Below are 122,683 nucleotides of genomic sequence, written 5' to 3' on the forward strand. Positions count from 1 at the left end.
GTAGGAAGGGGAGCTCGGCGAGAAGAGGTTTAGGAGATATCGCAAGGAATAGTCGTGGCTTTAAAGCCATTGCACCACAGGCCCGATACGGTTTGGGGTTCCACTGACATGCGCCAAAGAAGAAGACAAGGGAAAAAGATCGAAAGAAGGATTGCAAAAACTTTGGGCCGAGAACCGAATGGGAACCAATAGAGTACCCTCCTTTGTCAAAAACATTTACATCTCGGAATGATGTACCCTGGACAAGATGGTCCACGAAACACGCTATGGTTAATTGAAAAGAGTCTTCAAAATGTCAGTATAAATGTTATTGACAAAGGGGCGATCATGCGAGTAAAGATGTCTCAAGGATACGCCTTGTCCCCCGGTTTCATGTTGAACAATTGACCGCCGAGAGCTTCTTGTAGTTTATAAGTCTTCAGAGTAATACTAAACATTAACCTTCTATTGTATCCTTAGATATAATAGAATTCTTTTGTAAGAGCATGCATTCGCTCTTTATCATTCAAATGAATATCAATGAAGATGCATTTTGTCACGTTTTTTCACATTATCGCTAATTTCATAATCATTTTCTCATTTCATAGCCTATATTCACATTTGCCTCATTGCCATGACATGATATTCCTTTTGTTGGTTCCAATACTTGGATGCCCCTCTATAGTTTCCTTTTCCATTCAACTTTCAGGTGCTCAAATATTGACGACATGAATAAACCCGTTATGAATCTTGAAATTGATTTTGAGAAGGCTGTTTGCTTAGGAGAATTTAAAGCCGAAGAAAATGCTGAAGATTACGTCTCGTCTCCTGAATTGTTAAGAATGGTGGAACAAGAGGATAAATATATTTTCCCTCATGAAGAATCTGTGGAAACAATAAACTTGGGCACTGAAGAAAGGAAACAAGAAGTGAAGATTGAGACTTCTATTTTAGAGAGCACTAGGCATAATTTGATCGCTTTGCTCCGCGAGTACAAAGATGTTTTCGCATGGTCATACCAGGATATGCCAAGGCTAGATGAAGATTTAGTGGTCCACAAGCTCCCATTAAAGCCAGAATGCAAGCCTATCCAGCAAAAATTAAGACGGATGAGACCCGAAATGCTGTTGAAAATAAAAGAGGAAGTCAAGAAGCAATTTGAGGCTGGCTTCCTACAAGCCTCCAAATATCCAGAATGGGTGGCTAATATAGTCTCGGTACCAAAGAAAGATGGCAAAGTACGAATGTGCGTGGATTACCGTGACCTGAATCGAGCAAGCCCAAAAGATAATTTTCCCTTGCCACATATTGATACGTTGGTGGACAACACAGCAAAACATTCATTATTTTCTTTCATGGATGGATTCTCGGGGTATAATCAGATCAAGATGGCCCCTGTGGATATGGAGAAAACTACTTTCATAACAATGTGGGGAACGTTCTGCTACAAGGTGATGCCATCGGGTTAAAGAATGCTGGGGCAACATATCAGAGGGCTATGGTGACGTTATTCTATGACATGATGCATAAAGAAATAAAGGTCTACGTCGACGATATGATTGCTAAATCCCGAGGGGAAGAAGAGCATGTAGTGAATCTCAAGAAGTTGTTCGACAGGCTGAGAAAGTTCCAGTTAAAGCTCAATCCAGCCAAATGTACGTTTGGGGCTACCTCGGGGAAGTTGCTAGGCTTCATTGTCAGTGAAAGAGGTATCGAGGTTGATCCAGATAAAATAAAAGCCATTCAAGAGTTACCATCTCCACGCACGCAAAAGGAAGTTAGAGGATTTTAGGAGATTAAATTACATCGCCTGATTTATCGCTTCGACTTACCAACCAATGCGACCCAATCTTTCGACTTCTTCGAAAACATAACCCTGGAGAATGGAATGAGGAATGCCAGGTGGCCTTTGATAAAATAAAGCAATATTTGTCTAGTCCTCTAGTGCTAGTACCACCGACTCCGGGAAGACCATTGATATTGTATTTAACTGTGTTTGAAAATTCAATGGGTTGCGTACTGGGGCAACACGACGAGTCGAAAGAAAGAAAAGGCGATCTACGACCTCGGTAAAAGTTCATCAATATGAGGCAAAGTATTCGTCCATTAAAAAATACTGTTGCGCTCTAGTTTGGGTAGCTCGGAGACTCAGACAATATATGTTGTATCATACGACATGGCTAATTTCAAAGCTAGACCCAATAAAATACATGATGGAATCACCGGCACTCTCAGGAAGAATGGCACAATGGCAGATCCTCCTATCAGAATATGACATTGCCTATGTAAGTCGAAGTCGATAAAAGGGAGCGCAATAGTGATTTCTTAGCGATCGGAACGACGGAGAATATGAGCCCTTGAAATTTGATTTCCCAGACGAAGACTTAATGTGCATCACGAAATGGAATCCGAGTCATCAAAAGAGAAGTCATGGAAGATGTGCTTTGATGGTGCGTCAAATGCTTTAGGGTATGGAATTAGAGCAATCTCGGTATCACCAGACGGAATCATTATCCGTTCATCGCAAGACTGAATTTCTTCCGTACCAATAACATAGCGAATATGAGCTCAGATCATGGGACTTCGTGCGACTATTGAACGAAACATCGAAATCTTAGAGGTGTACGGGACTCAAATTTCTAGTGGTTTACCAAATCCGTGGAGAGTGAGAAGTGAGGACCCAAAATTGATTAAGTACAAGAATTTAGTAGTGAATTGATCAAAGAATTCAAAGAAATAACTTTTCATTACTTCTGCGAGAAGAAAACCAATTGGTCGATGCCACGCCACCTTGGCTTCAATGTTCAAAGCAAGTAAAGAAGCAGAAATAATGCCCCTCAAAATGAGCATATACGAGGTCCCTGCACACTGTTGTAGCATTGAGAAAGAGGTAGACGGACGACCATGGTTCCATGATATCTTAGAATATATCAAGAATCAAAGCTATCCCGAACAAGCGAATGACAACGACAAAAGAACAATCAGAAGAATGGCAGCGGGATTTGTTCTTGATGGGGATATCCTGTATAAAAGAGGAAAAGATCAAGTACTTTTGAGATGCGTGGATGATGTTGAAGTCGAAAGATACTTGAAGATGTCCATGAGGAATCAGGGACACATGCCAATGGTTTCAGTATGGCGAGAAAGACTATGAGACTTGGTTACTACTGGTTGACGATGGAAAGCGACTGCATTAGTTTTGCCAGAAAATGCTACAAATGTCAAATCTACGGCGATAAAATTCATGTAGCCCATTCGCCCCTTCACGTCATGACTTCTCTGTGGCATTTTTCTATGTGGGGCATGGATGTCATAGGGCCTATTTTCCCGAAAGCTTCTAATGGACATCGATTCATTTTTGTGGTCATTGATTACTTCACAAAATGGATAGAAGCCGCTTCGTTTGCCAATGTGACCAAGATCGCAGCTTGCGTGTTTTTGAAGAAGGAAATCATTTGTCGATATGGTTTGCCTGAAAGAATCATTTCAGATAACGCCATGAATCTGAATAACAAGATGATGAAGGAAGTATGCGAGCAATTCCAAATAAAGCATCATAACTCCTCGCCCTATTGTCCAAGGATGAACGGGGCTGTTGAAGCAGCCAATAAAAATATTAAGAGGATCATTGGGAAAATGACTGAGACGTTTAAAGATTGGCACGAGAAGCTTCCATTTGCTTTGTTTGCATATCGCACATTTGTACGAACATCTACGGGAGCAACTCCTTTCTCTCTGGTTTATGGAATGGAAGCTGTGCTACCTATCGAGGTTGAGATCCCTTCTCTACGAGTCTTAATAGAATTGAAGTTAGAAGAAGCAGAATGGGTACAAGCTCAATATGATCAGCTGAACCTCATTGAAGAAAAACGTCTCAGGGCAATTTGTCACGGGTAGATGTACCAAAAAAGAATGATCGCAGCCCATGACAAGAAGGTACGACCAAGAAAATTCCATGAAGGAGAACTCGTGCTGAGAAAAATTCTCCCAATATAAAAAGATCTGCAAGGGAAATGGGCACCAAACTGGGAGGGACCGTACATCGTAAAGAAGGCATTCTCAGGAGGAGCTTTGATCCTTACCAAGATGGATGGGAAAGAGTTGTCGAATCCAGTGAACTCAGATGCTGTGAAGAAATATTATGCTTAAGATGAAAACCCGAAAAGGGCATCTTAAAAAAAAAAAAAGGGATCAAGGTGAAAACCCGAAAAGGGCGTCTTGATTAGTACAAAAAGATTAGGATGAAAACCCAAAAGGGCGTCCTAATGAAACAAACTTGGCTGTCGAACGATAGGTCAAGCAGTGAGGCTACAGTATTTGAAGCATTTCTGAAAGCTCGAAATCTTCTACGCAAGAAGCCGCGCTCGAAAAGATTTTTGATTGAGGAACGAGGAAGAGTTCGTGTGTTGAATATCTAGAGCATTTGTATCCATTGAATACGATCCTTTCTTTCTTTTTGACATTTTTTACTCTCATTGTTTAACTTGTTTTGTTTGCCACATTTGAAATAGATGAATATGAAATATCATTTTTGTCCCTATCTGACCTTTTTCATGCATCTCATTATGTGTTTATTTACATGATAAATGGTGAAATGACATACTCTAAACAAAAGAAATGTTAAGCATTACGGATGAAAATTTGATAAGCACAAGAGTCTCAAAGTAAGAACAAAGTTCAATCGAAGCGGAAGAGTGATATCTTGAGAAACGTCGATTACTCGTGAAGCTTGAAGACAGGTATAAGGCTTGAAGAGAAAGTCGAGAATCAAAGCAATGAACACAGATCCTCAACAATCGTGGCTAAATGGACATCGACAAACATGCTTAAGAACCTTTGCATAATCATGTAGGCATAAAAACATTTAAGACAAACATGTGCATATCATGATAACATCATACATGGCATATATAGGTACTCCAACAGAGCAAGAAATCTTGAATGAGAGTCACACTGAATCAAAGGAAAAGACACCGAATTCTACCAAAGGACAGGTTTTGGTATTTTGATGTTTTTAATTCATTCTTTTCAAGGAAAATCAACTCATATTGCGAGAGATGAGTTGAGCCTCAAGACATGTTGAGGTATTTTTAATTGTTGTTTTCAAAATCAACTCATATTGCGAGAAGTGAGTTGAGCCTCGGGCACGCCGAGGTATTTTAGTTTTAAATTGACTCATATTGCGAGAGGTGAGTTAAGCCTTTTAATTTTTGTTTTTCAAAATCAACTCATATTGCTAGAGGTGAGTTGAGCCTCGAGCACGCCGAGGTATTTTCAATTTTGTGTTTTAATTTCAACTTATATTGAGAAGTGAGTTGAGCCTCGTGTCACGTGAGGTATTTTCAATTTCATTTTCAATTTACGTTGTTCAAGAATCAACTCATATTGCGAGAGGTGGGTTGAACCTTTTAATTTCTACTTTTTCAAAATCAGCTCATATTATGAGAGGTGAGTTGAGCCTCGAGTCACGCCGAGGTATTTTTAATTTCTTTTTCAATTTACGTTGTTCAAGAATCAACTCATATTACGAGAGGTGGGTTGAACCTTTTAATTTCTACTTTTTCAAAATCAGCTCATATTAAGAGAGGTGAGTTGAGCCTCGAGTCACGCTAAGGTATTTTCAATTTCTTTTCAATTTACGTTGTTCAAGAATCAACTCATATTATGAGAAGTGGGTTAAACCTTTAATTTCTACTTTTTCAAAATCACTCATATTGCGAGAGGTGAGTTGAGCCTCGTGTCACGTTGAGGTATTTTCAATTTCTTTTCAATTTATGTTGTTCAAGAATCAACTCATATTGCGAGAGGTGGGTTGAACCTTTTAATTTCTACTTTTTCAAAATCTGCTCATATTGCGAGAGGTGAGTTGAGCCTCGGTTCACATGCCGAGGTATTTTCAATTTCATCTTTCAAAAAAAATTCAACTCATATTGCGAGAAATGAGTTGAGCCTCAAGACACGCTTGAGGTAATTTCAATTTCTTTTCAAAATTCAACTCATATTGCGAGAAATGAGTTGAGCCTCAAGACACGTTGAGGTAATTTCAATTTCTGCTCAAAATGAGTTGAGCCTCAAGACATGCCGAGGTATTTTCAATTTTGTTTTTCAAAAAAAATCAACTCATATTGTGAGAAATGAGTTGAGCCTCAAGACATCTTGAGGTATTTTCAATTTCTTTTTCAAAAAATCAACTCATATTGCGAGAGGTGAGTTGAGCCACAGACACGTTGAGGTAATTTCAATTTCATTGTCAAAAAATCAACTCAGATTGTGAGAGGCGAGTTGAGCCTCAGTCACACGCCGAGGTATTTTCAATTTCCGTTTTCAATTTACGCCTTTCAAAAAAAAAATCAACTCATATTAGCGAGAGATGAGTTGAGCCTTGGCTCACGCTACTTGAGCTATTTTCAATTTCGTCTTTCAAAAAATCAACTCATATTAAGAGAGGTGAGTTGAGCTTGATCACACACCGAGGTATTTTTTCAATTTATATTTTTCAAAAAATCAACCACATTGTGAGATGTGAGTTGAGCCTCGGGTCACATGTCGAGGTATTTTCAAAATGCTTTTCAGATTCTGCTTTCAAAAATCAACTCATATTGCGAGAAGTGAGTTGAGCCTTGGCTCACGTCTTGAGCTATTTTCAATTCTTTTTTTTCAAAAAATTCAACTCATATTGCGAGAGGTGAGTTGAGTTTTTAATTTCGCGATAGTTAAGTTGAGTCTTTTAATTTCGCTTTTCAAAAATCAACTCATATTGCGAGAGGTGAGTTGAACCTTCACCACATATCGAGGTATTTTCAAAATCGCTTTTCAAGTTAAGTTTCAAAAATCAACTCATATTGCGAGAGGTGAGTTGAGCCTTGGCTCACGTCTTTGAGCTATTTTCAATTTCGCTTTTTAATGTCTGCTTTTAGAGAGTCAATTCATATTGCGAAAAATGAGTTGAGCTCGGGATCACATGCCGAGTAGAGAATAAAGATTGAAGCTGATTGAAGACGCCGATTCGTCTCCTTAAAGTTGCAAAGTGGAGTTGATCGAGGTATCGATCTTGCCTTTCCGAGTCGCAGAAGAAAAGACCACAAACCTTATCTCACTAAAGCGATAGAAGAGTAGATTGAAGTTGTAGATCTCACCTTTCGAAGTTACAGTAAGTAGATCGAAGCCATACATTTTATATCCTTGAAGTTACATCGAATAAATTGAAGCTACAAGGCGATATCACAAGATGCGATGGAGTGAACCAAAGCTACAAGATGCGGTGGATGAAAAGGACTAACTAAACAAGAAGAGTTCTAAAGCAAGTCAAGACCTAGCAAGACCGGGCAAATTTGGTCTTCCTTGAAAATCTTTGCTCTATTATCGTTGCACGACAATGAGCAAAGAGGGGCAGCTGTAGAAGCCCAAATTGCCCGGGCCCGATTATATCAAAACCCAACCAAACCTCTAAACCCGCTAAAACCCTTAACCCATGACCCATTTACATCTACCCAAACCCATTACAAAACCCAAATATTAAATCCAATTCAAAAGCCCATTAAGCCCCCCCAAAAAAAAACCTAACCCAAAAAAAAAAAAGAAAAACCTAACCCCCCCCAAAAAAAACCAAGAAACCCTAGCCACCTAGCCACTTTCCCACTTGCCCCATTTTTCCTCCCATTTTTGATATCCATTGTCTACCACCACCACCTACAAAATAGAAAAAGAAATAATAGAAAATCATGCAAAAGATGACTATAAAAAGCCATTCAAAATCATGTAAAGGGGGATTTTACAAAGATTGAAAAAGGAGACAAACACAAAAATCCCTTCAAATTTTGAACACAAAAGAAACATCAATAAAAATGTTGCATTTTTTCTTTTTTTCCTCTTCTTTCGAATCTTTTTTTTTCTTTTTTTTTGTGTTGTTTTTTTTTTCTTTCTTTATATATACATATATTGTTAAGAAATTTTTTTTTACCTTTTCTGGCCACATGTGGGTGGTGGCTTAAAATGGCGGCGATGACGATCGGCCGTGGCCATGGACCCCCTTGGCCGGATTTCCTTTCCCCTCTCTCTTCTCTCTTCTTTCTCCTTTTTTTCTCTCTCTTCAAAATGATTTTTTTGTCAAAAATTGGCCTTAAAGTATGTAGCGCTTTGCGATTTAGTCCCTCTTGCTATGTTATGTTTTGAGGGGAGGATTAATTGTGTTTTTGGTCCCCACGCTTTTATGCTGCTTCTAATAGGTCCTTTCGCCTTTATATTTTTAAAAAATTAGCCCCAAAGTTTTGATTTTAATCCAATTTTGGTCCTTTTTCATTTATTTTCAGATTCACCTTGGATTTCATATTATTTTGCTATTTAATTCAAATTTTAAATATTAATCATGTTATATATGTAATATTGTTATCACTATTATTTTTATATATTGTTATTATTATATTATATTTAGCTATATATATATTCTTTATGTACGCTTCCTAATATTTTCTTTTATTGTAGATATTATTATTATTATTACATACTTTTATTATATGCCTATATATATATATATGTATATTTTTGTACATATTATTATTTTATATTATTATTACCAAATATATCATTTTTCCTATTTTATTATTAGTACATGATTTGTTTTATTTTGTAAATATCATTATTATTGTTATTCTAATATTCTAGTATTCCATGTTAATATTTTTCATTAATGATATCATTTTTTAAGGCCCTTTATCTATTTTTAATTTCTCACTTTAGGAATATTTTTCTCATGTTTTAATTAATTTCAAAAATAAGGTAATGTACCGATTTAATATTAAGCCATCGATTTTATCGCTATGTTGGGTGAAATTAAATCATTGTGTTAAAAAACGGACACCCTTTCTAAAAAAAATCGAAAACTGAAAATTCTCATTTTCAATCGGATCACTATTAAATATTATATTGAACTCGTATTTTGAAAATCAAGTCAACACATGTTTATGAGATACCAATTTTGGGCGTCGCGAGGTGCTAATACCTTCCTCACGCCAGAATCGACTCCGAACCCCAATTTTTCTCTCGACTTTCATGTAGACCTAAATTTGGCCTTCTTTTTGTTTTAAAATAATTTTATTAGGTGTCCGATCACACCTATAAAAAGGATCGATGGCGACTCCCTTTGTTAATAAAATCGAAAGTTGGTTTTCAAATGTTTAATAAATTGCCACAATTAGCGACCAAGTGAAACTAAATTTTTTTTTACGTTGCTACATATATCATTTGCATACATTATATAATTTGCATACCTTTTTGAATTTGGCTTTTTTTGACACTATAAGTGATGGTCAAATTTCAATTTTGACCCATATACTAAGCTAAAACTTGGATTGAATCCATATACTTTAATTTTTGCCATAATTTGTTTCATTTATTTTTTATAATGTCATTAGTTAGTCTAAATAGTTAATATTTTTAACTATTTTAATTATGTAACACTATATACTCGGACCAATCACCTGACTCGAGCTATAAGGTATTACGGTTGTTAAACGTTACTATAATACAATTATTCAGCATAAATAATCACAATTATATTAAACAACATTAACACAAGTATGATGTGATTTACAATTAAAATTCGGCGTTAATTAAGAATACAAGACCTTTAAACCAACTCAGAATCAATTCAGGACTAAACTGAAACTTTTACGAAAATTCAGGTAAAAAGTGCAAATAGGGGTCACACGGCCATGTGATAAGGTTGAGATTGTGTGGTCCTAAAACATGGTCGTGTCGCATAACCGTGTGACAAACTGATGCCATGTAATCCTGGGTCACACAACCATGTCGCTAGGCTGTGTAACAGACTAATGCCGTCTGAATGAACATGCACAAAAGTCAAACAGACCACATGGTTGTGCCATGCAATCGTATATGTGCCATGGCCGTGTGGCATACTATGTCACAGGCTGTGTGCACCTAAACATGCCTTCAAAACCAAGTCATTTCACCTATAATTACTTAGATCACAAGCCATGCAATTACCATCCATTATACCTACCTAAAATGCATCAAAACATACCCAAATATACCAAACAACATCCAACCTAAGTGCCCAACCAATATGCCCTCATTGACACCACAATTCAAAAATTAAAACATAAACCATTCAAGCATAAATAGTTTAGCATTTCATATCCAATCCAAACCACAACTATACTTTATTTTCACAAAACTTAAACAATATCAAATAAGGCACTCCAAATATCCTAAACCATATATGCCCATTCAACCATTCAAAAATGTATTTAGGTACCAAAACTTACCTATGCCATCACACACCACAACCAACTAGCATAACCATTAAAGATTTACATAAAATACATATTTTATATCTCAAATAGCACTAAAAATGACCAAAGTGTTTATTAACATACATAGTCAAGACCCTATCTACGTGCCACGCATAACTGTGTCAAAATAAACAAATAGCTACCGAAAGAGTTAATGGATAGTGCGATCTCTAAAAATGATCCAATCGACAACTCGAATTGGACAATCTACAAGGAAAAAAACAAACAAACAAGATAAGCTTAAAAAACAAACAAACAAGATAAGCTTACTTACAGCTTAGTAAGTTAGTAAAATTCAAACATCACATACCTGTCAATTAAAGCATACAATTTAATTTAACATATAGCAACAATCCTTGTCGTATTTCATATTACCTACCATGCCAAATGATTAGTATTATACACATAACATTGGCAAGATCACAAGATATATGTTTCATATACCATTTCACAACAAATATTTAGCCATTCATGCCATGAATTTCATTTCTCAACAATACATTAATTGTTTTTCTCAAAGAACTATAGTAAATTAACTTTGGATATAAGGGAAAATATATGCTCACATAAGCTGATCATCGGTTACTATACGCCACATTCCAATTCGCTGAAAGACTATTACGTGGCGGATTACACTACGCCAAACAGATAACTTCACAACTCTATGCCTTAAATTCGGATTCGCCAAACACAGAGTGTGACAATTGTTGGGACCTTTGGTACGCCCCGTGGTGCAACAAAAAAATTATTCCAGCGATCCGCAGCTCAGGATCCATGTATGAGGAACGAATAAGGTTGAAAATATACATTCTTTACTGAAAACGTTGAAAGGATGCTACTGATTCGATGTTGATTCCAAGCCATAACGAAAATGTCTCGGCCTCTATGTAGTCCACCCCTTAAAAAACGAACAACCACTTTCTCTTGAACTTTTCAAAGAGAATTAAAAACAGTTGCCAAACCTTTTAAATTATTAAGTTGGTAATCTCAACACACTAAGGGATTATCTTCATTTTATCCTCTTTGATATCACATATTAAAAAGGAAAATCAAGATTATTCCCTTATTAATAGAGAAGACAAATTGAAAGTTAGAAAAAAGGAATTATATTCTCTTCAAAAGAATATATCGTTATTCCCTATTAATAGAGAAGACAAATGGAAAGTTAGAAAAATGAATTATATTCTTTCCAAAAGAATATTAATTTCCATATCTTTTAGATTTTGACCAAATTAATTAATACAACTGCTTATATTAATAAATTTGGTAAAATATATACAATTAATATTTTGTATGAATCAAATTCATATATTAATTATATTCCTTCCAAAAGAATATTAATTTCCATGTCTTTTATATTTTGATCGAAATTAATTAATATAACTGTTTATATTAATAAATTCGGTAAAATATATACAATTAATATCTTGTATGAATCAAATTAATATATTAATTTTATCTATGTTCTCTATTTGTGTACAACAATTTTGTACATATAATGTGTTCAAGATTTAACTATCAAATTAAATTAATTCAACAATTAATTTAATTCATGTGACAACTCAATACAATACAAAATGTATTTAAATTATGTTCATTTCAACTATAGGGTGTGACCCTATAGGCTCTTGTAACGTTGGTAGTAATAGTGGAGTATTTCTAACATTATAAACAATGAGTGAAATCTAGCAATGCATTATTGCCACCCAAGTTAGAAGAATTCATTATTCGACATAACTTTTCTATGATAATCTTTTCATGTATTATATCCTTTTATCTTTGAGATCTAGATTAGGCACAAGTCATGGAATAGTCACACTTGTATAGTCCAATATCATATTTTTTTTATTTTCTGAGCAGACTATAATAAACAAATAAGTGTGATATCTCATATTAACTTATTCGAGCAGGATCTAGTTTCACTCCATCAAGAGGCCTAAGATATTGCTCCCATTATATAGGAGGGATAAATCCTATCTTGATCAACCATATCCCATTACATGGATTATGGTATATCAAACATCAGTCTTTATAGTAGAATCTATTACGGTAGACGTTTTAACTATATCAAAATATATGACCCGCGATGTTGGGACAATAATGATCTCAAGTCTGAGGATCATATACATAGTCATCACTATGAGTAATATTGTGACTGTTACATAATAATCTAAGAAACATACTCATAGTGGGTTAGTTCAATATGTTGTTTCTCTAACACATACTTATATATTAATTTTGACATCCCTATGTCAATGACAATTCTTTGTCATCAATCACCTACACATTAGTCTCAATGCATTATTGTTGTCCAAGCCCACAATAATACTTGACTAATGACCTTTTTAAGAATAATCATATTTTCTTAGGACTTTATTAAAATTTAGTTTATTTATATACATAGAAAAAGAAACTGAAATAATAATGACAATTGTCTTATAGTAATAAACAAGGTAAAATGAGTATGTAATTATAATCATCTCATGATTGATATGTGGGCATACTCTAACAACAATATGTGTGAGAAGGGGTATTTCTACAAAGGAATTCTTCTAAATTTTGTTTATAATCACCTTCTCATTTCCATAGTCTTCCTCAAGTGCTTCGAATAAGAGAAAGTTATGGAAAACTCTGCATGCGGCGATGAATGTGAGACTCGAGTCTAAAAAGTAAAGAATTTAGTAAGTTGGTAAGCTTCCAAGTCTCTCTATACTTGTGAATTAGAGGAAAATAGAAGTAAGAATTCCTAAAAGGTTTTTATATAATAATAGATTCGAGGTTTTAAGGTTTGAATACCTTTGGTTTAACTGATATATATGGTATTCATGCTTAGTTTTCAGGATGAATGATGCTCTAGAGTTTGGACAAGTTAAGTTGGCGAGGACGAAGGATTTAAGGTGAGTAACTATACTCTACCTTTGGGTGATTGATGGATGTTGTGCTGCTTGTGTGTATTACGTCTATGCCTACTCTGAGATCTGTTTGATTCCTATGGTTGTACATAATTACAGTGAACGAGTATGTCATGCGTACTTATGGTCGTGTGAATTCATGGAGCTCTACAAGTGTGTTCTATGTGATATAACTGTGTATTGATGTATTGAAGTGTGGTGTACTCTTTGTTATAATAGTATTTGGAATGTTATGCGTGAAATGTTTGTTTATAAAATGCGAAGTACGGAGGGAGTTACTTTGGCGGGTTAGTTGAAGATAAGAAAAATGGGCAAAATAGAGGAATGATTGGACTGATAAGTGACATAAAAGGGTTTGGTAGCATTGTGGAACATATATCTACTGGCCTTTCAGGGCAACACCGTGTAACTGATATATAGGTCCTTCAGGGTGACACCATATAAATGGTATACAAGTTCTACGGGGCGACACCTTGAAAGGGATTAACTAATTCTCTGAAATCAAAAGTCCATGGTTAGCCATGACATGATCTAGTGGCAAAAAGGTACACCTCATTGTAGAAATGGAGTCCTCCAAGATGGAAAACATAAAGCTTGCCAAGGCATAAAAGGGAGGTTACTGTATGACTCATGTAGCGAGTAGTTTGGCAAGATGATCATGGTGCATTTGAGGACGAAGGTAAGCGTGATGAATAGATGAATCTGCCAAAATACGAAGGTAACTAGTAGAAGCTTCTTAAATGCGACATATGTTGAAGGAAGAGGCATTTCCTTTGAGGTATTTGTAAATAAGTATTTACCATTAAAAGTTTCTCAGAGTTGATGTAGAGCCATCATTGGCTAAGTGTTTATGGAATGGTTCATCAGATTTGGAATTATAAATGGTAATTGATAAAGAGGTCGCCAAAAAGTGGAAAGTCCGTCGATGACCACTTGAAGGAAATGCCCGCCCGAAATTAACTGATAGGTAAAGTTCGCCAGAGAATTTCAAAGGAAGTGGATGTCTGTCAAGAATTTCTAGCGCTAGGAAGTCCACTTAAAACTATCAAAAGTGGAAGTTCGCCAAAGACAATCTAAGAAGGAGATAGTTCGTTAGGAACTATCTACTATTGGGGGTATCCTGGTAAAATGGTTTAAAGTGGAAAAGTTCTATGAGACTATCTTGCAAATATAAGTTCAAAAAGAAAGAAAGGGTGTTTATCAATAAACTAAACCTCATATTCAAGACCGCAAATAAGGATGTTAGAATAGGTCTTCTTAAAGGAATGGTCCATGCAGGGGCTAAGTCAAAAAAAGATAATCATTGGAGTAGTATGGTAAATATGTAACACCTCTAACCCGTATTTGTCGCCAGAATAGGGTTACGGAGTATTACTAGGGTTTACAGAATAATTTCACGTAATTCATGTCAATTTCTATTCATATCTAAAACTAATCATATTGTCCCTTGAATGGACCTTCGAGGCCCAATATAACATTGGAATCAAGTCAGGATTAAATCGGGAACTCAAATAATTTTTCACAAAATTTCTAAATTTTTTTAGATGCAGGGCATACAGCCCGTGTGGTCAAGGGACACGCCTGTGCTATAGACCGTGTTCGACCCTGTGTAACACTCTGACTTGTGCCATACAGCCAACCACACACCCATGTGCTAAGCCGTGTGGTTAATTTAATTTTCCAAAATTAAGTACAGGTTTCACACGGCCAAGACATACGCCCGTGTTCTGGGCCATGTAGTACACACGGCTGAGACACACGCCCGTGTCTCTGCCCGTGTGCTCAATTCTGAGCATTCTGTTTCTCAAATTTAAGATGTAGGGGACACACGACCAAACCACATGCCCATGTGTCAGGCCGTGTGTCACACACGGTTAAAACACACGCCTGTGTGTCTACCCATGTGGACAAAATAAAGCCATTTCCTAGCTTTATTTCTCACCCAAATTTACCAATAACCTACACCAAAACTTACAAGTATATACCAGTCAATTCAAGCATTAAATCCAAGCCAATTCTAACATCTAATATGATATTTTATCATATGCATTCATGTTTATATTCTTACTCTTGTTTAAACATTAAATCCAAGCCAATTCTAACATCTAATATGATATTTTATCATATGTATTCATGTTTATATTCTTATCATATGCATTCATGTTTATGTTCTTACTCATGTTTAACTTATATGTTAAGCATAACTTGATCAACTATACTTAATATACCTAACACATCGGTATTTGTCATAATATAACCTTATAAATATACCAAAACAAATCATTACTAGCCATTCCAATTGCTAGTTTACAAACAACATTTATAAGTCAACAATGGCCAAATTACCTATACATGCCATTATACCAAAATAAGTTTACTATTTATACCAAAACAAGCTAGCGGATAGTGTGATGATGCTCCAACCGATCTCCAACCTTCGCAAGCTTCCAAGCACTATAAAATAGAGAAAAATAAAATCTAGTAAGCATTTGATGCTTAGTAAGTTCGTATAACAGGAATTAAAACTTTCCAATCACATTTATTAATGTTAAGTATACAATTAACATGCTTTTCATCAATTTGACAAGTTTACCTAAACACATATACTCAATCAAGCAAGTTAGTCATATAATACATTTGTACATCAAATAAGCATAGATGAGCTCTTCATATAACCCTTCATCAAATAATTCAAAAGTATTCAAGGCATATTTCTATTTATCTCACCATTTTTCTCATGTCAAGAGTTTTATTCATTGAATTATTGAAATATCAATGGATACTCAAATAGTACACTCAAGGTGTACAAATTTGTAATTTGTCAATTCATAATCAGGGGTACCCAATAGGGCACTTAATTAGGAAACACACTCTCAAGCTACATATCAGGATGCTCAGATGAGCCATGTAATTATGTAACATGACACTTATCTGGGCTAATCAGTAAACTCATAAAAGTTTTATTCAGGGAGCTTATAAAGCTTATCATATATCTCCGAAGAGGTAATATCAGGGAGCACCCAATAAGGTAACAGGGAGTTCAAGCGAGCCATGTCAAGAAACTCTTAAGAGTTCATATCAGGATGCTTACGTAGAGTTGCGTTTGTGTCTGAACTATATGCTAGATCACAACCTATCGAAACATGTAACATGACACTCACAAAGAGTTACGGTAGTACGCAACACATGCTAAATCACTATCGATCAGGATGCTCGTAGGAACTATACATCGGGATGCTTGAGAGGGCTATAGCAGGATTACTCATCCGAGCTAAATCCTGTCTGTAACATATGCAGAATCACATTCGCATACGAAAAATTTCATGTATCCATCGATTTTTATTATTCCAACGGAACTTAACATTTTAAAAACATTTCCAATCATGTGATCATTTCATGTATTTATAACATTCATATAAATCACATAAACATATATCATATCCAAATCAAATACAACATTCAATTGAAACACATTAATTAAGTTACATGAACTTACCTCAATTATAGTTTGTATAAGAGAATCTACTAATCTGAAACTTTCTCTTTTCCTCAATTTAGCTTCGAATTTGAGTTAGCTGGATGTATATAAATGAATTTAATCATCAATTTAATACAATTCATATTCAATTGAATTCATTTTACACTCTAGGCAAGATTACCATTTTGCTCCTAAACTTTTCATAAATTCCAATTTCGTCTCTAGGCTCAAAAAATGAAATTCATGCAATTTAATCCTTAAGCCTAACCGAAATTTTAGTATAACTTTTATAGCACATGTATTTCACAAAATTCAGAAATTTTCTTCAATTTTTACAATTTTACAATTTAGTCCCCAAATCACAAGTTCATCAAAATTCATTTTATAAAAGTTGTTTATCTATCAACAACCGTTCATTTTCTACCAAAAATTTCAAATTTTTAGCATATTCATCCATGGAAAAATTTCTATACTTGGATAACTTTTCAAATTGATTCCCAATCTAGATAGATTAGGTTATCCCAATTTCAAAAATATAAAAATTACCAAAAAACAGAATACGAATACTTACGCAATTAAGCTTAATTAGTTTTCTTTCTCTCTCCTAGGGTTTCCATGCAAATTTTGGGGAAGATGATGAAAATAAGATGATATTTTCTATTATCATCTTTTTAATTAATTTAATTTCCAATTTAGTCCTTACCCTTTTTCTAAATTTCCATGGTTGAATCATCCAAAAATATCTACTAACTTTTTATTAATGGTCTAATTACCATATAAGGGCCTCAAGTTTTGAATTCCATAGCTATTCGATCCTTCTAGCTACTAGAATTCAACTTTTTCTTTTTATGCAATTTAGTCCTTGCCTTAATTAAGCACATAATCGGTAAAATTTTCTTATCAGAATTTTCATATGACATTCCTATTATAATGCAGACCATATAAATCTATTAAAATAAAATTTCTTTCTAACTTGGATTTGTAGTCTCAAAACTACTGTTCCGACTTCACTGAAAATGGGTTGTTACAAAATATATGTTAAGTTCAGTGTGGAATGAATGGATCAGAGAATGATCCGTCATTTTCGTGAAGACAATTGCAAGTCCACCAGTAGTAGCAGTCGATAATCCGCATATTCGCATGTATGGTTATCTTTGATAAGCTGAGCCAGAAAGGTAAAATGGAAGCCTGAAATGGAGCAAGACAAGGTTAAGTCCCAGAAAAGTGTTGCTTGAAAGAGTACACCTACGATTAAGTCAACTGATATGTTCACCAATGATCAGATAGCCATGCTAGTCAAACTGCGATATCTTCTAAGTCAACCAGGAAGTTTTAATTCTTACTCTTATCCTTATTTATCCGGAAATTTAAAATCTTTTATTACTAACGCTATACAAAATCTCACTAAGTTCATCTAAACTTATGATTGTCCTACTTTGTATGCCAGGTCAAGGAATGACTCAAGGGTCGTATGGAGGGACCAAGCCAGACTCCGCTAGGCTCGTGCAAATGACGCCATAGTTGTATCATGTATATATAAGGGACCTTTAGAGGCTACGCCTCTGGAGATTGGTCAAGTGTATTGTTTGAGTTAAGTTTAAAGTTGTTTTAGGTGTAAAAATACGGGCCTAGCGTGGCTAATGATTGTAAAACTTTAGTACTTGTTTGTTAGAGATTTTATTTGAAGTTAATATTTGAAACATGTTGTTAATCGAAGTCTCGGAATGAATTTATGTGGTAAAAATGAGTTTATAATTTGACTTTGTCTAAGTTTATTAATAGAACAAGTTCGAAAGGCAGATTATGTGACTCGGGTTATTTGTGACACTTGGTAGCAGGACATGGCAATCGGATCGGGTATAGGGTTTTACAATGAGAAAGGATCCTTCTCCCTTTTAACAACCCCTGAGCATTTACTCCTTACAACCAAGCTTCCTTAACCCTCACAACATTCTCCCTATCTTCTTGTCTTTCTCCAACTCTCCGCCCATTAAGGTGAACCGGCCTCATTTGGACCACCATAGTCTCCTCCCTCTCTTTCTCTTTGTTATACTTTGTATCAACAACTATAAAATAATTTTTTTTTGTCCTCCTCAATTTTTTATATTATATTATTTTATAAAAGTTACAATTTTAAAACCATCATAAATAATTATTTCTTTTCTCCTCCACTGTTTAAGGAAACAAAATTAAGAAAACTAATTTACTTTATATTCCATTTTTAGTTTTAATAATCCAAATAAGATAATATCTTACCATTTTCTTTCCCTAACTCTCCATTATTTTCTTTTCTTTTATTAACATTTAATCCAAATATAGTGTAAAATTAAATATACAACAATTTAACTGATAGCTTTTATAAAAAATATATATATTCATGAACTTAGAGAAGACCATAAAAATTTAAAATTCATTTTATTCTATACTTACAATTCTTTATTAAATTAATATCACAAGTTAATTAATCATCAATTCAATTAAAAATGATTAAAAATCATTCTTTTTACAAAATTAAGTGTATTATTATGAAGTTGTTTTTCTTTCTTTATTTTATATATAAAATCCATAAAATTCATATATGTTAAATTTTAAATTTAAGATATTATGATTTTCTAGTACTCTCTATATTCACTTTGTAATACATATTCGAAATTCGAAATTATTGTTTGTAAGAGTGTTATCTCTAAATTTCAAATTTAACAAGATGCTTATCACTACTCCCTCGTTGGCTAGAAGTAAATTATTATCATATTAAAATTCTAATTTACAACAATTGAGTACAAGAAAAGGAAAGAACAAAAAGGTAAATTATGCATCACATTAGGGACCTCTTTTGCCTAAGTAAGACAAGTCTGCAAAAATCAAAGCTACTCTTTAATTTATACATTTGTCGGTTGCTAAAATCAAAGACCAAACCAAATCGACTCATACGTTTTCTAACATCAATTTCCTTTAAAATATCAATGCTCTTTTTCATGTTTTCACGAATATTTCTTTACAAATTATATCATCTTCTAAATTTCTTCCACTTGGTTTGCTGTTGAGGACAGCTATAAGCAGCTGAACGGCAGGCCCCTGGCTGACCAATGCAACGCGTTTAATCATTAATTTCGGATCTAATTATTGTATGAATAATGAGGTGTTAATAGAAAGAAATAACTTTCTGAAATTTTGATCCTTGTGTTTTAACATATTAGACGGTAAAGGTAGTATAAATGTGATTATATTAAGAGTTGGATTGTATTTTATCTTATGAGTAAAATAGTCCTTATACATTAGATTAAAGTGTAAATTGATTTTTGTCTTCAAAAAATTCATCTTTTTATACTGTTAAAAATTAGCGTGACTAATAGAATAATAGGACACTGACACGTGACTTGCCATATGTACCTCATGTTGATGTACATGGACCAGTTTTTAATATTAAAAATGAATGAAAATTTTAACAGAATGATTGATTTGCTTTTTTATCTAATATACATAGACTAATTTTTGGACCAACATATAAATTGACTCCTAATACAATGACCACTACATAACATTTACTAGTAAGATATTAAAATATTTTAAAATGTAAATGAAAAATTCAATATCCCTAGTTACTCAACCAGCTCATGACGACCGGTGGCCGCGGCAGTGGTTCACTGGACATCATGGCCGGCCTCAGGGCCATCTTCAGAGAAAAAAGAGAGAAAAAAAACTTAAAAAAAAAAAAACCACAAGGGGAGAAATCATTTTTTTTAAATGAACTTAAATAGGGTATTGGTACGACGTCGTTTTGGCCTGGCTTTAGAAGCTCCAAAACGACGTCGTTTTTAGCACGACTCGAATATCTAACCCGACCCCTCTTAAGATCTGCGTGCTTTTGAAGGGAGGGGCTATTTGTTGTTTTGGCCCTTCCGCTTTTTTGTTTCTTTTCATTTTCGTCTTGTATCTTTTTTATTTTATTTTTATCCCTTTTATTTTATTCTTGTTCAATTTAGTCCATACCCATTGAGGGAATGACACGTGTAAAAACGGTTGGGATAATTTCCCTCTGAGCCCCTGTACTTTTCTATCCCATTTTAATTTAATCCATTATGTTTTGTTTTCTTATAATTTAGGCTTTAAATTCGGTTATATTTTCAATTTAGTCATTTATTTCCCTTTCTTTATTTTTTTTGCAATTCATGCTTTGGATTTTTTAGATCTCAATTTAGTCCCTCATTATTTAATTTAGCCCTTTCTTCTTCTTTTTTTTTTTAAATTTTTAACATTTCTAATTTATCTTATTTATATTTTTGCCTTTAATTGCAATTTTTTTTTATCATTTTTATACTGTCATTTTATTTTTCTTTTATTCTCATTAATTAAGGTATTAATCATATTATAATTATTTTTATTTTTATTACCATCATATATTAATATTATTATTTATTAACATGATTACTATTATTTTATTCTCATTATTATTTTGCTATATTATAGTTCCGTTTTCACCCATGTAGTTATTTTGTTTTATTTTTGCCATTACCACAGTACGTAACATGCTTAAATATTTGTTCATCTTCATATTATGTTGGAATGAATTAATCACGTATTGTGTTAAATGTTGCATTCGTTTTTTATATGACGCATAAGAAAATAATTAGAACCGAGGTGATATTCTTTATTTAGGGGATTTGAGAAATTGTGCCCCTAATTTACAGAGTATGACTTTCTCCTCGAACCGAAATAATCAAACATCCTTCTAAAATTTAAAACACGTAGGATTTAGGTAATAATTAAACAGTGAGTATCTTTATGCACAGAGATTTGAGATATCATGCCCTAACTTACGGGACACGACCTTTTCTTCTCGATTGACCCGAAGTAAGAGAGTCTTCTCCATAAAATTTAATTAGTGATATTTTAATCGAATAATATCATGCAAAAGGGGGATTACATTTTAAATTCTCAAATTTCGACGTTAAGACATCAAATAATCAACTAGGTACCAATTTTAGGCGTTATGAGGGTGTTAATCCTTCCTCATACTTAACCGACTCATGAACTCATTTCGTGAATTTTATAGACCGAAAATCATCATTTTAGTAACTCTAACCTTCTTTTAAAATGATCAAATTTCGAGGTGATCCAATCACACTTAATAAAAAGAATTGGTGGCGACTCCGTCTTTATTTTTAAAATAAAAAGTTGATTTACAAAAAAAAGTTTCGACAAGTACTTTTCAATAACATTGCTTTTGCATAATGAAATATAGTATTTGTTACGTAATAATGTTAATTTATTTCTTAAAATCAGGGAAAAAAAAGTATAGGCTGATACAATAAACTATTCATATTGATAAAATATACATATTATATGATTAATTAGGGACAATTTAAGGAATTGTTTTAAAAGAGATTATAAATAAATCATAAATCATTAGGGAGTTGTTTTATAAAAATTTAAAAGATTAAATGAAAATTTATCATTTTTAAAGTTAAAGTCTTTGTCCTCTGTGAAACTGTGATCGCGTCTGTTCTCTAATATTTGATGTTAAACTATTATGACATTATGACATTAACAAGAAATAGATACTCTAATTATTTTAACAATACTGAAGCAATATATATATATATATATATATATATAAGTTGTCTTTTCTTTTTCCCGAAACTAAAAACAGCATTTACCTTTTAAATATATATATTATTTTGAAATAAATTCAAATTTTGATTTTAGCATAAAAAATACATGTATCTTTCAAATGTTTAATTAATTTGTTTTAATTTTTCCTTGTAGTAGCGGAGAAAGAGAATGGTATTTTTAAATTCTTAAGGACAAGAACTTTCCGAATAATTCAATTCCAAGAAAAACGAGAAATATATTTGACACAATGGGAAATAAAATAGTATTTAAGTTTTATTTTGTGTATTATTCAAAACACAGCCCAACACGTACATTGAAAATGAATGAAATTCGATTACCTCTTGAATTTTATAAATATTTTTAAATCAAGGTAGATTTGAAAATAATATTAAATAATGAGTACATTTGGTAGCAAATATTTAATGCTTTTATTTTTAGATATTTTTTACTGCATGAATTTAATGTTTTTACTATAATATTTTGAATAACATAACTATTTGTTAAAAATATTATTTGCATTTTGCAGGATGAATGGGCTATGGGAAGACCTATAAGAGGAACAGAATATTTTTAGTTTATAAAATTCCACTTTTATTTCAGTTTCATGGATCAAGTACGTTCTTATTGTATTACTTTTTTCCCATCAATCAATATATAAGATTTCATCGATTCGTTATTTGTAAAAAAAAAAGTATATTTTTCGGATGCCTTATTATTAATATTTTAATAATAGTTATATTTTATAATTTATAAATATTCAAGAACAAATATAAAATAATTACTATAATATTGTAAGAGTTTTATATTATTTCTTTCACTGAAAATAGCCTATTAAGTAACACCTAAAAAACCCTAATTTTTTTCCTCCAAATTGTTTGTTTCTTTTTATTTTTGCCTGGCAGCAATTTGCAATAATAAGCACAGGGGCAGTTGTAAAGAAAAAATGAGAATTTTACTATACACAACAAATCATAAAGTAACCAAAAACTAGAAGCTAGCATAGCCTGCCATGCCTCCAAAATTCTAGCTATCAACCTAATTATCTTCCATGTACTCTGTATTTTCTATCAAAATAACGCATCCCTCTAGGATGGGCAAGAGGGGGACATACCTGTACAAAATGGAATAGCATTACAGAAATCTTAAACCCATGCAACATCCCGCGAGTCACTCAGAAGCTAACTTACTTTTCAGTAGCTAGCTCTGCTCTTTCACCAGCAGCCAGAAGGACAGGGGTTGAATGTGTCTACAAACCAGTGATAGTTTTGGGTCGGCCAGCCTCGCCTACAACATCAAAAGCCTCCCCCACCCGAATAGAAACTGAAGTAGGTTCTAGGTTTTTGTCCAAAGTCATTAACATCCTTGGCTGTACAAGAAAACAACATTATGTGAGACCAAGAAAACCTGCTGCATTTGCAAACACATACCAACACTGAAAAGCAAGTAGCATACTGGTATACTAAAACAAACCTTCATTGCCAAAACAAGGTAGTAAAGAAAAAATGGTATTTCCCCAGAATAATAGATTTCATATCAAGACATGCGTGTAGCATTGTAACCAAACCAGCTAGTGCAGTCCTGGTGATAACAAAAGACAACAAACTTTTTACAAGGTCCAACTAAAATGAAGCACGCAGTAGCATTTTACAGAAAGAAAGCCTCTCCCCCAAGTCAACAGAATATATAATTTTGTGAATGTTTATTTATATGGAAGAACTACTTACAGTGAACACAAAAGGTGATCAGAATGATAGAGATTAAGTGTCAACAGACCCTTCCCCATATGTACTAAACCTTGAGCAATTCGTACCTACAAAAGCAATTCAGACTTAGTTTCTATAGCAAATACATATGTATCATGTAAGAAACTACAAAGATAAATACAAAAAAAGACATACACAGAATAAAAGGCCAGGAACTTTGTAATAAAAACTTGAAAGATTGCGTAGCATGCCAGCTGTGCGAGCATTATTAGTTCCAGCACCTATCAAACCTAAGGAGATAACAGCAGCCTGTAGCACCAATATAAACACTTAAGTGGAAGCTGATCGAAAACAACAAAAAATATAGAGTTCACCTATATTATCATTGCAACATCTAAATCTGTATCATGACTGAGCCTGTTTAAAGTGTCCATTACATTGACTTGTAGAATACATGTGCAACAGATAAAATGGTGAGAAAGAGGCGTATCATAACAACAACAACAACAACAACAACAACAACAGCAACAATAACAACAACAACAACAACAACAAAATATCAATAATCTATCTGCAACTTTCCCAACATTTTGAACTTAAATATAGGATTTTAGAGTAAGATACAACAACTAGTGAAATAAGTAGTTCAGCAAGAAGTAATCAAATTACTTTTGGGTTTGATATACATAAAAGACTAAGAGCCAAAGGAACTGCTCGCTGAATTTTTTGCTCACCATTCTGCAAAAAATGCTTTAGCAAACGAATTGACATATCAAAAAATGCTTCAGTAAACGAATTGACATCTCAAGACCTACCTCTTCAGCCATTGCTACCATGGCAATTCCAAGCATAGCAGAACCCTAGGAGGTTTCAGCGTTTTCGAGATGTGAACAAAGACCAAGAAGCTTCTGAACCTGCATATAATATAGTTTTGTCAAAATTATACTCTAATTTTAGTATTGAACAACATTTTAATGGATTTCAGAGAATACCATAGAGCATTCCTAGTTCCAACATGGGCACTAGAAAGTAGTGTGATATCAATATAATTTCTCATCTTTTTCGAAAAAAATTTTGAGACATCCGAAGTGGCCTCCACACCTTCCTTTTAAGTAAGCATTTCTAAACAGTTAGGATATATTGTTCCAAATTAGCATATCACAATAATCATTTAAGAGAAACAAATATATATCAAGAAGCCTCGAATAAGTTAATCACCTGCTTCTCAAGGTATATGAGACCAAGAGCAAGGACTAGAAGCCGACTTAGGGGCTGCCCTAATTCTAACACACTTCTGTCCGTTAAAGCATCTGTAATTGCCTGCGCAACCTTCCCATTTCTGGAACCCACATAAACCAAACACAATGAAATTGCAGTAAATACAATCACATTAAGGGAGACATTTTCATGTTTAAGTATGGCAGTCAGGTTGTTAAGTATTGATAAACCGTAATTTATACATATTTCTATCCCATGCTTAGCACATTTTATGGATGATTTTTCCTTAAAATTGGTGAATTTGATGCTCCTAATGCCTTAATTTCATGTTTTATACTTAGGTGGGCATAGGAGAGTAAAAGGAACAAGAAACGGGTCAAAAACGGAGAAAATAGGCCAACGTACGAAATCAACACGACCTGGACCTCCTCACACGGGCAGACCACACGGCCGTGTCAATTTGGCAGAATCGAAACACTACTCACACGAGTGGACCACATGCCCGTGCCTATTTAACAGGCTTGACTACGGCCTGAAGTAATCGCACACGGACGTGTTACACGGGCGTGTCCCTGCCGAGCCCAAGTTTAGTCCAATTCGAAAAAGGCCAATTTTGAGGGTTCTTAAGCATTCCAAAGCCTATAAATACACCCTAGAGGAGGAGAAAAAGGGGATACACAGAGAGAGAAGCAGGGAACTACTCAAGGAAAGCTGATTGATCCATCTCAGAAGCCGGATTCATTATCAAGACTGAAGATCTCCCCTCAATTTCCCTTCAGGAGTTTTGGGTTTTTCTTTATGTTTTGTATTCATTATTTTTCTGAAATGTTTACCTTTTTAGTTATGAACTAAAACCCCTAAATACCTAAGGGGAATGAAACCTAAGACAGATCTTGTTATTATTATCTGAATTGTATGATAAATATTTGACTTGTTCTTAATTATGTGTTTTTAATTCTTGTTTTGATATTTCAGGATATTGATTCAAGTTAAGCTCTTATTCAGAGGAGGAATAGACCCTGTCTAAGAGTACATTTTTCATAACTAAGCAGAGTTGGTTGCGTGCCTAGAGATAGAGTGACAAGATTTTGCCGGATTAGGGTGAAACCTTATAAGGGGATCCATAGATCAAGTTAATGCAACCCTAGGGAGTTAATTAGAAAGAGATTTCAATTATTCAACCTAGGGTTAAACGTTGTTAGTCTCGAGAGAGATAATAATATAACTTAGGGATTTCTACGGATCAAGTCAAATGAATAAATCGTCCGATTCAGAGTCAAATAACAAGTGAAGTCTAGGTGGATATTTCTTTAGGTATTGTCTCAATCAATCGAGTTTTCCACAAGTAATTCCCCAATTCTATTTTCTATGAATTCTTAGTTTAGTTAATTAGCTAGTTAAAACAAACCCCATTATTCTTAAGCTAGATAATAAAAAGCCAGTCATTACTAGTACTTTTAGTTCCTTTCAGTTCGACAATCCGGTCTTGCTAAAGCTATACTACTGTATGATAGGTACACTTGCCTTCATTGTGATAATAGTTAGTTTCAAGAACGATTCATTATAAAAATTTAAAACCTGTTACGAATATCACGTATCAAGTATTTATTAATAACATTGGTAAGCTTTCTTTAGAATTATTTATGTACAATCCACAATCTCATCCAAAAAACAAAAGATGGATAGAATTGTTAAATGGTGTGTATCCAATAAAAAATAGCAGAAAAGAGAGAGAAACTTGCTTATCTTGAGCACCTGCATATGCAATCCCCAAACCCATAATTGCACCAATTTAGATTGAAGAATCTTCTTTATTTATATATTCACTCAGAAAGTACCAAAGCCTGAAAATAGCAGACATTATACCTTCTGCATAAACCAAGAGATAAAGAGTAGAAAAAAACTCACAGGATCATAATCATTAGTAACACTACAGTTGACGAGCCCAACTCCTAATAATACTCCAGCAATCACATAGTTATCATCACTATGTAAATACTTGTCAATCTGAGCAAGCCCAGAGTCGACATCCCACAATAGAATCATGCCCTGTTATTTGGAAATCTTAATATTTTAATTGAATTCCTAACAGGAAACTGAGTAACAATTTATGCATGCCCATATGGATGCAAATTTTGTATTTTAATAAACATACCAAACTTGCTACAACACTGATCTTCACATGTTCTTTGTTTTTGAAAAGCCAATTTCTAGATGAACCATCACTTGAAGAGTCAGCTGGGTCTGTCATTAACCTATTATGCAGGGGAAACGTATTAACTAAAAGAAAACAACTAAGCTCCTATGCTTTCATACTTTTAAGTTCTGCAAACCATACCTTGCCAAAACCTGCATTAAGAAAAGCATTGACAAATGTAGGAGCCAAATTTTGTCTAACTGAATCAACATTTGCACCAGCAATAGCGCGACCATCAAGCAAGTGAGCCTAACAAAACCACATATGCCAGTCATCAATTTGATGATGCCAAAAAATAGCTAACACAGACAAAGTTGATGTAAATAAATTTTAACCGGAAGTCCAGACCTTATAGACGTCTTCTGGACATTTAGGCTCCATAACCTCAATATTACGAGCAAGGGTGAGATAACTTTCACTTAATTTAATGTTGTTGATGATAACATGTGACAGTTCTCTGTCTTCATCATCCTTAACCATATCATCATCAAGTTCAAAATTAATCCCCTACAAAAAGTAAATAAATTAATACCCCTATTCTTCAACATGACTAACAATTCTAAACAAATTTGAATTAAAAAAACCAAAATTTAAACATAAGAAAATAATCTTCCACAATTAGAAGAAACTATGAACCACCTCACATACTCAGCAAAAAACAATTCAAATCTATTGAGCACAAAGAATCGAGGCAAATCAAACGTAGAACTTACTTGTCGAGCAAGAATGTAGCAAAATTGCTTTTTCATCAGTAGATCATCACAAGAAGTGAACACATCACAAACATGCTGTAAGAGCACATTCTAAATTGCTAGTGAGAATTAATAACTGACATTATGAGAAAGGAGTTTCTCAAGAATGCTACATCGCATGAATTAGAGGAACATAACAGAAACAAACCTCCAGATTGTTAAGGAAAGTGCAATCTGAAGTGCACTTGCAAATTCGTAAAATACAAGATATATTGAGTATGCAATATTCATAAATAAAATGTCATCTGGATCCGGAAGATATATGCAATGTATTGTCAATATGAAATGTCAACAGATGAGAGAAAGAGGAACTGTAGCATTTATGCATAACGCTAAATTAGATTTCTAGTTAAAAACTTTTAGTTCAGTACTTAAAACATAATAAATTTTGAATATGATTGATCGAGAATACTCGATTAAAATTCAACAAAGAAGCATACAGCAGGAGAACAATAAATAACGCTTCCTATAAATTGTCTAATAAACAAGTTGTTCACAAGCTTTAATTTCCAGTTACCTTGCAGCACTGGTGAGGTATAGACAAGTTTTCCTAAAATTTGTAATATCAACATGCTCAGTTAAAGGGTCAAGATCGTCAACTTGCAATTGGATGTAAATCATATGTTTCAAGTTCTATAAAAGCAGGAGGGTCCTAAAATAAATAACTGAAGAAAAAAAAAGTTGATGGATACCTCCATCAAGAGATCAATAGCTTTAAATTCATCATTGTACTGTACAGAACGTGCAAATATGTTGGAAACTGGAAAGCATGGCAAACACTGGAAAAACAAATTTCTTCTGCAATACATAAATTTCTTGTTGATATAATAAGATAACTAAACCTCCATGTGAAAAGCAACAATTTGTTCTACAAGCTCCATTAGATCATCAACTGAGGCATCTTCACTCTGTATTAACGGAAAAGGCAAGTAAATACAATATCTCACCATTAAAGAGAAACCTATAATGACAATTATTTTGAAGTGCATCACTCATAAGACTACTAGATGTCTATAGATCATTAGAGTTCTAACCTGTCGCATCGGATACTCTTGCAAAATTTCTCTTGCCAAGATCCTGACAACAAATAAATTAATAAGGCCAAAAAGGTTTCTGCTAGGTTTTCCAACAACATGAGAAGGAAAATATTCACATAGGTCATTCTTTGGATATGGATTCTAAGAAATGAAAGTTGGATTAGGAAGACAAATAATAGTAAACTATTATCATGATCTAAACAAGGTCGGCCAACAATAGCGAATGAAACACTTGTTATACAAATTTTCTAGTAGCAAAGGAGTAAATATAATAACTTATCAAACCAAATAAATGCTCACCTAACATATTCATGGCCTCATGAACAAATGTCGCCTTCTGAACCCAATAATTTGTATTTCAAACTTTCCTATTTGATTTTTAAATAAAAGAAATAAATAATAATAATAGATAATTTGGAGCAAAAGCAAGAGGGGATTGAGAAGATAAAACAAAACTTATGTAAGTATGATAAAAAACTGAGGGTTACCCGCTTGACCTCTGCAGACACGGTCAATGCCAACACAGATAATATATAAGCTAGGTATTTCCGCAAACAAAAAAAAGTAATTTAATAATGTAGTACCTATGAAGAAAAAAATATAACTAGAGAAGAAAATTCTTAAAATAGAAGAAAGTTCTTGATTTGTAGAATATAGTTAGTTGTAAGATGAATTTATTAACCTAATTAACAAACAAAAAAAGCTACTGAAACCAATAATTAAATCACTTAAATTGCATATATAAAGGAATAATTTCATGTATATTACCAACAAAGTCCTAATATTAAATAATGACTCCATCATAATCATCCTTCCTTGCATTGCTTAGCCAAATTACATTTACAAAAGGTATAATGAAATATCATTAAAGCAAAACAAATAATACCTTCAAATTTGAATCAAGCATAGTCTCATAAAATGCCTTTAGGGTTCCGTAATGGGGTCGGAGAAACTTCAACAACTTTGGAACATAAGTCATGGAGCTGATTGAGGTGCGGACTTCTTGCCTAAAAAGGATATAAAACCCAAATATAAAAATGATGTTGTATTTTGGCATTGGAATTACTCCCACAAACAGTAAAACGCATCAGCCTGATCAAATGTTAATAAAGCATACAAGCATTGAATGAAACAGTGAACAATAAAATAAACTCTTATTTCCTCTACATTTTTTAACTTCAAATTAGCAAATAATAGATTACCTCATGCTCTCAAGAGCTACTTTCTGGACTTCAGGATCAACATCATAAATTCTCTCTACGTATAACTCCAAATGTTGCGAAAGAGCCAAGTCTTCTTCCGATTGTGCATGCTAAGAAAACAAAAATCACCTAATATAAGATAAAATAAAAACAAATGGATAAAGATAACTAAAGCATAAGCTCGAAACAGGGACTCACAAGATCCTCCTTGTTAATATCTTTCTTCTTGGTATCCTTGGGCAGAGGCTTGGTTTGGGTAGTTCCGGTGCCATTTTCCAGATAAGCCATGAAAACTAGGGCTCACGGTTTCTAACTTTTCGGTTGAGAATGAGAATGAGAATGAGAATTTGAATGAGAATGAGTTTTTTTTTTTTCAATTCATCTAGGATGACCCAAGACTCTTTATATAGGATGAGTTTCAACTATGATTAAACTTAATTATTTTAATATTAAATTTAAAATATTTATCTTTATATAGGGAGTGTAATGTTAAAAGATGTCAACGTCTGAGGCTGCCTTCTCACAAAGTATGGCCATGCTAGAAGTGACTAAAGAAAAGATTTTGTAAAATAACCAAATTAAAATTAATGAAATAAAACTAACATCACAATGTTTAATTGATATTTTAAAAATTAATAAATAAATACGACTAAGTGAGATGTGTTTAAATGAATTACTCTATATTTATTAAATTAAGTTTCAATTTTGCCAACAATGCTAAAAGTTGTAATGTTTGTTTAATTGGGGTTTAATCTATACTATTTATAAATTCTAATATGAATTACAGTATGATTAATTACTATATTAATTAAGTTTCATAGAATTTGTTCCACGAAAACACAAATACAATACAAATTACACTGAGATTTTGATGCATGTAAAACACAAATACCAATATATACATCATCGAGAGTAACTATAAAAAGGCTAGCAAACCAAAGTTCTAATAGGATTCTATTTTATCACATCTTTTCTTCATCTATAAAACCACTTGAATCCCCCGAAGCCATTTAAGATCTACAATGGCAATGGTGGAAGTTGGAAAAAGCTATGAATATGTACATCAAAATTGGGGTCATCGAATTCCAATTGTGAAAAAAAAATGGGTCAAACTTCGGTTGAAGAAAATTATTATTACGATTGGGATAATCAGCTTTTGGTGGGGTTTCAATTTTTGCCGACGACTGAAGAATTGGTGAAGCAATATTTGATGAAAGTGTTGGGTAATCGGTTGCCTGTTTCGGATTTTCTAGTAGTTGAAGAAGCTGAAGTTTACAGCACGCCTCCAATGAGTTCTGGTACAGTGGTGGCCCAAATTCGTCCTGCCCAGACCCAAATAAAACAAAAACAAATATATTAAAGACTCCATTTACAAATTAAAAACCTTAAAAGCCCAACAACCCAAAGCTCAATAGCCCAAAACCTAAAAACTAAATAGGAAACCCTAGCTCCCCCTAAGGCATCAGCGTAAAACGGAGAAACAAAAGACGTAGGATAGAAACAGAGCAGAAGCAGAGAAAGAAAAAAAAAAGAAAAACAAATATATTTGTAATATTCGGCTATAAAGCCCGAATCCTTTGTAACTTTCGACGGAGAATGAAATAAAATACAAACAAAAAATTCAAAAAAAACTAAGTTCATTTGCTATTTATTTGTTTTCTTTTCTAAAAAAATTATAACAAAAACAGAAAGCTTAATTTTTTTACCTGATTCGCTGCATCGCCGCCGTGGGTGGGTAAGGCCACCGTCCCCGAGGAAGGACGGCCCCTTTTCGAAGCGAGAGGCCCTTGGGTTCGTTTGGACCCGCCTGGGATATGTCGGAAAAGAGGGCTTGAGGGATGTATGTTCTAAAAAATGAGGAATTGATGGGTCTTTTTATTTAGTGTAGAAGGCATCGCCTTCAAATCTGGGCTAAAGGGGGCAAAACGGTCAAAAGGAGGCATTTCATGAACTACGATGACGACCGGTGGCCGCAGCGGCGGTTCACTAGACCTCATGGCCGGCCTAAGGGCCATCTTCAGAGAAAAAAGAGAGAAAATAGGAATGATTTTTTTAAAAAAAGTTAAAATTAAAATAGGAAACAAAAATTAAGAAAACTAATTTACTTTATATTCCATTTTTAGGGTACGTTTGTTTCCCAGGAAAACTTTATAATCCAAATAAGATAATATCTTATCATTTTCTTTCCTTAACTCTCCTCTATTTTATTTTCTTTTATTTAACATTAATCCAAATGTGGTGTAAAATTAAATACACAACAATTTAATTAATAACTTCTATAATAATAAAAAGTATTCATGAACCAATAGAAATCCATAAAAATTTAAAATTCATTTTATCCTCTTTATTGAATTGATATTGTAAGTTAATTAATCATTAATTTAATTAGAAAATGATTAAAAATCATTCCTTTTACAAAATTAAGTGTATTATTATAAATTTGTTGTATTTTCTTTCTTTATTTTATATATAAAATCAATAAAATTTCATATACGTTAAATTTTGAATTTAAGGTATTATGATTTTTTAAAAATATCAATTCTATCATTTTAATCGAGGCTTGATTTTATTATTATATAAATGTATCACAATTTAATAAATATAAGTTTGATTTGGACGGTAAATTATTCTAATAACCTATAATAACACGTTTTAATCTAATAATATTTGTTTGCTCCTCCCCAATGAAAAATCAAATATATATAGCTGGTAATTTCACATTTTTAAATGTTTCTTTTTTCAATTTGAAGTATTAGGTCGGATTTAGAGTCCCTTTAAATGAGCAGTGCATTTATTTACGGTTAGTGTAAAAATAACAGTGCTGATGAGATTAGATACTTTAACAATATAGTAATGTGAGACAAATAAAAGCTAAACGCATCTGCATTGAAGTAAATGTCCATCCAAAAGGGAGTTTGGATTTCGTAATTAATGTATTTATTTAATTTTTTATATTTTATCATATTCTACATGTATTTAAAGTATTTTATATTTACATAATTTTGAATATGTTTATTATTTTATAATTTATGTAAGGATTGCTTTTACTTGGTTGATGTGGTGTTTTAAGATTATTCAATATTATCATATGAAAATTTTAAATATATATATGTTTGTGTGTTAAATTTTAAGTGATGGCATAATATAATTTCAAGATGTCCTTTCATCAAATTTTGATGTTTGTCAAGTTTAATAATTAAAATGGATCTATTTGTCAAATTTAAGTACAATAGACAAAAAAAAATGCATCAATTCATACCAAATTATTAAGTTGAAGGCTAAAAGTTAAATTAACCTATTAGAATATATTTAAATCAATTTATATATAACTTCTTTTTCAATACAAAAGATGTGATTGTTTAGACTTTAGACTAAAATAGTCCACATCGTATCAATGTGAGTATCGTTTTTGTTTTAGTATTATTATGTACTGGAATAAGTATGTTTTAATATATTGTCTCGGGTTTATTAATGTTTTTAAATATTTTTCACACATGTATTTAAAGCAAACAATTTAATTTAACATATAGCAACAATCTTTGCCGTATTTCACATTACCTACCATGCCAAATGATTAGAATTATACACATAACATTGGCAAGATCACAAGATATATGTTTCATATACCATTTCGCAACTAATAAATATTTTGCCATTCATGCAATGAATTTCATTTCTCAACAATTCATTGACTGTTTTACCCAAAGAACTATAGTAAATTAACTTTGGATACACGAGAAAATTTATGCTCACACAAGCTGATCATTGGGACATTAACCAATACACGATGCTGCTTACACAAACTGAAGAGAATCTGGAACAAATGCTAGATTACACTACGGCGGTTATTATACCCCACATTCCAATTCACCAGAAGACTATCACGTGGCGGATTACACTATGCCAAACAGATAACTTCACAACTCTATGCCTTAAATCCGAATTCGCCAGACTCGGGGTGTGACAATTGTTGGGACTTCCAGTACGCCCCGTGGCGTAACAAAAAAATTATTCCGACTATCCACAACGAAGGATCCATGTACGAGGAATGAATAAGGTTGAAATAAGGTTGAAAATATACCTTTTTACTGAAACGTTGAAAAGATGCTGCTGATTCGGTGTCGGTTCCAAGCCACAACAAAAATGTCCCGGCCACTACGTAGTCCACCCCTTAAAAAACGAACAACCACTTTCTCTTGAACTTTTCAAAGAGAATTAAAAATGGCTGCCAGACCTTTTAAATTATTAAGTTGATAACCTCAACACACTAAGGGATTATCTTACTTTTATCCTCTTTGATATCACATATTAAAAAGGAAAACCAAGATTATTCCATTATTAATAGAGAAGACAAATTGAAAGTTAGAAAAGGAATTATATTATTTCCAAAAGAATATATCATTATTCCTATTAATAGAGAAGACAAATGAAAAGTTAGAAAAAATGAATTATATCCTTTCCAAAATAATATTAATTTCCATATCTTTTATATTTTGACCAATTAATTCATACAACTGTTTATATTAATAAATTTGGTAAATATATACAATTAACATTTTGTATGAATCAAATTCATATATTAATTATATTCTTTCCAAAATAATATTAATTTCCATGTCTTTTATATTTTGACCGAAATTAATTAATATAACTGTTTGTATTAATAAATTCGGTAAAATATATACAATTAATATCTTGTATGAATCAAATTAATATATTAATTTTATCTATGTTCTCTATTTGTGTACAACAATTTTGTACATATAATGTGTTCAATATTTAACTATTAAATTAAATTAATTCAACAATTAATTTAATTCATGTGACAATCCAATACAATACGAAATGTATTTAAATTCTGTTCGTTTCAACTATAGGGTGTGACCCTGTAGGCTCTTTTAATGTTGGTAGTAATAGTAGAACGTTTCTAACATTACAAGCAATGAGTGAAATCTAGCAATGCATTATTGCCACCCAAGTTAGAAGAAGTCGTTATTCGACATAACTTTTCTATGATAATCTTTTCATGTATTATATCTTTTTATCCTTAATAACTAGGTTGGACACAAGTCATGGAAAAGTCACACTTTTATAGTCCAATCTCATATTTTTTTATTTTCTAAGTAGACTATAATAAACAAATAAGTGTGATATCTCATATCAACTTATTCGAGCATGACTTTGCATTTCTAGTCTCACTCCATCAAGAGGCCTAAGATATTACTCCCATTATGTAGGAGGGATAAATCTTATCTTGATCAACCATATCCCATTACATGGATTATGGTATATCCAACATCAATCTTTTTAGTACAAACTATTACGGTAGACATTTTAACTATATCAAAATATATGACCTACGATGTTGGGACAATGATGATATCGAGTCTGAGGACCATATACATAGTTATCACTATGAGTAATATTGTGACTATTACATAATAATCCAAGAAACATACTCATAACGGGTCAGTTCAATATGTTGTTCTCTAACACATACTCATGTATTAATTTTGACATCCCTATGTCAATGACAATTCTTTGTCATCAATCAACTACACATTAGTCTCAATGCATTATTATTGTTCAAGCCCACAATAATACTTGACTAATGACTTTTTTAAGAATAATCATATTTTCTTAAGACTTTATTACAATTTAGTTTATTTATATACATAGAAAAAAAACTGAAATAATAATGACAATTGTCTTATATTAATAAACAGGGTAAAACAAGTATGTGATTACAATCATCTCATGATTGATCTTTGGGCATACTCTAACAACAATATGTGTAAGAAGGGGTATTTCTACAAAGGAATTCTTCTAAATTTTGTTTATAATTTCCTTCTCATCTGCATTATCTTACTCGATTGCTTCAAATAAGAGAAAGTTAAGGAAAACTCTGCATGCGGCGGTGAATGTGAGACTCGAGTTTGAAAAGTAAAGAATATAGTAAGTTGGTAAGCTTCTAAGTCTCTCTATACTTGTGAATTAGAGAAAAAGAGAAATAAGTATCCTTAAAAAACTTTTTTATAATAATGGATTCGAGGTTTTAAGGTTTGAATACCTTTGGTTTAACTGATATATATGGTATTCATGCTTAGTTTTTAGGATGAATGATGCTCTAGAGTTTAGACAAGTTAAGTTGATGAAGACGAATGATTTAAGGTGAGTAACTGTACTCTACTTTTGGGTGATTGATGGATGTTGTGCTACTTGTGTATACTACGTCTATACCTACTTTGAGATCTATTTGATTCCTATTGCTGTATATAATTACAGTAAACGAGTATGTCATGCGTACTTATGGTTGTGTGAATTCATAGATGTTTACAAGTATGCTATGTGTGATAGAATTGTGTATTGATGTATTAAAGTGTGGCGTACTCCTTGTTATAATAGTATTTGAAATGGCATGCGTAAAATTTTTGTTTATAAAATGCGAAGTACGGAGGGAGTTACTTTGACAAGTTAGTTTAAGATAAGAAAATTGGGCAAAATGGAGGAATGATTGGATTGATAGGTGACATAGCATAATGAGTAGTAGGAGAGAGCCAGGGAAGAAGTGTTTCAAGTTTTTGGGAACAATAAACCCGATTATGATGACTTGAATGGCTCGAAGATAGTAAGTTTGATTAATATATATTATTTGAACATGTATAGTATTTCTTGCTTAATTTTGATGATTTGATATTGATATTTGTTTAAATGTTACTAGGTAAACATGATATTGCTAGAAGTGATGACACTATATCCCTCAACGTCCCTAATTCGATACATAAAAAAAGAGACGAAGATGTGATATATGAGTCTTTCAACAGGGTGCAACTGTTCATGCCATTGCATTTTCTACATAGAGCTAAAGAACAATAGGGAGAAGACGTGATGGAGTTCAAGCCAGAGAGATTTTCAAAAGGGATGTTTAAGGGAACGAAGGATAAAAATCCTACTTCCTTTCGAATAGGGCCCTAAAATATACGTTGGAAAAAATTTGCGATGCTTGAATCCAAATTGGCCATTGCCAAAATCTTGCAGAACTTCTCATTTCAACTATCTCCAACTTATACTCACACCCCACATGTTGCTGTCACACTTCAACCTCATTATGGTGCTTGAGTCATATTACATAAACTAGGAGAATGTAAGTGAAGAATGCTTGCTTTTCTATTCTCTCTATCTAAAACTACAGCTGCATGTAACAATATCATGTGAAAAAGCTTAAGATTTTATGATTTTATATATATATATATATATAATTTTTAGTTTTTCTCTAGCTACTTGTAAAACATTAAAAGAAAAAAATTAATAATCAATGTTTGCCTTAATTCGATTAAAACTTAAAACTAATTATCTATCCAATTCTGTACTCTTTGATTGCTTGGATTTACAAAAAAAACTCGTTTCTGATACTTAAACATAGAATGTTTTTCATTGTCTTGAATGGAATTAGAAGAACTAATGTTACAGGTCTTTTTTTTTTACTTGTATCATTCTGAAAATAATAACCAAATTAGTATCCTCATTAACTGAAGCCAACTATATACAAATAGTATGGGGAATGAAGGAATGAGTGATACATTTATTGGTTACCATTCCATTTCAATCAAAATTAGGTTGTTTTAAGAAGTTTAATAATTCTCGTCCACCCCTATTCAACAATTCTACTACAGGGTATAGAAACAAGCTGTTCACTAGAAAGAAATTAAGAAAGCTATAGCAATTTGCAATTATAAGCACCAGGGGCAGTTGTAAAGAAAAAAAGGGAATTTTACGATACAAAAAAAATCATAAAGTAAACAAAAACTAGAAGCTAATGTAGCCTACCATGCCTCCACAATTCTAACTATTAACCTAATTATCTTCCATTTACTCAGTATTTTCTATCAAAATAACGTATCCCTCTACGGTGGGCAAGAAAGGGACATACATGTACAAAATGAAATAGTGTTAGAAAAATCTTAAACCTATGCAACATCCTGCGAGTCAGTCAAAAGCTAACTTACTTCTCAGTAGCCAGCTCTGCTCTCTCAACAGTAGCCAGAAGGACAAAGCTTGAATGGGTCTGAAAACCAGTGATAGTTTTGGGTTAGCCAGCCTGGCTTACAACATTAACAACCTCCCCCACCCTAACAAGGATTGAAATAGGTTCTAGATTTTTGTCTAAAGTCATTAACATCCTTGGTTGTACAAGAAAACAACATTATATGAGACCAAGAAAACCTGATGCATTAACAAACACATACCAACACTGGAAAGCAAGTAGCGTACTGGTATACTGAAACAAAATGGTAGTAAAGAACAAAATGGTATTTCCCCAGAATAATATATTTCATATCAAGACATGCGTGCAGTATTGTAACCAAACCAGCAACTGCAATCTTGGTGATAACAAAAGACAACAAACTTTTCACAAGGTCCAACTAAAATGAAGCACACAGTAGCATTTTACGGAAAAAAAAGCCCCTCCCCAAAGTCAACAGTGTATACAATTTTGTGAATATTTGTTTATGTGGAAGAACTACTTACGATGAACACAAAAGGCGATCAGAATGATAGGGATTAAGTGTCAATAGACCCTTTCCTATATGTACTAAACCTTGAGTAATTCGCACCTACAAAAGCAATTCAAACTTAGTTTCTATAGCAAATGCACATAGATCGTGCAAAAAACTACAAAGATAAATACAAAAAAAATACACAAAATAAAAGGCTAGGAACTTTGTAGTAAAAACTTAAAAGATTGCGAAGCATGTCAACTATGCGAGCATTATTAGTTCCAGCACCTATCAAACCCAATGAGATAACAACAGCCTGGAGCACCAATATAAACATTTAAGTGGAAGCTGATCAAAAACAAAAAAAAAATATAAAGTTCAACCATATTACTATTGCAACTTTTAAATCTGTATTATGACTAAGCTTGCTTAAAGTGTATATCACATTGACCTGTAGAATACTTGTGTAATAGATAAAATGGTGAGAAAGAGGCGTATCATAACAACAGCAAAAATAAAAGATCAATAATTTCTCTGCAGCTTTCCCAACATTTTGAACTTAAATCTAGGATTTTAGAGTAAGGTACAACAAATAGTGAAATAAGTAGTTCAACAAGAAGTAACCAAATTACCTTTGGGTTTGATATACATAGAAGATCAAGAGCCAAAGGAACTACCCGCCGGATTTTCTACTCACCATACTGCAAAAAATGCTTCAGTGAACGAATTGACATCTCAAGACCTACCTCTTCAACCATTGCTACTATGGCAATTCCAAGCACAGCAGAACCCTGAGAGGTTTCAGTGTTTTCGAGATGTGAACAATGACCAAGAAGCTTCTGGACCTGTATATAATATAGTTTTGCCAAAATTATCACTATAGCAAAACAGGTTTTTCGCGGTGTTTTTAGCGGCGTTTGAATGAAAAACGCCGCTAAAGAACAAGCATTAGCGGCGCTTTTTAAAAAACGCCGCTAATGCTCGATCTTTAGCGGATTTTTTTTAAGAAACGCTGTTATAGGTACACCTTTAGCGGCGCTTTTTAAAAAACGCCGCTAATGCTCGATTTTAGCGGCGTTTTTTGAAAAACGCCACAAAAGAATTTTGCAAAAGGCCATTGTTTTGTATTGAGCTTTTAGTGGCTTTAGCGACGCTTTTTAAAAAATGCCACAAAAATGAAAAAAATTAAAATACTATTATTTAAAATAATCTTAAAAATTTTTGGTATATGACTACTTGTTTTTTTAATTTATATGTTAAATATTTTCTTATATAATTCTAAAAGAGATAGTATTAATTTTAAAATATTGAATTAATTGTCATTATAGTTTAGGGTTTACGATATATGGTTAAAGGTTTAATGTTTATGAGTTACTATTTTAGGGTTTATGGATTATGGGTTTAGGGATTATAGTTTAATGGTGGTTTAAGGGTTGGGGTTTAAGGTTTAAGTGTTAGGGGTTAGGGGTTAAGGGTTAGGGGTTCAGGGTTTAGGGTTTAGGGTTCATGTTTTAGGATTTATGGTTTAGGATTTAAGGATTAAGAGTTTAGGGTTTAGATTAATTAGTGTTTTTTAATTTATATGATAAATATTTTCTTATATAATTATAAAAGAGATAGTATTAATTTTAAAATATTGAATTAATTATCATTATAGTTTAGAGTTTATGGTTTAGGGTATATGGTTTAGGGTTTAAAGTGTATGTGTTACTATTTTAAGGTTTATAGATTATGAGTTTAGGGATTATGATTTAAGGGTTGGGGTTTAAGGCTTAGGGGTTATGGGTTAAGTTTTAGGTTTTTAGGGTTTATAGATTATGTTTATGATTTAGGGATTATGGTTTAGGGGTTAGGGGTTTAAGGCTTAGATTAATTAATGTTTTGTAATTTATATATTAAATAATTTATTATATAATTGTAAAAGAGATAATATTAATTTTAATATATTAAAATTATGATTATAATTTAAATTATGTAAGAGATAATTTCTCCCTTTTCCCTAATCCGAATCCTTAAAATAATCACCCCTTTTTCCCTAATTCGAAATCCAAAATCCCCGATAAATGTTTCTTTTTCTAACAATGGTTTAGTGTGCAATTGTATACATGAACTTTAATTTGATCCACTTCTTGTAAATTATTAGCACAATTATTGATATAACATCATTTTATATTTATATATTGCATACATAAATATTTATATTTATCCAATATAAAAATATATTGATGTATTTATTTTTAAAATGTGTATGATTAAATCAAAACTAAAGTTTCAACTATACATTTAAACCACAATTAGAATTTCATGTCTACAATTACACATTAAACGAAATTCATATATAATTACGAGATGTATCTCTATCAAAATTTAGGTATACATATAATTAAATGTCATTTATATAAAAATCTAAATAACTAATGCGGACTATACTAATTAAAAGAATAATGCTTGTATTGCTTGTGCATTTTGTATTTTTTAATTCATCGATTTCATTTTATTTCATTAAAATTATAAAATTATAATTTAAAATTATAAAATCTTCAAAAAATTTAAAATTTAAAATTAAAAATAAAAATAAAAAACTTAAAACTTAAAATTTAATATTTAATATTTTTGTCCATATTTTAGTTAAAAATTCAATATTCAAAATAAAAAATCCTAAAAATGATAACCTCAAGACAAAAATTTTGAAAGAAAAATAGAAAAAAATATGTTAAAAATATTTTTTTAAATTAAACAATAGTGGCATTTTGTGGCAAAACACCACAAAAAATTGAGCTATAATGGTGGTTTTAGTAGAAACGCCGCAAACAGAAGAAATCAAAATCCCCAATTTTTTGTTACCCACTCGTTACTCCCTATTTTTCTCATCTTCGTCGCACGCCCTAAATCCAAATAAGGCAGTTATGTCTCTGTGTTTTCGCTTATTATTTAAGAGGACTCTTATTCTCTCCTCAACCTTTTATCAAAGGACAGTAATCTAAACGAAAATTGAAGCCGAAAGCTCGTTGAAATCCCTTACCAACTACTAAGGTTATTTTCTTCCTTTTTGCTATCTTCGATTCGTTGAATAATAGCTTTTTAATGAACCAAATTCCATTGAAAACTGTCAATCTCGAGTTTGATTGTCAAAGTCAGGTTCCTTTATGGACGCACCTGTTACTTATATTATGGAATCAAAGATTGGGTTGCTAGATTTTGATCCGAATTCGATATAGGTTTGGAAAGATTAAGCAATTTGCTAGATTTTTCTTTCTTTTTTGTCTCTGGGATTTGAGAGTTGTAAAGGTTAAGAAGGTCTTGAGTGATGGCATTACAAGAGAAGTTAGGTAGATTTAAACAGCAGTAGGAGAAGTGTCAGTCGATGCTCTCCAACATTGCAGTAAAATCAGCATCTTCTAGGTCCACTCCAAAACACCTTTTGCACTGCGACCGCCTCCCCTTTTCCCTGTTATGCCTTGCACGGTTCTCTTGTTGCATTTTCATGAAGTAGGCTTTATTGAAGATACATTGCCCATGCCTTATTGTGTATAAGCTATTTTTCATCAAGTGGAAAGTTCTTAATGACCATTGTATTATCTTTTCAGCAGGAAAAACAAAAAGCGAGAGTAAGAGAAAAAATTGACAAATGTGTTAAAGAAAAATTGGTTGATTTATGTGATTTGTTGAATATTCCATTTATGAGGACCAGTGTAAGAAAGGTACGTAAGAAATGTATAAAATGTACCATTTTTATGCAATAATATTTCTTGCTTCTTTGGGTATAAGTCATTTCTATTTTGAAGGAGGAAGTCACTGCCAAATTATTGGAATTTTTGGAATCCCCTCATGCTACTACAGACGTTCTTCTTGCTGACAAGGAATAGATGCAAATGTTATTTGTATTGTTAATATAGATATTACCTCATTGTTATTTTTTGGTCCAGTCATGTGAAATTTTTTTAATGTTATTTGTTATTTGGTGTGGTTTTTCTCCCTGTATTGGTCCTTCTATAGTCCTTTTTAGTTGGTTTAGAAATATATTTGGTTTGATTACAGATTTAAGTGATATTACCAATGAATATTTCTGGATTCAGAATAAATTATGTTTCACTTGCCTAGTAATGAATTACCAATGAATATTCGTGGTAGACATTGAGTATGCAATTAGTTATATTATTACTTTAATGCAGGCTACAGAACAGGATTATGAGAAGGAAAAACTTCACGAAAGGATCGCCTGCGTAGTTTGACTTTGCTACTTGTTTTTAGCTTTGCTGTAATTTATCATCTTTTTTTTTAAATTCTTGTATTTGCTCTAGTTTTGCTGCGTGATTGTTTGTCTATTTTGTGTTTTTTTGTTGTTAGTTTTGTGTTATGATTTGTTCATCAGACCCTGTTATTGGATTTATAATTAGCGCTTATTGGATTTACTGGTATTTTTAGTCAAATCTATAGTTATCTTTAGGGTCTCTCTTCTAGATTTAAACCCTTCTGCCTTGTTCATTTAAAACCAGTCCTTTGTTGGGCAGTTTTTTGCCGTCAAATGAGGGATTCTTTACTCAATTTACCAACATTTTCACATGTATATGCCTGCGTGAATCCGAATTAAACTTTGACTGTACTTAAGAAACCATCAATAAGTGAAATCCCAATGGATTGATTCCGTGCTTGATTACCACTGTCAATGTTTTTAGGATAGTTTAGTTTTGATATATATGAAACAGAAAATGACAAAATAAAATAACAAATAATTCTCATTTTGAAAAAGAAATATTTAAATATATAATCATTTCTGCTTGTTAGTATTTATTTTTGATCAAATTTACTATCTATTGTGTTATAAAACTCATGTAAGTATGACTGCCTGATCAGTATCCCTATTTAATGTTAGTTAGAAATACCAAGGTATGCGAATTTTAAATTCATCTTTTTAACTTGAAAATTAACTAATTCAGTAATTTGCATGCGTGTTCATTTGTTATGATTAGTTGTAGAACAATGGTTTTGCTCTATTGTATTGAGATTAAACAGTTTGTGTAATATATGAGTTGAAGAATAATGGTTTTGCTCAGTTGTACTTCTATTAGTTCATGATCTCATATTAATATGTTTTTGTTATTTTTGTTTTCTTTCTCCGAAGGTCAAAGCTATTGCTAAAATTTGGATCTTTGAGAATCCGGATTCACATCGCTGCTTGGTATTTAACATTTACTATTTTGCATTACCATATTGTGCACTTCTATTCATATCTTTTGGTTTTGGTGTCTTGATCATCAATGAGGATGGGTTAATCTTTTTTTTTGGTACAAAGGAGGTCGCATCTAAGGGAAGGGGTTGCAAATATTAATATTCAAACCCCAAAAGGCACATTTTATTTAATTTTGTTTTAGCAGGTTATTGAGTTTCCCCATCAAGGATAGTGAATATTGTGGATTTTATCAATTTATAAACTGGATTAATTAATGATGGAGCATGAAAATACATGACTTCAAACATGAATCAGAGCTTCAGATCAAATCTCTTAGAAATTTCGCCTAATTAACTTTAGAATTAAATAAATTAATGTAGTTAAACTTGCTATTTCCTGAAGCAGTAACACATTGAATGACTGGAATTTCTTATTTTATTGTCATCTTTGAATATTGTTCACTTTTTCTTCTCTTATTACTGTTACTTGTTCATTTTGAAATAAATTTTGCACATAAAATTCACTATCAGAAAAATGTTCTGGGTAGTGTTTTTTTTTTTTGTTAGGGTTGGGAACTTGGGGTGTTCTTTTAATTGTGTCTGAGCATCTAAAATAGCATGATTAATCTATTTTGTCTTCCTATCTTTGTCTCCTAAAAGTAAGCCTACAACTATATCATAATATATTGTAATCCTGTTAAAGCAATTTTCTATGTCTAACCTACTTTAATAATATTGGTAACAACATGATAATATAATGTCTAGATTTGGTTAATATTTTAATACTTCTTTCTTAGTTGATATTATTGTATAGGGGTTTGCAGAAAGTCGAAGTTTTGGATGTTCAGGTCAAGTAGAAGGTATTGTTGCTCTCACAGCTCATCGAACTGGGCTGCATCCTGGTACTCGATATTTGGCTAGGGGCATTAATTCCTGTTTTAGCACAGGTAAGATGAAGTTACTATTTTTATCCCACGACTATGTAGACATGGTTACTAATACCTTCTCCTATCAAAGCTACTATTTTCTTTTCTTTATTCTTTTTTTTAAAAAAAATAACTTTTTTGTTTTTCTATTTAACGCTTTATGTTGAATTGACTTATATTTCTGCTGGGAGGTGATTGACAATAGTTTAAAGTGCGTGGTTATACTGTTTTTTTGAGGTACAATGATGCGTTGCACTAAAGTAACATGCTTATTTTAATTGTGTTTGGGGTACATGAGAGAACTTTAAAGTTAAACATTTCCATTCTATTTCTTAACTATTTCTTATGTTTGGAGTACATGAGAGAATTTTAAAGTTAGACATTTCCATGCTATTTGTGTTTAATTGCTAAGAGCTGTTGTAATTTAGGTGGTGGCAGCCGATGCAAATCTTGTCTTAACCACTAGGGGCATTGAGAAGACTACAAGGGCTTTAGTATCTGAGCTTAAGGCTATTTCAAAAGAGGTAATCTTAATGCTCACTTGCTTTCATGTTTTCTTTATTTTACTATTTGAAGGAATATAATTAGTGTCTTTGTGGGGTTTAGGTTGAAGACAGTGAACTTGTTGATGTTCTTCTTTGTTAGTCCCGGGAACAACAATGAAATAGGAAATATGATAGTGAGTCCATGAGTAAAGTTGGTCGAAAGGGTGTAATTACCTTTAAGGCGGAAACCGAAATAAGGTATCAAATCTCCATCGTAGCAACGATGAACACATTTAGAGTAGAATGCTTATTTTCATTGTTGATTAATTATTGAAAAATCCTTAAGATCCCGGTGATATATAAGATTTGCATTTTGCGATTCGGTGTAACAAAATTTGAACATCATTTTTCAGTGAAACAAAAAAAGTTGTATTTACTATTTGCTATTTTTTACTGGTAGAAAATTTATTAACTGAATTTTATTTAAACTGTTGTAATAAATTGAATTTAAACACATTATTTATAAGAAACTAATTTCATACGAAGCGCTATAGTTGATATTACTATAGGAACAAAAAAGTAAACGATGAAGAAAAATCACCAGAACTACAAATTATAAGGAACATCAAATATGAAACATGTAAGAACGATAAATGCAAAGAAGTGGGATAGTGGTGACTTTTAGTGGCGTTTTTAGGAAAGCGTCGCTAAAAACATGACCTTTAGCGGCGTTTGTGGGGAAAGCGCCACTAAAGTCATGACCTTTAGCGGCTTTTTTGGGGAAGCATCGCTAAAAGTCAAGACCTTTAGCGGCATTTTTGGGGCCTTTAGCGGCGTTTTTTAGGAAAGCGTCGCTAAAGGTCATGACCTTTAGCCGCCACAAAATGTTTGCGGCGTTGTCTTTAGCGGCGTTTTTTGTGGCGCTTGTAAAAGCGCCGCAAATAGTTTTAGTGGCGTTTATAAGCACCACTATAGGCCTAAAAAACGCCGCAAAAACATGTTTTGTTGTAGTGTATGCACCAATTTTAGTATTGAACAACATTTTAATGGATTTCAGAGAATACCATCAGAACATTCCTAGATCCGGCATGGGCACAAGGAAGCAGTATGATATCAACGTAATCTCTCATCTTTTGATTTTGAGACCTCCAAAGTGGCCTCCACACCTTCCTGTTAAGTAAGCATTTCTGAACAGCTAGGGTATATCATTCCAAATTAGCATATCACAGTAATCATTTAAGAGAAACAAATATATATCAAGAAGCCCCGAACAAGTTAATCATCTACTTCCCAAGGTATATGAGACCAAGAAAAAGGACTAGAAACCGAATTAGGGGCTGCCCTAGTTCTGATACACTTCTGCCCGTTAAAGCATCTGCAATTTCCTGTGCAACCTCCCCATTGCTAGAACCCACATAAACCAAACCCAATGAAATTACAGTAAAGACAATCAGATCGTGGAAAACATTTTCATGTTTAAGTATGGCAGTCAGGCTGTTAAGTATCTATCAATAACATTGGTAAGCTTTCTTTAGAATTACTTATATACATTCCACAATCTCATTTAGAAAACAAAAGATGGATAGAATTGCTAAATGATGTACATCCAATAAAAAATAGTAGGAGAGAGAGAGAAACCTGCTCATCTTGAGCACTTGCGTATACAATCCCTTAACCTATATCTGTACTAATTCGGATTGAAGAATCTTCTTAATTTATATATTCATTTAGAAGTGCCAAAGCTTGAAAACAAAATAGGACACATATAGCAGAAATTATACTTTCTGCACAAACCAAGAGATGAAGATTTGAAAGAAACTCACAAGATCATAATCATTAGTAACACTATAGTTGACGAGCCCAGCTCCTAATAATGCTCCATCAATCACGTAGTTATCATCGCTATGTAAATACTTGTCAATTTGAGCAAACCTAAAGTCGACATTCCATAATAGAATCATGCCCTGCTATTTGGAAATCTTAATATTTTAACTGAATTCCTAACATGAAACTAAGTAACAGTTTATACATGCCTATATGGATGCAAATTTTGTATTTCAATAAACATACCAAACTTGCTACAACATTCATCTTCATGTGTTCTTTGTTTTTGAAAAGCTAATTTCTAGATGAACCTTACTTGAAAAGTCAGCCAGGTCTGTCATTAATCTATCCTGCAGGGGAAACATATTAACTGATAGAAAACAACTAAGCTCCTATGCGTTCATACTTTTAAGTTTTGCAAACCATACTTTGCTAAAACCTGCATTAACAAAAGTATTGACAAATGTAGCAGCCAAATTTTGTCTAATTGAATCAACATTTGCACCAGCAATAGTGCGACCATCAAGCAAGTGAGTCTAACAAAACCGCATATGCCAGTCATCAATTTGATGAAGCCAAAAAAATGGCCAACATGGACAAATTCAATGTAAATAAATCTTAACCGAGTGTTGAAATTTAGACCTTATAGACGTCTTCTGGACATTTAGGCTCCATAACCTCAATATCACGAGCAAGGGTGAGATAACCTTCACTCAATTTAACATTGTTAATAATAACCTGTGACAGTTCTCTGCCTTCATCATCCTCAACCATATTATCATGAAGTTCAAAATTAATCCCCTGCAAAAAGTAAATAAACTAATACCCCTATTCTCCTACATGACTAACAATTCTAAAGAAATTTGAATTATAAAAAAAAAAACCCAAATTTAAACATGAGAAAATAATCATCCATAATTAAAAGAAACTATGAACCACCTCACATACTCGGCAAAAAATAATTCAAATCTAGTAAGCACAAAGAATCGAGGCAAATCAAACATAGAATTTACTTGTCGAGCAAGAATGTAGCAAAATTGCTTCTTCATCAGTAGATCATCACAAGAAGTGAACACCTCACAGACATACAGTAAGAGCACATTCTAAATTGTTAGGGAGAATTAATAAATTCACAAATGAAACTCATATTGACATCCTGAGAGGAACATAATAGAAACAAACCTCCAGGTTGTCAAGGAAAAGCACAATCTGAAGTGCACTTGAAAATTCATAAAACACAAAATATATTGAGTATGCTATATTCATAAATAAAATGTCAAGATCATCAACATGCAATTGGATGTAAATCATATGTTTCAAGCTCTATAAAAGCAGGAAGGTCCTCAAATAAAAAACTAAAGGGAAAAAAAAGTTGATGGATACCTCCATCAATAGATCAACAGCTTTAAATTCAGCATTGTGTTGTACAGAACATACAAATATGTTAGAAACTAGAAAGCATGGCAAGTACCGGAAAAGAACTTTCTTCTGTGATACATCAATTTCTTGTTGATATGATCAGATAGCTAATCCTTCATATGAATTGTAACGTCCCCCCCTACCCGAGACCGTTGCCGGAGTCAAGCAGGAGACATTACAAAACTTATCTTAGCACTTAAACAGTTTTCGTAGTAAACTATCCATCTGCGTCACAGTCGCTAAAAAAATCATATCTCGAGTTACGAAACTCGAAATACAATTCCGTAAATTTTCCCTGAAACTAGACTCATATATCTACTTACTAATTTTTTTCTAGAATTTTTGGTCAGGCCAATTAGTACAGTTTATTATAAGAAGTCTCCCCTGTTTTAGGGTTCAGCTACTCTGACCCTTGTGCACTTCGAATCAAATTTCTTCCTGTACAGAAATCCAATGACTATTCCATTTGTTTCAATTAAAAATAGACTCAATAATGAATCCATACATATAAAGTTTGAGTCCTAATTCTTAATACACAATTTATGGTGAATTTCTAAAGTCAGAACAGGGAATCCAGAAATTGTTCTAACCCTGTTTCACCAAAACGTAAATATCTCATAAAATACAACTCTTTTACCAATTTTGTTTCTTCCATATAAAAATAGATTCATTAAGCTTCAATTACATATTTTATTCATCATCTAATTAACTTTATACTATTTTTGGTATATTTTCAAAGTTGGACTACTGTTACTGTCCAAATCTGTTTTAGTATAAAATGTTGATAACTAAGTTTATAACATCTTCATTTCTTCTTTCTACAACATTTACCAACAATTCCTCTTATTACTCTTCACTAACATATCAAAACATACCATTCTTAAGGTTTTGGTAACATTTACAAAACATACCAAAATATCATTTAACAACTTAGATACTTTCAATATAACCAAAAGACATCCTAGGTACAATGCCATTTTCCAAAAGATAGAAACTTCACCAATTTCAGTTTGGGGATCGGCATTGTATCTTGAGTCCTTATACTTTCGTACCTAGCTCATGCACGAAACAAACCGTCGCTGAGAATACTCTCATGGTATTTCCATAAACAATAGCTTAATCAACTTTAAAACATGGTAATTCAAACACATTATTGCTATTATTCAATATCAATCAAGACTTTAATAACCTTTACTTTATTTACCCTTATTAACATAACTCGGACACTAACGGATACACGGATCCAACCCACACTCGGGATAAGCACATAGTGCTTCATCGAACAAATCCGAACTTTAACATTATAGTACACAAAGTACTTCATCGAACAAATCCGAACTTTAACGATGAGTCGACACATAGTGTCTCATCGACTCAATGTCGAATATCCCAATACTTCCAATTCCTATGACATGTCAACTATATCCGACTAGCCCGACATCATTAATAGGGTATTCAAAATCACATTCATTTCAATATGGTAAAAATACTTACCTCATTCACATTTTCATACAATATAAATATCAAATATAGCAATAACGATTAAGCTCGGTTTATAGAAATACAAACCACTATTTATCGAATTTAATCGATATCTTCGTTCACTTTCTCTTTTCCTTCTTTGATGACGTATCCGTGCTACGTTTGCTATTAACAATCATACAATTAAAATTCATCAATATACTAATTCATAAAACACATTTTCACTTTCTATCAAACTTTTACAAAATTCCAATTTCGTCCTTTTTCCATTACTAATCTTTTTCTTTAACTTAAGCTTCATATTCTCTTTAATCAACTCATTAACAATTTCTAACTCATAAAATTCATTATAAAACATAAATTTTGAGCTCTATTCAACTTAATCCCTATTTAAACCTAACTTAGAATTCTTTTAATAAATCACTCAATTTTCACTTCTAACTTCAATTCCTATCAATTTAACCCATAAAACCTCAATTTATTCAACTAAATCAATATCTAAAAATTTTCTATTTTTCTTCATTTTAACCTCATACATGTAGAACTTTGAATTAGGCATCCATAAACATAAAAATCATAAGAAAATGAGCTAAAACAACTTACCAATTAAACTTTAGGGCCTTAATCCTCAAATTTCCTTTTCTTTTCTTTCTTTCTTTCCTTCTTTCTTTCTCACGTTTGCTCTCTGTAACTCTTTCTATGTTTCTTTACTCATTATTATTTATTCATTATACTATATTATATTATTATTAACCTATAAAAATATAAATTAACATGTGTAATAGCTATAACATAAAATATCTTATAGCTATTACACATATATACCAACTATTACACATGTTATATCATACATTCACACACATGGCACTTAGGGTCTAATTGTTAGATTAGTCCCTTTTACTTCTTTAATCTATAATTAAACTTTTATTCCTTATGCAATTTAATCCTTTAAACTAAATTCAAGCTACTTCACTTAATTAAACACTAAATAACCATTCAACTATAATTCATAAATATTTCTAATAAATATTCATGAATAAATTTCACGGAAACAGTACTCAAGACTCAATTTCTGATACCGTAACTTTCGGTTCATTACATGAAAAGCAACAATTTGTTCCACAAGCTCCATTAGATCGTCAGCTGAGGCATCTTCACTCTGTATTGGCGAAAAAGCAAGTAAATACAATGTCTCACCATTTAGGAGAAACCTATAGAGATAATTATTTTGAAGTACATCACTCATAAGACTACTAGATGTCTATAGATCGTTAGAGTTCTAACCTATTGCATCAGATACTCTTACGAAATTTCTCTTGCCAAGATCTTGACAACAAATTAATTAACAAGTAAGGCCAAAAAGGTCTCTGCTAGGTTTTCCATCAACATGAGAAGGAAAATATTCACATAGGTTATCCTTTGGATATGGATTCTAATAAATGAAAGTTGGATTAGCAAGAAAGATAAACATAATCTATTATCATGATCTAAACAAGTTCGGCCAGCAATAGCGAACAAAGCACTTGTTATACAAATTTTCCAGTAGCAAAGGAGTAAAATATAATATCTTATCAAACCAAATAAATGCTCATCTCACATATTTATGGCCCCATGAACAAACATTGCCTTCTGAACCCAACAATCTGTACTTTAAACTCTCCTGTTTGGTTTTCAAATAAAAGAAATGATAGATAATTTGGAGCAAAAGCGAAAGGGGATTGAGAAGATAAAGCAAAACTTATGTAAGTATGATAAAAAACTGAGGGCTACCCGCTTGACCTCTGCAGACATGGTCAATGCCAACATAGACAATATATTAGCTAGGTATTTCTGAAAATAAATGAAAGTAATTTAATAATGTAGGACGTATGAAGAAAAAAGATATAACTAGAGAAGAAAAATTTTAAAATATAAGGAAGTTCTTGATTTGTAGAATATAGTTAGTTGTAAGATAAATTTATTAACCTAATTAACAAACAAACAAAACTACTAAAACCAATAATTCAATGCCCTAAATTTCATATATAAAGCAATAATTTCATATATATGACCAACAAAGTCCCAATATTAAATAATGACTCCATCATAATCATCCTTCCCTGTATTGCTTAGCCAAATTACATTTACAAAAGATATGATGAAAGATCATTACAGCAAAACAAGTAATACCTTCAAATCTAAATCAAGCATAGTCTCATAAAATGCCGTTAAGGTTCCTTAATGGGGTCGGAGAAACTTCAATAGCTTTGGAACATAAGTTATGGAGCTGATTGAGGTGCGAACTTCTTGCCTAAAAAGGATATAAAACCAAACTGTAAAAATGATGTTGTATTTCAGCATTGGAATTACTCACACAAACAGTAAAACGCATCAGCCTAATCAAATGTTAATAAAGCATACAAGCATTCAATGAAAACTGTGAACAGTAAAATAAACTCTTATTTCCTCTACATTTTTTAACTTCAAATTCGCATATAACGGATTACCTCATACTTTCAAGAGCTATTTTCTGGACTTCAAGATCAACATTATAAATTCTCTCTACATATAACTTCAATTGTTGCTTCAGAGCCAAGTCTTCTTCCGATTGTAAGAAAACCAAAACCACCTAAGTTATAAAACAAAATAAAAACAAATGGATAAAGATAACTAAAACATAAACTTGAAACGGGGACTCACAAGATCCTCCTCCTTGTTAACATCTTTCTTCTTGGTATCCTTGCGTAGAGGCTTGGTTTGGATAGTTTCGGTGCCATTTTCCAAATAAGCCATGACAACTAGGGCACAGGGTTTCTATCTTTCCAGTTGGGAGTGAGAATGGGAATGAGAGTGGGAGTGTTGTGACTTCCTCCACCTCCAAACACTTAATTAAAATAGTTTTTTTTTGTGATTCGTCTAGAATAAATGCTTCAACCAAGTAGTTTTCTCTACTATCCTTAAGCTCACGTCTGCCGAGTATGGGCTCGCTTCGATTAGTTTTTCAAAAAAATTACCAGTGGGATAATTTCACAATTTCTCTTTAGATTTTTTCTGAAATAATTTGTTTAAAGAATTTTATCTCTAGAACTTTCTCTTGAATTTAATTATTTATAAATAATGACCCAAGACTCTTTATATAGGGTGAGTTTAGAAAGTTCAACTATAATTAAACTTAATTACTTTAATATTAAATTTAATCTAATATTTATATTTATATAGGGGGAGTTTAGAGAGCTCAACTGTGATTAAACTTAATTATTTTAATATTAAATTTAATCTAATATTTATCTTTATATAGGGAGAGTTTACAGAGGTCAACGACTCAAAATGCTTTTGAAAAGCTATGGTTGGGAAAAGTAATATAATAATAATTCCTATTAGTTTGATAATACCATCAAATCTATGCATCTATGCATTTTTAATATTACAAAAATAATACAACATATTGTATCCAAGTTAAAGTGAACTCATTAAGTTGCAACCAATGACATCCCTTGTAGCTTTCATTTCAAAACCATATGAATTGTCAAATTCACTTTCATAGTCACTTTTTCCATCATGCATATCTTCTAGCTAAATAATGTTTTCATTTATTCTATCATTAGTTTCAACTTCCATAACTCCACATCATCTAGACCTTTATGTTTTCAAATAAAATTGTGTATTGCCATTGTAACAACAACAATCAACTTTTGTTTTTCAAAACTATAACTTGGCATATCCCTAAAAATGGTCTGTTTTTTTAAGTACACTAAAGGTTCTTCAATCAGTAATGGTGAATGGGCATGATTGAATACTTCTTCTTTACCATATGTAACTCTACGAAAATCAAGTAAATGATATTGCTCTCCTTTAGATGGTCTAAGGAACCCTTGGGGATATCCAAAATCAACAATATAATATTTTCTTCCATGTCATAAGATGATAATCATTCAATTAAAGAACTTATAATTTTTTTATATATATAAATAAATTGATGAAATAATTACTATCCAGTGGGTGTGGAAATTTGAGTCTTTGATCTCGAATTGCTTCAAGGAGTCATAAATAAGAACAAAAAAATAAATTGAAATTGCATGCATGTATTCTAGAAATTGGATATTGGATATTTTAGTATGAACTTAAAAATTTTAGTGTAAGCTTGGAGGTTGGATATTTTGATATGAGCTTGGAGCTCACCCTAGAATTTTCCCATGTAAGATATTCTAAATGGCTTCTCAATTTCTAACAAAAAAAAAAAAAAAAAAACTTATCCCTCACACCAAAAAATTTAAGATTTACCAAAATTTCTACACTCATATCAAAATATTTCACTTTTAGAAATTTTGGTATGCTAATGGAGCTCATCGTGGTCTTTTCTATTCAACTAACATTCCACAATTTATCAGTCTTAAACAAAAGAAAGCAAGCATACATTTCTTTAGAAACAAAACACACTAAAATCTGCAACAATACCACAAGAATAACAAATGTATAATTAAAAAATAGATGATAGATTATATCTTACTTTAATATTATTAAAAACCAAAAAAGAAACCAGAAATAATTCATTAAGAAACTGGGCATACTTTCAACAACTTGCTCTACAATTTTTTATTAAAACAGAGGTCTGAAAAATGAATTAACAACAATTGATATTTTACAAATACACCCCAAAACTATTATTGAATAAAGGCTTACATTACTTCACTTTGTACTTGAGTCGATAAGAGTAAATTAATAAGGGTAAAATTGTATTTTTGTCATACTTAAACAGCCAAAGCCAACAACCACTCCACTTGATATTAGCTTATCCATTTGGGTCAATAGGCACTTCTTAACAGTAGGAGGGTGTAAACTCAATTCGATTCGAAAAATAAAAAAACAGTTCGAATTTCGAGTTATTCAAATTATTCGAGTCAACTCGAATAAGTAATTCGAGTTTTGAGTTCTATTCAAGTTAGATTTTACAATTCAAATAATTTGAATAATTCGTATAACATGCTAGCCCTTTTGGTCACTGTCAAGTTTAAAAATGAACAAATTAGTCTCTCTCAACAAAAATTTAAAAAAAATCAAAATAACTTTCAAAATAATTTTCAAAATTCAAAATACTTTTTAAATTTTAAAATATTTATAAAAATTCTAAAAATTCTAAAAATATATAAAGAAAGTTAAAAAATTAAAAATTATAGAACAATAATTTTGGGATATAAATAAGTTAATTAATAATTTAAGTTTATCATACTAAAGTATTTTTTATTATTTTGCTTTGAAAAAGTTTTCAAATATATATGATTTCAAATTTATGTGCTCTAACATGAAATTAGTTATCTTGTAACAAGATTTAAATTTGACATGTTTAATTTTTTAATTTAACTCGAATAATTTCACTCAATTCGACTCGACTTGAATTTCATTTTACTTGACTCGATTCAAAAAAATTCAAATTGAATTAGAATAATAAAATAGAACTCGTCAACTTAATTAACTCGAAATTTTTAATAATTTCTAAATTATAATAACTTTGAATAAAAATATTAAAATTGCATAATTGATTTTTATATTTGCTTTATATTTTCTAAATAAAAATAAGTATTGGATCATTTAGTTTAATCATTTTTCCACCAAAAAATACTATTAATATAGTAGAATAAAATCTGATTCACTTATTTAAAAATTAGCTTTAATATTATTTTGCTTTTTAAAAAATGATGTTAAACTGCCGTTTGATACGTTAACCCTTTTAAGTGATGTAATTTACTTAAAATGTAAGTTATAATAATAAGGACAATTAAATTTAATTATAGTATATACACTTCAATCACATTAGTAGATTTGTTCATGAGTTGGGCTACACGAAAAATGGGTTTGGGGAAAAATAAGACCCTCTAAAATACTGGACGGGCCTCAGGTAATACATTTTTTGCCAAGGCTCGGCTCGACTCGAATTGACAAAAGGACAAAAAAATTTACAATTTTTTTTTAATGTTATTTTTTTATTGTTTTCTCTATTTTGCTACAATTTCATTGTTATGTTACTATTATTTTGTTATTATTGTTTGAATATTGTATAACACTTGTTTTATTGTTAATTTTTTGTTATGTTAGAGGCATTTGCTTGTTAAATTGCATCTATCTTAATATTATTTAAGTGGAGATATTTTTAAAATTTATTTTCAATTTGTTGGGAAATACTTATTTTAATATTTTTATTATTTTTTATGTATCATATATATTTAAAATTATATAAAAATAATTAATATAGGCGGGCCTGGCCGAGCCCAAGTTTTAGTATTTTATTCGAGCCGAAATTGGGTAAAATTTTACGCTCCTTTTTTGGGCAGAGCCTAGGCCTAGCAAAAGAGCCTAAATTTTTTGTTGTGTCCGACCCGACCCATGAGTACCTCTATACATTATTTGCTAGCTTTATTTCAATAAACAAAATAATTAAAATTAAGTAAAAAAATCATTAATACATTGAAATTTCAAAAGATTTTTATAAAATTATATTGTGGATTTGAAAAAAAATTCTTATTTGTTTGTTTTTTTTTAATTTACCTTAATTATTGGTTCTAGTTTTATGAGTATTAAAAAGAAAAAGTGATTGTGTTAATTATTATTTGTTATACAAATTAATGACATTTCTAGAGTTTAAATTAAAAGGAAAAATAAACTTGAATTAAATCATGAAATTGTGTAATAATTAAGTTTTAAGTGATATATAAAAGATAATTTCTCAACAATTTCACTATAACAGTTTTTATATTTAAATAACATTAAAATATGTGCAATTTAATAAGTAAATGCTTCTAAAATAGTTACAATAAATTAAGAGTTATACAATATTCAAATAATAACAACAAAATAATAGCAATATAACAGTGAAATGATAGCAAAACAACAACGATTTTTTTTTTACAAATTCGGGTCAGACCAGGCCTATAAACGGGCTTTATTTTTTTGCTCAAATCTTCTTACTTTTCGAATAGACCTTTGGGCCAGATGACCCGACCCATGATCAAGTTTAATAACAAATAGATATACATTAGGTAAATGTAATTAGTATTCTCTATTATAAAGATTAAAAATAATGGAGAAATATTTAAAAAAATTAAATCGCAATCAAAGTAATTAAATAAATAAATATGTTATCTCCATAAAAATCAACAACCAAATATAATTAAAAAAAAAGTATATGGTCGTATTGTATAATTAAAAGGTGAGAAGAAATAAAAGTGCATAAATGTTTGTACTTCATTAATGGAATTGCAAGCGCAAAAGTCATCAATTTATCATCTAATTTTCCCACCTTGCAATAATAGACTTCTTTTAAGTATATGTGCATGGTCCTATAATTCACTCTTAAAATCCACTCATTATATATTGTGAATGGTAATTAAAAACAACCCAATCTTGATGTAGCAGTAGATAGAGGGGAATGATGGGGGTTGGGTTGAGGTGGTTGGACATGTGAGAGCCACCCTGGAGCGGCAGTGGTCAGCCAAATCTCTATTTGTAACCAAAAAATGGGGCACCACATCATGTCATTTTGTGCCGTCAATCATGGTTTTAACCTCCTCCGCCCATTTAAAAATTTCCACCCTCGCTACAAAAAAAAAAAAAAAAAAAAGGGACATACTGCGTGCAAGAATGGCCGTTAAAGTCAGCAATAACACCTACAGTGTTTTTGTTGCTAAACAAATATTTATTCATTTACAAACCAAACAAACCCTCCACATTATAAACACTTCCTTTGGCCGCTTTCAATCTTCCCAAAATTATTAAATTACATTTAAATATAGATGGAATTTAGTCTCCTTACAAACAAAAGTAAAATTAAATTAAATTATTTAAATAACTATCATATTGTTAACACTTTTTAAAAAAAATTACAAAGTAGTCGATTGAGTTTTAATTCAATTGACATGGGTATTGTTGTAAGTACAGGAGGACGTGAGTTCAAGTGCGCTAAAGTGCATTATCCTCCTATTTAAATGTTGGAGAAGGGCTATGAATAGTTCTAAACTTTGTATAAAAAAAAACATATATGATCAGAATTTATAATGAAATAGTTCAAAAAAATCAAGGTATTCGTGTTGAGAATGGAAGATCCATCATTTGTTTAGGGAATCATATTTGCAGTAGAACAAGTTTACAAGTTTATATAAATTTTTGGGGACAAATATCAAAATTATACATGAATTTTGATTTAATTTATAATTTGATATAGAAGCTTTGATTTAGTGCATTAATACACATGAAACTTTGATTATGATTCATATATATACATGAATCTTTAATTTTGATTCAATTGTGCACATTTAAATAAATAAATATATCAAATTATTTTTATATTAGATAAATATAATTATTTGTGTATTCAATATATAAACATAAAATTATGATATATCAATAATTGTGTTAATAATTTGTGAGAATTGTATCAAATCAAAATTTTTATTTAAAATTATATAAAATCAAACTCATGTATAAAATTATATATTAAATTAAAGTTTATAAGTACTTTTGAGATTTATCCCATTTTATTTTGTATGAAAATTCATAGATCCTTTGGGGTTGAGCAACATCCTTCTTGGTGATAGAATGAGAGTTACGTATGCTAGGAACTGTGCTACTTAATTTCATTTTGTAATAATTATGGTTTAACCTCTCTTCTTTTAAAAAAAATTATAAAGTTTAAAATTTCTAAATAATAAAAATAAAAATTATTAAAATCTATATCTAATAAATTCATATTTATTTACTTTTATGTCTATCAACGAACTTTAATTTACACAATAATGACTAAATTTTTAAATATTAAATTGAAATAGTCTCTTTATTTGTTATGTATTTCAGTTATTAATTATTATTTTAATTATTGATTTATATTGCATAAAAATCTATTATATATGTTGATATACAGTACCAACAGAGGTGGAGAAAAAAAAAGGAGGGTGATATCGAAGAAGGTCAGTTTACTCATTCTAGGGCTAAAAGTCGAACAAGTAGATGGACTCGGGATGAATGCTTAGCATATTAGGGTTTTGTCTGGAGAAAAGTCCATCAACTATGTGATTTCCTGTGATATTTATAGAAGGGATGAGGGCCCAATTAGATCCAAATTAGGGTAAGGATACAACATTAGTCTAGACAGATAGAGGAACTCGTGATGAATGCTTAGCATATTAGGCTTTTGTGTGGAGAGGAGTCCTTCTACTGAGTAATATCTTAGGGTATTTATAGGAGGGGTGATGGCCTAATGGAGGGTCCAACCGGGTCCTAATTGCGATAGGGATATAACAATATATATAAAAAAAGGATTTATCAATTTTTAAAAAAAAAATGAATCCATGCATGGTAAAAAAATATTAATTATTAATTTGATGAATTTATTGTAAAATTAACATTTTATATTATAATGTTTTCATTTTTTAATTATATTATTTTAATTAATACATACTATCGGTTAAATGTATTACACGGTAAAAATTAATAATTATCTATAGCAATATTTTTTTCTTATATATTATAATAAATAATAGGCATAATAACTTTTGGCTCTCCAACTTATAAAAAGAACTTACAAAAATGTTATTTTAGCCTTTCATTTAATTTTTGTCTCTTTTAGCCCTTAAACTTGTATTTTTGTCAAATCATAAATAAATAAGAAAGTTAATATTTGTTAACTTTGTTGAGCGACATACACATAAATAATTTTTAAAAATTAAAAAAATTAATTAAACGTTTACACGTATATCTCATATCAATAAATCTATTTTGGGAATAATTTTTTTATAAAATTGGAGGGCAAAATAAAAATTTATGCCTAAATAATAAAGTAACATGGTAGATCCCATGGGGTCCACAGCAATTTCTACGAGGAAAAAGCAGAAGATATTGAGAGTTGACCCAAAAGGGACTGCCACTTCATCCTCAGTTCATTTCTTTGCTCCCAGTTTCCATAAAAGAGTGGCACAACTCACGCTGACCCAACTTTCAATTTACTCTTTTGCCCTCCTATAAATTGATAATATAATGGGTAAATTATATAAATTGTTACCCAACTATGCATGTTCTTGTTTTGGTCACCCAATTTTAAAAAAATTTTAACTTGGCAATAATATTTGAATTCATTCCTATTTGGTCACCCTTCATTAATTTGATAGTGAAAGGCTTTTTTCTAATTGGTATAATAGTACATTTAGTTCTCAATACTTACATATTCTATCAATTTGATCCTAATTCTAAATAATTCAATAAATTTAACTATTCTCATTTACAAATTAATTTGATCCTCAGGCTTCCTACCCAAAGCTTTTAGCTTTTAAGACAGAGGCATTCCACATCTATTAGTTGTTTTGTTTATTGTTGAAATTATCAAATTCGGTACATAACCCTTTTTGTTTATATTTTTAAGAAGTTAGTGTTAGAAATTAACTAAACACCATTAAAAATAATAGAAAATACAAATTTTAAAATATGGTATATAATAAAATTATATAAATAATTTAATATTTGTAAAAGATAATTTTCACTTTGACCAAAGATAATTTCGTAAATATTTTTAACAAGTTGGATCTAGGACCTATTGGGTACTTATTCGGCTAAAAGTGAAATTTATTTTACAAATATTAAATTATTTACATTATTTTATTATATATATTATATTTTCAAAACTTATGTTTTCTATCTTTTTAATAGTATTTAGTTAATTTCTAATATTAACTTCTTAAAATATAAACAAAAGGGTTGTATACTGAATTAAATAATTTCAACCATAAATAAAACAATTAATAAATGTGGATTGCCTCTGTCTTAAAAGCTAAAAGCTTTGGTTAGGAACTCTGAGAATCAATTTGATAGAGTTTGTAAACGAGAAGGGTTAAATTTATTGAATTATTTAAAATTAAGATCAAATTAATAGAATATGTAAATATTGAGGACTAAATGTGGAATTATACCAATTAGCATAAATCCCCAAATATGCATTTTAGTTACCCACTTCTCTAATTCCATCAGACACACACATAAATTATTCAAGTAATTCAACAATTTTTGAAAAAAAATCCAGAATTGAAGGTTTTATGATATTTTATCTTAATTCGTAAATTTTTAAAAAAGTTTTAAGTAAAAATGAAATAAATAAATCTGACTGATTCCTCCATAAGAATAGCCGAAAGCGTGGGTGGTAACACCTTCTTTTTGCCCGGATATTTCGTTCGTGTCGAGGCATACAAAAACCCTTTATAGTATCTTTTCATGCAGAATTTCAAGGGACTTTGGACCCCCCTCCTCACTGCCCATCACTACCATTCAATATACCAAAAACCATATCAAAATTCAACTGGTAACTCCAATGTTCCACTATGGTTCCAATCATCCATTTGATCCTCCACATTGTAGCATAGACACAGAAAAAACACAAGCTTTCAAAAGGGTATAAATAATAAACAGCTTGAAAAACAAAGAAACAGGACATACTAACAGAATTCAACACCTTTGGTACATGCTGCAGTTGCAGATAGAGAGAGAGAAACCAGTGCTTGGTCCACAAGCAAGCAAAGAAAATGCTTTACTCTTTTTTTCTTTTCTTTTTTTTATATCTGACATGGGGTACACATTTTAAGTGAAACATTGATCCAAGTCATTGCTATTCTGGTTCCTCAACAATGGCTGTCTGCTTCAGTTAATCAACAGTTTCACCATACATTAATGCCACTAGTACAATGACAAAAAAACAACAACAAAACAGTAGTTGCCTGTTTCAGTTCTAAAAGAGCAACAACATTTGCGGAGGATTCAAGAAAATGAATTGTGGGTCAGCAACAATGGAGATTAGATTGAATAATAGAAAGAATACCAGCCAAGTAAAAAAATGAAAAACATTGAATAGAATAGCATCAGATCCACGTGAATTGCTTTATCTGCTGGTTTATGCATCGGATACCACACTAAACTCATCATCTTCCAAGGGAGCTGGCAAGTTTAGATCTATGAAATTGTTGTCGAATTTAGTAAAATTTGCAGCCGTGTTGGATGAAGAAGCTGAAGCAAGTAAATGAGATCTCTTGTGACCTCCGAGTGCTTGTCCTGACCCGAACACTCTGTAACAAAATGGACACTCAAATCTCTTGCTGTCAGCAGCTGACGAAAGGCAAACCCTTTTATGTTCTTTCAACGTGTTATAAGATCCAAATGCTTTCTTACATTTCCCACATCGATGTTTCCCATTCATCTTCTTCTTGCTTGACTCCATTGGTTTTCCTGATCTTTGTTCCACATTGTTCCTTTTCCAAACATCTCTCGACAGCAACATAAGGCACACCGCCACATTCTCTTCAGGCGAGGTATCGGAGACTGAGCTCAACGGTTCAGGCTCCGCCGGTGAGTCGATCAAACTGGGGAAACTCGTCAACAGCTTCAGTTTCTTGATTTCGTCAGTTGCTGTTGTTGCATTAGCAGTACCCACCTTGGGTTTTCTCTTGGATCGTCTCCGAGTTGGGTTCCTGGACTCAGTCTCGCTCTCTCTGTCTTGGACAACGGAGCCGGAATCACCGGCGAAAGAGAATTCAGGATCTGCGAACCTGAAACTCTTCTTGGGATTCTCTCTTAACCCATAAACCAAAGATTTGTCTTCGAGTAGTGTTTCCCTGCTTTTCTCTTGCTCATCATCGCCAGATGAAGAGGACGAGGAAGAAGCTGAGTCGGTGCGGTTACTGAGTTGGTGGTGGGTTGTTTTAGGGGGCAGTGGATGGTTTGCTAAGTGACCTTTCATGTGACCTCCTAAAGCTCTGCCATTAGAGAACGTTCGAGCACAGAGTTTGCATTTGTGCTTCTCCATTGTCGCAAAACACAAGCAAAGCGAAGCGAAGCGAAGATCAAAGATCAAACCTTTATTTTTATTTTTATTTTTTCTCTCAAAATCCCTGTTTCTCTTTGTAAAAAGTGTGAGAAAGTAAATGAATGAAAGATTTGGAACTTAAAAAGGAGTACGTGACAAGCATTCCTCCACCAAAAGACACAACCCAACCCAACCCAACCCAATATTATCAACTCTTTTTTTTTAATTATTTATAAAATATTTTATAAATGAATTCTGATATAATAACTAAGGGTAAGTTCATATGGATAGTATAAAAATAACAATAACGGTAAAATTATATATTATAATGACACTATAACATTAAACAAAAAAATACACTAAACGCCCGACAGCACTACTAACTATCTAAATTCACCCTAAATAAAATTTTACATTCACATTACATTGCTTTAAGAATAGAAAAAAATAGAAAATGTATTATTATTCCAATGGAGATTGGAAAAGAAAAGTGAACATTCAAACTTTGCCCATTTGGGTAATAAACCATAAATTGGTAATTTGGTACACAGCAATTATACAACTTGTTTGCTATTTCATTATTTGTATTTGATGAATAAAATGATAATTAAATAATTTTTAATGTATACCAAAAGAATAAAATAATAACAATCAATTAAAGTTTATTATTATATAATCACGAGAGTCTTTGTTCATTTTACAATATGAAATTAGTTTTGTTCAGGTCAAAGGTGATATTTAGACTCTCAACAATGATAATTAAGAATGTAAATGAGATACTAGTGTTTGGAAACTACTTGAGTTTAACTAAAAAATATTTGAACTCAATTTAGTAATTATCAATTAAGTAATTTCTAGCTTAGTAATAATTGACACTTATGAGTCTTATTGAGCTTCTCATATTTTTATATTTAATTATTCAGTTAAGCTCGAGCTAGAGTTCAAACTTGAGTACAAAATTGATAGACGAGCTTAATTGAGCTTGAGCTTAAGTAATTCGATTATATCTCGAGCTTAAAAATAAATGTTCAATAAGATCGAGCAAAGTATCGAGCTCAAGCTTAGTAGTATTCAAACTCGACTCAACTCGATTACACCCATAATGACAACTCCAAAATTTAATTTTAGTCTAAATTCATGAAAAATAAGTCCACTTCTAATTTTTTCAACCATTTGTAGATATAATCAATCAAAATTTAATAATATTTGTCCAACACCCCTTAATATCTATTATTTTGTAGTCAAATAAATTCTAATTAAATTTGAAGTGAAGTCAGAATGAATCTTTTAATTTTTAGTGTTGGTTTAGAAAAAAACAATAAATTCTTTATAATTTCATCTATCCAATAAATCTCGATAAAATTTCAATGAAATTTACTTCAAATAAATAAATATATATATTTTAATAAATTAACTTGTGTATGCTAAATGCATATATATATATATATATGTTTTAAAAATTCAAATATTTATCTTTTAAAATAAATTAAGTTGAAATATATATGTTTAAAAAAGCGAACTTTGTTAAGAACAATAAGCTTTAAAAATACTTGAAATTGTAAATATAAATAAAATAGTGTTATCAAATTGTCACTTAATGCCATATGTTTGATGCATATGAATTTATTGAATTCAACAATTTTACGCACGAAAATGGAGGGCCAGTGTCCTGTCAATTCCCCAACTTCAATTTCTGCCCATTTATTAGGCATCCTTACCTTATTAATTTATATACAAAATTTGCATTACTTACATATAAAAAATTAATTATATATATTTAAATCAGTACAAAATTAAATTTTCACATTTAATATGATATACTGTTGTTACAAACACTATTTTAATTTTGACTTAATACAACTTTTGTTATCTAAACTTGGTATCTTTTTCTAATTTGGTACTTAATATTTTTTGGAGCCCAATTTGGTACCTAAGCTTTTTTACGGTATTAAATGTTTTTGCTATGCTACAAAACTATTGTCAATATTAGAGGAAATTCATGTTAAAAGAATAGGTATTGAGCTATATGCTTAAAAATTAATATTAAATAAGAGAAAAGAGTTATAAAACTCAAATTAAAAGAAATTCATCATTTTCAATTAATAAAATATTTAATTAAATAAATAAAATTAAAAGTAATTGAACATATAAAATAAAAATATAATATCATTTGTCACATGTAAGTCATACATTGATTATTTTTACTACCTCATGAAAAAATAACATTGTTAGCATATTGGAGTAATTTGTAAAAATTTTGACAAGTTTGAGTACCAAATCGAACAAAAAAAGTACAAATTAGGAAAAAGGAGTCAAATTTAGATACCAAATTGAACCCTAAAAAGATTAAATATTAATCAAGTTTAGGTATCAAATTAGGAAAAAGTGTTGAGTTTAGTTATCAAATTGGACAAAAAAATGTCGGTACCAAATTAAAAAAAAAAAAGTCAAATTTAAGTAGCAAATGTTATATTAATAAAAAAATTTGATGATGTTAAATTATGATTGATAGTTGCAAAATGATTGGGGGGAAATGAGGATAATAGCCATACGAGAAATCCATGATATAAACCACGTGGCCAAGAGAAGTGCCAAACCAGCCGGATCACTATTTTATACAATTTTTATTAACTAATAAATCTGACCCTTAATTATTTCATATATCCATCACCAAGTTTTTTAATTCCATGCCTGACTGCTTTTATTATCGGTAAACTTAAATTTGTATTGCTTTTTTTAATATTTATTTATTTTATCACTTTAATTTTAAATTTTTTATTGGTTATTTGTGACACCTGATTTTTAAATTTTAGTTTAATTATTTTTTACAAAAACTAAATGTATTTTAGTTTAATAATTTATGAATATTTTTTATAATTTTTATGATTTTTAAATTTTATGAAATGTAAATAAATTATCATGTTAATTATCATATTAATACAGTTAATATAAATTTTTGGTAGATATTAATAAATAAATACTAAAAGTTAAATTAATCGTTATATTTTTTATACAATAAATGGTTTATTGTTTAATTTAATTCATTCAGTTTTGTAAAGGAGAAATTTTAAGATTCTGTCCCTTTTTGCGCCAAATTGGCAATGTAACTGCAGCCGGCAGGTGCTTTTAATGGACAACAACTCCCACTCTCTAACTTATGCGCGTGTAACAACATACGCACCTAATTTTTTCCTGCTTGCTTAACATTTTCTTTCTTTCATGTGATAAAAATATAGTAATTTATTTTAAGGTAAAAAAATTTACCCTTATCTTTAGACTAAAATACATTTCCTATCATTTGAAAATTACTTATTTACAATTTAGTTTAAATCTATTTATCAAGTAATTTAAAACAAAAATATAACAATACCATTGTCATTTGTTTATCTATGTATTATTTATTTATTTTATTATTTTAATTACAAAATAAAGAAATTTATTTACATTTTAGAGTAGTATAAAATTAAATTATTTCACTTGTTTCATAAAAATATATTTGAGTTTAATTAAAATTAATTATTTTAGATTTATATTTAATTCAATTATATATATATATATATATATATATTAATAATGAGATGATTTATTAAATTATTTGTAAGTAAAATCAATTTAAGATTTAAAAAAAAGAATTTATTAAAATAAAATAATAAAAGATAAACTATAATTAAATTAAAATTAAGTTCTAAATATCTAACATGTATTTGTTTAACAAATCTTTAAAATAAAAAGGAAAAACACAAAACAAAATAAAATATATTTATTGTCGATAAAAAATTTACAAACAAACTTACAAATCAATCAAACCTTAACTTAATGATAATGTTAAGACCCATAAAATTTTAGTATTTGAATACTTTTCTCTTCATTTTATAAATATAAATATAACATAATGGATATAAGATAATTATGATATATGTCAATCACATCATTACATCAGTTTCAAATTGATTGGCTTGAGGTCCAATACTCTCTGCTTCCATTATAATATAATTGTTCATTTGTATAAAAAATATTATATTTGATTTAAATTTTAAAATAAATATGATATTTGACCAATCTTTTTATCTTGAATTAAGAAAAATGGGTAAAAGGTGAAATGGAGTCAAAGAAGATTCGGGACAGGAAACACATAGAAGTAAGGCTAAGCTTAGGTATTAGTGCAAAGCTCCTTCCTAATTAGGCTTTTTTACCAAATTTCAAGGCATGCTTTTCAATTTGAATGCCCATTGCCCTTCAACTATCTTTTTCTTTTCCTCTAAGCACTACATTTTAATTTCTTTATATATCAAATTACTATATTTAACATAAAAATATTTCATACACAATATATTAATTTTAAAAAGTTTTTAAGACACTTGTTTGTAAAATATATCAAGTAAAAAAGATTTGTCTTAGAAGAGACAATTAATATGGGTAATGAGCATTTTGAGAAAAGATTTGGGTATTTGGTCAAAAATTTTTTAGAGGCTAACGTTGGATTCAATCGAGTCAAAAATTTTGAATTAACGAATTTTATTTTATCATCTCAAGTCGAATAAAATAAAATTCGAGTCAAGTCGAATCGAGTGAAATTATTCGAGTTAAATTAAAAGATTAAATATGTCAAATTAAAATCTTATTACATTATAATTAATTTCATGTTAAAGTACATCAAATTGACGCTATATATATTTAAAAACTTTTTCAAAGTAAAATAATTAAAAATACTTTAGTATAATAAACTTAAATTATTAATTAACTTTTTAGGTTTCAAAATTATTATTCTAAAAATTTATAATTTTTGACATTGTTTATATATTTTTTAATATTTTAAATTTTTTCGTAATTTTATTGAGAAAGAGACCACTATACTCATTTTCAAAATTAACAATGACCAAAAGAGTATTTACATCAAACTGTTATTCAAATTATTTGGTTTGTAAAATTCAACTTGATTCGAACTTGAATAACTCAATTTTATTAACTCAAAATTTATTTTTTTCAAATTAAATTAAATTTTACCCAACTTATTTTTTTTTATATAAAAAAGGGTGCTTGGCTGAAACGTGGAACCGATTACGCGGTGGATAGTAGGGTGAAATATAAAATTAAGTTTTTGTTTTGAGTTTGATTATTAATTTTCATAAAATTTAAATTTAGGAAGAAAACAGCAAGGCTGTACCAAAAGGCAAAAGGCAAAAGACGATTCCATCCATATCATCACAAAAAAAAACAAGTTTAAGGACTGCAATACACCAAAATTGAATTGCAAAAAAAAAAAGTTAATTAAGGAAACCTTTTTTCTTAATTTAAATTTAAATTTTACTTTTCTCTATCATCAAAATCAGTGCGTAATTGATGGAAGGATGCAAAGCAAAGCATTTTTAAGTTAAAGTGCATAAGTAATGAATTTAAGTAAAGAATATTTGGTTAAATAGGTGTCTTGCTCTTCCTCTTCCTATTCCTCACATGGATTGCCCAGAAAAATATTTCTATACTTTGTCATTCATTAGATTAAGTAAAGTGGTCCTATAATGCCCAAAATTAAGCATTTTAAAACATCTTATAAACAATGCTAATATTACAGACAGGTAGTGATATTGCTCAAGTTTTTATTGATTATGATGAGATTAATCAGAGATAAAAAAATCATTTGAAGACAATTTCTAAACAAAACAAAACTAATAACATTGGTGGAAACTCCTGAGTTTCTCTTCCCCAACCTACTTTACAGCCCTGCGGGTTTATCATGTTTCTGCAAAACACAGTAGAAAAATATAGCACCATTTATATTATTAATTGCCATTCAAAGCTTCAATCATACTTCATATATATATATACTACTTTGCATCAATTATTGGTTTTTCAGCACAAGTAAACTTCCAAAAGCTAAAGGTGGCCTACTAGATGATAGCAATTTTAACTTAATAGAAGCTTCTCCGACTCTAACTCACTTTCCGAGCCCTCCCCATCGGAGCAATCTTCTTCTTTTTCTTTAGCCCATAAGACGATGTAGAGACCACTGAACATGAGTAACATTCCGGCAAGGCTGCATTTATACAACACTGCAATTAAAATTTGTTTTGGAATTTGCACATATAGATTGGTGAATATTTATGTATGTGATTTACCTTCCTATTGAAATGGTCTCCCCTAAAGTAATAAAAGAGAGGAGGACTGTGATCACTGTTCCAATGGGGCTAAACATTGAGACTAGAACCGGTCCCCTCTTCTTCATTGCCCATCCATTGAAGCTTAGACATGCTCCACCCACAGCACCTCCCTGCAGTGAAAAAGAGCTGCATTAGTTCAGGCTTTTCAATGCATGAATGACCATGGCCATTTACTTCATCGCCTCGAAAATGGTTTCACTTTCATTTCACCTCGAAACCCGCTTTTGCTTCAAGGCAAATATGTATAAAGCTGAGATGGCTAAACATTTGGGGTATGAAAGCAACAGCTTCACAGTTAATTGGAGCTTTTGAAATTCAGACTATTAATATCATTGAATAAAGAAGTTGCATACCAGCAGAGAAAAGCCAAGTAGCTCCCTGACATCAACTAGGGGCCAACTCCATTGGAAAACATGATTTTCGACCAACTGAACCAGTGCCGTTATAATCACTCCGATCAATGATGTTATCGCGCACAAGGACATCGGAGCAGGGAAGTCGCCCAAAGTTGTCGCCTGTGAATCGTAATATCTTAGGGAAAGGAAAAGAAACAATAAAACTCATACTTTGCCTTCTATATTTATGTGGTTCAAGTCAAGGGTACCTGCAATACCACATTGCTCGACAAAACTAGGACCGCAGCCATGAGGTACATGCAACCGATGATCTTATCTTTATTGAAAACGAAATCACTGGTCGGGGCAGCGAATATTCTTGCGCTTTCCGGTGAGACAGAGCTATGCATTAGGCTCATTGTAAGGGCACCTAAGACACACAACAATGTACCACCGATCTTTACTTTACTGTATAGGCAACTTAAATCAACTTTTTCTAACCTGCATCAGCATTGCAGTCAAAATACACCATTGGATTTTCACGCACTGTAATTGGATTATAAGTCTGGTTTAAGAGGAAAAAAGAAAAAAGAATTGAAAATATTGAAACCTGCAAGCCCAAGCAATTATAAAGATAAGCCCTGGAGCAAGATTTGGCATGGCTGTTGCCACTGCTGGTGAAGTCAGATTAATTCCTTTGAGGAATAGGGATTGGAAGAGAGTTACGCTGTAACAAAGATTAATCCCAATATAATGATTATTCCATGTTAGATGCAGTATGCACTAAAAAATTAATTTTATGTCATGAAAACCTGTGAAAGTTTATTCCATGTTACATGCAATATGCCACTAAAGAGGAAGGGAAAAAAAATCAAATGAAAGAGAATTACGGCACAGAGATTATCCATTTTGAGAAAGAAAAAAAAGAAGAAGAAAAGGGTTGATTCATCTTAGTTACCCTCCAAAGGAGATCAAAAGCAGTTGAATTATTAATTTCAGGGTTAATTGCTTAGGCCAATTGCTCCTGCAAAATCAACATCAAACTTTCACCAAACTTTGGAATTTTGATTCTCCTGGGAAAACAAAAGATGAAGAAGAAGAAGAAGAATACAGGAGTTTTTTTTTTTTTTTGTGTTTTGTGGGGGATGGGGGTTACCTCTCGAAATAAAGAGCAAAAGGAGAGACAATAATGAAGGTGGCAAAAGTGAAGAAAATAACAATGGTGAAAGGGCTAAGGCCAAGGGACATAAGATAACCAAGTAAAATTGAGTTGCCTGCATAAACAAATTGCACCCCTATCAATCCTCCATATATTGCCACTTCTTCAACCGCCTCTCTCTTTTTATATACCACCATCTTACTTTCCTTCTATCCAAACAGAAAAAGGAAAAAGAGCCCGCAAGGTTATATATATATATATTGTATACAACCTTCTTTATTTTTGCTCTTGAAACAATCAGATTATCAAACTCTCTTCTTCTTCTTTTTGTCCCTCTTTTCTTTTCAAATTCAATGTCAAACCATTTGACTTCTCTTTTTCTTTTCCATGTTATTTTTAAGCCAAAGCAACCATTTTTGTTTATTCGTCGTTCTTAGCTAACGTTCAAGAGGCTTCTCCTAACAGTCTTCTCCAGGTTATTCGCCAAGAGATTGGCAATTTTATATTTAACGTTAGATCATGTCTTTCTTCTCTCGCTTTTTTATAGCTTTGCTTACGTTACGTACATTAAAAGTTTCTACTTCTAAAATAGGTACACAATAAAATATTATTTTATCACCCTCTCATGATTTCTAGTTTACAGTTAATGCAACATACATTTTGGTATGATTCATGATTTCACTTTATGGTTAGGTGTAATTATGGTAAATTGTTTAGTTATATTATTTTGGGTTTATTTAAATTTTATATAGTTAGGGAAATTTTTTATATAATATTAAGAAATAAAGGATGAAATAATATGATTTAAATTTATATAAATGGATATCCGAAAAATAAACTCTAGAAATTGCGTATACTAACTTATCTTTTATTTCTAAAATGATTACAAATATAATAACATATCTTGGTAATAGTTATAAGCAATCAATCATCACCTAGCTTGCTGGATCCCTCACCAAATTTGGCAATCTCTCCTTGCAGGTTCTTGATTTCTTTTTTAGCACGAGCCCTTTCTTTTGGATCATTTGAACTTAAGCTTTCCACCCAATTCGATATCTTCTTCTCCATGCTTTGAATCTGTTTCATATATACACAACAATATGCACTACCTTTAGTTTCACATAATCTGTATGTAATGTACTGAGAAAAAGAAAGAGATAGGGATGATAAACAAGCCTTTCTATGGGGCCATCTTGAAACCATATTTGCGACATATCTTCTTCACTACAGTTGCAGAAAATTCCATCTTCTTGGCTGCCTTCTCCATTGGCAGATGAAAATAGTTTTCAATCTCTTTCAATGTCAGGTTTCTCGTTCTCTCTCTATGCATACCACAATTAATATAACCCATGTTACTCAATATATCAGTGTGTATACACTAATTATTACGCTTCAAGTTTGGGAAGCCTTTATTATCAGGATAGCTACAACCTGTATGGCCAAGGAGTGTAACACCCCCTAACCCCAAACCGTCGCCGGAACAGGGCTACGAAGCATTACCGGATATATCAGATAACTTATGGATATTTTACAATTATTATAACATTCATAGTATAATTGAAGAATTATGTCCCTATAATGGACTTTCGAAGCCCAACACAAGTATTAAAGTGGAATGGAACGGACTTGTTCGAGTATTCGAGATTTTTTATTTTTTATTTTTTACAAAATTTCGACAGCATTTCTTCTTAATTTTTACATAAAATCCCCGCAAATTCAAACCAAAACCAACTAATCCAAAACCAATGGCACAATAAAAACAATTTAAACCTAAATATATCTAAATCATAACCAATTCATTAACATAGTCATTTAATAACTAAACATTCATAATATTAATCCAAATTAACTAATAACTTCATTCATTTTTCATTCCAACTTATACCAAATTATATAATATAATATTTACCATTTTATCAAACGAATAACAAAATATGGTATACCATTCTTATAACCAACTTTACAAGTATATCTATATAACTTATACAACACCTTGTACATGCCACTTTCTATTAAGAAAGAAAACATCACCCAAAATTTGCTGGAGTCGGGATCGTTCAGATGCTGGACCGGTGTACTAGACTCCTATTAACTGCAAGACGGAAACAACCGCATCGCCGAGTATTCCGTACTCAATGGTATTACCATAATTCAAATTATAATAGCAATAAAGAATTTTAATTACCAAACATGTAACTATCTAATTTCACAAATATCAATTCATTCTTAAACTTTCATTAATTAATAATAATGATACAATTTTATCTATTCTTCGCTTCCATCACATATTACATGTAACAATTTCAATCACTACATGAACATTAAGTTCATGCCTTTCATTTTCAATCTCAATTTCAATCCACTATTCAACTTTTTCATTTCTTTCAATATTTCAATAATATAATCAATCAATTTATTTGAAATTTCTCATCTTAGATATTCACCCTATTAACAAATCCGGACTTTGACGGATACACAATTCCAACCCAACACACCAAGACGGCACATTGTGCCTAAAACAAGACATAGTACTGATCAAGATATCGACACATAAAGTGCCTAAAACGACACACGAGGTGCCCGATCGACACACGAGGTGCCCGAAATACGACACATAAAGTGCCCGATCAAGAAAGCCAAGAAATTCCGTACACTTCCAGATCCTATGGCATGCCAATTATATCCGACTTAGCCCGACTAGTTAATAGGGTATTTCAATTCTCAATTCACTTTCATTTCCATTCCAAGATTACTTTTCAATTAAAATTTTCACATTCAAATCAATTTACAATTCAATTATACATACACATTCACCATTCAATTCAATTCTCATTCAACTCAAATATCAATACTTATCTTATAATTCACTTATTAAATATAGAATTGATATAAAACATTTAATAAAAAGTAATTTGAATTATAGTAATACAAACCGTAAATTTCTCGTTTTAATCCTCGATAGCTTTCTCCTTTTCTTTGTGCGCCGATGTCTTGGGTTCTTTGTTAACTACGAAAATAATAATAATTTATAATCATCAATATAACACAATTCAATTTAATCCATGAGCCTAAACATGCAAATTTAATCATTTTTATACACATAATTCCACTATTTACTTATATGTTCATTCAAAGCTGTCTACTTGAGTCATTGTTACTAAATCATTTATATATTGAGCTAGGAAACTCCAAATTAAGATCCACTAATTTTTCCTGAAACTAGACTCACATATCTTCTTACCATAAAATTTTTAGAATTTTTAGTTAAGCCAATAAGTACAATTTATTCTTTAAAGTTGCCCCTGTTCTGCTGTCAAATAGTTCCGACCATTCTTCACTAAAAATTAATTATATCACAGTACAGAACTCGGATAATATTCCCGTTGATTTCTTCTAAAAATAGACTCATTAAGGATTCTAAACATATAACTTTAAGCCTCTAATTATTTTTCTTCAATTTTTTGTGATTTTCCAAAGTCAGAACAGGGGAACCCGAATTTATTCTAACCTTGTCTCACAAAATTCATTATATCTCTTAATTTACAATTCAATTGCTTATATTGTTTCTTCTATAAGAAACTAGACTCAATAAGATTTAATTCCATATTTTATTCATCCTATAATTTAATTTCTACAATTTTTGGTGATTTTTCAAACTTAGACTACTGCTGCTGTCCAAAATAGTCTTAGTACAAAATGTTGATTTACTTTAATTTCAATTTAATCCTAACTAAATTCACTTACTTTTCTATCTTAATTCATACTTTATTTCTATTCAAATTTTGTCTAAACTCATACTTAACTATTAAATTTCCAGCATATTTTCATAATTTCGAATTTATTTCCATTTAATCCCTAAAACTCAAAACTTATAGCTTAGTTTACGATTCAATCCATTATTCAATTCCAATCAAAATTTCTATCAAATAAACCCCCAATTCCATCATTTTATTCAACATGAACCAAACTAAGAAATCTAATGACTTTCAAAATTTCTACTTAAAACAAGTACTATTTATCTCTAGGATTCCAAAAACTCAAAAATCATAAGAAAAGTGGCTAAATTGATTTACCAAATTAACTTGGAACCTTTAAACCCTATTTTCCCTTTTTCTTTTCTTTCTTTCTTTCTCCCTGCTTTCTTCTCTGCTTCGCTTCCTCGCTATTCTGCTTTCCTTCCTTCTTTTTATTCTTTTGTTTCTTTCCTTTATTTCCTTTTATTTACTTTACTTTTAATAATAATAATAATTTAATATATATTTTAACACATAAAATCTCGATTTTTATGTCGATGTCATCACTTAGGACAAATGGCATAATTGCCATTTTGGTCCTCTTTATTTTCTTTTAATCTACAATTTAACTTTCATCCTTTATTCAATTTAGTCATTTTTCCTAATTACTCTTAATTAAGCTAAATTCACCTAATTTAAACCTAATTAAACACATCGCTAAACTCATAAATATTTCTAGTAATTATTTCGAACTCAATTTACTAAGACGGATGCTTGTTAATGTACTTTTCCGATGCCTGTGAATTTTGGGTCATTACAAGGAGGGCTTAGCAGGTTTCTCTTGATTATTATTATTGTTCCCTGCTTGTTATGATAAAGAACTTAAGGAGTGTTAGTAAAAGAGTTAGGTAGTCAGACCGTTAGTAGTTATAACTGTGTTTACTTCACTGTATTAAATACGTAACTCATTTTCTTCTTCAATAAGATGAAATTCATTCTTTCTCTATTCTGAGTATCTCAACATGGTATCAGAGCACAGGTTCTCTTGGCATAATTTTTTTCTCTTCTTTCTTTTTTCTTTTTGTATTAATGGCAACAGATGGTGTTCCTACTGTTGACACACCTTCTCACTTTACCAATATTGGTGAAGCAGTTCATTCTCCTAGTTCTGGTTTTCATGCTTCCCCCACTGTGCATTACTTTTCCAAACATGATACAATCAAGCTCAACGAACATAATTTCCTCTTATGGAAACATCAGCTGCTGTTAATTCTTGAGGGGTATGGGCCTGAAGGATTTGTGTTAGGTACGGTTTCTTCCTCTCATTCTTTCATTATTGGTGATGATGGTCATCTTGTTGAAAATCCAGCATTTGTAGTCCATAAGAAGCGAGTTAAGTTCTTGGTTTCTTGGCTACTATCTACTGTCACGGATGATGTTTTGGTTCATCTCATTGCTGCTAAAACCAGCTTTGATATTTGGACTGCTATTAGTAGACGCTTTGGTGCCAAGTCTAATGTCAAACTCTCAAGTATGCGTCATAATCTGTACTCGATCAAGAAGTCAAGTCTTTCAGTTAAAGATTATTTGGCTAAGGTTAAAAGTCTTAGTGATGGTTTGACTGCTGCTGGTAGTCCTGTTACTGAACAAGAACATGTGAGTGTAATCTTGGCTGGTCTTCCCATTGAATTTGAATCTATTCGTATTCTTGCTTCTGCTACTCCTATGAGTCTTGAATTAGTCATTGAGATGCTTTTGGATTGTGAAGCCCGTCAACTAGCTCTGTTGGCTGATGTACCGTTGCAAGTTAACTTGGTTTCTCAGCAATGTGACCAGGATTCCATGAAAGCGAGTTCTGACACTAGTCGTGGTTCGCATCAAGGCCATCGAAATTATAGTTGTGGATGGTCCCGTGGTCGTACTCGTGGTTCTAGACGAGGATGGAATCGCTCGAAACCACAATGTCAATTGTGTGGTAAAATAGGGCATATGGTGCAAATGTGTTATCATCGGTTTGATGAAACCTTCTCCGGTCTTGGCTTAACGTCCTCACCGTCTGTCAATTATCATCATCTAAATGAAGATCCTACATCTTACTGTTCAACGTCTCAGTGTTGTGGAAATTTTTCACAGTCAACTGCGACTTCTTCGCCAGCTGTTCGGGTACCATCAGGTTCTTTGTCAACACAACATTGGTATCCTGATTCGAGTGCAACAAATCATGTTACCCCAACACTGGCCAATCTCACTGACGTTTCTTCCTATACGGGTACTGGTCAAGTATCTATGGGTGACGGTGAGTCTGTTTCCATTAATAATGTAGGCTCTTTAAATGTTTTGGTTGGTTCTCGGTTGTTACATTTAAGGGATGTGTTGCATGTGCCTACAGTACATAAGAACTTGATCTCTATAGGGCAGTTTGCAAAGGATAACAATGTTTATTTCAAATTTCATCCCGTTTTGTGTTTTGTGAAGGATATTCAGACAAGGAAGATTTTTCTAGTGGGCCACATGCATAATGTCTTGTATCGGTTTGATTTTTCTCGCGGTGATACATGTCGATCAGGTTTTGGTCATAGTTAGGCTTCTTCATTGCTAAATAATGTTCAAGCTCATTCCTCGCTTAATCTTTGGCACAATAGACTTGGACACCCCTGTCCTAATGTTCTTACTCGTGTCTTACGTACTTGTAATCTTTCATTCAAGAATAGTGGTTTACCTCTTAATTGCACACCTTGTAAAATCGAAAAATCTCATAAGCTGCCATTTTCTGCTTCAAAAATAGTGTATTTGACTCCTTTTGAATTAGTAACATCAGATGTTTGGGGTCCATCTCATGTGCTGTCCAATAGCTATGCATATTATGTTTCTTTTGTTGATTTACATAGTAGGTTTACATGGATGTATTTTCTAAAGAACAAGTCAGAGGTTCCACGGTGTTTTGCTCATTTTTACAAGATGGTTCAAGTTCAGTTTGGTCAGCACATTAAAATGTTACAGACAGACGGAGGGGGTGAATTTCGTTCTTTCTCGACTGAGCTTGCTCGGCTTGGTATTCAACACCGAGTCACGTGTCCCCACACTTCAGAACAAAATGGGGTTGTTGAGCGTCGCCATCGTCATATAGTTGAAATGAAGTTGACTTTGTTGGCTAAGGCTTTTATGCCTTTAAAGTATTGGCCTGATGCATTTTCACATGCGGTTCATCTAATCAACAGGTTTCCTACTCCAGTTTTGCAGCATCTATCTCCTTATGAGAAACTGTATAAAGGTCAGTCTGACTATGCTCGGTTGAAAGTGTTTGGCAATGTTTGTTTCCCTCATCTCAGGTCATTTCAACAGTATAAGTTATAATTTCGTTCCAGCAAGTGTGTTTTTCTTGGTTTTGGGCCTCATCACAAGAGTTATAAGTGTCTTGCTGCTGATGGTCGTGTGTTTATCTCTCGTCATGTTTTATTTGATGAGTTGGAGTATCCGTTTCAAACGGGGTTTTCTTCCTCTCCTGATTCTGAGTTGGTCCAGTTCAGTCATCAATATCCTCCTGTACTTGTGGTTGCAATATCTAGCTTAAGGTCTCGTTTGTCTTGTCTCAGAACAGATGGTCTTGGCTCAGTTTCATCTCCTGCTTCTCCTGACTTAGGTTCTCCCGATTTAGGCACTTCTTCCAGGTCCGTTTCTGCTGATGTGAATGTTCCTGCATCTCGTGCACCATCATCTTCTTCTTGTATACCTGGGGCAACTCACGATCGACCTTGTAACGCCTCGTACCCGAGACCATCGCCGGAGTCAAAAACGAGGTGTTAACAGACTTAATTCATTACTTAAACAGCTCAAACAATTTATTTTTAAAATTTCCAGTCAAGCTAGCAATCTGCATCACAGTTCCTTAAAAATTCATATCTCGAGTTCTGAAACCCAAAATCCAATTCCGTAAATTTTTCCTGAAACTAAACTCATATATATATCTACTAATTTTTTTCTAGAATTTTTGGTCAAGCCAATTAGTACAGTTTATTAGTTAAAGTCTCCCCTGTTTCAGGGTTCGACTGCTCTGACCTCTGTGTATTACGAATCAGATATCTCCCTGTACAGAGCTTCAATGACTATACTGTTTGTTTCCAATAAAACTAGACTCAATAAGTAATCTGTACATATAAAGCATGACTTCTAATTATTTTTTTAAAATTTATGATGAATTTTTAAATTCAGAACAGGGGATCCAGAAATCGCTCTGGCCCTATTTCACAAAAATTTAAACATTTCATGAAATATAACTCATATACCTGTTTTGTTCCATCCATATGAAAATATACTCATAATTCTTAAATTCCATATTTTATTCATCATCTAATTATATCTCTACTATTTTTAATTATTTTTCAAACTCACATCATCTGCTGTTCTAATCTATTTTATGGTAAATTTTACCTATTTCATGGTTTCCATGGATTTGCTAGCAATTTAGCATACATAACACCAAATATGATCATGATTAACCATTCCAATGGCTAATCATTACCAAGAATTTCCATACCACTCAATAACCATATCATAAGACCATATACACAAAATGATTATAATGTTATACATGCCATGCTCAAAATATACAAGCCATTATGCCAAGATGATACACAGATAGTGTAAGCGAGCCGCCGACCGTTCCCGATTTCCGAGCTGGCTTGTCAAAACTACAAGGAATGAAAAGGAGGGAATAAGCATAAATGCTTAGTAAGTTCACATGCAAATAGCAAGTAACACAACTATATAAGCAAACATAAAACATCAGTTGCATAATCATCACCGAGATATTCATATCACATTTTCATTTATCATCTTACCATATTGTTGTTATATCGAGTTTTCAACCCGAGGGTTAAGTACATACTGCTCAAAGTATCCATTTCACAACACTTACCAATCGTCCCTTTCATCTCGAGTATTCCTCCATTTGAGTAGAATTTTACCCGTTGAACACATCGGAATATAATTTGGATACATGGAAAGTTTGTACATAAGTGCCATATATGTAGCCAAGCTACCATGTAACCCGCCCATAAGTGAACTCGGACTCAACTCAACGAGCTCAGGCATTCGCATCCATAAGTGAACACAGACTCAACTCAACGAGTTCGGACATTCGCATCCATAAGTGAACTTGGACTCAACTCAACGAGTTCGGATGCCCAAATATCCTAGTGACATGTCACTTGTATCCTAATCCATTCCTAAGGTTCAATGGGACCTTTTTCCCAATCATGTGTCTCAACCATCTTCTACAGAATGCCAATACCGATACTCGGTAGTATTTCACATTTTCCAAGTATATCACATAATTTGACATATTATCAAACAATTATCACAAGTATAATATTTCATAATAATTATCATATCATTTAAATAACATTAAAATATTTAAAATAATAACTATGTTACCAATATTTACATTTGAACTTACCTCGTATGCGAAAATGACTACTTTTACCATTTCGCCCACAACTTGATATTTTTCCCATTTTAGCCCGAATTTCAGTTTTCCTTACTCTATCATTTAAAATATAGTCTAATTAGGACTCGCATTATTCAAATTGACCCAAAATCATATTTTGGAAAAATATTTACACTTTTACCCCAAAGCTCGTAAATTAAAATTCAGCCTATTTTCTTATGTTTTATGATATCCTGATCATTTTTCCCTTCTATGGAAACATCAAATTCTCACTCTAACATGTACTTATGACTATTAGTTATTTTTATCGATTAATCCATTTTGCTCGTTTTCACTTAAAACCGAGTAGCACAAGTTGTCTAACATAATTTAAAACCTCATATTCTATCATAAAACACCAAAATACACAAATTTCACCTATTGGTATTTTTCCAAATATAAACCCTAGGTTAAATTATTGCTAGCATAAGCTAAATCAAGTTACCGGGACTCCAAAAACGTAAAAAACATTAAAAACGAGGCTAGAACGGACTTACAATCGAGCTTGGAAGCTTTAAAAACCCTAGCCATGGTTTCTCCTTACTATATTCGGCCATGGGGTTGAATATGGACACATTTGGGTTTTAAAATTTGTCTTTTAATTCATTTTACCCTTAAATGACCAAAATGCCCTTTTTACTATTCTTTAAATTTTTACCCTTCCAAGCCCATTTTTGTCCAAATTTTTTTTATAGAAATTGGTAAAATTACTCTTTAAGGACCTCTAATTAATAATCTAATTCAATTTTATGAAAAATGCTTCTAGAACACAATTTTTGCAATTTATTCAACTTAGTCCCTAATTTAAAATTAAGCACTTTATGCCTAGAATTTCTTCACGAAATTTTCACACAATCATGCAATCATATCATAGACCTCAAAATAATTATAAAATAATTATTTCTATCTCGGATTTGTGGTCTCGAAACCACCATTCCGACTAGGCCCAAAATCAGGATATTACAACTCTCCCCCCCTTTAGGGATTTTCGTCCCCGAAAATCTTACCGGAAAAGTGGTCTTCACTTTTAATCTCATATTCGGTGCTGAAGAACTTTCACTTAGGCTGTACCTCCAATACATCTCTTTAATTTCTCATACGATCTGAAAGCTTACAGTCTCAACTCTCAACTGTTCTTAAATTTTCAACCCTTCTCAGTTTCCCATGATATCATGACATAAAACCCGGATCTCAACTTGATTTAATGGAGATCGGAATTCCAAGAAATCCAACAATAAAAGAGACCTGAAATTCCATGAATCTGATGAGTAGGAATTCATTCAATACCGATATGATTTATAGATCTCACCAAACATTTAACAATAGGATACATCACATTTTCCTCTTTCCGCCATGGAAATAATTCTGATATGGCCTCAAGAATAATCCTTCTCATTTCCATCCCAATATCAACACTGGCAAGGATAATTTTGATAGATCCCAATGCTCGGCTTTAACCTCTTTAACAACTCAGATTTTATGTAACATCGAATGCTCTAAACTATCACATTACCTCACTGTCTTGAAACACATCACAATTCATACAACAAGACATTCTTGAAAGTCGAAGTCTTTGCTCAATGTAGACTAGTCTAGTTCGACGCCTTTACCAATATTCTCATCTATCCGAACTCTATCAACATGTAATAAACTTTTCAGCTTTCACAAGACGAAAACCTTATCATTCGTAGTGACTTTAACTAATATCCAACTCTTTCTAATAAATATACACTTCTCGTTCAGACTATTTACTCTTTTATCCGTACAAAATGAAATTCTATTATCAGACTTGAGAAAAATAATCCTAACATAATTGTCACATGAAATCTTTCAAATAAATAATTCACTATACCGACTGAAACTCGCGCTTTTATCACTTATGCCTTTACTGATGTCAAATCCTTACACAAAAATTAGAAAAATTCCATTACTAAAATCACCACATTACCAAGATCAAATTAGAAGTATAGTCATATTTGACATGATTATCACGAGCTGAAGAACACACTTCGAACATAAGTCTTAATTGACAAATTATGGAACAAAGATAACAAGAAAACCGAATAAAGAAATCCAAGATAGAGAAACCCAGAATAAAGAAATCCAGAATAAAGAAATCCAGAATAAAGAGATCCAGGATAAAGAAACCCAAGATACGATACTATGCCGGAGAATCGAAAACCAAACTCATAGAGAAAATACAAAATACCCCGATAATTCTTCAAAGAAAGAAAATCCAAAAGAAAACATCATTTAATCCCACTGGAATCAAATATAACAAGAACAATATATCTTCCCATACATATATATCAGATGAAGCATCAAGTAGAAGAAACAGAATCATAATATCTTACGTATTCTCTCATCAATTCTTATCGATTTAAATGAAATAGAATACCCGATGAAATAGAGCAATATAAATTATAAACCAGTCAGACTACCAATGCTTTCATCCAACACCAGAATTAGAAGACATTCCCATATAACAAGAATTTCTTCAGAAGATCAATAGCCATAGAAATATTTCTGAGAACGGGTAAACATATAGAACATCTCAAAAAAGACTGTTAAATCTGTCCAGTCATAACTGTCACACTTAGATAGTTCACATTTCAAATATCATTTCCCCAACTAGTTCTGCCGTCACAAATTTCATATTAAACCATTCACTAAAGAAGGCCAGTTCTGAATAAATTCGATTTACACTTTTCTCGACCTTGCACCTGAGTAATTCGATTTACCAAAGAGAATTCCTCCTCTAACTGGGACAATGCATAATTCCAATAATCTTTATATCAATCTGATACTTTACTGGCTCTGACTATACTTATCAGCTCATTTTCAATCTCTGATCATACTTATAATTATTCTATCACTGAACTCTTTGGGTTCTCAACCGGAAACTTATTCAATACAAATCTCATGAAATTCCATTATAAGTACCACTTCGGTAAGGGGGAAGGGTTGTAGGACCTCTGACTCGACTTTCTTATACATACACATATGACACAACTTCCATCATCATAGCAACATCATCAAAATCATGTCATTCATTCAGGCAATGCAACATTCATGTTGGCTTACACCAATTTTCCTATTGTCCCATTTAGACAATACACTTATGCATACATTCTATGTTTTCTAGATAACTTTACTTATCCATTCATTTAATTAAATTAATTCATGCTCATGACATCATATAAGGCCAAACAAACATAGATATTTGCATCACAATCACAACTTTCATTTCGTGCATCTTCATGTAAATATCATTACAATCATATAATTCAGTCCAACAATTTAACATAGATAAGTTCATTTCATTATAATCTTTTATCTTATAAAAATTGTATATCATTAACATTCATCAACATTCAACGTCCAATCAAGACAAGGACATTTTCATTCGTATCATGATATTATGACCTTTATTCATACCTCTACTACTTTCTATTTATTCCGTTCATCTTATCAAGTAAGCCACATACACTACATCAAATGAGCATTAAGCAAATATGGATATTTATCACAACATGAACTTTCATCTCACATATTATCACATATGTATCATAAACTTTTATTCATACTTTTCTGAACCGAGACTTATCATAATCATAACTTTACTCAAATACCTTCACATAACATTGAACATGGTCAGTAGAATTTCGGTTGGAGAGTACCACCTAAATAAGACGGTACTTATACGCGTCGAAAGATATCACACTATCACAGATCAATGGCATGTATAGCTAAACTTTTACACATGCTAAGTTAGTCCGAGAACCGACTAAACCTGCTCTGATACCACCAAATGTAATGCCCCGTACTCGAGACCGTCACGAGTCGAAAACGAGGTGTTAATGACTTAATTCATTACTTAAACAAATTTCAAACAATTTATTTTTAAAATTTCCAGTCAAGCTAGCAATCTGCATCACAGTTCCTTAAAAATTCATATCTCGAGTTCTGAAACCCAAAATCCAATTCCGTAAATTTTTCCTGAAACTAGACTCATATATATATCTACTAATTTTTTTCTAGAATTTTTGGTCAAGCCAATTAGTACAGTTTATTAGTTAAAGTCTCCCCTGTTTTAGGGTTCGACTGCTCTGACCTCTGTGTATTACGAATCAGATATCTCCCTGTACAGAGCTTCAATGACTATACTGTTTGTTTCCAATAAAACTAGACTCAATAAGTAATCTGTACATATAAAGCATAACTTCTAATTATTTTTTTAAAATTTATGATGAATTTTTAAAGTCAGAACAGGGGATCCAGAAATCGCTCTGGCCCTATTTCACAAAAATTTAAACATTTCATGAAATATAACTCATATACCTGTTTTGTTCCATCCATATGAAAGTATACTTATAATTCTTAAATTCCATATTTTATTCATCATCTAATTATATCTCTACTATTTTTAATTATTTTTCAAACTCACATCACTGCTGCTGTCTGAATCTATTTTATGGTAAATTTTACCTATTTCATGGTTTCCATGGATTTGCTAGCAATTTAGCATACATAACACCAAATATGATCATGATTAACCATTCCAATGGCTAATCATTACCAAGCATTTCCATACCACTCAATAACCATATCATAAGACCATATACACAAAATGATTATAATGTTATACATGCCATGCTCAAAATATACAAGCCATTATGCCAAGATGATACACAGATAGTGTAAGCGAGCATGTAATCGCTCCGATTTCCGAGCTGGCTTGTCAAAACTACAAGGAATGAAAAGGAGGGAGTAAGCATAAACGCTTAGTAAGTTCACATGCAAATAGCAAGTAACACAACTATATAAGCAAACATAAAACATCAGTTGCATAATCATCACCGAGATATTCATATTACATTTTCATTTATCATCTTACCATATTGTTGTTATATCGAGTTTTCAACCCGAGGGTTAAGTACATACCTGTTCAAAGCATCCATTTCACAACACTTACCAATACGTCCCTTTCATCTCGAGTATTCCTCCATTTGAGTAGAATTTTACCCGTTGAACACATCGGAATATAATTTGGATACATGGAAAGTTTGCACATAAGTGCCATATATGTAGCCAAGCTACCATGTAACCCGCCCATAAGTGAACTCAGACTCAACTCAACAAGCTCGGGCGTTCGCATCCATAAGTGAACTCGGACTCAACTCAACGAGCTCTGATGCCTAGTTACATCTCTCAAACTCGGACTCAATTCAACGAGTTCGGACATTCGCATCCATAAGTGAACTCGGACTCAACTCAACAAGTTCGGATGCCCAAATATCCTAGTGACATGTCACTTGTATCCTAATCCATTCCTAAGGTTCAACGGGACCTTTTTCCCAGTCATGTGTCTCAACCATCTTCTACGGAATGCCGATACCGATACTCGGTAGTATTTCACATTTTCCAAGTATATCACATAATTTGACATATTATCAAACAATTATTACAAGTATAATATTTCATAATAATTATCATATCATTTAAATAACATTAAAACATTTAAAATAATAACTATGTTACCAACATTTACATATGAACTTACCTCGTATGCGAAAATGGCTACTTTTACCATTTCGTCCACAACTTGATATTTTTCCCATTTTAGCCTGAATTTCAGTTTTCCTTGCTCTATCATTTAAAATATAGTCTAATTAGGACTTGAATTATTCAAATTGACCCAAAATCATATTTTGGAAAAATTACAATTTTGCCCCTAAACTTTTGCATATTTACACTTTTACCCCAAAGCTCGTAAATTAAACTTCAGCCTATTTTCTTATGTTTTATGACATGCTGATCATTTTTCCCTTCTATGGCAACATCAAATTCTCACTCTAACATGTACTTATGACTATTAGGTATTTTTACCGATTAAACCCTTTTGCTCGTTTTCACTTAAAACCGAGTAGCACAAGTCGTCTAACATAATTTAAAACCTCATATTCTATCATAAAACACCAAAATACACAAATTTCACCAATGGGTATTTTTCCAAATATAAACCCTAGGTTAAATTATTGCTAGCATAAGTTAAATCAAGTTACCAGGACTCCAAAAACGTAAAAAACATTAAAAACGAGGCTAGAACGGACTTACAATCGAGCTTGGAAGCTTGAAAAACCCTAGCCATGGTTTCTCCTTGCTATATTCGGCCATGGGGTTGAAGATGGACACATTTGGGTTTTAAAATTTGTCTTTTAATTCATTTTACCCTAAATGACCAAAATGCCCTTTTTACTATTCTTTAAATTTTTACCCTTCCAAGCCCATTTTTATCCAAATTTGTTTTTATAAATTGGTAAAATTACTCTTTAAGGACCTCTAATTAATAATCTAATTCAATTTTATGAAAAATGCTTCTAGAACACAAGTTTTGCAATTTATTCAATTTAGTCCCTAATTTCAAATTAAGCACTTTATGCATAGAATTTCTTCACGAAATTTTCACAAAATCATGCAATCATACCATAGACCTCAAAATAATTATAAAATAATTATTTCTATCTCGAATTTGTGGTCTCGAAACCACCATTCCGACTAGGCCCAAAATCAAGATATTACAGACCTTCTGTACCAGATGCTACTGGTGATCGCCCTTCTTCTCTTAAAAATGGTCATCTGATGCAGACACAGTTAAAGAGTGGTATTTTTAAATGAAAAGTGTTTTCTTTTACCTTCCACGAGAAGGAGCCTTCCGCTATAGCTGAAGCTTTTTAAAGTTCTACTTGGACAGCTGCTGCAAAAGTTGAGTTTGATGCTTTGATAGCAAATGGCACGTGGGACCTCGTTCCTCTACCTGCTGGCTGTCGAGTGGTTGGTTGTAAGTGGATTTTTAAGATTAAGAGACATACTGATGGTTCGGTCGCTAGGTACAAAGGTCGGTTAGTTGTTAAAGGTTATCTCCAGGAGGCTGGGGTAGATTTTTTTGAAACTTTTAGACCGGTTGTCAAACCGACAACAGTTGAGTGGTTTTGGCTCTTGCGGTTTCTCGGGGTGGTCCCTTCGGCAAGTGGATGTCAACAACGCCTTTCTTAATGGAGATCTGTATGAGGAACTCTACATGATACAACCACCTGGGTTTGAACAGTATAGTGCTGATGGGCAGCAACTCGTTTGTAGGTTGCGTAAGGCATTTTATGGTCTTAAACAAGCCCCTCGTGCTTGGTTTCACAAGTTAAGAGAATTTTTGTTAGCCTCTCAGTTTGTTGCTTTTAAAGCTGATAACTCGCCGTTCATTCGATGGACCGGTACTCAACTTCTTTATGTGCTTGTATATGTTGATGATATCATCGCCACTGGTACTGACTCAGGTGACATTGATAGGTTTGTCAAAGCACTTGATGATAATTTTTCCTTGAAAGATTTGGGACAACTGACCTATTTCCTTGGTATTGAGGTTACTCACAATCAGCAGGGTGTTTTCTTAAGTCAACGAAAGTATGTTCTTGACTTATTACGACGTGTCTCCATGGATAAGTCAAACTCGTCTCCTACTCCAATGGTGAATTCATGCAAAATGTCTACTCATGTCGGGACTCCGGTTGAAGATGAGTAACTGTTGAGAAGCATCGTTGGTGCCTTGTAGTATGTGGTCATAACAAGACCTGATATTGTGTTTTCTGTCAACAAGGCGTGTCAGTTCATGCATAAGCCCTTGGACACTCATTACAAAGCCGCAAACGAATTCTGAGGTACCTACAAGGAACACTGGATTTTGAGTTGCGTTTTACTCCAGCCTTGAAGTTACTCCTTCAAGGATATTCTGATGCCAGTTGGGCTTCAGACACTGATGATCGCAGGTCGACCTCGGGTTTCTATGTCTTCTTAAGTGGTAATCCTGTTTCTTGGAGTAGTAGGAAACAGTCAGTTGTGTTTCGTTCAATAGCAGAGGTAGAATACAGGAGCCTGGCTCAAGTCACTGCTAAAATGGTGTGGATTAGATCGTTACTATATGAACTTGGTATTCCAGCTCCTCACAAAGCATTACTGTGGTGTGACAGCTCAGTTGCAGTTGCTGTAGCCAACAACCCTGTGATGCATTCCAAGTTTAAACATGTGGAATTGGATTTGTTCCTTGTCAGAGAAAGAGTTGCAGATGGTTCCTTCCAAGTTGGTCATATATCAAGCCAAGATCAAATTGCCGACGTTTTGACTAAGCCTTTGTCAGTTGGCTTGTTTGAAAGGTTCAGAAACAAACTTCGAATTATTTCCAAAGAAGAAGGAAGTTTACCAGAAGGACGAGACTGATAGGGGAATGTTATGATAAAGAACTTAAGGAGTGTTAGTTAAAGAGTTAGGTAGTCAGGCAGTTAGTAGTTATAACTGTGTTTACTTCACTGTATTAAATACGTAACTCATTTTCTTCTTCAATAAGATGGAATCCATTCTTTCTCTATTCTGAGTATCTCAACACTGCTTGATCCATTTGATTACCGCCTGCAACCAACATTAAAAAAAAAGTTGCACTAATTTGTCAAAATCGTATGTCAACTTTTAAAGATGATTATATAAGGTAATTAATCAAACACGTGCCTGAAATCGATGATGGTTGGACATTGTACAAATTTTCATCCCGGGGGAACCCGACGCATAAGGTTTGGTAGAAAATCGAAAGCAAATTCTTGATCATCGTAAATCTAGCTTGGTTTCGACAGATGCAATATTGGGTCAGAAACTGCTTCACGTCCTCTATGCTCTTTTTACAGAAACTATTGGAAAGTGCATCAAAATGAGTTTTTCTTTCATAACCAAAGTTATATAATCAAATAATTAAAGAACAAAAAGAAGAAAAGAGATGGAGAAATAGTATATGAAAACTTACTCAAACATTTGATATTGAATGCCTGGGGTATTACTACCTGGTTCAATAGTAAGAATAGCATGACAGATCATCCCAAGTCTTCTATGAATCTCTAGTTTCGTAACATCAAAACCTTCAATTACAAAAGAAAGAAAGGTATCTTAAAAACAATGTACCAATGAAACCAATTAGAATTACTAACATGAAACGAATTAACGAACCATTAGTATGAAGGATTTCTCTCAATGACCGGCAACAACTGCAATGATATGGGATGGGATCAGTTGGCCAAAGTGAAAGTGGCCTTGAATTATTCACATCATTCCCACATACTGTTTCAGTTTGATTTCCATAAGCCAGTTGAGAATTGTGGGGATCATTGTTATAGAAATCCCTAATGAATGGATCCTCTAAAAGGTCAATGGTATTACTATCAATTTGATCGGTGGTGTAGTGAGGGATTGGAGAGGAGGGGTGTAAAAAGAGTTTCTTCGGAGTAGTGAAGTCGTCAAGCGTAGGATTTTCAATCTCGAGGAACTTCAAAACATCATCCATGCAGTGGGGGTGAAAGAACACTAGAGAAAACAACAAATTCTTAAAGATGAAATTATAATAGAGAAGAAATATTATTCTCAAGGTAACAAATTCTTAGCTTCTTTAATCTGTTAAGGTACATGCTTATATAGAGAAGAAAAGTAAACTGCTATTAACAAGATAGCATAACAAAATACTAGCTTTTGTAACTGACTAACCACTTAGATATTTACACATTAATCATGTATATATTAAGTACTATAACATTCATCCAACTTTCTCAAGTGAGACGACCCGAAGAAGATGATGAAACCAGGTAAACGCCGAAACAGACAATGGTTTAGTGAGAATATCTGCCACTTGATCACATGCGGGAACTTTGCCAACAAGCAACTCACCACGAGCCACCTTCTCTCGAACAAAAAATAGATCAAGTTCAACATGTTTGAACTTAGAGTGCAGAACCAGGTTAGCAGCAACGGCTACAGCACTAGAATTATCACACCACACCGTTGGAGGTTCAACCGAGCTTAGTTGTAACTCGGTTAACAACGAGACCAGCCACGTAACATCACTAGCGGCTGTCGCTAAACTTCGATATTCAGCCTCTGCCGTAGAATGAGAAACAACTTGTTGTTTCTTAGAACACTAAAAAATAGGTGTGTGACTAAAATACACACAATATCCTGTAGTAGACCGACGATCATCAAAATCAAGTCCCCAATTGACATCGGCATAGCCAATCAAGGACAGCCTATCGACTTTCGGAAAGGTAAATCGTGAGACAGTGTACCACACAAATACCGTAAAATATGTTTCAACGCTATCATGTGTAGAGTAGTGGGTGCATGCATGAACTGACAGACCCGATTAACAGCGTATGCAATATCTGGTCGTGTCAAAACAATATACTAAAGAGCTCCAGCAATACTACGATATTCAGTTGGATCAGCAAGAGGGTCACCCTCATCTTTTGACAATATAGAAGAGCTTACCATCGGTGTATGAACACTCTTGGCATTAGTCATAGAACTACGAGTAAGAAGCTCACGAATGTACTTGTATTGGCATAAATGAAGACTACCTGAGGAAGAGCGGCTGACCTCAATCCCCAAAAAATAATGAAGCTCCCCCATATCCTTCAAAGCAAACTTGTTGTAAAGTTGCTGAACAAAGTAATTAATCTCATCGAATGAACTGCCACTGATAACAATATCATCCACATAGATAAGAACATAGATAGTATGATCTGAAGAAGAGCGAACAAATAACGAAGCATCAGATTTTGACAACATAAAACCAGCAGTAACAAGAAACTGTTTTAACTTGTCAAACCAGGCACGAAGAGCTTGCCGTAAGCCATACAATGCTTTAGTCAGACGACATACTAATCGTTCACCATTTGAACTAGTCTGCTCATAGCCAGGAGGTTGCTGCATGAACAAATCATCAGTTAAGTCTCCATTCAGAAAGGCATTATTGACATCAACTTGTCGAAGATGCCACCCCTTGGTTACCGCAACAGATAGGATGGCTCAAATAGTAGCAGGCTTGACTACCAAGCTAAACATTTCCTTGAAATCGTAGCCAGGTACCTGGGAACATCCCTTGGCAACCAATTGTGCCTTTCGACAGTTAATCGCCCCATCAGGATTCTTCTTAATATTAAACAACCATTTACAACCGATTGTTTTCCAGCCAGGAGGGAAGAAACTCAGTTTCTAATTCGAGTTAGCCAGTAAAGCATCAAACTCAGCTTGAACTGTTATTCGCCAGTCTGGATGGGCAAGAGCCTCCTTAACAGAACAAGGCTCAACTTTAACGGTGTCAGCACACAAGGCTTTGGGTTTAAATATCCCAGCTTTAGACCTAGTTACCATTGTATGGGTGTTAATAGCAGAGACAGGAGGAACATCAGGAAGCGCAGAAGGAAAAGTTCTAGTAGAAGGAGCCTCCTCTGGAACAGCAGCTCTGGAATGGTAGCTTTGCGAAGAAGCACCACCCGTAGCAAAAAAATCAGGCTGAGTTCTGTCACCACTATGACTATCTATAGAAGCCCCAACTTCAGACATAGGATCCAGTCAAACCTTGGTAGGTATCAACGGTCGAACAACTGGTACATACGTAGTGGTATTCAGAGGCAACTTGTCATCGAGAGTAGGTGACAACGGAAATAGAAAACGATTCTCATAAAAAACAACATGGCGAGAGACAATAACCTTCCCATCTGGCGTTAGATAAAAATAACCTTTATGACGCGGGCTATACCCTAGAAATATGGAAGGCTGAGACCGAAACTCGAACTTGTGTTTGCCAAACGAACGCAAGTATGGAAAACAGCAACAACCAAACACTCGGAGATGATCATAAGTCGGTTCGTGACCAAACAAACATTGAAACGGAGTCTTCCCGTCGAGAACTGATGTGGGCAATCGATTAATGAGATGAACCGCACTACAAAATGCATAACCCTAGTAATCCATCGGTAAATTAGCTTGGGCTAGAAGAGTAAGACTAGTCTCCACAATATGTCTGTGTTTACGCTTAGCAACACCATTCTGTTTAGACGTGTGGGGGTAGGAAACTCTATGAAGTATCCCCTGATTAGCTAAGACAGAAGAGAACACACAAAACTCACCTCCCCAATCACTTTAAAATTGCTTGATAGTCTTTCCAAATTGAGTGAAAACCATTTTCTGAAATTGACCAAAACACTCTATAGCTTGAGATTTGCGACTGACTAGATAAACCCAGGTAAAACGACTAGTCATGTCAATGAAAGAAACATAATACAAATTCCCTTCACAAGGAACAAAAGCCGGTCCCCACAGATCAGAAACAACCAATTCAAACAAATCAACATACTTAGTGTGAGACTACGAAAAAGGTAACTTATGTGATTTACCTTTCTGACAAGCTACACAAACACCATTAAGAGGACTTTTATTGAAAGAAATCTGACAACTTGCAAGAACAGTTTTTACAATATTATCAGCTGGATGCCCCAGCCTTTTATGCCATAAACTAAAGACATCAGTGACCGAAGAACAAACTTGAAGAGCAGCATTGTGAATAGAAGGAGGCAAACCATCCAAACCTGCTGAGAAATGATAGAGCCCATCATGAACTTGGCCCCGCATTAAGATTTCTCGTGTCTGGATGTCCTTAATCACACAATACGAAGGGTGAAACTAAAAAAATACATTGTTGTCAGTAGCAAACTTAGACACAGACAGTAAATTCTTTCGAATGCTCGGCACACACAGCACATTTGAGAGATGTAGGAGTCTTGTCGGTGTAGGAAAATAGCATTCCCAACAAACGAAATTTTAGTAGACGCACCATTACCCATTAAGAGAAAAGAGTTACCTGAATACGGAGTGAAGCCATGCAAAGCCGAATCATTTCTACAAACATGATAAGTAGCACCCGAGTCTGGGCACCAGGACGTGCTGCCTACCGGTAATGGAATGTACGAATTAGTAGAATTAAAATTAGAGTCATATGCTGTAGCACTAGAGTAATCTGAAGCATGTAACTCAGGAATCGTGGGGGGAAGCCCAACAAACTGAGACAAATCAAATGGAGACGAATTAACACTAAACACCCGAGCTCGTGGTTTTGTCCTCCATGGGGCCTCATGAACAATCTCCCAAGATTCGTCAACACCAACACAATTAACAGAAGGTTCAGGCATAATTGAATCATTAGCTGGACGAGACCGAACCAGTCCACTAGGCCTATGTGGCCTAGAAGCCATGGGACCATACGGAGCACCCAAAGACGCATCACCAAATTGAAGGCCTATGTCATTTCGGTTGGCACCAATGTCATGCCCATTACTATATGGTTTTGGATCCATAAAAGCATGCTGCCCACTTCCACTTTGAACAAATGGATTAAATCCATTACACCCAAGCCTTGCATGTGGTCCACGTGGGAGACAACTGTCAACACCAAAAGTCGGCCAAAACGAATACCTCTAATTTTGACCATAGTTTCTCTAATTTTGACCAAACACATTCATTCCCATTCGTTCATCATCTTTCCCATTTGCTCCAGGCACAGAACCACCACGTCGTGACCCTGAGACGTCAACTGAAGATTGATCATCACGATGGTACCGGTAATAGCATTTCTGCACATGATGACCAAAGCGACTACAGATTTGACACTGTAGCCTTGGACGGAAAGAACAACCGCGACTACGAGTAGAGGAACGACCTCCTCCACGAAGCGCAATGTCCGTCGTCTGAAATTGCGGCCCCTCCATGGCATTCGCAGCAATAAACATTTCTGGAATAGACTAAAGAGCGGACCGAAGCTGTCGAGCTTCGCACTCAAGTAAGGCATCCACGATGCGTTGAAATGGCAAGGGTTCCGAGGACAATGATGCAGATGAAACAATCGCATCAAATTCAGAGGAGAGGCCAGTAAGGAGAACTGCCGTTCGTTCGGCCTCCGATATGTGAGAACCAGATGCTGCAAGCAAGGCACACAAACTCGTAATTTTATTTATATATGCACGAACAAAAAGATTACCTTTCCAAAGCGAATGAAGCTCATGACACAAGTGAGACTACTTCGAGCTCGAATCAGCCGCAAACAAATTGTTCGCCATGATCCAAACATCTTGCGCCGTCTTAACATCCGTGAATGAAGCCAAGAACGGCGAACCAATCATGGATAAAAGCCAAGAGGTAAGCAAACTATCCTACTGGTCAAAAACCAAAACAGATGGATTTACGACGAGACTTCCATCAGAGGACGGAATGAATCTCGTCGGAGCCGTCAATGATCCGTCAAGGAAACCAAACAACCCGTATCCATGAAGAATAAGGCGGATCTGCTACTGCCATTGCACAAACGAACCTTCATCCAATTTCACAACCTCATAACGAAGGAAAGACGTGACCACCCGATCACCAAAAAACGTCAGCTACTAAGCTTAGCAGAATCGGATTCAACAGAGTGCGTGGAAGCCATGCCCGAGAATCACCGAGCGACTGATACCATGAAAGAACACTAGAGAAAACAACAAATTCTTAAAGATGAAATTATAACAGAGAAGAAATATTATTCTTAAGGTAATAAATTCTTAGCTTCTTTAATCTGTTAAGGTACATGCTTATATAGAGAAGGAAAGTAAACTGGAAAGTAAACTGCTATTAACAAGATAGCATAACAAAATACCAGCTTTTGTAACTGACTAACCACTTAGATATTTACACATTAATCATGTGTATATTAAGTACTATAACAGGGGGTCATAGGGAGCATTGGAACTTGAATCTGCCATGCCTAAAAAATGGCAGTGTTACTGTAACTATAATATATATGAAAATCCCAATTTATGTTAAAAAAACGATGAACAGACTCGTCCTTTCTCAAGTCAAGCACCGCGAAATGATACTATGGGTGCTTGAGAATTGAGAGAAGAGAGTGTGAAAACTGAAATTTAGATTTTTTGGTTTAATTAAAATCTCAAAGTTTTATAATAGAAAGAAGAAAGACAGCTAATAACTGTTGTGGGAAAAATAACACTGGGAGTCTAGTGATTACTATCAAGGGCTTGGGCCAACCTCTCTTTTGGTCCCTTTTCATTCCTATTTATTTCAGTTTTCTATTCTCACATTTGACTTCTCAATACTTTCCCTTACAATTTAGTCTATTGATGATCATTTTATGAACCACTAAACTAGACTATGTTCACGACTAAGGCAAGCGCACCTATCGAATGGTAATATAGTTATGGTGAGTCTAGAATATCGTATCCACAAGGACTAAAAGTACTAGTATTAACTTTCTTTCTATTATTTAGCCTAAAATATAAGGGGTTTGTTCTAATTTAAAATTAACTAACTAATTAACTACTGCACGCGATAGAGAGTAAAGAAAATAATCGAATAAACTAATAATAAAGGCAATATCCAAGGAAGAATCCACCTAGACTTCACTTATTATTCTAACTCTGAATCAAATGATTTATTCACTTGTCTTGATCCGTAGAAATCCCTAATTTATGTTAATATCTCTTTCGAGACTAAGAACAATTGACTCTAGGTTGATTAATCGAAATCTCTTTCTAATTAAAACCTCTATCGTCGCATTAACTCGATCTATGGATTCTCTTTTTAGATTTGACTCTAATCCGGCAGATTTTTGTCGCCCTATTTCTAGGGTTGCATGCAACTCCGCTTAATTATGTGAGATCTACTCTTAAACAGGGACTTTTGCTCCACTGAATAAACACATCAAACTTGGAATAATATCCTGAAAATAAAGTAAGAATTAATAACACATAATTAAGAACAAGAACAAGTATTTATCATTAAATTCATAATTTTAAATAATAAGATCCATCTTAGGTTTCATCTTCCCTAGGTATCTAGTGAATTTAGTTCATAATATAAACGGAAGACATATCAAATTTCGAAAAACAACAAGACATGAAAAACCTAAATAAACTTCTAGAAAAATTTGAATGGGGATCTTCAATCTTGACGTGAATCTGCTTCTGAGACGATTCTAATAGCTTTCTTCGAGTAATTTCTGCTTTCTACTCTGCTTCCCCTCAGGTCCTCTTCTAGTGTGTTTTTATTGACTTTAGAATGCTTAGAAACCCTAAAATTTGGCTTTTTTCGCGTATTTAGGAAACGAGGAGCGATATCGACACGGGCTACCACATGGGAGTGTGGCCAGCCCGTGTGGCTTACACGGACGTGTGCTCAGCCCGTGTGGAATTCGTCTTGGCGTGTGGATCTTTCAATCAGCCCGTTTTGTCCATTTTTGGCCCATTTTATGTTCTTTTTGTTCTCCTATGCTCTTCTGAGTATAAAACATGAAATTAAGGGATTAGGAGCATCTAATTCACTAAATTATATGATAAACCATCCAAAAAATGTAACGCCCCCACACCCGAGACCGTCGCCGGAGTCGAGTATGAGGTGTTACTAAGCTTAGTTTAACATTTTTAGAACTTTGAATTATTTGTTTCTACATTCACAGCTTTTAAGCTACTTGCGTCACAGTCACAAGAAAAATCATATCTCGAGTTACGAAACTCGAAATTAAGATCCGTAAATTTTCCCTGAATCTAGACTCATAAAACTATCTACTAATTTTTTTCTAAAATTTTTGGTTGGGCCAATTAGTACAGTTTATTAGTTAAAGCTACCCCTATTTCAAGACTCGACTGGTCTGACCTCTGTTTACTACGAACCACATTTCTCTCTGTAAAAAATTCATATGACTATTAGGTTTGTTTATACTAAAACTAGACTCAATAAGGATTCTGAGGATATAAAATAAACCACCTAATTATATCTTTACAATTTATGGTGAATTTCTAAAGTAGGAACAGGGGATTCAGAAATTGCTATGACTCTGTTTCACTAAAATTAAAATATCTTCTAACATATACTTCCTTTACTTGTTTCATTTGTTTCATGTGAAACTAGACATAATAAGCTTCAATTTGATATGTATTTCACCACCAAATTCAATTTCTATGATTTTTAGTATATTTTCAAACTCGCGTTAGTGTTCCTGTGGTATTCTGTTTATGGTAAATTTCATCCTTTTTATGAGTTTTTATGCACTAAGTATCTTAATAGTTTTCCTTAACATCAAACATAATCTAAACTAACCATTTTCATAATTTATCATTATCAAGCATTTCCTCAACCATTTCACAACCATACCATAAGATCATTTACACAAAATGGGTATATTGCTATACATGCCATACTTAAATTTATAAGCCATTTACCAAAAATCTTCTGGATAGTGTGACTGAGCCTTCGACCTATCCCGACTCCTGAGCTGGTTTGTCCAAAACTACAATGAGTAAGAAGGAGGGAGTAAGCATAAATGCTTAGTAAGTTCATATGCAAATAATAAGTAACATAACAAACAGTTATACCAGTCAACATTAGCATACATCACTAAAACACATATCACATTTTTAATCATTCTTCATCATCTTATTACCTTAACGTGGTTGTATCAATACTCAACCCGAGGGTTAAATACATACCTGTCCAAAATATCCATTTCATATCACTTACCAATACATCTCTTTACATCTCAAATTTTCCTCCATTTGAGTAGAACTTTACCGTTGAACACATCGAATATAATTCGGATACATGGATAACTTGCACATAAGTGCCACATATTCAATCAAGCAATCATGTAACCCGCCCATAAGCGAACTCAGACTCAACTCAACGAGCTCGGCCGTTCGCATCCATAAGTGAACTCGGACTCAACTCAACGAGTTCGGATGCCTAGTTACATCTCACGAACTCGGACTCAACTCAACGAGTTCGACATTCGCATCCATAAGTGAACTCGGACTCAACTCAACGAGTTCGGATGCTCAACCATCCTAGTGACATGTCACTTGTATCCTAATCTATTCCTAAGGTTCAAACGGGCTTTTCCTCGAACACTTATCCTTGCCGTCTTCCGTAGAATGCGAAATCAATACTCGGTAACAATTATATTTAACAAGTAGTTCACATAATTTACATATTATTTGAAATTAACCACAAAGCATACATTTCATAATAAAATTCAGCATAACACATAATTAATATCAATAACTTAAAAATAACAATTATGCTACATTATTTACACATGAACTTACCTTGGTACCAAAATACAAAGATTTTACAATTTAGTCCACAATCTTTTCTTTTCCTCGATTGAGGTCGATTCCACGTCTTTCTTGATTATGGAGCTTGGAAGCTTGAAACAAACCCTAGCTATGGAGAACCCTTGAAATTTCGGCCTAATGAAGAAGATGGACAAAAATTGGCTTTTAATTTTGTTTTTAATTCATTTTAATAACTAAATGACCAAAATACCCTTACTACTAAACTTTCCAAAAATTCCTTCCATGTCCTAATTTTGTCCATGAACTTAAAATTGGTAAAATTGCTATTTAAGACCTCCTCATTAATATTCCAAAACAATTTCATACTAAAAACTTCTAGAATGCAAGTTTTGCAACTTATTCGATTTAGTCCCTACTTTCAATTTAAGCACTTTAGGCATAGAATTTCATCACGAAATTTTCACACAATCATGCAATCATATCATAAACATCAAAATCATTGTAAAATAATTATTTCTATCTCGGATTTGTGGTCACGAAACCACTATTCCGATTAAGCCCTAATTTAGGATATTACAACTCTCCCCCCCTTTTAAAGATTTTCGTCCTCGAAAATCTTACCGGTAAACAGGTGTGGGTATTGGTTTCTCATAGTTTCTTCAGTTTCCCATGTAGTCTCTTCTACCCCATGCTTTTGCCACAACACTTTCACAAGTGCAACACTTTTATTTCTTAGTTGTTTGACTTCTCGAGCTAAAATCTTAATCGGTTCTTCTTCATAAGTCATATCAGGTCGCAGTTCAATTTCTGTCGGTGAAATTATATGTGAAGGATCTGAACGATACCGACGTAACATAGATACATGAAACACATCATGAATATTTTCTAATTCGGGTGGTAAAGCTAGCCGATATGCTACCGGTCCAACTTTTTCAATTATTTCATACGGTCCAATAAAACGTGGACTTAACTTGCCCTTTCGTCCAAATCTAAGGACTTTCTTCCATGGAGACACTTTCAAAAATACCTTATCACCAACTTGAAACTCAATGTCCTTTCGCTTTAGGTGCGCATAAGATTTACGCCTATCTGAAGCGACTTTCAAACAATCTCGAATTATCTTCACTTTTCTTGATTTCTTTTATTAAATCAACTCCATAAATCTGATTTTCCTTGAGTTCAGTCCAATACAAAGGCGTTCGACACTTGCGACCATACAATGCTTCATAAGGTGCCATTTTCAAGCTCGTCGATAGCTATTGTTGTAAGCAAATTCTACCAACGGCAAATATCTTTCCCAACTTCCTTGAAATTCCCATACACAACATCCGAGCATGTCTTCAAGAATCTGAATTACTCTCTCTGATTGTCCATCAGTTTGTGGATGAAAAGCGATCTTGAAATTTAACTGTACCTAACGCGTCTTGCAACTTTTGCCAAAACCGCGAGGTAAACCTTGGATCTCTATCTGAAATAATCGATAATGGTATTCCGTGTAATCTAACAATTTCTTTAATATCTGATTCAGCCAACTTGTTAAGAGAATAATTAAATGCGTCTTGGGATAAAATGAGCCGACTTAGTTAATCATCAACTATTACCCAGATGGCATCTTTCTTTCCGAGTCAATGGCAATCTGAAACAAAATCCATAGTAATCCGATCCCATTTCCATTCAGGAACCATAATAGGTGGAGTAATCCTGAAGGTACTTGGTGTTCACTTTCACCGTTGACAAATTAAGCATTTGGACACAAACTCGATATATCTCTTTTCATTCCATTCCACCAATACATTTTCTTCAAGTCATTATACATTTTCGTACTACCGGATGAATCGAGAAATAACCACTATGTGCTTCCTGTAGGATCTTTTGAATCAATTCCTCATTCTTTGGTACACAAATCCGATCTTTAAACATTAAGCACCCATCGAACCAATTAAAATCGATCCGTGTCGACTTCACCTTTTTTTCTTTTGGCTAGCAAATCTTGATCATTTTTCCGAGTTTGAAATCTCTTGTAAAAACATTGGTTTTGCTCTTAACTCTGCTAGAATCGAACCATCATTTGACACTTTCAACTGAGTGTTCATAACTCTCAAAGCAAACAACAACTTTCGCTCAAAGCATCAACAACCACATTCGCTTTTCGGATGATAATCAATAACAAGCTCGTAATCTTTCAACAACTCCAACCATCTTCGTTGTCTCAAATTCAAGTATTTTTGTGACATCAAGTACTTAAGACTTTTGTGCTCGGTATATACCGACATTTTCACCATACAAATAATGTCGCCAAATTTTCAAAGCAAACACCACCGCAGCCAATTCCAAATCTTGAGTAGGATAATTCCTCTCATGAGGTTTTAACTGCCTCGAAGCATATGCCACCACTTTTCCTTCTTGCATGAGCACACACCCCAAACCATTTAGAGAAGCATCACTATACACCACAAATTCTTTACGATTCGGCCGTACTAACACCGGTGCCTCTGTTAATAACTTTTCAATTCTTCAAAACTCGTTGACATTCTTCCGTCCATTCAAATTTAACATCCTTTCGAGTAATCTAGTTATAGGAGCAGCAATTATAGAAAATCCATTTACAAACCGCCGATAATACCCAACTAGCCCCAAGAAACTTCTAACTTCGATTCGTTTTGGTGGTTTCCAATCAACAATGGCTGAAATTTTACTAGGATCAACCCGTATACCATCACCGAAACAATATGACCCAAAATCCAACTTCCGGAGCCAAAATTCACTTTTACTAAACTTAGCATACAAATGCTTATCTCTCAAAGTTTGCAAAACTATCCTCAAATGCTCAAGATGCTCTCGTCTCATCTTTTGAATAAATTAAAATATCATCTATAAACACCACAACAAATTTGTCCAAGTATGGCCTAAATATGCGATTCATTAAATCCATAAACACAGCAGGAGCATTTGTCAATCCGAATGGCATAACTAAAAATTCATAATGACCATACCTTGTTCTAAAAGCAGTTTTAGGTACATCCGACTCCTTTACCCACAGTTGGTAATACCCAGATCTCAAGTCAATCTTTGAAAACCATGTCGCTCCTTTTAGCTAATCAAACAAATCATCAATTCTCGGCAACGGATACTTGTTTTTGATTGTCACCTTGTTTAACTGCCGATAATCAACACATAATCTCATAGAACCATCCTTCTTTTCACAAATAACACGGAGCACCCCAAGGTGAAAAACTTCGGTCTCACAAAGCCTTTATCACCAACTCTTGCAAGCTGCGACTTTAATTCTTTCAACTCTGTTGGTGCCATTCTATATGGAGCAATCGAGATCGGAGCTGTTCCGGTATCAAATCAATACCAAATTCTACTTCCCGACCGGAGGCAAACCCGCAATTCTTCCGGAAATCGTCCATAAATTCACACACAACCAAGACTTGATTCAACTTTCTTTTCAACTTCTTTTGTATTAATTACATCGCCAAATAAGCTTCATAACCCTTTCTCGAGATATCTTTGAGCCGACATTGAAGAAATCACACTAGGCAATGCCTCATTTATCCGATTCAACCCGCAGAGTTTCACCATTTCCACACTTTAATTCTATAACCTTTTCTTTGCAATTTACTATAGCATCATGCAATGTCAACCAATCTATACCCAAAATAGCATCAAATTCATCAAGCGGTAACAACATCAAGTCGGTAGGAAAGTAATGATCCCGAATCATTAAAGGACATTTCTTACATACTTTATCAACAATCACACATTTGCCTAACGGATTCGACACTTTAATCATAAATTCAGTATTCTCAACGGTATATTCATACTAGACACCAATTTCATGCACACATATGAATGAGTAGAACCGGGATCAATCAAAGCAATAACATTAACATTATAGAGAGAAAATGTACCGGTAATCACATCAGGTGAGGAAGCATCTTCACGCGCTTTAATAGCATAAGTTCTAGCCGGAGCCCTTCCTTCAGGTCTAACCGGTGCATCACTGGCTACATTCTTACTGCTTGTTTCACTTCCAACTTTTCTCGGATACCTTCCCCTCGAGTCTGCACCACTAGCTTTTACATTCTGAAATTTTTCTTTCTCAGCTCTCTCTGGCCAGTCTCTAATAAAATGATCCGGAGAACCACATCGAAAACATTCATTTGCTCTTGCGGACCAAAATGATTTCTACCACACCGGCACTCGGGTTTAACAAATCTCGTATTTCCCACACTAGCCGCAAGTAGTCCGAGATTTAGGACCCACATTTCGCTTCTTAAAATTTCCATATGATTGCCCAATTGAAACTTGGGAACGAGGATTCATATTTCTTGACTTTCCGGTTTCTTTGTGAGGTGCATTACTCATTGGTCTTTTCTTCCAATTTCGTGTTTGATTCTACCTTTTCTTTTCCTTGATAATTCTTCACCTTGCAAGCTCGATCGACAAGTACCACCATTTCTTTTAGTTCAAGGATCCCAACAAATACCTTAATGTCTTCGTTAAGCCCGTCTTCAAATCGTCGGCACATCTTGGCTTCAGAGGAACATATTCCCGCATACTTACTTAATCGAACAAACTCTCTTTCATATTCGAGATCATCATATTACCTTGCTTCAGCTCAAGAAACTCTTTACATTTCTGATCAATAAATCTTTCACTAATATATTTCTTCCGAAACTCTTCTTGAAAGAATTCCCAGGTTACCCTCTCTTTCGGTACCACCAAAATCAAAGTCTTCCACCAATTATAGGCTGAATCTCTCAACAAAGATGTAGCACATTTCAAACATTCTTCAGGTGTACAAGATAATTCATCAAATACCCGGATAGAATTTTCAAGCGAACTCGCTTTCTCGCATCATCATCAATATTTGCTCTAAATTCTTCAGCCCTTGTTTACGAATTCTATCAATGGGGTTCTGTGAAATTTTATCATATCCACTCCTTGAGGCATTGGAGGCATAGGTTGAGGAATTGGGGAGGTGGGGAGGTCGTACATTTGGGTTCGTCTGAAACGAACTCGATGTACCATGCACTCATCATTTGGAGAAAGGCTTCCGATCCTTTCCCTCCTCCTAACCAACAGTGGGGGTGGGTTTTCAGTCGTATTGCTCCATCAGCGAGCTGGCGCATTACTTTGTACTTCATCTGCCACACTGGATCGGGATCCATTTACTATATAAAAAATTTCATTTAAAAGGTCAAGTCGTCACACTATCACAATTCATACATATGGCATGTATAGCAAAATCCAGTACATACAACACGTAGTCCGAGAACTGACTAAACCTACTCGATACCACTAAATGTAACGCCCCACACCCGAGACCGTCATGGAGTCGAGTATGAGGTGTTACTAAGCTTAGTTTAACATTTTAGAACTTTGAATTATTTGTTTCTACATTCACAGCTTTTAAGCTACTTGCGTCACAGTCACAAGAAAATCATATCTCGAGTTACGAAACTCGAAATTAAGATCCGTAAATTTTCCTTGAATCTAGACTCATAAAACTATCTACTAATTTTTTTCTAGAATTTTTGGTTGGGCCAATTAGTACAGTTTATTAGTTAAAGTTACCCCTGTTTCAAGACTCGACTGGTCTGACCTCTGTTTACTACGAACCACATTTCTCTCTGTAAAAATTCATATGACTATGAGGTTTGTTTATACTAAACCTAGACTCAATAAGGATTCTGAGGATATAAAATACACCACCTAATTATATCTTTACAATTTATGGTGAATTTCTAAAGTAGGAACAGGGATTCAGAAACTGCTATGACTCTGTTTCACTAAAATTAAAATATCTTCTAACATATACTTCCTTTACTTGTTTCATTTGTTTCATGTGAAACTAGACATAATAAGCTTCAATTTGATATGTATTTCACCACCAAATTCAATTTCTATGATTTTTAGTATATTTTCAAACTCGCGTTAGTGTTGCTGCGGTATTCTGTTTATGGTAAATTTCATCCTTTTATGAGTTTTATGCACTAAGTATCTTAATAGTTTTCCTTAACATCAAACATAATCTAAACTAACCATTTTCATAATTTATCATTATCAAGCATTTCCTCAACCATTTCACAACCATACCATAAGATCATTTACACAAAATGGGTATATTGCTATACATGCCATGCTTAAATTTACAAGCCATTTACCAAAAATCTTCGGATAGTGTGGTGAGCCTTCGACCTATCCCGACTCTGAGCTGGTTTGTCCAAAACTACAATGAGTAAGAAGGAGGAGTAAGCATAAATGCTTAGTAAGTTCATATGCAAATAATAAGTAACATAACAAGCAGTTATACCGATCAACATTAGCATACATCACTAAAACACATATCACATTTTAATCATTCTTCATCATCTTATTACCTTATCGTGGTTGTATCAATACTCAACCCGAGGGTTAAATACATACCTGTCTAAAATATCCATTTCATATCACTTACCAATACGTCTCTTTACATCTCGAAATTTTCCTCCATTTGAGTAGAACTTTACCCGTTGAACACATCGAATATAATTGGATACATGGATAACTTGCACATAAGTGCCACATATTCAATCAAGCAATCATGTAACCCGCCCATAAGCGAACTCGGACTCAACTCAACGAGCTCGGCGTTCGCATCCATAAGTGAACTCGGACTCAACTCAACGAGTTCGGATGCCTAGTTACATCTCACGAACTCGGACTCAACTCAACGAGTTCGGACATTCGCATCCATAAGTGAACTCGGACTCAACTCAACGAGTTCGGATGCTCAACCATCCTAGTGACATGTCACTTGTATCCTAATCTATTCCTAAGGTTCAAGCGGGCTTTTCCTCGAACACTTATCCTTGCCGTCTTCCATAGAATGTCGAAATCAATACTCGGTAACAATTATATTTAACAAGTAGTTCACATAATTTACATATAATTTGAAATTAACCACAAAGCATACATTTCATAATAAAATTCAGCATAACACATAATTAATATCAATAACTTAAAAATAACAATTATGCTACATTATTTACACATGAACTTACCTTGGTACCAAAATACAAAGATTTTGCAATTTAGTCCACAATCTTTTCTTTTCCTCGATTGAGGTCGATTCCACGTCTTTCTTGATTATGGAGCTTGGAAGCTTGAAACAAACCCTAGCTATGGAGAACCCTTGAAATTTCGGCCTAATGAAGAAGATGGACAAAAATTGGCTTTTAATTTTGTTTTTAATTCATTTTAATAACTAAATGACCAAAATACCCTTACTACTAAACTTTCCAAAAATTCCTTCCATGTCCTAATTTTGTCCATGAACTTAAAATTGGTAAAATTGCTATTTAAGACCTCCTCATTAATATTCCAAAACAATTTCATACTAAAAACTTCTAGAATGCAAGTTTTGCAACTTATTCGATTTAGTCCCTACTTTCAATTTAAGCACTTTAGGCATAGAATTTCATCACAAAATTTTCACACAATCATGTAATCATATCATAAACATCAAAATCATTGTAAAATAATTATTTCTATCTCGGATTTGTGGTCACGAAACCACTATTCCGATTAAGCCCTAATTTAGGATATTACAAAAAATATGCTAAGTATGGGATTAAAATGTGTTAATTTTATGGTTTATCATCTATAGACCATTTTTACTATTCGTATTACTGCTCGATCTCGGTGATTTTATTTTGTCACATTTAATTAATAAAATAAAAGTACAACTATTACTTTGGTCATTCTCAGGAACCTAACTAGCTTAATCTCCAATACGATACAAATTAGGGAAAAAGAATTTCATGTTCTTTCTTTTGGGAAGGGAGGACTAGGAAAATCCTATTGATTGCAGCTTTTTCCGGACCTCTGGGAAAATCATGAAAAAAAAAGGCTCGAATGGTACGATCCCTCCGTCACCCCCGAATGAAAAGGGTGATCTCGTAGTTCTTGGTCTGTGAAGATGCATTGTTAGGTGCTCCATTTTATTTTCCCATTGAGGCCGAACCTAACCTTGTGCTCGAAAGATAACTATCCATAAAATTGTAAGGGATGTACAGATTATCGAGAAGTGAGAAGCCGTGGTGGTCCCCCGGGACCGCCTAGATCCCGCTAATGAATAGAAAGTTGGATCTACATTGTATCTCACCTGAATAGCCCTATCTATCCTTTTGAAGAGAAGTTTAGTTTCAAGCCCCAGTTTGAACAAGAGAAGCACCCCATGCTAATGTGCCTTGGATGATCCACGTCTCAGGCTCAGGCACTGATGAGTACATTGAACTATCTTTGTGGTTGAGAGCCCTCATAGCCCAGACACAATAATGCAATTTGGGTGTTACAACAACAAGAAATAATTTTGACGTTTTGAAAATATCACAAAAAGTGATTTATTGGTGACAGTTTTAAACATTACAAAAAGTAAAAAAAAAACAAAAAATATTACCTTTCGTAACACTTATTTTTTGAGTAAAAGGAAACGACAAGAATTAAAAAACACAGAAAATATTGATTATGTGACGTAAATACTGTATTTTTTCCATATCTACATTAAAGCCTTTTACAATAAGTTTGTTTTAGCCCAATTTTAATTATTGATTTCCAAAGTATACAAGTTCAATAACCAACCCTTTTTATTTTTAATTTATTGCGTTTAAGTCATCATTCATTCATGTTGTATTACATCTCAATACTTATTTTAACTTGTGCATCATTATGTTTAGGTTAGATATTAATATTCTGATTATAGGAAGACCATTAAGTATACTCAGCATAAGGTTTTGTTTACGTGCGCAGGTTAGGTACATTTTGACTTAATTGTTAACTTCAGCATCTAATGGTAATCCCGAACTCGAGTTGGTGATGTGTTCATTTTGGTCTTGGCATGTACGTAGGAAGTCTTATGTTTTTCTTAATTATCTTTTTGTATTTTGCTGACAATTTGGAAAATTATGTATATAAGTATTTGTATATATGTATGGAATGGTAATATCGATGTTGATGTTATCATGATAGGTAGTTTGGTTTGTATGCCTAATTAATTAGTGGAAGAGAAAATAATATACCATGTGATGTGTCTTGACTGGTGCTTGAAAGTGTATGCTTAAGTTATGCCTTAGAAATGATTTGGTAAGTTTTATGTTTATAGCTATGTATTAATTGAAGAAAATTCGATTGTTCTAGAATTTAGGTTATAAGACTAATATGAAACCAAAGGTGATATGGTTGAATGGTTGAATGCATATATGTTGGTTAGTTATTTTGAGGTGCCTTTAATTATATATTGGTATGATTAAATTTGGTTACTTGATAGTTTTTAATTGTTGATTGAGGTGCCAATTGTAGCATATTGGTTAAACACTTAGGATGGTTGTATTAAAATGATGATATTAGTATGATTTCGATGAGATTTGATTTGGGTGAGATGTGGCTTAAATGATAAGTTGTAGTATAAGTGATTTAGTTTGAATAGTTTATTTTAGAAGGTAATTTCTAGGTATACACTGTCTGGCACACAATCATGTGCCTTATATGGTTAAAAGCACGATTGTGTGGCCTGTAAGTTTTGGTCGATTTTTGGAGCACACGACCACAATTTGTTACACGACCCAACAACACTGCTATGTGACACGTTTTTTATTTTTTTCACTTTTGACTCACATGGCCTAGATGAGGGTACACGATTGTTTGCACGACCACGTGTCTTTAATATCACACGGTATCAAGCTGTTGCACGGTTTGCCCATAAAACCATGTAATCGACCTAAACGACCTAGGCCTTTCCACATGACTAGGAGACATGGGTGTGTGTCCCCTGTATGCACAATTTTCCTATTTTTCTATTTTGCTTCAATTTGATCCCTGATTGATACTAAATTGTTTTTAAGCTTCCATATGCTCAATATAAAAAAAAATTGATTGAATTACATGATGTATTTGATTATATGTGATATGATGATGATTAATTGAGATTTTGATAAATAATTTGTATGTAATTGTTTGGTATTTATTCTTAGCATCTTATTACTCAGGTTCGACGATTGGAATAAATAAAAGGTATTATAGAGATGTGGCTACATGTTGAACTTACGATGGTGGAGATAGAATGGGGCACATTATCAGTGATTCGAAAGCTGCAAACAAAATGAATCTAAAGGTCAGTAATAAGTGCTTACATCTTAAATGCCAGAGCTATTAGTGGAAGATATCAAGCTTACGTTTTTAAGTATGCGTCAAGAGACGCAAATGGTGTAGCACATTTATTGGTTGTAGAAGGATTAAAAAGAGATGAAAAATCTAATTTGATCGGTGAGGTTCCTTCCTTTGCAAAAGAGGTAGTTGACGAAGATTATTGACAGCTGAGATAGGTTTCTTTCCTTTAGATCGGAATCTAGCTGGTTAAAAATGGTACTTGACGGCAACTCTCACCTTTGGCAAGCAAAACGAAAATCAGAAGAGACTTATAGGTTGATTCACAGTTTCGGCTCTAGGATTGTGACCGGAGCAAAGGCAAGATAGAAAATTTTGGGTAAATTTTAAGATTATTTTTCTTCTTTAAGACGAATCGGCATGAACAAGAGCAAGACACTCAGTGGTTTTCCAAGAAGAAAAGGAATCTGAAGGGACTTTGTTTTTTCAAATATTTAGGGATAAGAAAAATGTTTGTTTAGGTAGCTGGGTTACTTTGTTTTCTTTACCATTTTTTAGGTTGTCTGATTTAGTTTCTTTTATTTTAATAGTGTTTGGGTTTTAAAGAACTAGGCCTTGTTTTATTTTTAATAACAATCCAACCATTCCTTTTTCAAAAAAGAAAAAAGAAAAAGAGCTTTGAGGGGTAAGGTGTTAATGGCTTGTCATGAGTTTTGTTTAAAGATGTTGATGGGTTAAGTTAGTTTGGGTCAAAGCTCAATTTTTTTAAAAAAAAAAAAAACCTTAGGCCCAGGTCTTATTCGGCTTAGTCCATCTAAATGATTTGTTTCACTATTTATAAAATAATAAAAATATTTTTATTTAAATTTAATTATGAAAAAATATATAGGTATTAATATAAAAATTAGTTTTATAATTTTTATCACAGCAATAGCAAAAAAGGGATACAATGACAGAAGTTTATAACATTTATAGAAAAATATCATCAACATTTCTTAACAAAACACGCAATATTTGAACAAAATTTTAATTACTAAGATTTAAGTGAAAATGTAAAAATAATAGAATTTGGTGTTTTCATAATTATCCAAAGTTGATTATATATAATAATTTGAATATCTTAGAAGGTAGTTATAATTTGAAATTGGAAGTCCAAGTGGGCTTTTTATAGGCATTAAAATTTGACTCTTACAAGATTTCGTTCTTTGCCATGTATGCTTCTACAAACTTTTTGACTTTTTCACCCCTTTCGCAAGTATTGTAGGACATATGTTTGAATTTCTTTCAAGTATAGGATGCTTTCTGCTTCTGCTTCCAGTCGTTATTTTTTTAAAGAAAAATTTATAATTATTTCGAATGGTGTTCTCACTCAGTTGGGTCTTTCAAAGCAAAGGAAGAAGCGAGTTATGGAATTGAGATATTGCAAGGAAATTTACGTAGTTTCATTCTCTTAAATGATTATTATTATTATTATTATTATTATTATTATTATTATTATTATTATTATTTTTTTGAAAGAAACCAGCTGATGATATTAAAATTAGAAAACTAATACATCCCTACCAACCTCCACTCTGATTGGTCATGAGTGTCACTGCACTTAATGTCCTATTTGTGTAAAACAAAAGAAACTTTAAAGAAATAGCAAAATAAATCTGAAACGTAAAAGAAAACATGGCAAAGCTATGCGAAGATGAACCAGCCCCCTTTGAAGCTCAACTATCCAAAACTGATCACCAGCCTAAACAGAACGTATCTTCTTTGTTAACTTTGATTGTGGTTGTAATAGCGATGTCTTTGTTAACTTTGTTTTGCATTGAATTTGAAATGAAATTCTTGGATAAAATTTTAATTATACGTTATATTTGATTTATTAAAAGTTGTATATTTCACGAATTTGTACATGTAATATTTGCATTTTATAAATTATATATTATTTTATATAATAATGTGAAAAATACGATAAATTAAAAAAATTTATAGTGTGGTGTATTTTTTAAAATAAAATACATTTAGTGGCGCTTTCACTTAAAAATGCCACAAAAAGTCCTGCATCATGCAGCATTTGTACATCCAAGCACCTCAAAAAATTTCCTGTACTCAGCAACGTTTAATACTGAATGTTCTACAATTAGCGGCGTTTTCAATGCCAAATGCTGTAGTATTTGTTGGCATGTCTTGTAGCCATTTTCCATGGGCATTTAATTGTTGTCCTTTGGCTCATTCCCTTTGAAAGTTGTGGCAGCCATCATTCGATGAAGGGTGGGGGATCCCATCTTTAAATGGAGTTTTTTTGGGGTCCAATTCCCATTAAATTTTGATGGGAGGGTGATAATAATTAAAAAATTGGTATAATAATAAATTTAATTCTTAATTTTTATACATATTTATTTAATTATAATTTTAAAAAATTAATCCTCAAATTTTATAAATGATTTTAATTTGATCCCAAAATTAATCTTCCTCTTCTAATTCCCCCACCTCTACTACTATCGTCCCTTCCATCTCCTCCTTTACCTTTCTCCAAAAAGAACTTCTGTCGAAATTATTTTTTGAAAAAGGTCAACTTACTTAAAAAACGAAAATAGAATTGCCACCAATCCCTTTTTTATGAGGTGTGATTGAATCACCTTATGATTTAATCATTTTAATAAACAGTTTTGATTTACTAAAACAATGGTTTTGGTCTACAAAATTCAGAAAATGGGTTCGGGAGTTGGTTACGTACGAAGAAGGATTAGCACTCTCGTAACGCCCAAAATTAGTACCTAATTGATTAATTACTGTCTTAATGTCGAAATTTGAAAATTCGAAAAGAATTTAAAATATAATCCCTCTTTTTATTAATGTTAATTTTTTTTAAAAAAAAGCTTGAATAAATTAAAACGAGCGTTAAAGACACTCTCGTCTCAAGATAACAAAATGTCACATCCCGTGAGTTAGGACACGATATTTTGAACCCTTGGGAATAAGCTTGCCTTTTAATATATATACATTTTTTAAAAAAAACTTGTATATTTTAATTTTAAAAGGATATTTGGCTTTTAGATTCAACGAGAAAATCGAAACCCCCTAAGTTAGGGTATGATTTCTCGAATATACAAAAAACGAAACATTGTCTTATTTTGAAAAAAATTTTTTTTTAGTGTTTGGGTAAAATTAATGTAAAATTTAATATGACATATGAATAAAATGTTACGCTAATGAATGACAACAATACGAATGTATTAATAAACAATTTATAGCACATATAATGGCAATAATCACATAACATATATCACTCCAATACCAATATTAACAATCAAAGAAAAATAAAATAAATAATAACAATAATAAATAATCTAATTTTTGAAAGACAAAAATAAATATATGAATAAACGAATGTAACAATTTTGCTTTAATATATAAAAGAAAATAATCAATAAATTAATAGATAAATAAATAATAATAGTGAGAATGAAAATAAAATAACACCTAAACGTTATAAAATATAAAACGAATAAATAATAATGAATAGATAAATAAATAGACGAAATCTACAAAATATATTAAGGGTTGAAAATTAAAAGAGGGATCTAATTGACATTTAAACGAAAATAGGGGTCCAAAACAAAAAAGGGCTACCAAGGAGTAAACTATAAGGTGCTAAAAGGGCAGGGACTAAAAAGGGGAATATCCCTCGCCTTTATGCACGTGTTTATCAGGTAGACCAAAATGAAATAGAAATAAAATTAAAGGGACAGATTGCAAAATGAAAAAAAAAAGAAAGAATAAAGGGTTAAAATGCAATGCACGACAGAATATAGGGACTAAATGGGAAATTATTCCCTGTCCTCAAAACGACACCATTTCAGGTGTTTGCCTGTTAAAAAGTTGAAGGATTAAATTGAAACAAAGGCACCCTTCCAATCGCTTTTTTGTCCTCAAGCCTATTTTGAAGCCAAACTCGACGGAGAAATAAAAAAAAGGTTTCGTTTTTTCTCCTTTTTCGTCGTGGCCTTTGACGGTGAGGATGCCGACCGACTCAAGTGAGTTTTCTTTCCTTTTTTTTTTATTTTCGCATGTAAAATAAAAATAAAAACTTAAGACTAAAATAAATAGAAATAAAAAGGAAATCACCTTTAGAAAATTTCTATATTCGATCTCTTTTTGTTTTTGTGTTTAATCTATTGCTTTTTGATTAGTATTTTATCCGGGAAAAAACTACAAAGATGATGTTAGGGCTTTTATAGCCAATGTTACAAGATTCGTTTTTGTTTTTTTGTTTTTTGTCTACTACCATTTTGTTTCCTTATTCGTTGTCTTCTTCTTTTGCGTGTTGCAGGTGGTGTTAGAGAAGCGTTAGACGCATGGAGAGGTGGTGGCTAGAGTGTGGCGGCCACTAGGGTTTCTTCCCTTATTTTTTTGGTTGAAAATTAGTTTAGTTTTGGGTCATTTTTGGGCTACTAGGGTTTTAATTTATTTGGGCTGTAATTGGTTTTGCAATTTTGGGCCTGTAAATTTGTTGTAAATGGATTGAGACTTCATTTATTTGCTTTAAATTTGTTTTATTTTTGTAATTCGGGCCCGTGCCAAAATTGGCCTATTACAACTTCCATTTGTTCTTTCTCATGGCCTGGCATCGTGCATTTTTTTTTAAGGGTGTGTAGGCAAAAATGGTAGTGATGATGGGGGAAGCAGAAGAGGAAGGTAAATTTTGAGGATGAAGTTGATACCATTTGTAAATTTTGAAGGTTAATTTTTTAAAAATTATGAATAAATTGATATGATATGTAAAAATTGAGGGCTAAATTTGTTACTATACTGATTTTTAACTGCCATGTCACCCTCCTGCCAAAGATTTAACGGGAAATGGACAAAAAAAAGTTGGGAGATCAAATTAAAAAAAATTAAAGTTGGGTGAAAAAAAAAGTAAAGGGGAAATAATTGAGTGACCAAATAAAAGAATTGATAATTAGGTGATAAAAAAGAAAATGTGTAATAACTCAAATTTTACGGTTATCGGAAAAAGTATATTTTCGAGTCTCAATTCTTGAAAAATAGATCCGTAAATAATTATAAAAATTTTTAAAAAGTTAATTGAGTGATTAATTAGAGTTTAATTAAGTGAATTTAGCTTAATTAAGGATAATTGATAAAAGGATTAAATTGAATAAAGTGTGAAAGTTTAATTATAGATTAAAAGAAAATAAAAGGACCAAAATGGAAATTATGCCATTTAGCATAAGTGAGGCAGCATATAAAGTAAAAATCTAAGATTTTTACTTAGATTTCAAATTATAAAATATATATATATATATATATATATATATATATATTTATTAGTAATAAATGATATTAAATTAATTTATTATAATTATATTATAAGATATTTATATGATAAATAAATTAGTACAAAGACAAATGTATAGTAAATAAAATATACAAGTGTATGGATAAAAATACATACATTTGTAAAACATGTATTAGATATTAAATAGATATTTATTATATTATAAAAGATATTTATTAGTTAAATAATTATATTATAAGATTTTATATGATAAATATATTAAATAATGACAAATGTATGGTTATAAATGAATACAAATGTACTAATAATATACACATGAATAAATAAATAATACTTATTATTTAAGTATAAATACATATGTGTATATGTGTATATGAAAAGAAAGAAAAAAAAGATAGAAATGAAGAAAACAAAGCAAACAAAACAGATAGCAGGGGAAGGACACAAAGAAAAAGAGAAAAGAAAGAAGAAAAGGGGAAAAATTAAAGGTGTGATGCTTAGAAGTTTAATAGGTAAGTTAATTTAGCCATTTTTACTTGATTTTGATATTTTAGAAGCTTTGGAACAAGATTTTGATAAAATTAAGTTGATATTTTGAAAGTTAATAGATTTCTAGATAATGTTCATGTTGAGTAAAATGATGAAATAAGGGTTTAATTGATAGAAATTCAAGTTAGAAATGAAATAAGAATTGAATTTTAAAGTAATTCAAAAGTTTTATGTTGAAGGGCTAATTTTTAAAGTTATTATGGATGAGTGCTGGAAGCATATGATGAATAAACATATAATTGAAGCTTTAATTTTGATATATGATAATTTTATCAAGTAAAATTAATGGAAATTGATTTTATGACCTAATTGTGAAAATGTTTAGAATTAAAGTCTAGTGCTGAAATTATGATTTCCAAAAGTTGTAAAGTAGTTTAAAGTGATATAATAAAATGTTAATTGAGAAAAATCAGCTCAATTGAGAGGCTAATTGAGTAGGGACGAAATTGTTATTTATTAAAGCTTAAGGAAAAAAAATGGTAATAAACAGCTTGCATTAAAACAATATTGGACAGCAGCAGTAGAGTAACTTTAAAAAATCACCATAAATTGTATAAATCTAATTAGAAGATAAAAAAAATATGAAATTAAATCATATTGAGTCTAGTTTCTCATAGAAGAAACAATGTAAGCAATGAATTTGTAAATCATGAGATATAATGAATTTTGTGAGATAAAGTCAGAATAAATTTGGGTTCCCCTGTTCTGACTTTGGAAAATCATAAAAAATTTGATAGAAATATTTATGGGCTTAAATTTATATGTTTAGAATCATAAATGAGTCTATTTTCAAGATAAATAAACATGAATATCATTCAAATTTTGTACAAGGAGATAATTAGTTTTTAGTGAAAAAGGGTCAAAACTGTCAGACAGCAGAACATGGGTAACTTTAAGGAATAAACTGTACTTATTTTCTAAATGAAAAATTCTGAAAATTTTATGCTAAAAATATGTATTAGTCTAATTTCAGATAAAATTTACGAATCTTAATTTGGAGTTTTATATCTCCAGATATAAATAATTTAGTGACTATGACACAGATAGACAGCTTGAATATTCATAAAAGTAAATAATAAAAATTATAGATGATGTTACTTACAAGTGTGTTATATACATTAAGGACATGGAATGGAGAGGAGGAGGAGGAAAATATATATGAATATCCAGCTAGCATAGCTAATTTGCATGTTTTAGTCTTAAGGATTAAATTGAATAAAAGTAAAATTTTAGGGGCAATTTTGTAAAAATGTCAAAAATGACCAAATTGGAGGGAATGAATTGTTTTATTATCCAAATTAATAAATTGAATGAAATTATCAATTTAAGATTGAGTAAAAATCGGGAAAATGGTAAATTACCAAAATGCCCTTGAATCTTGATATTTCTGCAATTTCGCTAGGTAAGTTCGTGTAACTTGAATTATATTCTTAAATGCTTGAAATGTATGTTTTTTATATGAATATGATTTGAATGTTTATTATATGAAAATTGATAAAACATTGATATATTTGATAAAAAAAAGGGGGAAGAAATCCCAGTTGAATGAAAGGAAAATTTGATGGATCTCTGAAAAGGAATTGACGATAAAAAGGATCTAGCCCGGACAGGTGATCCTATCCTGATATAACCCTCCCGAAGAATATGTGGAAAATGGATTTAGCCGGACGGGTAATCCGAATTAGGTTCAATTTAGCTTGGGTGGTAATTCGGATCCAAGCTCATAAAGTAATTGTCGTTGCGAGGGATTTAGCTTTGGTGGTAATCCCACTGTAAGGATGAGGTTCACGAGTGTGCTCTCTGATATGAAATGTGTAAGACCATGGTTGAAAGATACCATGGCAACCTGATATGAAATGTGTAAGACCATGGTTGAAAAATACCATGGCAACCTGATATGAAATGTGTAAGACCATGGTTGAAAGATACCATGGCAACCTAATATGAAATGTGTAAGACCATGGTTGAAAGATACCATGGCAACATGATATGAAATGTGTAGGACCATGGTTGAAAGATACCATGGCAACATGATAGAAAATGAATAAGACCATGGTTGAAAGATACCATGGCAGCGTGATATGAAATGAATAAGACCATGGTTGAAAGATACCATGGCAACATGACGGGAAAATGAATAAGAACATGGTTGAAAGATACCATGGCAACATGACAGAAAATGAGTAAGACCATAGTTGAATGACACTATGGCATCATGTCAAAGATAAATAAGACCGTGGATGGGAGACGCTATGACATCTATTGAACAATTGATATTCAGGTAATATGTACCGGATGACGAATGGTTATATGAAATGGTTGTGTGAAATGCTTCCAAGAACTGGTCATATGGAAATATATGTACAAAATAGTTGTATGAAATAATTATGAAGATAGATAAGCGAAATAAGAATAAGTACATGAAATATAATTTATGTTAAGTTTGATATAAACTTTACTGGAATAAATATACATAAAATATATGGAAATGATGGAGCATGAAATATTGATATAATGAAATGATTGATATATATACTTATGAAAAAAGCGGTAAGAGAATGATATGTTTCATGACATGTACATATATGATTGTCTTTGATATGTTGATACAAGGAAATTATGTAAGTAAAGACAATTATTAAACTCAAGTGTGACATGTCGAGAAAATAAGTATATCAATGTTGAATTTATATGAAATATGTGCAAGTATACTAACAATGATGTTGTTTGACACTTAGACAAGTACCAAGCTATTGATTGAATGGTAACATGTTTAATTATAAGGAGCATTGAAATGGTAAGTACTTAGATGAAAATAAAATTTAAGATTTTGCGAAATTTTTTTTTAATCCCGATTTAATTCCAGTTGGTTTCTAATGTATGTTTGGGGCTTCGAGGGCCCAATAGAGAGACGTTATGATTATTTTCAAAATCTAAATAATAAATGACTCAGAATTATCTAAAAATGTTCAGTAAACTCCAGTAATGCCTCGTACCCTATTCCAGCAATGGATACGGGTAGAGGGTGTTACAAATGGTCAATAGTTGAGTGACTTATAGTGTAATTTACCCTATTAATACTCTTATAACATGTTTGGTTGGCTGTAATGCTAAACCATTACAGCCTTATTTAGTGGCCCAACCCTATTCCATTGTTTGGTTGGCTGAATAGGCTATTACATCCATATTTCTTACAGCCTTATTCAAGGCAAAATCACCGTTTACAATTCAGTGCTCCCCCAAGGGAATACCTATTCAACATGAAAATTGTCCAACTTTACCCTTCTCACATCTGAGCATTTTCTCCTTCTTTCGTTCCACCCTTTTCCCTCTTTTCAGTCTGATTCCTATTTCTTTCCACCCTTCTCCCTCTTTTCAGTCTGATTCCCATTTCGTTCCACCCTTCTCCTTCTTTTTCACCTATATCCATCGATTCTCAGTATCCTTAAGCTCCGATTGAAATCAGGGTCAACGGTTTCAATTTCCTCTCAACAAAAACGCAGCTTGAAATTCCGACTTCGGTGTGAGAGGAAAGGGCAAATGATCCAACACCCAGATGTTAAATCGGTGTTGAATCGAGTGAAGCAGTTCACTGACAAGGTAATTTTGCTTCGTCTTAATTAAGACCTCCCTTTTCGTTAACTATCCCAGATCCCCAAGAATACACTTTACTTAATTAAGCTATTCTCTATTACTCGTTTGTTTGTAAATTGCATCTCTTTTTCCTTTTTCAGCCAACATTGGGGCAAATAGTTAGGCAGAAACTGAGTGAAGGTAGAAAGGTAATCTACATATACTCCTTAATACAATAAGCAAAAGTTTGGTGTTTATTTTATTTGTATCCATTGTTTTCTAGAAGAAGGATTCTTTTATATGTTATTAGATTTGGAAGGACAAAGATAGAAATGAGGATTCGTTCTTTTGCTCGTTCAAACTTTTATTGATTTACTTTTTTAGGATATTTTACTCTATTAACCATGCTCCTTTGTAATGATTAATAACTGATGCTCGGGGGAGGAGAGAGAAGAGAAAAAATGGTGAAAATTCAACTTCTAAAAGTCTTCCTACACCCTGAATGTGCACTCAAGACTTATATGACATGCCTTGGTTAATTGACAGGCATTACATTTTATAGCCATAACAAGCTGCTATATTAGTCTTGAGGAGAATCATTTAATTGGTTGTGCACAATTACTTTTTAGTCTTTATATAGGATACATGAGCCATTAAACACTGCTAATTAACTTCTCATATAAGTATTGGTAACTTCAATTGAACTTTTCCAGGAGCAGCATATAACTTTCTAGCTTGCTTGTACTAAAAATTATATATAAAATACGTACTTTTCGTAAACTTCATCACTACAAAAGTTAGACCAAGACTAAGAACTTCCCGTAAAGTCTTGGCATTCAGATGTCCATCATTGAATGCAATGATTGTAAGACCTTAAAAAAGAGAAGCAAGCAGCCCATAAAAATATTTAAGATGTAATGATAACCATGAATAATTTAGCTTTCATTTGAAAGAGAAAAATTCTACTCAAAGATGAGAGAAATCTAGAACTCTATTGTAGCACAAAACATGAGTGAACATAGACAGATTCAAAGATCAAAGGAAGTGTGATAAAAGATGCTAAAACAAGAAACAAGAATCAGGTAGTTTCCAATTTTTCTCTGCAGATGGCAGAAGATAGATATTGACAGAAAGGGCAATTTGAAAAAACTATAGAATTAAATGAAAATTGAACTTTTGGACATTAGAAAAGTGGCTACGGCCTAAACTACCATCTAATAAAATAAACTAAATAAGCAGAGAAAACTATGAGTGCTAATAGCTCTTTCAGTTCCAAGTATTTCAGTACCTTGTCATTTCTCTAATGCATTTGTTCGGAAGGGATACTCTGGACTACATCAAAGGGAAAACAAAATTTCCCCATTTTGGATGCTGCGGGTGAACAAACTATGTCAAGGGTAAATGTTCTTCTCTAGGGACCCATTTTGGTGCGCCAAAACTAATTTTGTTACGACTATATTGTTATTGCTTGTATTCTCTTGCCTATCATTATTTTATATCTGCAACTCTTTGGTGTGAAATGTTAGATCCATGGTAATTTACAAAAATTATTTATATTAAAATTATTTTTCCTATTTTGGAAAAAACTCGTGTCCAACATTTTCATTTGTTGAGTTGAAATTAAGAACTGCCCTAGTAGCCAAAAAACACAAACACAATTCAATGATCAAGAACAGATAATGTGCTCATAAGCTTTGTTTTAAAAATGGCTTAAGATGCGTATATATATATATATGTAAGATTCTTTTATGAGTGCATATATGGATGGAGAATTTGGTTTGGGGATTTGTTTAGTGCTAGTATTGCTAAGATAGAATGGGATCGGATGTCACATCTTTGCTTTTTTGTAATTGAAGTTGAACTATCGCATGTCTATGTGGAGAACATAAATATGATATTGATTGAATTGCTTCTTTTGTTATCGGTGAGAATCATATGAAAAATGTTATTTTCTCAGAATCATCATCACTTTAAATGTTGCTTTTTTTTGTTTATATATAAAATTAAAATGCATTTGTGACATGACTAGATGAGACATGTAGCATACAATTCGAAAACGTTTAGAAAACTACGAGTGCTAATAGCTCTTTCAGTTCCAAGTATTTCAGTACCTTGTCATTTCTCTAATGCATTTGTTCGGAAGGGATACTTTGGACTACATCAAAGGGAAAACAAAAATTTTGTTTTTGTACCTATTAGAGAAAGACTCAAGGATCCAAATTCTAACACCTAAATAAGGAGATTGCTAAGAGGAGAGGGCAAGGGAGAGACGGATGGAGATGGATATGGATATTATTGACTTCTATAAAAGAATATAATTAAAATAAGACCAGAATAGCAGAAAGGAAAATATATTACACACATATATTACGGGAAGTTCTATTTGCATGGTTAGTCGGTTTCAATTTGATTGGCACGAGGTACATGGTTTGGTCCCCGTAATATAATTGCTTGCTTGTACTAAAAATAAGCTATTTGCATGCTTAAAACTTTCTATCCATGGTTGGAACTTTCTGATGCTTTTTAATCCTTGTACCAATTGCTATTGAGTTGCAGATCGGTATAACATCATGTTAGCTTGAGGAATTGTTTTATGCTTCTCATATTGCTATTGAGTTGCAGATCGGTATAACATCCGTTTGACGCCTTTTTTGAATCTTTAAGTAATCATTTGTATAAATTCTGAGATATTAAGAATGAACAGTACGGTTTAATAATGTTGTGTTTTCTTTGGCAGAATTGACTTCAAGATAAGGACCATAGAGCTTGATAAAAAAAGGATCAAGTTACAAATACTGCTGGGCAAGAGAGGTTCCGTACAATAATTATTGGGTATTGTTTTGGGTATTGTTTTGCATAAATCTATTATTTGCATAATTATTGGGAGGAATAATGCAACTTTTTAAATATAAACTATCAAATAATATTGCTAACAAAGATAGTTTGAAAGAAGATTGATAAGCAAGATCTTTGGCATTATATAAAAGATTTGTTTTACCATTTATGAGGATTGATGTAAGTAATGAGAATCCCTAAGATATTTCATCAAGATGATGAGATAGATGTAAAGACCAAAGGGCAAATATAAAAGATAGATGTAAAGGCCAAGGGAAAATATAAAATAAATTGCAATTTGCACCTTAAAAGAAAGGGAAAGAACTATTTTGGCATATATGCCTTCATATCAATCTTTTGTTTTTTCCTCAATTAACATTCCTACATGTATTTTTATTATACTTTCTCCTCAAATAAATAATGAGTTCGTATTTGATATACTAATAATATTTTTTTATTTCACAAACAATTTTAAAAATTGTCACGCATCTCTTTTTTAACATTTTGTTATACTTTTTAAGACACTTGTTAATTTGTTAAAATACAAAACAAAAGATTATAAATTTATTAAAATGTATTTTTATTAAAATTGTGAATTGAGTTATACATATATATATATATATATATATATATATGTGTGTGTGAAACAATTATATATATATTTATTAGTACTTTATTATTTCATATCTTTGTTATGGAATATTATTTATAAAATATCTAAAAATAATGATCTTATTTCATGATTCAAAAGTTTACATTCATGTGCTTTATCTTATTACTTATATCATTATTATAAAATTTTCAATTCCATAAATATACATAGAGAATATTGCTTATAAATCTCAAATGACTACATGTAAAATATTTATAACGTTTCAATGACTACATGTAAAATGTTAAAAGTGATTTAACAACTATAAGTGAAGAAGTATAAGTATTGAGTTATGTTTCTTAGTTATTAAAATTTGTGCCTCTTAAACTTATTTCAATAATTATATCTATTGTTAAAAATGTGAGTATTTAAATAAACATTTATTTGGATAATTGTATTTATATAAATAAACATGAAATTCTTTGAAAATAAGATTGAATTTCAGTTGCAACAAATTTTAAAACTTTGAAAATGATATTATTATTATACACTAGTAAATGCTTGATAAATTATTCTTATACATAAGCAAATATATTTTTAAACAGACTTATCCTATTTATTAACATGTATTGTTCATTTTTTCTTTGACAGTTTGTTATTGCTTCATCTTCTTATTTGGCTTGTTTGATTGCTTCCTCACCCAGAGTTGAGCATCTTATTTAACTGCTGATATTATTGAAGAAATAAATGCTGAGAATGTAGCTGCCACAAATACTCATGAAGAACGAAACGATTTTCATGGATCTGAAACTGATGTCTCTTTGGATGACATGGATCTTTCAGTTACACAATCGCAACCAGAATCGCAACAAGCAAGAAACCAAGGTGATTCTGCATTTTCAAAGAAGAAAAAAAAGATTTCTGATGCAAGTGATTTTTCTACTTCATTTAATGATGCTGCCACTTTATTGGCGGAAAATATACGAACCGTTGGCCTTGAAATCAATGAGAGTATTGCATCTGAAGTGGTAATTCAACAAAAGTCAGAAATGACCATTCAAGAAAGTGCTCTGAAATTATATCCAACATTATGTGAAGTGGAAGGTTTAACTGAGGATGAACACTATCGAGCATTGAGCAAAATTTCAGATCACCCAACGCAAATGCTCATTTTCTTTGGTTTACCTTCTACTGTGCGATTGGAATGGGTCAGAAGATTTCTTGCTGACCATTAAAAATCATGGTTGTGTTGATATTTTGATAACTTTTTGTGTTTGTAATATCTGGATGGTATAATGACATGATAGAATGTCATTACAATATTGTAACTTTTTATGTAAAATTTTAAAACATATGGATTATGACATAGAAACTAATGAAATCATATAACTTTTTGTTAATATATGAATATTATGCTTGGATGTGAAATATAATTCTCAAGTTATTTATTATTTTTTAGCAATGAGTTATTTATTACTTCTAATATTTAATTATTTTTATTGTAGAATAATTAAATTATTTATTTTAGTAATGATATTTTAGCACATTAAATATGTATTGCGTTTAAAAATAATAAAGTAGATTATGTATATTTTTATAGTATTATATATTTTAATTTTTCAATTCATATAATAACAATTATATTAATAATGTTATTAAATTATATTTTTTATTAAATCATTTTCAATAATAATCTTATTAAAATTTAATAACAATAACAATAATCATCTACTTTAAAAAAATTTTGCTAAGAGTATTCGGTCATTTTAATTTTTTTCCTTATACTATTACAACATCATTCCATTCAACCAAACACAAGAATACTATTACA

The 122,683-nt window shown here is 32.4% G+C and overlaps 2 protein-coding genes, 1 long non-coding RNA gene and 2 pseudogenes across 3 annotated transcripts; 1 reads left to right on the forward strand and 4 right to left on the reverse strand.

Annotated features, from left to right (window-relative positions):
* Positions 1 to 23,151: 23,151 nt before the first annotated feature.
* On the reverse strand, positions 23,152 to 32,419 carry LOC108467473 (26S proteasome non-ATPase regulatory subunit 2 homolog A-like; annotated as a pseudogene).
* A 5,854-nt stretch (positions 32,420 to 38,273) lies between these two features.
* LOC108468769 (26S proteasome non-ATPase regulatory subunit 2 homolog A-like) lies at positions 38,274 to 52,979 on the reverse strand (annotated as a pseudogene).
* Positions 52,980 to 61,714: 8,735 nt separating this feature from the next.
* Positions 61,715 to 63,194, reverse strand: LOC108469015 (zinc finger protein ZAT1-like). Its single transcript, XM_017769897.2, has one exon. It carries the CDS (start codon positions 63,010 to 63,012, stop codon positions 62,104 to 62,106), a length of 909 nt encoding a protein of 302 aa, XP_017625386.1. The 5' UTR covers positions 63,013 to 63,194; the 3' UTR covers positions 61,715 to 62,103.
* Positions 63,195 to 68,657: 5,463 nt separating this feature from the next.
* Positions 68,658 to 71,366, reverse strand: LOC108469372 (WAT1-related protein At5g47470-like). The gene is made up of 7 exons (XM_017770263.2): positions 70,659 to 71,366; positions 70,461 to 70,526; positions 70,113 to 70,229; positions 69,772 to 70,003; positions 69,521 to 69,682; positions 69,126 to 69,277; positions 68,658 to 69,043 (listed from the first exon to the last, which is right to left on the reverse strand). Exons 1-7 carry the CDS (start codon positions 70,856 to 70,858, stop codon positions 68,914 to 68,916), a joined length of 1,059 nt encoding a protein of 352 aa, XP_017625752.1. The 5' UTR covers positions 70,859 to 71,366; the 3' UTR covers positions 68,658 to 68,913.
* Positions 71,367 to 111,929: 40,563 nt separating this feature from the next.
* Positions 111,930 to 112,569, forward strand: LOC128296412 (uncharacterized). The gene is made up of 2 exons (XR_008287032.1): positions 111,930 to 112,038; positions 112,335 to 112,569. It is a non-coding gene; the product is annotated as an uncharacterized LOC128296412 (long non-coding RNA).
* The last annotated feature ends 10,114 nt before the right edge of the window (positions 112,570 to 122,683 follow it).

Source organism: Gossypium arboreum, chromosome 8 (genome assembly GCF_025698485.1).
Source record: "Gossypium arboreum isolate Shixiya-1 chromosome 8, ASM2569848v2, whole genome shotgun sequence".
NCBI classification, from domain to species: domain Eukaryota; kingdom Viridiplantae; phylum Streptophyta; class Magnoliopsida; order Malvales; family Malvaceae; genus Gossypium; species Gossypium arboreum.

What these genes read in the sequence shown, in the direction of transcription:
- LOC108469015 (XM_017769897.2), bottom strand. Translation starts at nt 63,012, where the DNA reads ATGGAGAAGCACAAATGCAAACTCTGTGCTCGAACGTTCTCTAATGGC.
- LOC108469372 (XM_017770263.2), bottom strand. Translation starts at nt 70,858, where the DNA reads ATGGTGGTATATAAAAAGAGAGAGGCGGTTGAAGAAGTGGCAATATAT. An exon ending in CTTTTGATCTCCTTTGGAGG is followed by an intron (nt 70,230 to 70,460) that starts GTAACTAAGATG and finishes TCTTTGTTACAG; the next exon opens with CGTAACTCTCTTCCAATCCC. An exon ending in TACTTGGCTTTTCTCTGCTG is followed by an intron (nt 69,278 to 69,520) that starts GTATGCAACTTC and finishes TTTTCACTGCAG; the next exon opens with GGAGGTGCTGTGGGTGGAGC.